At 45.1% G+C, this 121,896-nt stretch overlaps 6 protein-coding genes across 7 annotated transcripts; 3 read left to right on the top strand and 3 right to left on the bottom strand.

The window, feature by feature from the left end:
* Nucleotides 1–4,851: 4,851 nt before the first annotated feature.
* RFC5 (replication factor C subunit 5) lies at nucleotides 4,852–16,400 on the top strand. The gene is made up of 11 exons (XM_060118089.1): nucleotides 4,852–5,029; nucleotides 6,627–6,691; nucleotides 6,963–7,099; nucleotides 8,296–8,375; nucleotides 8,979–9,052; nucleotides 10,269–10,428; nucleotides 11,367–11,448; nucleotides 11,841–11,970; nucleotides 12,544–12,621; nucleotides 14,425–14,479; nucleotides 15,538–16,400. The coding sequence occupies exons 1-11, from the start codon at nucleotides 4,962–4,964 to the stop codon at nucleotides 15,632–15,634; spliced, it is 1,026 nt and encodes a 341-aa protein (XP_059974072.1). The 5' UTR covers nucleotides 4,852–4,961; the 3' UTR covers nucleotides 15,635–16,400.
* Nucleotides 16,401–16,974: 574 nt separating this feature from the next.
* WSB2 (WD repeat and SOCS box containing 2) lies at nucleotides 16,975–37,208 on the bottom strand. Of its 2 annotated transcripts, XM_060118088.1 has the most exons (9): nucleotides 37,126–37,208; nucleotides 31,074–31,242; nucleotides 24,244–24,488; nucleotides 23,957–24,088; nucleotides 21,137–21,237; nucleotides 19,811–19,983; nucleotides 18,996–19,106; nucleotides 18,776–18,883; nucleotides 16,975–18,161 (listed from the first exon to the last, which is right to left on the bottom strand). In XM_060118088.1, the coding sequence occupies exons 1-9, from the start codon at nucleotides 37,136–37,138 to the stop codon at nucleotides 17,999–18,001; spliced, it is 1,215 nt and encodes a 404-aa protein (XP_059974071.1). In that variant the 5' UTR covers nucleotides 37,139–37,208; the 3' UTR covers nucleotides 16,975–17,998. The 2 variants fall into 2 exon arrangements, with proteins under 2 accessions (XP_059974071.1, XP_059974070.1); XM_060118087.1 differs by lacking the exon at nucleotides 37,126–37,208 and having other exon boundaries at nucleotides 31,074–31,276.
* A 5,473-nt stretch (nucleotides 37,209–42,681) lies between these two features.
* VSIG10 (V-set and immunoglobulin domain containing 10) lies at nucleotides 42,682–77,108 on the bottom strand. The gene is made up of 9 exons (XM_060119565.1): nucleotides 77,030–77,108; nucleotides 69,433–69,714; nucleotides 57,869–58,171; nucleotides 55,684–55,944; nucleotides 48,749–49,042; nucleotides 45,844–45,954; nucleotides 45,514–45,529; nucleotides 43,803–44,014; nucleotides 42,682–42,894 (listed from the first exon to the last, which is right to left on the bottom strand). Exons 1-9 carry the CDS (start codon nucleotides 77,106–77,108, stop codon nucleotides 42,839–42,841), a joined length of 1,614 nt encoding a protein of 537 aa, XP_059975548.1. The 3' UTR covers nucleotides 42,682–42,838.
* LOC132502728 (small ribosomal subunit protein eS27-like) lies at nucleotides 72,415–72,672 on the top strand. Its single transcript, XM_060118812.1, has one exon. It carries the CDS (start codon nucleotides 72,421–72,423, stop codon nucleotides 72,670–72,672), a length of 252 nt encoding a protein of 83 aa, XP_059974795.1. The 5' UTR covers nucleotides 72,415–72,420.
* A 10,480-nt stretch (nucleotides 77,109–87,588) lies between the features above and the next one.
* On the bottom strand, nucleotides 87,589–87,801 carry LOC132503169 (large ribosomal subunit protein eL38-like). The gene has a single exon (XM_060119586.1). The coding sequence runs from the start codon at nucleotides 87,799–87,801 to the stop codon at nucleotides 87,589–87,591; it is 213 nt and encodes a 70-aa protein (XP_059975569.1).
* Nucleotides 87,802–105,749: 17,948 nt separating this feature from the next.
* PEBP1 (phosphatidylethanolamine binding protein 1) lies at nucleotides 105,750–110,996 on the top strand. Its single transcript, XM_060118757.1, has 4 exons — nucleotides 105,750–106,002; nucleotides 107,174–107,283; nucleotides 108,004–108,104; nucleotides 110,029–110,996. The coding sequence occupies exons 1-4, from the start codon at nucleotides 105,868–105,870 to the stop codon at nucleotides 110,244–110,246; spliced, it is 564 nt and encodes a 187-aa protein (XP_059974740.1). The 5' UTR covers nucleotides 105,750–105,867; the 3' UTR covers nucleotides 110,247–110,996.
* The last annotated feature ends 10,900 nt before the right edge of the window (nucleotides 110,997–121,896 follow it).

The raw sequence follows: 121,896 nt of genomic DNA, 5'->3' as shown, positions 1-121,896 counted from the left end.
TGCCATGGTCACCAAAGAAGACGGCCTTCCCCTTATACACACTCTTCAAATTGCCCTTTGAGATTTTTCCCTCCTTCAAGTCCTAGCTCTTCATTTAAACATGATTTCACCAGTATAAACATGTTCAGGAGAAAGACCCAGTTTGATTTTCTTCTGCCAGCCTCTTCCAAAGATAGCCTGAATCCCATTCTCTCATAAGAACAAGTCTTAAAAATAAACTAAGGCAGTAAGTGCTGTGTCCAAGGCCAAGTTTGTTCCAAAGCTGAGAATAATAAAACTCAGGGTTCCCTTTCCCTAATCCAATTTTAAGAGCAAATGCCTTTTGTTGTGAATTTTGTTTGCAAACTCTGATCCTGCCATCTCCATGACCTGATATTTTATTAAAGCATTTCGAAATCTGGTTCTGCTTATATAAGAAAAGTTTGTGCCTGTGCTCATCAATGTCACAATTCACATGCAGAGAGCAGCTTGATTTGCCTTAATCCTCCAGAAGGTCTAAAATCTAGGCAGAGCGTAAGAAGGAATCGCTGTATCTTTTGCCTGATCATCTGTCCTTGAGAAATCAAAAGTCACAAGTGCTCTGACGTTGTTTTTGCTTGGCCAGCAGCTTTTTTTAAAATTAGTTGTCAATGTTTAACATACAAGAATTTCACATACAAATCCAAGTTTCTGGTTTCTCTTGAAAAGTCAGAAGAGCTGGCACCATTTGGTTGCTGTCCCTCATGGCTGAGTACTGGTGTAGTGGCCAGGTGTGATCCTTACGGCTGCAATCCCTCTCCTATATTCAGGGATGTCACCAGTTCACAAGTCTTGGTGGCAGGCAGATGTCACTTCCCACTACTCAAGCTATATACCTGGTACTTACTAGCATGGGACCCAGGCCTGGCCAATTAGGCATGTCTCCCCAGGTTTTTATTTTTATTTTATTATTATTATTATTATTTTAATTTTTGGCTGTACCACGTGGCATGCAGGATCTTCGTTCCCAGACCAGGGATCGGACCCGCGCCCCCTCCAGTGGAAGTGCGTAGTCTTAACCACCGGATCCCCAGGAAAGTCCCTCCCCAGGTTTTTAACGTGGCACCAACTTTAGGAAGACTCTAGTACAGGAGAGAACTGAATTCTTTCTGACAGTAGAAATGGTTAAAGCAACATCCAGTTTGTAGGGTCAGCGTGGGGTGGGCGGGCAGTAGCCTCTGAAAGTCGGCAGCAAAAACAGTTTTCTTAGTAGTATCATTCCGTGGAGTAATTTTGACCATGGTTTCAGTTCCACGGCCTGTCTCTGTTCCATTTTCCAAGCGGGGGTCTCCAGAATTCTATCTAACTGACTGGGAGCTACAATCCTTTTCTGCTTAAATCTTTCATGTATAAACTCTGCCCCCTTGAGGCAGGGCATAGTGTCCACCCAACTCTCTTCCTTTATATATTAACTTCAGGCTAGTGGTAAGACATGTGAGCTTGGAACTCAGGTCTCTCCCTCTTTCTCTTTAAAGTGATAGAGTTTTGGCACTGGGAGAAAAGCTAAAGATCATCTGTGCAAAGATCGGCAAAGTAATGAGAAAAGTTTCCCAGATGCCCCTTCCCTCCACCACCACTCTCTCTTACATCTCATTGGGCAGAACTGGATCACAGGCTCACCCTTTAAGCCAATCAGGGGACGAGGTTTGCTGTGATTGGCTTAGCCTAGGGCAGTAGTTCAACTTTGGCTGAATATCAGAATCAACTGAGAACCGTTTATAATGCCAACTGCCGGGTCACACCCCCAGGCCACATTTAATTGGTCTGACTGGACTTCTGGCACTGGAATTTTAAAAAATCCTCTGGTGCTTTTAATATTAACCCTCTCTCTCGTTCAGCCCCACCCATTTTACGAATGCCAATACTGAGGTCCAAAGAGATAGTAATTAAGTTGCCTGAAGGACTATACCTTCAGTTAATAGCAAAACAGAAGCAAAACCACACACAAATAACATTTACTAGGACACCTTTGTTTTCCCAGAAAACTCATTTTAGTACCCATTCTTTTTCTTAGAAAGTGAAGTCCTGAGGAGCTCCAAGACTAAGAAGCAGTAGAATATAAGGCAGTGGTTTTCAAGCTTGAGTGCATCAGAATCCCCTAGAGGGCTTGTTACAACACGGAGAGCTGGGCCCACCCCTAGAGTTTCAGATTCAGTGGTTTTGGGGTGGGGGGAAGAATAATGAGCATTTCTAACAAGTTTCCAGGAGATGCTGCCGCTGCTGGTCCAGCGACCACACCAGCCACCACCAGAGTGGCTAAGAGCTTGGGCTATAGAATCACAGCATCTTGGTGAGATCCAGTTCTGCCTCTTACACCAAGTCTGAACATGGGCAAGTTACTTAGCATACCTATGAAATGGGGCCGATAATAATAGTGGCCTGGGTTCCTGGCAACAACTGAATATGCATACAGAATGTAAAAGCACTTAGAACAGTGTCTGGCCCATAGTAACTGCCTAATGAACATTAGCTATTAGCATTCATTAATTCCTTCATCAAACAGTTATAAATTGAGTGCTTCCTTTGAGACGGGCACGGTTCCAGGCACCAGGAGTACAATGGTGAGGAAATCAAATGAGCTTACAATCCATAGTAGACGACCTCATAAATATAAGATAGAATGTCACACACAAGAATTTTGCACTCCAGGCAAACTAGACAGCAAGTGCACACAGTTTTATGAGAACTTGGTCAAGTTTTGTTTGCATCTTCCAGCTCAAGGAGGTGGTGGCATCATGTTTCTACTGCAAAAGCCCCTTAGCAGCATGGCTCTTACCATGGCAGTTGAATAAAGCCCAGTTTATGGTTTTTATAGTAAGGTTCTCCAGAGAAACAGAACCAATCGTATTTACATATATATATGATATTTATACTTATGTTATAATACAAGTATATTTAAATATAATTTATACTTATACTATGTACTATATTTATGTAGATTTTAAAATATTTTTATATTATACGCCATACAACAAATATTAATATATCACTATACATTATATATACTATTATTTAATTTAAAATATATTTTAGATATATTCATATTTGTATATAGATATTTATATAACATAGATATCATAGGAATTGACTCACATGATTATGGAGGCCAAGAAGTCCCATGGTTTGCTGTCTGCAAGCTGAAGACCCAGGAAAGCTGGTCCAAAGGCCTGAGGATCAAGAGCACCAATGTCCAGGGGGCAGGAAAGGATGGATGTCCCAGCTCAAAACGAGAGCAAATTCACCTTTCCTCTGCCTTTTTTGTTCTATTCAGGACCCCAGTGGATCGGATCACGCCCACCTGCATTGATGGGAGTTATCTGCTCTACTCATTCTCCCACTTCAGATGTCAATCTCTTCCAGAAACACCCTCAGAGACGCTCCCCCAAAATAATGTTTACAAGCTCTCCAAGCATCACCTGGCCCAGTCAGGTTGACACATAAAATTAACCCTCCCCGGCATAGTCACACCAGCCAATTCTTTAGGTTTTGTTTGAGAGGAAACATTTGTGACAAGAACAGGATGAGTGAAGAGTTTTCTAGAAGAGAAAGAGAGAGGCGGGTGGAATATACCAGATGCTTTACCTATGTTATTTCATCTAATCCTCACAGCCATCTTGGAGTAGATATGGTTGGATGAGGAGAGAAGTAACCTGCCCAAAGCTGAGCGGGAACAGTGGTACCCTAGCGACCTGCACAGCCAGTGTCAGGAGGAAGCAGAGAGCCGGGGCACTGTCACAACACAAGCACCATCTGACCCCCTTCTTCTGACTCCCCAGGCAGGGGCGAGGGTGAAGCCATAACTGCCATCGTGTATTTGTCCTCTGTCCCTCTACTCTGCTCCTAAAACAGGTGACAGTGATGTAATAAGATGCAAGGAGCAGCTACTTCTGAATCAGAACACTTCTGATCCCGGTCCAGCCTCATCTTCTCCCAGGATTGTTGTCTTTCTCAGCATGTTAAAAAACAAAAAACAGGGCTTCCCTGGTGGCGCAGTGGTTGGGGGTCTGCCTGCCGATGCAGGGGACACGGGTTCGTGCCCCGGTCCGGGAGGATCCCACATGCCGTGGAGCGGCTGGGCCCGTGAGCCATGGCCGCTGAGCCTGCGCGTCCGGAGTCTGTGCTCCGCAACGGGAGAGGCCATAACAGTGAGAGGCCCGCGTACCGGAAAAAAAAAAAAAAAAAAACACCTTAATTATGGATGTAATACATACTCATTGCTGGGAATACAGACCAGCAAAATAGAAGAAAACAAAAGTGGTCCATAATCCCCTCACCTCAGAAAAAAATGCGAACATTTTGATACCGATTCTCCTCAGTAGCTTGAGATCAGAGGCAGCCTGTCCTCTATGCTTACTAACTAGCCTTTTCCAGTTACACATATTGACCTAACTGGAAGTTACTTACTTATTTATTTATTTTCGCTCTGGAGTTGTTTCTGGAGGTCGGTCGGTTCTGTAAATCTTGTTGGGTGAAGGAAATGGATTTGGGAGACGGACTGGAGTTGGAGTTGTGCTTGGAATTGTTTTTCAATTTGAAGTACTCACCTCCCAGCTTTGGGGCCAAAAAAGTATTTGGAGCCTTTTTTCATACGGCAACTGTATTCCAGAACTGTAAGGGGTGGCCTTGCCTCTCCTGCTCCCGCGCTCGCTGGGCTCGGGACGCCCCGCCGCACCAGAGAGAGGGCAGCCTCGGATAGAACGGCGGAGTTGGAACGAGGCTGACTGCCAGGGCCTCCCGGTAACCAGGCAACAGAGGCCTTAGCAACGGGGAGGGGGCGGGACCGAGGGAGGAAGTCGGAAGCAAGCAGCTAAACCTCGCGAGAGTTGCGTTTGCGCGCGAACTGTAAGTACCTGGGTCTCGGGGTCAGGTCTTGACTGGTCGCGGTGCAGGCCCCTTGGGGAGGCGACCAGCCCACCGGACCCAGCCACCTTCGTCACCCTGTCATGGAGACCTCAGCGCACAAGCAGCAGCAGCAGCAGCCCGATGGGGGCAAGATCAGGAACCTGCCCTGGTAGGAGGAGACCCGGCTGCCGCGGGGAAGGGGGTCGGCCGCGCGGGGAGTTGGTGGCCGGAGTGGGCAAGTGGCAGGTCCCCAGCCCGACCTCGCCCCGCCGCCCCAGGGTCCCACCTGGGTGACATCACAGGGGTTCGATCTTGTGTCTTCTGACACTACATTGACCTCCGTGGCAAAATATTCTCTCTTGCCAAAATATTCTCTTGGTACGATTATTGGTCAGATTCTAAACTAGAATAATATGATGATGGTAACAACGCTCCCTAGTTAACTTTTATTTAAGTGACTTTCTATTAGATTAGCAGGCACCCTATTATATGTTTGAATTTTACAAAGACACTAGGAAGAAGGTACTGTTATTCCAGTTTTACCAAAAGGTTAAATGACTTGCCTAAGGTCCAGAGTTGGAAAATAAGTTTGTATGTGAACCCAGCTGGTCCAGATTCAGAGCTTGCACTCTTAACCATCCTGCTTACACAACTGTGTCTTAGTGATGGTTTAAAGACCGAATGGATTTGACTTGATTTCGGAAAACTCCAAGTTGTTTCTTTTCAGTTTATTGTTATCGTAGTAAAAATACATAACATACAATTCACAATTGTAACCATTTTTAAGTGTACAATTCAGTGGCATTAAGTACATTCAATATGTTGTATAACCATCCCACTATCTAGTTCCAAAATTTTTCATCATCCCAAATGGAAACCCCGTACCCATTGGCAACTCCCCATTCCCCCCTCCCTCAGCCCGTGGCAACCACTAATCTACTTTCTGTCTCTTATGAATTTGCCTATTCTGGATATTTCATATAAATGGAGTCATACGATACGTGGCCTTTTGTGACTGGTTTCTTCTTTTTTTTTAATATGTATTTGTTTATTTTGGCTGCACCGGGTCTTAGTTGTGGCACACAGGATCTTCGTTGCAGCATGTGGGATCTTTCATTGCGGCATTCGAACTCTTAGTTACAGCATGCATGCGGGATCTAATTCCCCAACCAGGGATCGAACCTGGGCCCCCTGCATTGGGAGTGCAGAGCCTTACCCACTGGACCACCAGGGATGTCCCATTACTGGCTTCTTATATCAGTAATTGATTTTCTTTTATTGCCAAATAACGTTCCCTTGTGTGGCTATACCACCATTCATTTATCCATTCATCTGTTAATTTATATTTGGATATGAGTTCAATTTTGGATTAACTTAGGTGCCCATCCAGGTTGAGATTATAGGCAGACAGCTGGAAAGATGAAATGAGCGCAGTTTTTCAGCATTATTGATATTTGGGGCCAGATATGTGGGGTGGCGGGGGAGGGCATGGGGGTTGTCCTGTACATTGCAGCATGCTTAACAGCATCCCTGGTGCCTATCCGCCAGATGCCGGTAGTACCCCTCACTCAGCTTTGACAGTGGAAAATGTCTCCAGATATTATCAAGAGTTCACTGGAGGACAAAATGGCCCCGGTTGAGAACCACTGTTAAAGGGTTTTGTATCTCTTTCTCTTTTAGTTATAGGATATGAAAGGATTCTTTTGCACATAACAAAATGCTCTTGCCTTTATATATGTTGGAATCAATGCTAAGTTGTATTTCAGGGTTGAAAAGTACCGGCCACAGACACTGGATGATCTCATTTCTCATCAGGACATCTTGAGTACCAGTAAGTATCCATGTGTCAGCGGCTGGTATCCTAGTCGAAGGACCTGGATACACTTCTTAGGAATGTTGTCTCTACTGAGTACTAATTTTGAAGGATCTGATTGAGCTTTATGGGATGTGGCTTTAAGAGTTGAGTCCTTCAGATTTTTCATTCCTGCATCTGACCCAGATTTGAACATATAGTTGAAGTACCTTCAGCCCAACTCGGGCCTGCAGTGAATGAGGAAGCTCCCAGAGACTGATGGCCTCTCTCTTTCTCCCCCGACCTTCAGTTCAGAAGTTTATCAGTGAGGACCGCCTGCCGCACCTCCTTCTCTATGGTCCTCCAGGCACGGGAAAGACATCCACCATCCTGGCCTGTGCTAAACAGCTGTACAAAGATAAGGAATTTGGCTCCATGGTCTTGGAGGTAAATGGGAGGTTTACTGTTACTCTCGAAGGACGCCAGCCTCTTACTTTTTGTTCTGCTAGTTTTGTTTTACTTTACAAGTTAGTTGCCCTGCTGGTGGTTGGGAAAGAAGGAGACATAAGATGTTTTAATTCACTTTTTTTCTGTAATTGACATTTTTGCCTGGACTGGTACAAGCTAAAGGGCAGTGGTAGGACTAGGTGTCTTTCTTTGCTGTTGCCAACTTTTACCCAGATCCTCAGTGGTTGCTCGGTTGATGGCTGTCTCCCATGTGCCCCCAGATCCCTTCTGCATGTTGCTCCATGCTGTTCTTGCCCCGCCCTGGAAGGCTGAGCTGTGTCGACTGCGAGCTCTCTTGCCCTCTGGCTCCTGGTTGGATTTGGCCAGCAGGGGCCTGGAAGGGGTTGGGGAAGGGAGAAGGATGCCTGGTCCTCCCCTGGGGGTCACCACAGGCCAACAGCTTCCCCACCTGCGGGGCACAGCACACAGACTTCCCCACCCTCAGGACACAGCACGCAGCCTTACCCCCCACCCACCGCCAGCACCACTCCCCCACCAACCCCTTAAGACTTGGGGGCCCCAGTAGGCCTTGAGGTATTGCATAGCCCTTGTGGTTTCCCCACACCTCACGAGCACCTTTTAAACTCTCTCTTCATTTAATTCTCTTCAAATTACTGAATTTGAGTATGCCATCTGTTTACTACTAGGACTCAAGCTATATACTTAGCTTACGAAATTCTAAACATTGTCTATTGTAAGAAAAAAACTGTTAAACTTGCTTTTGTATTATAGAACCTTGCTGCCACCAGTGTTCTTACTTCATTGTATTAAAAACTTGGTAACTTCTGGGTTGCTCTGGGTTGTGGTAGCTAAAATTAGCATCATTCTGCTCGTGCCAGAGGTGCTGTTCACCGTGACCAGACCAGTTAATTACTCCCCCCAGAGCATGTCAGTGATTGTCCTCAAAAGGGGGAGGAAAGACAGGCATTGAATGGCCTTTCAGAATATAATGGAATGATCTAGTGAGTTGTAAGTTTTAAATATAATTGTCATCTTATTTTTAATGATTATCTCTTATCCGTCCTTAGAACTAGAGACCTAGCTTGCTGAGCAGGATTGATGAAAAGATACATTAATCCACAGCTAGCACACCAACATGTTTTCTATTTATTTTGGCTTCTCTCTTTCACATTTAGCTGAATGCTTCAGATGACCGAGGAATAGATATCGTTCGGGGACCAATCCTGAGCTTTGCTAGCACAAGGACAATATTTAAGTAAGAATTCTTTGCATAATTTCTCTCCCTAAAGATTTTGATCAGTGAGGTGATAGAGTTTAATTTCTTAAATCCTCTCCTTTGCCAGTTTGTAAAAGTAAGGGGAAAAGAAAAAGGCTTTGTCAAAAGCAGTCATGAAAAAGAGATAAAGTACAGGAATGGTGGTAAGACATATTAAAATGCAAATATTAAAACAAAATATTATCTAAATCTATATTAGCAAGTTCTCTGGGGAAGCATTAATTTCATTACATCATAAGACTGGAGGAGCTAGTTTGAATTTAAACAAAAATGAATTGAGATCAGGGTGGATAACTAGGATGGTGGTAAAAAAAGAAAAAGAGGAAAAAGCAGCACTAGAATAGAATGAGAGGCTACTGGGTGGGAGAAAGATGAAGGTGCCAGAGGACATAATCTAACACAAATACAGAAATTAGACCTCCATGCCCTTTGACCACAGATGTCTGCTTTGGTCAGAGTTCTAGGAGAAGTGAACTTCATGAGCCAGGGCCTGATGGCACAAATGTGAAGGTGTAAGTTTGGGCCTGGAAGTTGAAGGGAGATTGAAGAAGCCTTTTTAGGTGGTACCATTTGTTTTCCTAGGAAAGGCTTTAAACTAGTGATCTTGGATGAAGCCGATGCCATGACTCAGGACGCCCAGAACGCCTTGCGGAGAGGTAAGGAGCACAGCCATGTACGGTGTGTATGGCTGAGGAATGCTCTGGAAGGAGAGTTAGCAACTTTGGACATGAGATAGGATGTGGCTTCTTTTCAATTTTCATTCATCTTCTGGCCCAGCGAAATCTCTGTATACCTTTCACTGTGTATCCCACCTGATGACCTAGACAAAAATCTCTATACCGGTGGTTACCCCTTTTAATAGCGTAAAGACATTAGCCTTTGGGGGACTTTTAGGTATGACCAGACACTGGTGTTTCATCCTCCTTTTCCGCTGGGTTCAATTTCAGGGTTGGGAATTTGTACTGTTTGATGGGAGGGAATGGGAAGTCTTTCATTTCTAAACCGCTAGATAGGTCTTTCTGCTGTTGGTACCGTTGGATACAATATAGCCAGGAAAATAACACTGGAAATTTAGTTGCACTCAGAAAGCTGACATGACTTCCCTACTTGCCAGGAGAATGACTGGGCCAGGAAAGGAAAGTATACTGTGATTTGTTGGTCTTAAGGGGCCTGGTGCAGTTGATTTCTTTGCAAGGACATTCTTAATCTCTCTCATTAAGACTCTGCAGTAGACAGCTAGGAGAGAAGACGATCTTTAGGAATTCTGGGCAGGAGTGGGTTGCAGCCCGTGTTTAAGAAGAGGAGGAGGAGGTCAGAATATCTTCTGGTCCTAGAGGCTTTGGCCACCTTCCTTCAGCGTCTTATTCTGTAGAGTCAGTCTGGGCAGATCCCGGCATGAGAACGCTGGTGCTACAGGATGAAACTGGTGTCATAGGCATCTCTGAATTCGGGTTAATGCTTTCTCGAATGCTCTAAGGGTTCGAGACAAGGTCCACTGGAAAGTCTGCAGACAGCCATCCCCCTCCCCCGCCCAGTAGAAGGTGGCACGTCATCCATTTGCCAAACAGAATTTTGTGCAAAAGGGCAGGCATGCTGGATTTCATGTCTTAGTGGAATGGAATAGCAAGAGTGCCAGAATCACAGCCAGTCATGAAAAAGGAAGCATTTTGTTCAGTCCTGTGGAGGTGACATGTTCATCAGCTCTGGGGAGAGAGTGGTTGGTGTCCAGGCTCACCCTCTCTCGCTGCAGTAGCATTCCCACTTGTTTGCATTCTTGATTCCCCGCTTCACGTGCCCATAGGAAAGTTCAGGGTTTCTGGGTCCCTTTAAGAATCAGGATGGACGTGAGGTGGTTTTCTTTTCCCTTGCCAGTGATTGAGAAATTTACTGAAAATACCAGATTTTGCCTCATCTGTAACTATCTGTCAAAGATCATCCCCGCCTTGCAGTCCCGGTGTACAAGGTTCCGATTCGGTCCCCTGACCCCTGAACTCATGGTTCCCCGCCTAGAACATGTCGCAGAAGAAGAGAAGTAAGTATGTTGAAAAGCACGGAAAGGGGGGCCTTGGGGACTGGGTGTCACATAAGGCGGCTACTGGTACGTCTGAAGGCGATAACGTTTGTAAACAACTCGGGAGAGCCTGGCACAGGGTAAACCTCACTGTGTGTCGGCCACCCTGGTAGCTCACAGACATTCTTCATAAAGGTCATTTGGTTCCTTCCTGGCGTCCATCATCCTCCCCTAGAAGCGGTCCCGCTTTTCTCCTACTCTTTGTCTTTGGAAACTGCACGCTGCCAGGTCCCTCCCGTTAAAATGCCTGTAGCCTTTCTCGACTAGCAGGGAAAGTCCTGAGACATCACATTCTGTGTGATCAGATGCCCAGCAGGTAGGCAGCCCTAGCTGCTGCTGATTCGACAGGTGCTTGGGCTCCGCGAGCGCAGATCTCGCCAGCGCCCTCTCCTCTCCAGAGAACAGAATTCAAAGCTACCTGCTCAACATAGCAATGCTTGGCCGCAAATGGTGGTCTTGCTAGACTTGGACTGGGCTGTGACTACTCACGTGAGGCCCACGTCCCCAGTAGCCAAAACAAATTCTGGAGCCTGTAAATCAGGAGAGTATCGTTAACTCCGTCCTGCCCTTTTTTCTCTTTCATTGTTTCAAAGCCTTAATCATCACAGTCGGGCTTCCCTGGTGGCGCAGTGGTTAAGAGTCCGCCTGCCGATGCAGGGGACACGGGTTCGTGCCCCGGTCCGGGAAGATCCCACATGCCGCGGAGCGGCTGGGCCCGCGAGCCATGGCCGCGGAGCCTGTGTGTCCGGAGCCTGTGCTCCGCAACGGGAGAGGCCACAGCAGTGAGAGGCCCGCGTACAGAAAAAAAAAAAAAAAAAATCATCACAGTCCATCTTGTTCCCTCGGGGAGCATTTGTGCTCTCAGGGCCTCTATATCCCTCCTGCCTGTTTCCTTTCAGAGTTGACATAAGTGAAGACGGGATGAAAGCGCTCGTAACTCTTTCCAGTGGAGACATGCGAAGGGCTCTGAACATCTTGCAGGTAGGGCACTGCTCGTAGCACATCTCGAGTTGTTGCTTCAGAATACTTTTTCAAGAAAGACATAAGCAACAGCATGACCGATGTGTTAATTCAGAAATCTGGAACTGGTAAGACATCTCATAGTATGTCACAGATGTACACCCACCTTTGTGATTTGATTAATTGAAAGAATAATTTGATGCAAATAAGGGAAAGATAGGGAAGGACTCTGCAAATAATGTAGCCGACAAAGCAGTGGCCTCCTCTGATGTGGCCAGCTCTTAGCAGTGTAAAAAGTACAGGGCTCGAGCTCTCCCGTGCCCACCCACATTGCTGCCTCCGCAGTTTCCTCCTGACCCTCCTGCAGCTCAGTGGCTGCAGCAGCCGTGGTGACTCTCCCCCTGTCTGCCCAGAGCACCAACATGGCCTTTGGGAAGGTGACAGAGGAGACCGTCTACACCTGCACAGGGCACCCACTCAAGTCAGACATCGCCAACATTCTGGACTGGATGTTGAATCAGGACTTCACCACGGCCTACAGGAGTATCCTTTCTCTTGTCCTTCGGTCAGTGCATTAGGTGCCCAAGGCCTGAACGTGTCCTCACAAGCTCAGGCTGCAGGCAGCACCTATACGCTACTGGCAAAAGACAAGTGGCTGCACGGGACACCTTTCAGCTTGTCATGGGAGCAAGATGTCTGTTGGGGGGGATGGGTACTTGTCTTTCATGCCCCAAGTTGTTCCTGAAGGGCCCTGAGCTGGGTATGGCTTGAAGCCACTTAACTCACAGATGGGAGGAAAGCAGTTAGACCTTGGGTGGAAGGTGCAGTCATTTTCAAGCAGTTAGTGTTACTCTTGTTTTGCTATGAAATTAAAATCTAGGTGTAGTGATGGAAAGCCTTTTGGGCAATGCATTTGGTTCTGTTCTCTACTAGACAGAGGTATCTTTCATCTCCCTTAATGGAGATGAAAACAGAAAAATAAGAACTGGGGTCCAACACGTGCAACTTCAGATTGAAGGAAACAGCTGTGTTGGTATGAAAAGCCCTACTTTCAAGTCATTCTCTGCAGTGTTAGTTCTGGAATTTGTTCCCTTTGCCTTAACTGCTCCTCTCTAGATATCATGGAGTTGAAAACTCTAAAGGGGTTGGCATTACATGACATCCTGACAGAGATACACCTGTTCGTGCACAGAGGTAACCTAGGTTCTTCCCCAGTTCAGAAGCTATGCAGAAGGTGGCACGCGTTGGGGTTAAGGGTGGCTGGAGAGGGAACGTGATGCTTCGTTTTGGAAACAGAAACAGGAATGAAGAGGTGTAAACCCGGCCCCTCATTTTCAGTTTTGTTTTGCTCTTTATTTTTTTTATTGGGCTGGCCAAAAAGTTCATTCGGGTTTAAGTAAAAGACAATTTTTGCGAAGAACTTTATTGAACATTCACTAACCGAATGAACTTTTTGGCCAACCCAATATTTGTGTGTCTGTGTCTTGCTTTTAAAACCTTGTTCCAAAAATACTTTTTTTCTCATAAATTCATTTATTTTATTCTTGGCTGCGTTGGGTCTTCATTGCTGTGCGCAGGCTTTCTCTAGTTGTGGCCAGCAGGGGCTACTCTTCGTTGCGGTGCACGGGCTTCTCATTGCGGTGGCTTCTCTTGTTGCAGAGCACGGGCTCTAGGCGCGCATAGTTGTAGCGCACGGGCTTAGTTGCTTCGCAGCATGTGGGATCTTCCCAGACCAGGGCTCGAACCTGTGTCCCCTACATTGGCAGATGGATTCTTAATCACTGTGCTACCAAGGAGCCCCCACAATACTCTTGACTTCTAGAATGCTGGGGAAAAAGAGGAAAGAAACTCTTAAAGGCTAACTTATTTCCTCCAAGGGTTTGTTTTTTTTTTTTTTTTTCTTTTTGCGGTATGCGGGCCTCTCACTGTTGTGGCCTCTCCCGTTGCGGAGCACAGGCTCCGGATGCGCAGGCCCAGCGGCCATGGCTCACGGGCCCAGCGGCCATGGCTCACGGGCCCAGCCGCTCCGCGGCATATGGGATCCTCCCAGACCGGGGCACGAACCCGTATCCCCTGCATCGGCAGGCGGACTCTTAACCACTGCGCCACCAGGGAGGCCCCAAGGGTTTGTATTTTACGGCAGTATGTTGGAGTTTGTATTTCTAAAAGGCTATTTTCCCCGAAAAGAAAGGAGGAAGATCTAGCTTCACAAAACCAAAGCAGCCTCAGCTAAACCATCTTTAGTTCCACACTTGGTCGTATGTCCTGTACAGAGAATTGCTTCTCTACCTTGAGAGCACATGTGAATCACCCCAGACCCATCCAGCTGGCCCTTTTTGGGGAGAACCAGACACGAGTGCGTCTTTGGGCTCTAAGTGATGTGCTGTTCAACCTTGCGGAGAAGCTCCGCCTGCCCAGCAGCCCCCTGCAGACCCTTGGGTCCACGAACACTGTTCTGCCAGCGCCTCTCCAGGCCTCTCCCTGGCTGGCTGGCATGTGAAATTCTGCCCAAGAACATAGTTGGCTCAGGCCCAGCTCTGCACTTCGTGGATGCTGAGCATGAATCGACTTTTAAAAATCAATTATTTATGTTTTGGTTTTTGTTTTTTAACATCTTTATTGGAGTATAATTGCTTTACAGTGGTTATGTTTGTTTTCAAAATTGGGACAGCAAGTGAGAACTTTGCTTTCACAGTAACTTACAGAGCGGCCCAGTACTGACCAGGGCAGTGTGGATGGCTCTTCCATCTTATGATCGCTCTGGAACCTGCTCATTTTTCTTTTTGGCTACCCTACGAAGACTAAAATGAATAAAAACTATGAAAACCTATGCAATTTTTACCTCCTAGAGGTGTGGTATCTTGAGATCCGTGGCCTCAAGAGGTTAGTCTTATGTATCTGATGTGGAAACTCATACTTGTCTTCTGTGATTTTTTTTTTATATATATATAGTAGGTAATGACAGACCCCACTCATTTGCTTTTGTTTTCCCCCCAGTTGACTTTCCATCTTCAGTTCGAATACATTTATTGACCAAAATGGCAGACATTGAGTGAGTATTTATTTCCCAGTTTTAATTCTTTTCCTCCTTTTTCCCCGTTGTGAGTTTTTTGTTTCTCCTTGCTTGGTTTCAACTGTTTTGTCTAAATCATTCATATACAGTAGCGTCTAGTTTTTGCTGGAATTATTGAACGAAGCACAGGGAAGGGTGTGAGCTGCTTATGTAAAGAACATGGATAAACACAAAGACAGGTACAGCTCGGTTACGTATTTGAGATAAAGGCCTCTCCTTCGACCTCAGAGGCCTGGTCCTCCTTGGTTCTAGACATGCTCTTGTTATTTGGGAAGCCTGCTTCAGTTCGGACATCTAGTTCGTTTGGGGATGGCCAGCTATCCAGCTGTTATTAAGGCCTTTTGGCATACGAAAGCATATTGCAGGGAAAGTAAACATAAACTCAATTTTCCACTTTGCCTGGTTCAGTAAACAGTTATTAGCCCCTAGTGAAGCTGGCAGCTATCATTTAAGCAGACAAAAGCACTAGGTTCAAAATAGATGTCCACGTAAGCCAACTAATTTGCCGTCATTGGCTTTCAGACGTACCAGTTAGGTCACTTCTTATCACTACACTGTGAGTAGCATGATTTTGCTTTCAGTGGCTGGGCACTTGAAAGGTGGCGAGATGAAATACCAGTGTCTTGCTTTATTGACCACAAAACCACAGATATGGCAGCCAAACTTCCCAGTGAATTAGGAGGAAGGGAATCTTAATTATAATTCCTCTCGATGCATTTTGCTGGTGAAGAAATAATGCCTAATCACATAAATTTTGCATATCTGTATAGAGCTTGAACAAAGTTCAGAACCTGCTACTGGGAACAATTTTTTTTAATTTAGTATTTCCTCCCGCCCCCGGTTTGAATCAAATTTATAAAGGAGTGTCTGAGGCACAAAGAAAACGTTAGGGGACGTGTACAAGATTGCTGCCCAGGATGAATTTCTCTCACCTCTTTCCTATCCTTCTCTGGCCAACTTTCAGTCCGACTGCTGCTGTTCTCTTCAAAAGGCAGCTGTTGTGATATTCTCTCTTCTTACCTCGTTTGATTTTTTAGGTACAGACTTTCTGTTGGCACCAATGAGAAGATTCAGCTGAGTTCCCTCATTGCCGCCTTTCAAGTCACCAGAGACCTGATTGTCACAGAGGCCTAGATGCTGAGGACCACTTGCTGCCTATTCTCAGGCCCAGCAATGACTGGAGAGCAAGGGACAGAGTCACCCCCAGTTTCGGGAAATTGTTCCAGGCGTGGGTGGGCAGACATGTACCCAAAGTACCGTGTTTGTGGCCGGTTGGAGCAGGGAGGTACAAAGCAGTTTTACGGTACAGCTCTCTCACTGCCCTGCCCATTTGTGTTTTATAAGGTGGGGGGAAAGCAAAACCTTTTTAGCCTAAAGGCTTTTACCCTTCAGTTGCCTGGATGATAGGAAATGGGCTACCCCATTTGGAATATCAGGCTTTCACATCTAATACAGTCCAAGTGTCTTCCAACTCAAGGTAAAAAGAACACCTTCAGAGTTAAGTTTGTAAATCTAATCTGTGGCGCTACTTTAAATAGGTGTTAATGGATTTCTGGCCCATACTATTATACTCTTATAAAGTGGACTCAATTTTCTTTCTTACTTTAAAACTGGCCTTTTAATTTCTCCTTTTGAAGCACAGGAGTTGCTAGCAGGTTCCTAATTGTGGTGTGGACAGTAGTGAAAACATTCACTTTAAATGATGCTGTTGGGGCCAGAGGTCGTTCAACACTGGCTTGTTTTAACCCAGGGCACATGAGACTAAGCCTGACTTTAAACCTTCAAGTGCTGAAAGGATTGAGACTCTTCATATTTAATCTAAATGTAATGCAGTTTGTCTGCGAGCATCTGTGCTGCGTGTGTGACAGTGTTCTGCACAACAGAAATAAAGCAGCTCGTTGTATTACAAGTGACTCCTTTCCTTAGCCAGTTTATACAGACGCTGACTTGTTCAGCTTGCATTTATATGAAAAAGCCTCCTCCGTCCCTGAGATCAGAGAATCAACTTTCTTTGGAGGCTGTTCTTTATAAAGGTGTCCAATTCTTATACTATCAAAAGGGAGAAGTCGGTTATTTGCATCACACACGTAGGCCTGGCTGCCAAAGGACAAGAGCAAAGTGTGAAGCTAATGGTTGGGGGTGGGGTGAGGGGCTCAAGGAGGCGGCTACACTGTACATGATATTTCAAGATAACCACAAAACTTAAGTTTGCCCAATCCATTCCCAGCTGTCTTGTTGTACTCACTGGTTTTAAAAGGTGATTTTTTTTTTTTTCCTTAATGGAAAAAATGAAACGGCAAGCCAAAAGCTTTTAACTTTCTTTCCTTCGATGAAAGCCTCTCATCTTGAAATGTTTTTCTTTCGGCAACAAAGGCAGCAGAGGGGAGACTCCTCTGCCTTTTCAACACGTTTTATCGTGGCACTCAGGCCTCCACAAAGCACCTAGTAAGAAAGCCAAAGGATAAGATGTTGCATTTCTTTTAAAATAATTTAAAATATATTAAATTTTCCAAAGGCAGATTTTGTTTGAATGAGGTGTCTTGATTAGATAACTATACGCCACGAAGAACAGTACTTTTAAGGAGCTAGTTGTGTTTAGGGGCAGAGTTGAGACTGGCTGATGAGTCCAATGAGGTGAAGCAGTCAAGTCAGATCTTGTACAGAAGAAAATCAGCTGAAATGACGACGACACCAATTCTTCACACAATTAAGAGACATCTTCACAACTGTTGGAATTAAGTACTATGGTTTTTAGATACCATTGAGAAAAACACAGTTGTACCTCAATATCTGTTGAGAAAATACAAATAAATATGCTAACTGGCAAACAACTGACAGATAACTCAGTAGCCACTGATACAGTCATGCAGTGGAGGAATACGTCCCGTGTAACATGACACACAAATCTGGCCTCCGGCACATGCACATCATCGTTTCTTTAAAAAAAAAAAAAAAAAAAACAAGTCTAGTGTCTGTATCAGGAGCACGGCCTCTGAGTCACCTGGACTTCAGTTAAGCTAAGTAATATCTCACACTAGACGGCTCTGTGAAAACTCCTGTGGGTCAGAGGAAGGAAAGCCCTTGCCCACATCAAAGCGGCTCTGACCAGCAGGAGAGAACTTTCACCGACACCTCCTCTGCATCTGCATCAACGACGGACACTCAGCAGAAGCCACACTCCAGTCGAGGGAGTGGAAACTTCTTGGAATCAAAATGACCAGAGAGGGTCCAGCACTGCTGTGCGTAAGTGAACTGAAGGTTAAGGTCAGGCTCCGTCACTGCGGAAGCGGAATCCCTCTTCTACGACTGACCCTCACACGTCATGGGGAAGAGACTCGTGGCGAGGCCACTGGAATCCGGTTTTGCTACATTCTGTTCACAATTCCAAAGAGAGATTCTATTTCAATCCAAGACCAGATGTTTGGCCCATTGCTCCAGCTACTTGTCAGGAAGATTTATCGTGCTACAGAGGAAACAGGTAAGACTATGGAGACTGGCTTAAAAAGTCCTATACGTGAGGAACTCTTTCATTTTCTTAGGGATCGGCAGCGCTAGCACTTGGTACGTTGTTAGGAAACTTCGCAGGGCTTTCCGGCATAAGTGCTTCAGTGATGACAGGACCCGAGGAGCCGTCCAGAACTGGACGTGGCCATCCCTTGTCCTGAAATGAGACGGAAACCAGTGCGTTACGGCAGACCTTGGAAATGTATGTTTTCATTGGGGCAGATATCAATGTTTCCTACTCTCACTTGCACTGGCAGGAGACTCAAGAGTGAAACGCAACCTGGACCTTGGAAATAGATGTGAAGGCTGTGGTGCTGAGTAATTAAGGCGGCTGAGGGCAGCAGAACTCAAGACACCTCTGGTTCCGAAGTGCTGTCTCTGTCAGTACAGCCCTTTATAAATCATACTATGGGTTCAAATGTAACAGGGAAGAGTGCCACCTATTGAAGTACACATGTTCCCTGTAAGGTGGTCTCTGCCCGAAATGGTTTCCCATATAAATGCTGCATCGTCTTGATTTCTGCTTCCTTGCAGACTTGGCCTGTTAGGTAGCATGAATTGTAGATCTTTCACGTTGACATTTAGGTTAAATATTAAGAGTAAATGATAAACTCTATTAGCAGAAGAGAATATCAGAATTTTATGTAATCTCCGATTTCCTTAAAGGCTTCCTCACAGGCAAGAAAATTCTAGATGCTTTCTTTCCTTAAAAAGCTACATGGAATACTCAGCAGAAATCACTACCCATCTGTTCGGCTAACAGATACATACCCCGTGGCAATAACTCCACCATGTGGAAAAAATGTGCAGCAGAGACCATTGGTCATAGGAGCAAACGCAATTGGAGTTTTCAGTTCCAAGGCCCAGATCCTGAGGAGCCTGGAGGAGGAAGGGACGTGTCAGCAGACCTGGGGCCAGACCCCAAGGGTGATGCCACAAGCCCTTTCCAACACTTGCTCTGAGGCCGCGGAAAGAGGTTTCTCTTCGTTACCTGTCATCCGCTACTGTGGCGAGGTACAAGCCTTCGGGGGAGAAGCACACAGACCTCAGGGAGCTGATGTGGACATCGCTGTCATCCATGGGGGGGCTGAGCTGGGTGTGGCTGAGGAGGACACAGGACAGTAGGTGGGCCTGGAGTGATGGCTGCCCTCCGCCCTCCGCCTTTCATCCCCAGGCAGGAGGCCAAAGCGCCATGGCCACAAAAAGGTTCCAGACACGTCTCGTACCCCATGTGGAAAACCTGGGGATTTGCAGACTGGAAAAGACGACTGGAAACAAGTTGCATTTCATACAGCTCCAGTGTCTCGTGCAGGGGGCTGAAGGATTACTAATATTCCCTGTGCTAATTTCCTTATGCAAAGGAGGTCAGCCCTCGCTTTAATGCCACGGTACAAACTGAAAGTCTTTTTTAGGCTAAGATACATGATAATTATAGGACTACCTATTATTTGCTGCAGAAAACAACAGAGACCAAGGGGAAAAGTAGACCAAGTTGGTGAGAACATGAAAATTCACTTTGGAAATACCAGTTTCAATAAGAGGATCATTCTGAACCTGTTACTACAGTTATTAGTAAGTGGAAAGAAAGAGTCACTGTGAGGTTTCGTAACGCGGGATCCAGAGCAGTACAGACAGCCTCCTAGAGCCGGAGACTCGAAGGCACTCGGGGCTAATGTGAGAATTGACAATGAAACACTGCTGCACACCAGTGCCTTAGAGTAAGTACAAACACACTGTGTCCTGGACCAAGACAGGTTTCCCATCGAACACCCCACTGGGAAGCAGAAGCAGGGAGGCAGTCCTTACTGGAGTGACCGCAGCCGCTCGCCAGTGTAGGGGTCCCACATGATCACATTGGTATCGTAAGAAGCCGTGACGAGCAAGGCAGAGTCGGGGGAGAAGTCACAAGAGACCACGCTGCTTTGGTGGCCCTCCAGCTTCCGGATTAATGTGTAGGACCGCATGCTCCACAGGAAGACCTGTGGGAAGAACAGGTGCCTGGTCAGGGCTGAAACAGTGCTCAGGATGTGAACAGTGAGAAGGCACAGCCTTGCCTCTCCAGGCCACACAGCCAGGGGAAGCTAAGTTCTCCAGCCCCTTTTCTATGTTTCTTCTAGAACGTGTCATACTGGCCTAAATAAAGTGACAGGTCTGAATTCTTGAGGCACATAACCAACAGACATGCTCAAGGAGCTTACTTTAGGGGAGAATCAACCAACTGACCTCAGGAAGACAGCAGCCAGCATGGCTCAGGGGAGGCTTCTGGGTCCTGCTTCTGAGCGCTCTTAGCAAATAGGGCAATGCATGCTGAAGACCTAAGTCAAGGGCTACCTTGTCCTTTCACTTGAAACCAAAAATACGGGTCAGAGGTGAATTCCTGGTCACCCAACAGAGCCATCTGGCACCCCTCTCTGGTTTACAGGACCACAGAAATCTGGCCCACGGCTGTAGGTCTGACCTAGCTCCTTACCTGAAACCTTTCTGAGAATCATTAAAAGAAGCATTTTCTTTTTTTTCCTTTAAGAAAACTCTCACTTTCACATAGTTCCAAACCTCAAATCAATGATTAACCACCTGAGCTGTACCAAATAGTGAACTCTTAACTTTCCCAAGTCGGTCACAGCAAACAACAGCTCAATGCAGATGTAAAACTCAAACAATCGGTTTCCAAACTGTTCCTGGGTTTCTAGCACTTTTGTTATAATAGACAGGATTTCAGGACAAAGTTCAACGAGTTACTGTACATTTTATGATTTGAGTGGAAATCCTAATTAGGTGGATTCAAATTAGATGGTTCAAAGGAAATCTGGATCCACATGTGGGTTGCAACTTTTAAAATCGTAGACTCCAACGGGGAAAGAAATTTAAAAAACATGGCTTTCCCATCTTGTGAAGGCAAACAGTCCTCCCATGACATGATGGGAGCGATCTGCTTTCAAACACCTCCTCTCATTTGGTTTGAGTCATAGTGCAAATCAGAAAAGGAGGGGCCTCAGTCCCAAAGCGTGCCTCCCCCTGGGGCTGATTTGCAGGCGGCTTTGGAGGACACTGGCTCACTTACCCTCTCACGCATGAGGCCGCTTCCCTGAACCAAAGCAACAGAGCAAAGGGCACCCCAAGTTTGAGACTCACCGACTTCTCCCCAGCTGCAGAACACAGCATGCTGCAGTCTGGCGAGATGGAGCAGCAGTAAACCCACTGCAGGTGGCCCGATAACACCTGAATCTGTTTACCTGTCAGAGAAATGGAGCACACGGTGAGCCGACTCCCAAAACCACAGAGCAGAAAGCCTGAAGAACCGGCAACGGTGCCTCCCCCCAGCCCCGCCAGCGGTTCTCTAGCAGCTGAGCCCACAGGCCCCTTTTTAAAGGCAGAGAAAGAAATATGACAGGATTTGTCATTTAAATGCCTGAAATCTATTAACATGACGTTATAATGCCCAAGGGAAATCATTACCTACTGTTTCACCAAAATCCACAAGGTCAGTGGGACAAAGGCTGTTCACAGATCAGGTTTGATACATTCCTTTGATAACAGAGAACATTCTTTTCAGGTCCCCCAACCACCTCAGTTACTCTGAAGCATCCTTCCAAATTTGAGAGCGTTTACCTTCAATTCTCTGTCGTTTACGCTCTGTAATGGTTTCCCCCTGGCCACAAGGATCCCACTCCACCCTCCTCCCACCCTCGCCAGGATGTCCGGATGAGCAGTGGTGCAGCGTAATTAGGGCCGCATGCTCTGGAGGCAGGTAAACTCAGCCTTGAATCCTGGCTCCACTGTTTACTCAGCACATAACCCTAGGTCACTCACGTACGTCATCTCTCCAGATCTCCAGCTGGGAAAAAACTAAATGCCCATCAACAGAGGAATGGATGAATAAAGGGTAGTATTCCACCTGTTAAGTCAGATGAAATTAAGGAACTAGATTTTCCATGGAGTACTGTCTAATAAAAAAGAAAAATGCAGAAAAAATGTGAAGAATATGATTCCATTTTTGTGAAACAATGACCCCCAAATCCATAAATGTAAAAGTGAGTGTCTGGGACTTCCCTGGTGGCGCAGTGGTTAAGAATCCACCTGCCCATGCAGGGGACACGGGTTTGAGCCCTGGTCCGGGAAGATCCCACACGCCATGGAGCAACTAAGCCCGTGCGGCCACAACTACCGAGCCTGCGCTCTAGAGCCTGTGAGCCACATCTACTGAGTCCGTGTGCCAGAGCCCATGCTCCGCAACAAGAGATGCCACCGCAATAAGAAGGCTGCGCACAGCAACGAAGTGTAGTGAGTAGCCCCCGCTCACCGCAACCAGAGAAAGCCCACGTGCAGCAACGAAGACCCAACACAGCCAAAAATAAATAAATCAATTTTTTAAAAAAGTGAGTGTCTGAATAGGATTATGCAAGTATAGAGAAAAATATGGAAGGCAATATGGAAGGATCTTATTTAGCATGGGTGACAGGACTGCAGGGGGATTATGGAGGAATGCAAAGGAGGGGAGGATGAGAAAGCTTGGGGGGAGAAGCCTCAAAAAAGGGGGGAAGAATGTATATGGTCATACATATGCATTTAAGAATTCATGTGTATGTGTGGGTATATAGAAATAAATTTTATGAAAGTCAGTCATGCTTTCTTCAGCTCTCAAGTAAGAAGCGTACCTGCTCCCCCGGGGTAGGTGTGAGTGAATAAATCAAGGCAGGGTGGGAGGACAGGGCCCCGTGCCTGGGGACACTACTTTAGTCCCCTCCTCTCCTTGAAAAGCCCTAGTAACTGGCCTAGTCCATTCTGCCCACTCAGTCCCCTTCAGCGAGTCCTCCCTCCCTGCCTCAGAGGGTGGCAAGGTGCCTGCGACGCTCATTAAAAAAGGCGCTGCGTCTGAGCACCCTCCCAGTCAGCAGGCCCACCTCAGACCACACAGCCACAGGCTCCACAGCGACGGGCAGACAGGACCCAGGGCACGCTGCGTGACTCGATGCCGTCAGGTGAGGACACCACGAGCACCTCCTTAGTTGCCTGACAAGTTATCAGGCTCGTTTCTGAGAGGGCAGGGACGGGGCCCCTCTCGTGGTGTGGAGAGCTGCACAGTCACCGCTCGGGCTCTGCGTCATCAGGGACGAGGGTGCTCTTCACGGACCGCCCAGGTCCCCATTTCCTCCTCCACCTCCCTCCACGCCTGCGAGGGAGAAATGGCCCGGCGACCAATTCCCCTCCCGTGTCACCCTCCCAGCTGAGGAGCAACACCAGAGATGTATGGGATTCTCCGTCGGGCTGCTCCAGGATACAGTCCTGCTTAGAGCAGAACTGCACTAAGGCTGACCGCCCCCCTCCCCACCCCAACCTCAGAGGACTCTTCTAGATTCCACTGTACAAAGAAACTTTACTTCTAACAGGAAGTACCCAACATGGATGACTTCTTCCAGATCAGTGGTTCTCAACCAGGGGAGGCTGTGGCCTTTATGTTGACACTGGGCTATGTCTGGAGACATTTTTGGTTGTCACAACTGGAGAAGCTGCTACTGGCATCTCCCGGGTTAAGAGGGCAAGGATGCTGCTCCACACCGGAATGCCCAGGAAGGTCCGTAACAAAGAATTATCCAGCCCAGTCTGGCAAGAGTGCCACAGCTGAGAAAACCTATTCTACACCATGTGTTTTCGAGAGGGATGAAAACTGGTTCTTGATGGCCAGAAAAATCTGACCTTTTTTATGTACAAAGCACAGATGCGCATCCAGTACCTGAAGAGAATCTATTCAATGTATTTTTTGGCGTGAAAATCTCCCGGGTGGTGAGGGGGCTGGGGGGTGACTAGGAAAAACATGTCTAAAAAGTCTCCTTAGGAGGCGATAACAGAAAAAAGGTTGAGAAACACTGTTCTGGATAAAATGACACTGGTCAAGTAGAGAGAGGGGCAGATACACTATTTTGGGGCTGCCAAGTCATTCCGTCACCTCCATACCATGTTTATTCAGGTCCCAGATACGAAGAGTCTTATCTCGGGATGCAGAAACCAAAATCAAACTGCCACTGGGTGTGAAGCTCAGATCTCTCACGACGTCTTGGTGGCCAGACAGATTCAAAAGCAGGAGCCCTAGCGTGAGAGAGAGGGGCACCGATCAGGGGGAGAGGCGGCTCCGGTCTACAGGTCACAGCCACAGCCCTCAGCCAACTGGCGGCCCCTCGGGTCCCTGATCGGAATGCGCGTGAGAGCCCCCTGGGGCCTGATCCCAGCGGGAAAGGACCTACCTGTCTGTACCTCCCAAATCTTGATCTGCCCGTCGTTGAGCCCCGTAGCAAGGATCAGGCAAGAGACGTCTGGCACCTGGGGATGGTGGCGTGCCCAGAGCTTCCTGCTGGGTGGAGAAGGCCACGGGCTGAAGGCCAAGCCCCAGACAATCTGCCCGCAGTCCAGCGTCTTCTCTTTTGGGCTGCCTCGCCCTTTTGTATCATTTTTGCTGCTTCGGCTTTTGGCTTCGAACCCTTTAGGGATGCTGGGGAAAGCAGAGAGTTCTTAATGAGTCTGAAATTGCCACCAAGTCAATCGACTTTTCATTCTGGGGTATCTAAGCCTTTGAAATCCTAGAAACAAATAGGCCTTCAGTGAATTCTAGTACGACCTTTCTTCTTGATTTTTTTTTTTAAGAATTCGCGTAACAGAGACTTCACTGGCCGTGGCTCATCCCATCTGTGACAGCCCTGCAGTGGGGCGACCTGCCTTGTGGGATAACTAGATCACAGATGCTCCAGGGAGCCATTTGCTTCTTCAGAAAGTTCTCCTGGGTTTGGGTGCGTGGAAGGAAAGACGCACTCCATGTTTCTCATGAGAAAGCAAGCACGCTGTAGGTGTGGAACTAGGACAGAACTTAGAGCCTGAATAACCATCTGCCACTCTTCTGCCTCATATACCCCCCTTAGCTCTAGCTTATAAAGTCCCCAAGGAGCAGGAAAATAAACCCATTTTTCAGGCCAACAGTTTGCTTGGTACACACTCATTTCCACCTTCACTCACTTTGCTCCGATCAATGAATGAGCCTCTTTCATTTACTTCTCTGAGGGCACATCCAGTCCAGGAACCAATCAGCAGGGCAGTCAAGGAAAGAACTCACAGAGCTTGTTCAGGGACATGCTGACCTCAAAAATCTCGTGGCCCAAGCCTTTCCTTTACCTTCTACTTATGCTGAAACACAGGCCCAGACAAGCTAAATAAGACTCCATCCCTAAGAAACAGGGCCCTGCCCCCGACTCTGCCTCGCAGACAATCTATCAAAGGCATGAGCAGTTAAACAGTCCTGGGGTTCGGCCCGCAAACGCTGAACACTTATCTGCGGTACACTTTATCACTGTAAGTATTCAGTCCTGCTTTGCTACGTGGCTCTGACCACACTCCGTGGTTTATCGAACTGGGGGAAAGAGTGATGATAAAGCTGGGACTCATTTCCATGAAAAATCCTATAGCCAACATACATGCAGCGGAACCTCTTTCTGTATTACATCTGTTCCCGAAAAGTTAAGTAAATCATAGTTTTGTCAATCGCATCATCGAAATACATTAAAGAATTTTAAGCAAGCTCACCTACAAAACTAGAAGGGAGAGACTGGGGCAAATGTGGGCTCCTTCGGCTCTGAAAGTCTATCATTCTAAAGCAGAGGCTGCAGGAGTGTGCCCGGGAGGGTAGTCTGTTCTGTACGCGAAGCCGTCTCCCACCTCCACCAGGCTCTCCCACCTCCACCAGGCTCGTCTGCCCACCTCTCGCCTAGGGATGCGTTCACACTCGAGCAGCAGGGCTGACTTGTCTTGACAGAGACATACGGCCCCCAAAGCCAGAAATATTTACTATCTGGGCCTTTATAGAAAAAGTGTGCCAACCCCTGGTCTAAATGGCCAAACGTGGTCTGAAAATTTGTCGTTCGGACAGAACATCTGAAATGTGACACTGAATGCCTTTTCAATGAAGCCCGCCCAATCCACATCCGGCCCCAGCCAGGCCGACACACGCACTTCGAAGACCTGCCCGGCCCTGACTCGGGGGCCTTAGTTGGCCACCCAGGGGAGAAGCACAGAAAAGGCAAGCTATGCGGAGAGCTCTGTAGGCCAGCTCAGAACCTCCAAAGTTACCTTTCTTTTTTTTTTTATATAAAATCCTGATTTCTGTATTTGAATTAAGGGATACATCTGTAGCTACTTTATTCCATAAGGAATTAAGGCTCATTGACATAGTAATTTATTTTACTATCATAAATTTAACATGTTAGGGGTAGAGATAACTTTCCTGGGGTCACGAAATCGGGGGCAGAATGGGAACTAGTAGTCAGGTCTTGGGTGTCCTAGTCTAGTGTTCAGCACATGCCCTGGACTTCAGAGTCTGCAATGAACTCAAGGGATGAGCTACATGGGAGGTAGCAGACACAACTGTGGGAGGGGACCGCTTGGGGCCAGGGACAGTCATTAGGAGAATTTAACTTCATCAAAATTGAATTTTCAGAAAATTTTATTTCTAAAAGTAGTAGCACATTTATCTAGTTATTATCAATTATTTGCTCAATATCAAAGGCACTACATTATATGATTTTTTAAATGTGTAACAATCCTAACAAGAATATAAAGGCCCCAGATTTCCCCTTTTAAAGGACTTTTAAAATAACAATTATTTTAAACTATAAAATTAATAGTGAAACCTGGGGAAATTTTGGAAATGAGAAAACTATAAAAATTACCCAGATCCTAATACCACTCTAACCACAGTAAACACTGTACGATGAATTTTTAATTTATGTGTACATTCACATGTTATTCAAAAACAAATTTGGGATCATACTGCAAATACAGTTTCATAGCTTGCTTTCATAGCTTGTTCTTTTCAGTAAGCCTTGTACTGTAAGCATTTCCTCAAGTTATTATTCTTCAAAATGTGTGATATTTCCCTAAAACAAGTAACTGCTCATTTAACATATTAAACAATATTTCCCTCATTATATTAAACAAAAGATACACATAAAGGGTTAATGCTCAAATTTACATTTTCCCTAATATTGGAAAGATATATTTATGTATAGTAATATATATATTTGAATACAAGAGTGATTTTCAAGGAAGTAAAAGATTTCCCACTTTATCCTTTTTAAAAAATACTTTTTCAGACTATAAATCTACATCAGATTTAAGTCTGGATATGAAGTTGAGTCCCTTGTATTTAGACTGGGGGAATCAATAAATAATGATCTTGTCATTACCATTAAACTGAGTATAGAACTGAAAATTGTGATAAAAAAACAAAAACAAAAAACACACACAACAATCTTTGATGGCTACAAAAATATACAGCAATGCCACAATTTCCTTAAGCATTCTCTCATCACCAGATTTTAAGCTATTTCTGATTTTTAACTATCATATGATTAATTTCATGTTGAAAATCAGTGTATGTAAATGGGTGACCTCCCATTTGCAGCAACATGGATGGACCTAGAGATTGTCATACTAAGTGAAGTAAGTCAGACAGTGAAAGACAAATATCATGTGGTATCACTTATATGTGGAATATAAAAAAATGGTACAAATGAACTTATCTACAAAACAGATATAGAGTCATAGACGTAGAACACAATCTTATGGTTACCGGGGGGAAGTGGCGGGAGGAATAAATTGGGAGATTGGGATCGACATATACACATTACTATATATAAAAGAGATAACTAATAAGGACCTACTGTATAGCACAGGGAACTCTACTCAATATTCTGTCATGACCTATGTGGGAAAAGAATCTAAAAGAGAGTGGATATATGTATATGTATAATTGATTCATTTTGCTGTACAGCAGAAAATAACAACATTGTAAATCAACTATACTCCAATAAAAATTATAAAATAAATAAATAAATAAATAGACGACCCCATTTCTGAGATTCCTAATCACAGAAAGAACCGTTTTAAGGTCCTCGAAATGGCCTTCCTTCCAGCAAGTGCATAAATTTATACTCCTCAACCCCAGCAGTGTGCAGACCACCCATCTCAGCAAATTTTCATCAGCGTTCCCTATTATCAAGGCAACAAGTTTCAGACTGAACCTACAAAAAACTTAAATCTAACGTGCTACTTGTAAGAAATGCTTAAAGCAAAACAAATGAGACCCTCATGGGCAGGGGCCACGTTTGATTTATTTCAGGATTCTCAGCCCCTGGCTCTGGGTCAGGCAAGGAAGACTGCAACAACTGTTGGCTGAGTAAATAAATACAGACGTAGAGTTGCCCTGTGACAAATGAAAAAAATACTGACGCTGGGCCATCTGACTGGGAGCTCACAGCATTCAGATACTGGGACTTGTCCAGCCCAGAGAAAGAAAAGCTAGTTAATATCAGGAACTGAACTTGGCTGATAATAAAAAAGGCAACTAGCCAATTTTAAAATGGACCAAGGATCTGAATAGACATTTCTCCAAAGAAGACATGAAAAGGGCCAATAAGCACATGAAAAGGTGGGCAAGATCAGTAGCCAGCAAGGAAATGAAAATCAAAACCACAATGAGATGCCACTTTGCTCCCACTAGGATGGCTATACTATAATCAAAAAGACAGTCGAGGGCTTCCCCGGTGGCGCAGTGGTTGAGAGTCCGCCTGCCGATGCAGGGGACGCGGGTTCGTGCCCCAGTCCTGGAAGGTCCCACATGCTGCGGAGCGGCTGGGCCCGTGAGCCATGGCCGCTGAGCCTGCGCATCCGGAGCCTGTGCTCCGCAACGGGAGAGGCCACAACAGTGAGAGGCCCGCGTACCGCAAAAAAAAAAAAAAAGACAGTCGATAACAAGTGTTGGTGAGGATGTGGAAAATTTGGAAATCTCCAACATTGCTGGTGGGATTGTAAAATGGTGCAACCACTTTGAAAAACAGTCTGACAGTTCCTCAACCAGTTAAACATATACAAAAACATATATCCACACAAAAACTTGACATGTGTTCACAGAAGCATTATCTAAAGAAGCCAAAAAGTGAAAACAACCTGAATGTTCACCAGTGGATACACTTATAAACAAAATGTGGTGTCTCCATAAAATGGAACATTATTTGGCAGTAAAGGGAAATGAAGTCATGAAGCATGCTACAACATGGATAACCATGAAAACAGTATCCTAAGTGAAAGAAGCCAGTCAACTGACTACATAGTGTATGATTCGATTTGTATGAAATGTCTAGAATAGGCAAATCTATAAAGACAGAAAGTAGATTAGAGGCTGCTCAGGGCTGGAGAGCAGAGGGGGATTAGAGGGTTTCTTTTTGGGGTGACAAAAATGTTGTAAGATTGGGGCTTCCCTGGTGGCGCAGTGGTTGAGAGTCCGCCTGCCGATGCAGGGGACACGGGTTCGTGCCCCTATCCCGGAAGGTCCCACATGCCGCGGAGCAGCTGGGCCCGTGAGCCATGGCCGCGGAGCCTGTGTGTCCGGAGCCTGTGCTCCGCAACGGGAGAGGCCACAGCAGTGAGAGGCCCGCGTACAGCAAAAAAAAAAAAAAAAAAAAAAAAAAAAAAAAAAAAAAAAATGTTGTAAGATTGATCATGGGGCCTCCCTGGTGGCGCAGTGGTTAAGAGTCCGCCTGCCGATGCAGGGGATGCGGGTTCGTGCCCCGGTCTGGGAGGATCCCATATGCCGCGGAGCGGCTGGGCCCGTGAGCCATGGCCGCTGGGCCTGCGCGTCCGGAGCCTGTGCTCCGCAACGGGAGAGGCCACAACAGTGAGAGGCCCACATACCGCAAAAAAAGAAAAAAAAAAAAAAAAAAAAGATTGATCATGGTGATGGATGCACAACTCTGTGAATGTTCTCAAGTCACTTAGCTGTATACTTTATTTTTTGTGTGAAAGACAAGTTTATTTGCCTCCAAAGGACTCAGGTAATTTAGAGAAATTTAAAATACAGTTAGTTAGTAAGGGGGAATCATCCCTAATCAGCAGCTGCCGAATAATCAAGCCTAACTACCCAGTTGGGCCTCTAGCTGTACACTTTAAATGGGCAAATTGTATGGCATATAAATTATATCTCAGAAACAATAAATGCTGGAGAGGGTGTGGAGAAAAGGGAACACTCTTGCACTGCTGGTGGGAATGTGAATTGGTACAGCCACTATGGAGAACAGTATGGAGGTTCCTTAAAAAACTAAAAATAGAACTACCATATGACCCAGCAATCCCACTACTAGGCATATACCCTGAGAAAACCGTAATTCAAAAAGAGACATGTACCAAAATGTTCATTGCAGCTCTATTCACAATAGCCCAGAGCTGGAAACAACCTAAGTGTCCATCATCGGATGAATGGATAAAGAAGATGTGGCACATACATACAATGGAATATTACTCAGCCATAAAAAGAAACGAAACTGAGCTATTTGTAATGAGGTGGATAGACCTAGAGTTTGTCATACAGAGTGAAGTAAGTCAGAAAGAGAAAGACAAATACTGTATGCTAACACATATATATGGAATTTTAAAAAAATGTCATGAAGAACCTAGGGGTAAAACGGGAATAAAGACACAGACCTACTTGAGAATGGACTTGAGGATATGGGGAGGGGGAAGGGTAAGCTGTGACAAAGCGAAAGAGAGGCATGGACATATATACAGTACCAAACGTAAGGTAGACAGATAGCGGGAAGCAGCCGCAGAGCACAGGGAGATCAGCTCGGTGCTTTGTGACCGCCTGGAGGGGTGGGATGGGGAGGGTGGGAGGGAGGGAGATACATGAGGGAAGGGATGTGGGAACAGATGTATATGTATGACTGATTCACTTTGTTATAAAGCAGAAACTAATAAAAAAAAACTGAAAAAAAAAAGAGAAGAAAATCCCTTAAGGGGTCATATGGAAAAAAAAATTGTATCTCAGTAAAGCTGTTAAAAAAAAAAACTCGGGGCTAACATAATCTCGATGCAGTTAATTTTCACAGGTACAGAATGTGGGACCCTGGAAACCTCACTGATCAATTCCTGAACTGTTTTGGCCACCTTCCCTCTCCTGCTCTCGGGCAGGGAGTCATCTGGGAGAGCGCTCAGTTCCCCAGGACTCCCTCATTCCCTTGGGAGTGAAAGAACTTACAACTGCTCCTCCAGCGGCCAGGGGATCAGCTTGACAATGCAGTGTCCTTGAGACCAGGCGAACCAGGAACCATCCGGAGAGAAGGCAACGCTCCACGTTTCACAGCTTGACTTCCAATCAAACTGATGGGGGCGCCCGGGCTTGAGTTCGGCCAGCAGCAGTGGCTCCTCTGGGGCAGGAGACAGCATGCTTCAAACAAGCACCCTCACCTCGAGGGAAAGGGCAGAACCGGGCCCCTGACCACCTTGCTGACTCAGAAACTGGAAAGCCACTGAGGTCTCCCCATGGCAAAAAGTGACAGTCCGGATTCTGGGAGGGAGTTGTCATTTAAATGACCTGAGACAGTAACACTAGCCACAGGCTGAATTCCAGTGGGGTTACTCAGCTCTGGCACTCCTGACTTCTGGTTAACCGTGACTCAGAGTAACCTTTGTAAGAGTGAACCCAGTGAAGGGAGGCCTCATTTTCCTATGAAAGCCCGAAGAGGAAGAAAGGAGACAGGCCAGGCAAGGATCAGACGGTGCTGATCAGGAGGCCTTCAGATGCACTTAAGGTCCCTCCAAAAGAACCTGCTACTGGGAAACAGGTGAAAGAAGGAATATCTGAAACTCCCTCTCACTCCCCATCCTCCCCCATCATCAAGGCTAAAATGTTCAGCACTGGCCCTGCTTCCTGTCACTCAGACTTCTTGATCTGGCCTCCCACTTCCATCTCCTCTCTGTTCTGGCCTAAACCTTCCTCCCATCTTGGCCCCATCTTTTACAAGACTCTCCTGATGCATTTTCTCCTGCCCCCAGGGACCCTGCTGAAGCTGAAACGCACATCACATCACGACATTTCTTTCAAAGACATTCCAAAGCTCCCACCTGCCTACCAGATAAAGGCAGCTGAGACCCGGCCTCCCAACCCACCCCACCGGCCCCAGCCTTCCCTTTCCGGTTGTCTCCCTGCACGCCACACTCCGGCCACACACACCTCCCTGTCGTGCCCCACGTAGCTCATCTGAGTTCACACCTAGACTCGTTTTCTGCTTATGAGAATCCCACTGAGATTGGCAACGCAGAAGCATACCCAGATCTCACACTATCAAAGCGGAAGGAAGTCCCACTCTCCTTATTTCTTTCTCTCCTGTAGTGACAAGTTTCCCTCTGCCCCAACACCACCCCCAGCTGGGAATTTACGCAGCCGCCTTCAAACGCCAAGCCGATTCAATCCTTGTTTCTTTTGGGGGGGGGGGCGGGGGGGGCTGGACTGGTGCTTCTTCATCGACCTGAAGGGCAGTCCCCAGTTCAAGGCTCTCCTCCAGCGGAAGATTCTCAATGGCTGACAAAGCTTGTAAGTTCATGGCCTTCAGAACTGATTTTTTGATCGCTATGATTGCGTTACATACGAATATAAAAACTGGCTTCCATCCTGAATGAGGTCACTGTCTGATGTGTATGTTCCACTTTAGCAGTTTTGAGACTTTGACCTTTTTATAGCTGTTACTAGATAGATACTAATTTAAACAGCCCCTATTTCGTATATTTTAGGACACATCTTTATAAGTCTTCTCAGTTTGACCTTGTTAAAATCAGGATGTGTCAAGCGATGACTTTTCATAGTTAAATAGGCAGTATTTTTTTCAGTGACACATACTGGCAATACAATCCATGATATCCTGGATTCAATGAAACAGACGGTAGACATGCATATATGTATATAATATTTATACGTATATATTTTTTTCTGACATATGCATTATAGGAAAATACATGGGTATATCTTGTTTCATGAAATAAATGTATGGCTGAAAATTCTGTCTTTAAATAGAATTTTAATAAATCATATTAAGCCTTTATGGCTTTGTTATTTAAAGAAAATTTAAGGAAGTTTCCTTTGTAAAGAGAATATTCATTCCCTGAGGTTCTATGCTTAAATCTAGGTTTTAATATATCAGATCTGTCTAAATTGGCATTTGTATACGCCCAGGTAATTCCTCCTAGAAATCTGTATGTGTTTGCACAGGCGATCCTTTCACTTACACAGTTACTTGTGTATCTGAGCATAGTCCTCTGGATGTGAATATCTGCACGGTAAGAAGTTACTTTACACTGTAAATCCAAAACAAGACTCAGTGTTACGTGGCAACCCCGTGGCGTTTATTCCCATTATTTCTAGATATCTTCTTAAGGTAAAAGAGCCTTATTCTGTTAATGCCTCCTCATGGGGTCCAGTGGTTCTCAGCCGGGGGCACTTTTGTCCCCTAGGGACATGTGGCAATGTCTGGACACATTTTGGTTGTTGTAACCAGAGGCAGTGCTACTGGCATCTAATGGGTGGAGGCCAGGGATGCTGCTCAACACCCTACAGTCCACAGGACGGCCCCTACAATGAAGAATTATTTTGCTCAAAATGTCAGTGGTGCTGAGGTTGAGAAGCCAGATGGAGTCAAATATTAAACGACATGGACTGATCTGGAGGTACATTTTCTTCACCTGACTTCATTCCATTCTGGTAATATTCACACTTGGTTCGTTCCCTCCACAATACGCACGTTATCCATCCTTTCAACACCATGGAGGCTCCACACAATATGAAAAGGGGCCACCCCTGACTTCTCTCTTTTCTTTACCTCCCAAACCAAATCCATTAACTAGTTCTACTGCATCTGCTTCCAAAAGACTTGCCAAACCTAACTCCCCTCCATCTCATGGCTGCCATTCTAACCTATGCAACATCGTCTCACCAACATTGGCTCATATATGCAACATCATCTCTCAGTAAGCGGCCTCCTAGCTCCCTCTGCTAGGAGACTGCTCTCCTAGCTCCCCCTCTGGCCCCCAACCACCCATTCTCCTCACCTTTCAGAGTGATCAGTTTTGATCACTCTTAGAATAAAATCCTCACCCTGCCCTAGAAGTCCTGCACACTGGCCTTCTCTCACCCCTTGACTATGCTCAATTAGTTCTGACCTCAGGGCCTTTGCACCAGCTATTCTCTTAGACTGGAATGCCTGCACGCCTGGCACCTTCTCTTCATCCAGGTCTTGGCTCAAATGACAACTCCTTAGAGAGCCCTGCTCTGATCCCAAGTCAATGTCCTTCATAACTCCTCACTTTATTTTCTTTACGGCACAATCACCATTATGATTATTATCCGTCTCCCTCCAATTAGGACATCAATGCCACCGACAGAGCAGGGACCTTGTATGTTTATCCCCAGTGCCTAGCAGAGTTCCTGGCAGAGAGCAGGCACTCAGTAAATATTTGTGGAATAAATATACATGGTATCTCTCTATAATATAAATGAAATGAAGCCCCTTAGACTATTATGATGCCTTTGCCAAACATTTTACATGAAATGCTTCTTAAACATAAGCCATACCCAGATTTCACACTCTATTTCTGTGATTTGGGGATTTAATCTCTTGCTATTTCAAGCTCAAGAATCCAAGGACTAAAATAAGAAAAAAAAGAAGGAACTACGGAGCTTCTGAAGAGGAGGCTGGGCCCAAACTAAACTTGGCTGCTGGAAAAGAAAGCCATAATTAGTCCAGAACTTTAAAAAGAAAAAACCAGAGGCAAGAGGATCCAGCTTCATCTGGGATTGTACCTGCCCTGGCCCTTCTTGCTGAAAAGGCCTATGGATCCGAGTTTTCTACTTAAACACTGGGATGTGTTTGGATAATCAGGCAGAGTGGAAAGACATTTACCATGGGCCTCTTCTGTGAAAGGAGATTTGCCTGAACACAGAGAGAGAGAAGCTATGAATGACTCTGGCCGGCAGGAAGCTTGTTGATTTGTCCTGCCTTGAGATCTCTCCATGAGATGTTCCATCCGTTCAGAAAACTCTGCCTGGCTGGCCCCAGATCCTTGCCCAGCTGCTCTGCCGACCCTTCAGGCCTCAGTGCTGGTGTCACCTTCTCAGAGACCTTCCTGGCCTCACTATCCAAAGTGGCCCAGTCACTTTCTTTTCACTCCACTGAATTTTCTTTATCACTCACACAACTTCTCTTGATTGTTTACTTCTTTTTATGTAACTGTTGTTTCTCTCTTCCCCACCCTCATTCCGAACTGTTCACTGCTATTGGGCTGTGCTGTCCAATACAGTAACTGCTAGCCACACGTGGCTACTGACCTTCTGAAATGTGGTAAGTCCCAATTACGATGGGCCATTTAGGTACATGATACACACTTTACTTCAAAGACGGTACAAAAGCAAAAATCTAAAAATTTTCAATAATTATTCATGATTACATGTTATAATGATAATATTTTACATATGCGGGATTGACAAAGATATAATTTTAAAATTACTTTCACCTGTTTCACTTTTTTTTTTAATGCTACTAGAACATTTCAAATTGCATATGTGGCTCGCGTTATATTTCTATTGGCCGGTGCTGGCCTAGAGAGTGCCTGGCCCATAGTAGACACTCAATAAATATTTGAATGAATAAATACATTCTAACCACTACTCTGAAGATATCTACTGCTGTCCATTACAATTAGTCCCATTACAATGGTCTTTATTCAGTTTCAAAAGAATAAAACTCTGGCCTTTTTTTTTTTTTAACGGTAGCTTGGCAGCTCTCAACAGCTCAGCCCACACCCCAAAACACAGTCGTCAATCATTAGGAAAAACCCAGAACTGGAAACAGATTCCTGCTAAAAAGGGAGGCTAGCTCCAGATCGCTTTCAGATATAAACTAAAAGGAGTCAATGGAATAGACAGCGGAAGCTATAAAAAGATTCACGTAAGATTTCAGGCAAACAGTAGGGGCCATTTAACAACAGTTCTATGGGTAACAAATTGACCAAAGAGAAAGCCCTTATCTAGATGGGAAGGCAGAGAGAGCTACCTCTACACCTGGTACTGAATGCCTTACTCCAGCATACAAAGAAATGTCATTTCCCAAATTAAAAAGTTACACCACCCCAGGGAAAACCCTGATTTCAACCCACCCACCCACAATCCCTGCTCCATCAAAGAAGCCACGGAAACACAAAAACATCCACGATCAGAATCCTCCAGACCAGAATGAAGCTTGAACTTCACTGGAAGAATACAAAGAGGTTCTGGAACAAATTCTGAGCCTAGGCCTTGACCCCTTCTGAGAAATTTCCCCGAAGGAAACCGCCTTTAAGCATGGAAGTATATTCAAGAGTTGGGACTCCCAGAATACATCACAAGCCCACCCCAAATTTCTATTAGTGGGGTTTAGGGGCAAAGTGGTTGGAAAGAAGAAGCCTGAAGGATGTATCTTGAGGTCTGGCCTTTGCATAACAAGCACACCATTCCCACTGAGGCTGCATGGTCATTTGGGCTGACCCTCCAAGTGCTTCCAATATTCTCCGACTTCCACACCGTTTTCTGATGACAGCTGTTAACAAGGAGAGAGGCAAGTACCTCACTCATCGGTGTATCCTAAACTTGTCCCCTCATCCATGTCACCAGGGATCGGCAGCCCGGGTCTACAAATCAGTCTCTATTGGGAGAGGCTTGGAATATGTTTTTTCAATAGGGATTCCAGACCCCATTTTCACGCACAGACAAGTTTGGGAAGCTCCCAACCACCCGCTGAGGCAGATACTATTATTAGCCCATTTTGCAGCTACAAAACAGACTTGGGTTAAGCGGTTCGTCCACGATCACAGCCTGTAAGGAGCAGAGCGGACTCCCACCCAGACCTCAAGTGCAGCACCTGGGCACCCACCCTCTCGGGTATCACCATCCCCCCGCCCGAGGGCCTGGCGCCCGTCGCGTTCCACCCGGGCGGAGGTGTCGGGCCCCGGGCGCCCCGGAATGTCCCGGGGATGGGGATCCCTGCCGCGCAGAGGCCCGTCCTCCCCGGGTCCCGTCGGCGGCGCGAGACGGGGTGGCGGCCGCTGACAGCGAAAGCGAAACAAAGCTGGTCGCCCGGGGCGCACCCTGCCGCCAGGCGACGCGGACAGCCCAGGCCCGGCGCCCCCGCCGTCCCCATCCCCCGCCCCGGCCGAGCCCGCGCCCCACCCCCCAGGGAACGGGCCCGGCCCCGCCGGCGGGGAACGCGCGCCACGGCCCCACTCACCTCCGGCCTCCATGGAGGACGCGCACGGCCCCGCGGCAGGCGGCGGGCGCCTCAGCCCCCCGGGCCGCCGGCCCTCATGCCGCCCCCGCGCCGCCCGCCCCCACCCCGGCCCCGGCCCCGGCCCCGGCCCCGGCCCCGGCCCCGCCGCCGCCGCCGCCGCGCCCGCCGCCGCCGCCCGGAGAGGCCATCAGCTGCTTCCCGTCACATGGCGGCGGGCGCGGGCGGGGACGCGCGGGGGGCGGGGCCGGGGCGGGCTGGAGAGAACCCGGGAGCCGGGCTGCCGGACGGCGGGGGGCGGGCAGGTGGACGCCGGGCGGGGAAGGGTCGGCCTTGGAGGGGGGATGGGGAACGGGGCCGAAGGGAAAGAGGAGTGGGGGGGGCAGGTGGACGCGGGCAGGAGAAAAACCTGGGGTTTGGGGGAGCGGGGCCCGGGGAAAATGGGGGGCAGGTGAAAACCCGGGGGTGGGGAGCGGAGCTCAGAGAACGGGCGGCTGTGAGGACAGACTGTAACCTGGGGCGGGAGGTGCTGAGGGAGAAGCCGGGGTGGGAGGCAGGCAGGTGAACGCGAAGGGGGGGGGGGGTCGGGAAGCGGGGCCGAGGGGAAACGGGGGCCGGAGGGGGAAATGGGGGTGGGAGAACCAGGGGACAGAGGGAGCGCCTCTGGTAGACCTGGGAGGAGCGGGGCTTAGGGGGAAAGGCGGGAATGGGGGGGATGGGAGGAACGAAGTGGGGGGCCAGGTGATGGTCGGGGATGGAGGGAGGAGGTGTGGGTGTAAAACGGGGTGCGGTGAAGCTGAGGGGAAAACGAGGAAGGGGGTACGGAAAGGCACCGGGGAGCTGAGGGGAAAACGGGGGGAGATGGGACAGGGGGAAAATGGGGGGTGGGGGCGGACCAGGGCGGAAGGGGGACCTGAAGACGCCGGCGGTCAGGAGAATGGGGGAGACGAAAAGCAAAGCTGAGGAGAGAACTGGGGGGATGGGGTCCCGGAACCCCGGCGGGAGAGAAGAAATGAGGCAGAGGAGTAAGATTGGCAACCTGAGGCGGCGGGGAGCTCAGAGGTTAATTGGGAGCCGCGGTAGAGGAACGAAGGGGCTGAGAGGAGTAAAAGTGTAGGGTGAAAGGAAGGCGTCAGCCGCCGTTGCTTAAAAAATGGGAACCAGAAAAAAAAAAAAAAGCCCACCGGAAAATGGAGGGTGAAAACATGAACGTGCCGCGATTAAAAGGGGCGGAGAGCAAGGGGCAGCCAGCCAGAGAAAAAGAGGGGTCCAAAGTGGTGGGAGGGTCCAGAAATGGACAAGCTGGGTGAACGTGGGTGTGACCCAGGAAGCCTGAGGGACAGCACGGAACAGAAGTGAAAACAGGCGGAGGTAAAATGAGGGGCTGGGAAAACAGAGGCTTGGATTAAACACACACGGGACATGAAAATGGAGGGACAGGGTTAAAAAGAACATGGGGGGACTTCCCTGGTGGCGCAGTGGTTAAGAATATGCTTGCCAGTGCAGGGGACATGGGTTTGAGCCCTGGTCCAGGAAGATCCCACATGCCGCGGAGCAGGTAAGCCCGTGCACCACAACTACTGAGCCCGCGTGCTGCAACTACGAAAGCCCGTGCACCTAGAGCCCGTGCTCTGCAACAAGAAGCCACTGCAATGAGAAACCCGCGCACAGCAACGAAGACCAAACGCAGCCTAAATAAATAAATAAATTTATTTTTTTAAAAAAACATGGGAAAGTGAGGTGAAGGTAGGAATCATGGGTTTGGTTAAAAAGGAAGGAAGTTGAAAATGGGACAGCTTTGATTAGAGCTTAGGAAGCTTGGAATGAAGTAAAGAAACGGGAGAGATGAATGACCCAAGAGAAAGGCCTAGAACAGGAACAGGGAGTGGAGTTGGGCCACCTCAAGTGGGAGGTGAGGTGACACATTCTGGGGACTACAATTAACTGAACCCTGTGAGAAACTCCAAAACTACCAACTGCTGCAAGGACCCGACAGCTGATATAAATTGTCTTTTCAGACAGCCCATCAGTCTACTGCTCCATGACAACTCCTACCCTAGCCCTTTAATATTAGAAAGTATGCAATCTGACCAAGGGAATTCCCTGGTGGTCCAGGGGTTAGGACCTCACGCTTTCACTGCCAAGGGCACGGGTTCAAGCCCTGGTCAGGGAACTAATATCCTGCAAGCTGCAGGGCATGGCAAACAAAAGAAAAAACAATCTGACCAGGGACTTCCCTGGTGGCGCAGTGGTTAAGAATCTGCCTGCCAGTGCAGGGGACATGGGTTTGAGCCCTGGTCCGGAAAGATCCCACATGCCGTGGAGCAACTAAGCCCATGAACCACAACTACTGAAGCCCACGCACCTAGAGCCCGTGCTCTGCGACAAAAAGAAACCTCAGCAGTGAGAAGCCCGCGCACTGCAACGAAGAGTAGCCCCTGCTGACCACAACTAGAGGAAGCCCACGCACAGCAACGAAGACCCAACGCCACCAAAAATAAGTAAATAAATAAAACAATCTGACCACAAAGAGGCGTGTGTTTGAGGGTATGTAGCAAGAAAACAATGGAGAACAAATTTCTCAAGGAGTTTAGGAGAGATGAGAGGGTGGGTAGGATCTACAAGTCGTGGAAAAGAATAACATGGCAACGAAGACAATATTGTTACCAATACTGGGAAAGCTAATTAAAAAAACAAAAATTGTGGGCAGCAAATCCACTTCCCCAAATCTTTCAGTTTATTAATCAGGTCTAAATAAAGATGACTAAAGCATTTATTTAAAAATAATTTTATTCCATTATCTTTAAAAAATCCATATTATAACCTCAGAATGAATTTCTCCCAACCTCGCCTCCACACCAATTATTAAAATGTAAATAATGCAGAGGGATCTGTTTTGTTCTTTTTGCAGCAGTTCCTGGCCAGGACCATGGTGAGAAATACCGGTTGGCACATGTTGCATCATAATAAACTTTACCCAGCAAGGATGATTTTCCAGGTTTCAGCGCCTGGGTTAGGGAACTTTTCCATCATGGGCTCTCCTGCTGCAGTAATAGGGTTGGTGTGTGCTTGTGAGAATGGGAGCTGATATCAAAGCCACAGGATTATGACAGCCCCTTTCCCAATGTCCACCAGGTTTTGAGGAAAAGGAATGTCAGTTGCGATGGCCTGGAAGTATTTATCTTTCTGGTTCTGGTAAGTATATCTCCTCGTCTCCAGTTCACAATACATTCAGATAAGATTTTATTTTAAAGCACAATGTAACAAGTTGGTCTTTGCCACAGAAAGTCTGTAACCCACTGTCAACGTACTGGTGGAGTTGGGGATGGGTCATCTTAAAGAAAAGAAAAAAAAGCCCCAATTCTTTAAAATCCTCAAAGCTTGAAGACCTCCCCCGCCCAGTACCTCAGCTCTTAACTGACCCAGCAATATCATCTATGCACACAGGGCTCAGATATAAGTGACAACGATCACAGCTCAGCTGGACAAGGGTTAATAATGTTTGGCACCAAGACCCTGAAGCTCCCATTTACTGGTGGAAAAATCCTGCCCCGAAGATTTCCCTGTCGTCAGGTGTGCATGCAGGAGAAGAGGAAGTCGCAGGGAGCATCTCAGTGATCTTGCAAATCATTCTCTGCATTCCCAGCTAGGGATTTTTTTTTTTTTCCCTAATAGTTTCTTTGCTTTTTCCCTTTTTAAATATGGTCGCCTCTGCAGGGTGGACTGTCGGATCCAGAGACTAGCTCAGTGTTCAGTGAGTTTAAACACAACCTGTCAAGTATCCGTTCTGAAATGACACTAACTTAGACTGGTTAGAGTGGTTAAGAATGTGAGGTTCCACGCAGCGAAGGACCCAGCCCAACAAGAGAACTGCAGGTCACAGGTATCCCTGACGGGCAGACATTGCAGCCAGCCTCTGACCTCCCCAGTGTTCTGAGCTGGGGACAGGGCTCACTTCTAGTGACTCCCTCAGTTTAGTTCCTTCATCCAAGAAAGTGGACCTGCTCCAACCACACCTGCAAGGTAACCCTGCAGGTAACATACTTCTCATCTTAGGAGTCCCAGGTCCTGTTATTGGAGAGGGAAGTTCCCCTTTAAGTCGTGCCCATCAGAGCAGGATATGCAACATTGCAGAGTGCAAATTCAAGTCAGATTTTCAAGTTTAGCACACATATTTTACACCCTTAGAAGGTCCCTGACATTTAAGAGATTAGGATGAAATTCGAAAGAAAAAAAAATCTCTAAACTGTACAGGGAACAGCAGCAGCTTAAACTCATCATATGTTATTTTCATTCAAAACTTAGCATTATTGGGCTTCCCTGGTGGCGCAGTGGTTGAGAGTCCGCCTGCCAACACAGGGGACACGGGTTCGTGCCCCGGTCCGGGAGGATCCCACATGCCGCAGAGCAGCTAGGCCCATGAGCCATGGCCGCTGGGCCTGCGCGTCTGGAGCCTGTGCTCCACAATGGGAGAGGCCGCAACAGTGAGAGGTCCGCGCACCGCAAAACAAACAAACAAACAAAAAAAAACTTAGCATTATTGAGCAGCGTATCTTCATAACACCCTTAAGAAGTAGGAAGGAAACAAGCTTTCCCATTCCCATTTCCAAGATCGAGAAACCGAGGCCAGACGAACTGATCTACTCTGTTACAAAACATTTCTCCTTGCCTTTTTTCAAAGCCACAGGAGAAAGGAAGGACGGGAAAGTCTGAAAGCTAAGAGTGCATCACCTAAGAGGCTTTTCTATAAACACAAAGCTCTGGAAAATGCGAGATTCTAATGAAAGTCACTTCCTCTTATCAGCCCCTAACTCTTTTGAAAAGAATTCTATCCCTAGGGAGGCAAAAATCCCCAGGAGAGCTCTGATGATGCCCTGGTCTGGAATATTCTACAGAGAATGGAAGGCCCAGGCAGCAGTTTGTAACTGAACAGTTGACATTTTTCTTCTTCAGCTAAGGAAGGCAAAGGAGAAGATAACTAACATCTACGGAGCACCTCCTAGGCACTCACATCCTGAAGTACCTTGGTCCCCACCATAACCCTGTAAGATAGGTGTGATTTCACCCATTTCACAGATGAAGAAATTGAGGCTCAGGGGAGAGGTAAAGCTACCTGCCCAAGCCCATGAAACAGGTAAGGAGTGGAGTCCAGATTCAAGACCAGGTGTTTCCGACTCAGAACCCGAACCAAAGTGCCTCCCCCTGATTAGCATCAGTAGCTGACCCCCCTCACCTTTTCCAGAGAGCTGACATGTGCCTGGTTCCTCAGCTCACCTGGGCAGTGAAAAAGGAAGTGTCCTTATCGCCCCACACTATTCCCTTGTGTGCCAGGGCGAGCCGGTTACAGACCCTTAACAGTGACAAAGGGCGCCGAGGCCAAGTGCCTCCCCCATCTCAGCATCAGTCAACCTGGAGAAAGCCAGGGGCACAGCGACAGGGGCACCTCAGATACCAAATGCAGCTTTCCCCCCACACACTGCCCATTCCAAAGCTTTTCAACATTGTTGAGAAAACTTACAGTAAATCAAACCAATTTAGAAAAAATTTTAAAAAGGGAAGGAAAGATGTGTGTGTGTTTTCCTTTTTTTGCTGAGAGCCACAAACCGTTTTCAGCCCTCAGGCAGGGATGCAAGTCAAGTGAAGCAGAATATAAAACTCATCTTCGACGTAGCTTTCCAAGCTTTTGAGACAGGATAACAAAGGACAGTTGTCTTCCTCAAACTGGCCTGTCTTCTTCTTGAATGACATCACTCTGCTGCTCACTGCTGTCATCTGTACAGGAGGGAAAAGTAGACCCAAATCTGAGTAACCGCAATAGGGGAGACTCTGTTTCCGTATCAGTTTTTCTTTTTCTTTTTGTTTTGGCCACTCCACGCGGCATGTGGGAGATCTTAGTGCCCTGACCAGGGATTGAACCCATGCCCCCCTGCAGTGGTAGCGCAGAGCCCCAACCACTGGACCGCCAGGGAATTCCTCCCCCTCCAATCAGTTTTCAATCACCTCTATTTCTAGACCTTTACTGATGAGTTTGTGGAGGAGCAGGTGGGGCAGGGTGTGTATCCCCGCTTCTACCTGTTCTTTCCACTCAAAATCCTCTGACACATCTGCTTGACACTGCCCTCCCTCCACACTCCTGGCTTCTGCCATTCCCCTCGCCTGGACCACCCCTCCTTTCTGCTTATTCAAACTTAGCTGTCCTGAAAGACGTGTCTCATAGCCCACGTCTTCCATAAAACGTCTCCCAACCAATGCACCCCTCAGGGCTCTCATCTTTCTCCTGAGGTTCTGTGATTTGTAAACGTATCATTCATCAGGCAAGGAATCAGATTCCTTCTTGCCAAAGCTCCTCTACTGCCCTCGCAAAGGGTTGGTTAAATCTTCCTTCTGCTTTCATTTCCCCCTCGTGTTTTAGTCTGTTCGCCCTAACTGCTCTCGTAAAGCCCTTCACCATCGGTCTTTCTTTTCTAGTGCCTGACAGTACCAATCTGTGCCTTTCCCAGAGCAGGCCCTTGATAAATATTTGTCCATTTAATTAGCGTGTTGGTAGTTGACAGGAGGTTCTCAGATTCTAGATTAAACTTTAACTGTCTTTCCCAACCTTTAAAAGACAGCCCTTGGAGATTTCTTCCAGGGAAGCCCACCACAACCTCACAGAGAGCTTCTAAGGACAAAGAGCTTACCCTGCAGAGCCTGGAGTCCATTGGCCATCCGGTCCACATTCCCATTCACCAGTGCGGTCACTCTGTGGATGTGGCCGTACTTGGTTACTTCTTTTGGAGACTCCTCCCTCTCACTTGCTTCCTCCTCTTCCTCTTCTGCAGCATCTTCCTCCTCCTCCACCTCTTCCTCTTCTGAATCCACCAAAACCATGACATCACCCATGTCTTGCCTCCTAATTTCCAGAAGGGGAGAAATAATCAAGAAGATACCCTGTTTTCTCCAACTTCAGCCCTCGCTGAATAGGAAACACTTGGTTCTTTGCAGCCCCTTTGGTCACATGGAAAATTCTTCATGTATTCAACTTGGTTGAGTCATGAGATGACAGTGCGATTGTAACCTCGTGGAGAGATGCTGCCGAAGATTGTCTAGATAATTGTATCTTGTGCTGGGTGAGTTTTAGCACTCCACCTCTCCCCACCCTGCTGCTTCTCAGGCAGATGACCTCATTGTCCCAAGCACCCACCATTTCAGTTCCCCTCACAGCACGTACACAGACGTTCTGTTCCTTTCCTGAAATGCCCTTATTTCTCCTGCACTTACTGAAATGTCTCCACCTTTTCATTATTCAAGGCCCAAGTGAAGTCCTCTGCCTCCCCCTGAAGCCTTGAACTATGACTGAATTTGGCGTCCACGGCCAGCGGTTTGGCACTGAATTGTTCTCTAGTTTGTTGCTAGTTCTGCCTGCCCAGCCGGACTGTACCTTTCACGGGCCAGTCAGTCCTAGGAGCATCACATTCTCATTTAATCCTTACAGCCCGCCTCTGAGAAACAGATGAGGAGACAAAGCCTCAGAGAGGGTCAGGGATTTTCCAGGAGCCACGGGCTTGAAGGGCAGAGCTGCCATGTGAACCCAGGTCCATTCATTCCAAAACCTTTTCCCATTATGCCAAGCTGCTCCCTTCTGTGAAAAATAAGCCTGGGGAATGACAGATTCATTCCAGAATGACCCTCAAAAACAGGGCTGTAAAGGTAACACTTTCCGTTGAAAGATGGTCCCAGAACAATAAAATCCCCTCATTATGAACAATGGTCCCAGAACAATAATACCCCATAGTTATAAATGGATAAGAGGAGCAAAGAGAAGAGTTCTTTGCTCCCACCCAGAATCTCCTTAGGAGGCTAAATACATAAGTTCCATTTAGTTGCTTTGCCCCTACTGAGGTTTCCTTTTGGGAGGGGCTTCTGGGCATGCTCAGACTAGTCTTCCAAAACATGCTGTAAGACAATGACTTATTCTTCCTTTTAGAAAAGGAAAACTAAATAAAATAAATGCATGAATGATGGGCTCAATATGTACATGCTGTCTGTATGCCTCAGTGACAGTCCAGCAATGTGCCTGGCCCTGAGGTCTGGCGTTGCAAAAACAGCACAGACTTTGGAATCAGGTCAGGCCCAGGTCTAACTGCAGGAACAGCCGCTCACTCCCTGGATGAGCTTGCAGGAGCTGCTTTTTGCTACACTGAGCCTCCCTCGACTTGTCTGGAACAGCAGCACCCTGAAGAGTTTATGACGGCGTTGTAATAATGCCTGAGGAAGCCCCAGCCCCGTGTCTGGCCCGTGGTAGGTCCCCAGTGGCGGTGGTTATTATTGTTCTTATGAAACATTATAAACAAAACGTCAGTGAAGACATCATGGAAATGGATTTTTGATTTGAGTCTAGGGAACACTCACCTGAAAGTGCTTCCTACTGAAAGGAGAAAGGAAAAAACATTAATATCCAATAATATCCACTTCGGCCTCACAGAAGTTTCTAATCAATCTAACATTTACAAAAGAATGGACAATGAGAAAACTGACCCAATACGAGAGATGACAGGGTGTTCAGGTGTGGTTCTTAGGTGCTTCATTATTGCACATCTGCACCCAATTTGGAAACCTCTTGAATGGAGCTTCAGGTGGGAGCATAACAGGGGCAACCTCCCCCCACCCACACCCTCTCAAGAAGCCTGAGAGAGAAGCAAAGGGACCCAGGAAGCCCTTACCCTTCCGGGAAGCCCTTACCTTTCCAGCAGAACACAGGGCTGTAGTACAACAGAAGCCCAGAGATAATGGCCAGTCCCAGCAGAAGGAGGCTCACGATGGTGCCCACAATTCCCCCGATGTTTACAGGTTCTGCAAAGACAAATCACACCCTTGACTCGGCCACGTGATACACACAGCTAGGAGGGCAATACCTCCCCTCCTCTGCCTGGATCCTACTCTTATCTCGGTTTTATGACCTTGGGTAAGGCATATGACCTCTCTGCAGAGCAAGATAAAGATATCATTTTTCTACTTCAGACAGTTTGTGGGAATCAAACAAGGCATGTGATGCAAAAGAAGATTGGAGGGGGGGCGTGGTGGTGGGATGAACTGGGAGATTGGGATTGACATATATTTACTCATATGTATAAAATAGATAACTAATAAGAATTAGTTATATAAAACTAATTTTATATAAAAATATAATTTTATATAAAAATATAAAATTGAAAAAAATAAATAAAATAAATAAAAAGTAAAAACAGAAAAAAAAAAAAGAACATTGGAAAGTTAAAATCTCTGTGTCTCCACACATCAAGACTGCTGTTAAGGCCATAGTAATTAAGAGTGTGAGTTATTGGTGCCACAATGAAGTGATCAATAGAACACAATAGGGAGGGTCTTCCCTGGCAGTCCAGCGGCTAAGACTCAGCGCTTCGGGACTTCCTTGGTGGCGCAGTGGTTAAGAATCCGCCTGCCAATGCAGGGGACGTGGGTTTGATCCCCAGTTGGGGAAGAGCCCATATGCCACAACTAAGCCCGTGAGCCACAACTACTGAGCCTGCACTCTAGAGCCTGCAAGTCACAACTACTGAAGCCCGCGCACCTAGAGCCCGTGCTCCGCAACAAGAGAAGCCACAGCAATGAGAAGCCCGCTCGCCATGACTAGAGAAAAGCCCGTGCGCAGCAACAAAGACTCGATGCAGCCAAAAATAAATAAATGAATTTATTTAAAAAAAAAAAAAAAGACTCAGCGCTTCCACTGCTAAGAGCGCGGGTTTGATCCCTGGTCAGGGAAACTAAGATCCCGCGTGCTGCTTGGGACAGCCAAAAATATATATATATTTAAAAAAAGAGAACAGAATAGAGAATCCAAGAACAGGTCCACACACAGAAGGAAACTTGATATAGGACAGACTAGTGAGTAGAAGAGGAACTCTTCAGGATGTGGTGCTAGACCAAATAGTTATCCAAATTGGGGGGTGGAGGAAACTTGATGTCTACCTCACATCATTCACAAAAATCAATTCTAGATGGACTAAAGAGTTAACTATGAAAGGTTAGTGTTAAAGCTTTAAGAAAATATGGAAGAATACTTTCATGACCATAGGATAGATAAGGATTTCTTAAGACACAAAAATTGCTAATGATATAAGAACAGATTCATAAAGTCAACAACATTAAAGTAAGAATGTCTGCAAATCGAAGGATACCATAAAGAAAACAAGAAAGACAACTGAAAGGAGATATTTGTAACATGTGAAACTAACAATTAGCATATGGAATTTCTAAAGAACTCCTATATATCTATAGGAAAGGGGAAAACGTCAAAAGACACAATTATGTATTTTGCAGATGAAACATAAATAGCAAATAAACATATGAAATTATGCTCAGCCTTCTTAGTAATCAGAGACATTCAAATTAGAACCACAATGAGATTTCATTTTACACCTACTTGATGGGCAAAAATCACAAAATCTGTGGGTGAAAATGTGGAATGACTGCTGTTGCAAATGGAAATTGGTATAACCACTCTGGAAAATACTTTGATGTTATCTCATAGATAAAAATGCACATAACCTAACCTTCATTTCTACTCCTTGTACAAATATTCTAGAGAAATATTTGCCTGGGGACCTGGGTATATGTACACAAGGGGCTGGTAAAAAGGTTTCCATAGCAACACTGTTTGTTCATCACAACAAAAAAACCAGAAGCAGCACAAACATCCATCAGCAGGAAAATCAATAACTTAGCTGTGGAGTAGTGATACAATGGAAAATTATACAGCAGCACAGAGGTACAAAGTATAATTATACACATCAGCATGAATAAATTCTGGAAACAAAATGTGGGATAAAAAAGGCAAATTACAAAAGACTACACTTGTATGGTAACAACCATTTTTCAAAACTCTAAAACAAACAATATATTATGTAGAAATGTGTACATATGCAGCATATTTTTTCTTAAATAAAACATGAAACTCAGGATAGTGGTTACCTTTTTCAGAAGGCCCAGGATGAGCCTGGAAACGGGCCTACAGGTAGGGTTGCCAGATAAAATACTGTGTGCTCACTTAAATTTGGATTTCAGATAAACAATGAATAATTTTTTTTGAATAAGTATGTCCCAAGCAATACTGGGGACATACATTAAAAAAAAAAATTATATGTTTTTCTGAAATACAAATTTGTGAGCATCCTGTTTTTTTAGCTTTGCTATTGTTGTTTTCTACATCTGGCCACACTATCTTCAGGTAATTCCAGCAGTGTTGGCACTGTTCTATATCTTAAGTGGGATGTTAGTTTTCTGGGTGTTCATTTTGCTATTATGTTTCTCAGCTTACATTTTATATATATATATATATAAATTATATCTATTTTATACATGTATTTTATTTTAATATATATATATATTTTTTTTTCCTTTAGGATGTAACAGATATTAAATAACTTTTTTATCCCTATGCAAATGTTAGAGATTTAGGGCTGGACAATAATTTTCCCATCCACCTTGTCAAGCCACAGGGAAGCAGACAGGCCTTCTCCCAGATGGCAGTGACCCACATGTAGGGAGGCACCAAGCCATCCCCATGCTGATGCCAGGTCCTCTGAAGCTCTCGGCCCTCCTCCTCCTCCTCTGGGGCCACTTCACTCACCTTTCACGCTCAACCAGATGTCCACCTCCCTCACCCCCACGGGGTTCTCAGCCCGGCAGACATAGTAGCCCTCGTCCAGGTCCTGGGAGCAGTTGCGGATGGTGAGGGTGGAGCTCTGGCCACTCTGGGTGATGAGGTGGTGGCCGCTGGGCTGGATGACGACCTCCGGCTGGGTGAGGTTGCTCAGCCACAGGATCTTGGCGGGGGGGTAGGCTCCAGACACTTCGCAGGTGAGCGTCACATTGCCTCCCACGAAACAAGTCTTCATGGGCTCAGAGAGAAGGGAGGGGCTCCCTGACCATCAGAAGAAGATAAAGAAAGACAAACGTTGAAGGAGGTTCAATCCGTGGTCTGAGAATTTCAAGAATATTACTTCTTCTAAACAAAGCAACTCCAGGAACTTCTGTACTGCACCTGGTCTCATATAATAATAAAAGCTAATATTTGTTGAACATTCAATGGGCTAGGCACCATTCTACTTATTAACCCAACTAATAATTCTCACAACAATCTTGTTATCCCCATTTTGCAGATGGGGAAACTATGGCACAGAGAAAGTTAAGTAACTTGCTCAAAGTCACATGACTAAATAAGTGAGCAGCTAGGATTTAGGGGGAACAAATGTCCTGGTTTGTCAAGGCTGAGGGGGTTCCCAGGACCTGGGGGCTTTCAGTGCTAAAACTGGTGAAGTCCCGGGCAAACCAAGATGAGTTGGTCACTCTATGTAAGAATGGAACCCAAGGAGTCATGTTTTTGTGGTCCACATCTCCTTACTTCTTATGCTGTAAGCTTCTATGTATAATAATCATACTGATCAGATAAGATATGGGCACACAGCCTGACAAGGGTGTTCCAGGGGACAGAAGGCAGCTGTATTAGTTTCCTGTTGCTGCTGTAACAAATTGCACAAACTTAGCAGTTAAAACAACACAAATTTATCCTTTTAGAGTTCTGGAGGTCAGAAGTCCGAAATAATCTTGCAGAACTAAAATCAAGGTGTTGGCAGAGCTGGTCCCTTCTGGAGGCTCTAGGTGAGAATCCATTTCCTTGTTTTCTCAGCTTCTAGAAAGGAGCCACCTGCATTCCTTGGCTTGTAGTCCCTTCCTTGAATTACTCCTACCTCTTGCATCTGTCATCACTTCTCACTACTGCATGTGACCCTCCTGCCTCCCTCTTATAAGGATCCTTGGGATCACACTGGGCCCACCCAGATAACACAGGACACTCTCCCCATCTCAAAATTCTTTTTTTTTTTTGTTGTTTTTTTTTTGTTTTTTTTTTTTTGCGGTACGCAGGCCTCTCACTGCTGTGGCCTCTCCCGCTGTGGAGCACAGGCTCCGGACGAGCAGGCTCAGCGGCCACGGCTCACGGGCCCAGCCGCTCCGCGGCACGTGGGATCCTCCCAGACCGGGACACGAACCCGCGTCCCCTGCATCGGCAGGCAGACCCCCAACCAGTGCGCCACCAGGGAAGCCCTCAAAATTCTTAATTACAGATGCAAAGTCCCTCTACCATGTAAGGTAACATTATCACAGGTTCTGGGGATTAGGATGTGGACATCTTTTGGGGGCCATTCTTCTGTCTAGGACAGGTCTGTCCTAGAAAACTCAGAATGTGGCATCCCTGTGGCCTTGGGGTCTGATTTAAGTGGGACACAGGGAGCTATGAGGTCTACTATGGCGATCTACTTGTATCCTTTGCAAGAGAAGCCTTCTCCCAAAATGCACACCCTCTTGGGAAGGGTAACAAATTCATCTCGGGAGGATTTATGAAATCCATATTTTCAGCAGCTGAGGGACACAGAGCAGCATGTTGGCTTCCTGCCCTGGAGAGTGAAACTACACACTTCCCCTTGGCAGTTGTTCCAAGAGAGAAACTAGGGTTTCACTGCTGGCATCTGGGGAAGGGGGAAGGGGCAAGGGGGTGGGGGTGGAACAACCCAGAAGCCTCTCTCTCTAGGTCAGGTTAACAGAAGAGAATATCCCAAACCTGGTTTTGCTCAGAAAACTCATGTGCGGACACTCCTTCTTGGATCAACTGTCAGATTCCCCCCATGTTGCTAAATCCCTCCTTCCCTGCTTTATGGTTAACCAGAATTTCCTTTAGGGTCACAAAGCCAGCAGCAGTGACAAGCCTCATCAGTATGGCTGTATTTAGGGGTCCCAAACCAAAGTTTGATAAATGGCCCCCTCCTCCTTTATTAAAAGCAAAACAAACAATTCCCCCAGTGCACCTCCCCTGAACCCCAAACAAACATCATGTACTTTTGCCAGACACAGCACTCACCCCTCAGACAGCTGTGTCACCATCCAGCTAGTGTGGCACCTATAAATTCAATGAGTTTCACTTAAAGGGATACTGCGTCAGGGTTGGGGCAGGTGCTGCTGGGCCCTCACAGATCTGCAGGAGGCGGACCACCTGCTGGGGCCGCCGCACATGGGGCTCTGTAACACCGCAGCTCTAACACCGCAGCTCATTGTAGGCTGAGTTGGCGTCTTCAGTTTAGGGGCTACACACCATATAAAGAGAGATCTGGGGAGTTCCCTGGCCGTCCAGTGGTTAGGACTTGGTGCTTTCACTGCCATGTGGCCCAGGTTCAATCCCTGGTCGGGAAACTAAGATCCCACAAACTGCGTGGCACAGCTGAAGGAAAGAAAGAAAGAGAGAGAGAGAGGGAAGGAGGGAGGAGGAGGGAGGGGGAGAGAGAGAAAGAGAGAAATAGGGAAGGAAGGAAGGAAGGGAGGGAGGGAGGGAGGAAAAAAGAGAGAAAGAGAGAGAGGGAGGGAGGAGAGAGAGAGAGAAAGAAGGAAGGAAGGGGAGGGAGGGAGGAAGAAAGAAAAAGAGAGAGAGAGGGAGGGAGGGAGGGGGAGAGAGAGAGAGAGAAATAAGGAAGGAAGGAAGGAAAAGAAATGAAAGAAAGAAAAGAAAGGTAGATAGACAGATAGATGATAGATAGATAGATAGATCGATCTGGGCAGCAGGAATCTCCGAAAGCATGACTTTTCATCAGCTTGGGGGCTACACTGCCCTGGATCCCTGAGGTGGACGCTAGCATTACACTTCAGTGTCCTACTAGTCCTTTCAAGTGGAATGATCCAGAGACCCCTCGCCTGCAAGGGCCTTGCTACTCAAGGTGTGGTCCTCGGACCAGCCGCATCAGCACTTCCTAGAGGCAATTAGAAATGCAGATATTGGGTCCACCCAGACCAAGAGAGTCAGAATCTGCATTTTAACCAGCCACGTCGGGTGACTTGTATGCACATCCAGGCTCGAGTGCCCAAGAGGGAGGCGGGGAGAACTGGATGGTGTCAGAGTCTGAGAAGGGTCCAGGCTCTGTGCTTGCTTCCTGTGCTCCTGGAATTGGGAAAACTTCTGGTCAGCTCCCTTCTCCAGACACATTTCTTAACCCTGAGCACATATTTAGATTCAAGTTATTGGTCAAGTCTCAGGGGTCACAGGAATAAAGACTTAGGCAAGATCTGCAAATAAAATGGAAGGGTAAGCGCAAAATAACACAACCCCACCAGCTGCCTCTGCTAATTTCACCCTCTCTCAGCATTGGTCCATCATTTATTCACTTCCTGGGACTTACTGTCCATAACACACTTCGGACATCCTCATTATGTACTACTCTGAGTGTGTAAACTGCTTTCTATTTGCAGTCTGGGCAAGTCGGCTGCCTCTGTTTCACCATCGGTAAAATGGAGCGTCCTCCCCAAATTCATGTCCACCTGGAACCCCAGAATGTGATCTTATTCGGAAATGGAGTCTTTGCAGATGTAACTAGTTAAGGATCTCAAGATGAAATCATCCTGGATTGAGGGTGGGCCCTAAATCCAAGGACTGGTATCTTATAAGAAGAGGAGAGGCCACAGGGAGACATACACACAAATGGGAAGGTCACATGAAAACCGATGCAGAGACCAAAGTGATGCAGCCACAAGCGAAGGAACACATAGAGCCATGAGGAGCTGGAAGAGGCCAGGAAGGATTCTCCCATGAAGACTCTGATGGGAGCAGGGCCCTGCCAACACCTTGATTTCAAACTTCTAGCCTCCAGAACTGAGAGAGAATAAACGGCTGTTGTTTTAAGCCACAAGGTTCGTGATACTTTGTTACAGCAGCTCCAGGAAACTAATTCTGAGGGATAATACGAGCTCTCAGCTCACCGGGTGATTGAGAACTGAACGAGATACTGTGTGCAAAATACTTGGCACCTGCACTCTATCTGCACTCAGTAAATGTTAATGTCACCATCGCAGTTGACCCTTGAACCACATGGGGGTTGGGGGACCAACCTGCGAGAAATCTAAAAATCCACAGTCCTGCTCTCTCTCTGCCTCAGAAACAAAGGAATTGATAAATGACTCGCCCAAGGACAGGAAGCTGAAACAGTTTGGATAGAATCAGGACTCAAACCCTAGTTCTTTTGATTCTATATCCTACGGTCTCTAATCAGACACAAACTTTTCCCCACAGTGAGTTAATTTAAAGATCTGTTAAGTGAAAATACAGATCATACATTTATTGAAAAAAATCCACATGTACGTGGAACCGCGCAATTCAAACCTGTGGTGTTCAAGGGTCAGTTGTATTTGTGATATTGTCATTTCCTGCTTCACATTTGCCAGACTTCTCTCTCCAAGTAAAGTTTAAGTCCTTTAAAGGCAAAGACTCTATATTCCTCCACAGTACCTGGGACCATGCTGAGCACCTAAATCCTACCCAAAAAGATTTGCTAGATCATGTGGGGAAGGTCACCAGGAAAGCAGTCAGCACTACCTGGATAAAAGCAAGTGCGCTGGGGTCAGACCAGCCTGGCTATGTGTTGGCTCCGTCACTTACGAGCCAATTGATCTTGGGTAAATTAGTTCACACATGTTATCATCTGCAACTTACCAATCATCCTAATCTGCAGGGTACTGTGAGGATTACAAATAGTAAGTTAATAAGAAAGAGTCAAAGACCTTCTGAGCACAGAAACCTAAAAGAACAGGACTGAGAGGGGACTTCCCTGGTGGTCCAGTGGTTAAGACTCCGTGCTCCCAATGTAGGGGGCCCGGGTTCGATCCCTGGTCAGGCAACTATCAATATATCCTGCATGCTACAACTAAGACCCTGTGCAGCCAAATAAATAAATAAATGAATATTTATTAAAAAAAAAAAAAAGAACAACAGGACAGAGGTGAACCTTTCAAAATCAGAAACTGCTCATCACTGCAGAAATGTGGTTTAGGAGCCATATATGCCAGAAAAATATCTATAATGTGCATGACAGTTCTATGAAATTAACTGACTCTTATGGAATAAGAAAAGATGAACAAGCCAAGAGAAAAATGGACAAAATATAAACAGATAATTCACAGATAATATATAGCAAGTCAATACGCATGTGAAAATTATCAACTCCACCAGTGATCAAAGAAAACCAAATGAAAACAATATGCCATATCCCAACTAGCAAAGAGGAAAAAACTAAAAAATTAATAACACTCGATGCTGGTGGAGATACTGGGAAATGAGTACCCTCACATGGTCTTTCTAGAGAGAGTGACTGCTAGGGTTTCTTTTGGGGGTGATGGAAATATTCTGGATTAGAATGGTGATGGTAGTATAACATTGTGAACATACTAAAAAAAAAAAACAAAACAATGAATTATAAACTCTAAAATAGTGAATTTTAGGGAATTCCCTGGCGGTCCAATGGTTAGGACTCCGAGCTTTCACTGCCGAGGGCACAGGTTCAATGCCTGGTCGGGGAACTAAGATCCCACAAGCTGCATGATGCGGCCAAAAAATAAAAATTAAAAAAAGTGACGTTTATATTATGTGACTTAAATCTCATTTTTAAAAAATGGTCCCAAAGCCAATTGGGTCGGATTTGGCCCATGAGGCATAGTTTACCAAGCCCTGTCCTAGGGCAGAAAACGAGTCCTGGTCCCTTCTGTTGCCCAAGGCCAGGTATGGTACCTGACACAGAGGGGATGCCCGGGAGCAGTGTGCTGAATGAGTTAGTGGGAAGGGTGAACCATCTGAATGCCACTTGCCTGGGAAAACAAGCACCTGCTGACACAGCAGGGCTCAATCCTCAGCATGTCAGCTCTCCACGGCTGCACCTCTGAGGATTATCCTCCTAAACTGTGGGGACAACCTCACCAGGGCCAACACAACCCAACATGCTCTGGCCCTGGCTTACTCATTGGATTGGTTTCCTGAGGCTGCTGTAACAAAGTACCACAAACGGGGTGGCTTAAAACAACAGATATTTATTCTCACAGTTCGGAAAGTCTGAAGTTCTAAATCAAGATGTCAGCACCTTGCCCTGTATGAATTCCTGGCCCACAGAAATCGTGAGATAATGACTATTGTTTGAAGCCATTAAGTTCTGGGGTAATTTGTTCCACAACAGGAGATAACTAGTAAATGAACCTTGTCTGTCTTGTTCACTGCTCCATCTTCAGTACTTAGAAACTGCAAGGGAAAACCAGCTTGGACTACAACCAAGAAGTTTCATTCAGCATCTTTAAAGTTTGAAAGGAAGGGATGAAGAGGGCATTTGGGGTTAGCAGATGCAAACTAGTATATATAGAATGGATAAACAACAAGGTCCTACTGTATAGCACAGGGGACTATACTCAATATCCTGTGATAAATCAGAATGAAAAAGAATATAAAAAAGAATGTGTGTATACATATATTTATGTGTGTGTGTGTGTGTGTGTAATTGAATCACTCTGCTGCAGAAATTAACACAATATTGTAAATCCAATATACTTCAATTAAAAAAAAAAGCAAAAGGAAGGAAGAAATGGAAGGAATTCAGTTCACTCCAACACCCTGGGATTTCTCTCCCAGACCTTCTTTCAAAGGCTTGTCCCAGAAAAGAGGAAGGTGAGTGGACCCCAGAACCCCAGGACAAGGCAAAGCAGACTTACTGATCTGTACCACGCAGCTGGCTCCCAACTCCGGCCCCACTATGTGGCTCCCGACACACTTGAACTTCTTGCCGTCCGACAGCTGGGGCTGGTTCAGCATCTCAACCCCCAGCTTTGACGTCCCCACAACCACACCTCCTGGCTCTTCTGTCCACAGGAGGTCTGGGTCTGGGTATCCTCCGGCCCAGCGACAGCTGAGCTGCAGCGTGAACAATCCTGGCGACAGCTCTGCCCAGCACTGAGGGGCTGATGGAGGGGGCGCTGCAAAACACCAGAGGACGTGGCCTTAATCACAGACTAAGATGAGCCACTGGGCTTATTACCCTCAGGGTTACAGACCCAGGGTATCCGAGAAACGTCAACCCCAGTTAGTGTACCTTGAGATAGCTCCTAGCACACATTAGTGCCTGACACAAATTGGGTTTCCTCGGCTGGGTGTTAAATCTTGGAAGAGATCTGCATTTCTCACTAGCCACGTGTGGCTGTTTAAATTTTCATTAATTTAATTACAAATTTATTTCCTCCATCAGACTACTCACATTTCCTAGTCATCACACATGGTAGCTATTAGACCATATAGAAGAGAACATTTCCATCATCACAGAAAGTTCTACTGGGCTCTGCTGGTCCCTAGAGGGAGTTGCAGGAAGAGGGAGGTTTATTCATCCCCAAACCTCAACACACACTTCTTTTTTGCTATGTGCAAGTACTTTAAAAAATATATAAAAATTTAACAAATTAGAAACCTGTTGTAACCTATGTGTTCATAATTATATATAAAATAATATATATATATATGTATGTAGATAGTATATATATTATGTATGCCATATACCTTTATATATTTTATATAATACATATAAATAGAAATTTGGATCTTATTTGTAGATATGTGGCATCTAAAAGAAAAATTATTGGAAATATACCAAAATGATGGTTAGAGTACAAGTGATTATTTTCTTCTTTCTAGTCATCTGTTTCCTACAACAAGCACGTATGACTTTATATACGATAAATGTCATTTATGATAGACAGCATTGAGACTTACAAAGGCGCTGAATAACGTATAAAGTAAGTGTGTCATTGCCCTGCCTGCTAATTGTCGTTCTCACGCTCCCTTTCGTTAGCATGGATTAGGAGTGCACCCTGTGTTTATTTCTACAGTGGTGTTCCTCCACTAAATGTGTGCATAGGTGCACTGGGTTGTTGTTTCTTCACCTGCAAAAGAAAGATTCATGAACTATTGGTTCTTAACAGCGCTAGAGGGCCTGTGCTCATGGAGGGCGTGAGAGCAGATGAATGGATAAACAAACTGCCGTAGAGCCATACAGTAGATACTCTTAGGCCAAGAAATGAAAACAAGTACCGACACAAGCTACAACAAGATGAACCTTGAAAACATGATGCTAAGGGAAAGATGCCAGACCCCAGAGGTCATATAGGGTGTGATTCCATTTATATGACATGTCCAGAATAAGCAAATCCATAGAGATAGAACACAGACTGGTGGTTGCCAGGGGCTGGGGGAAGAGGGTATGGGAGTGACTGCTTCACGGGTATGGGGTTTCCAACTTTGGGTGATGAAAATGTTTTGGAACTAGACAAACGTGATGGTTGCACAACACTGTGGATAGACCCAATGCCACTGAATTGTACATCTTAAAATGGTTAATGTTATGTTATATACTTTCACCCCAATTAAAAAAAAAAACCTTAGGGCTTCCCTGGTGGCGCAGTGGTTGAGAGTCCGCCTGCCGATGCAGGGGACACGGGTTCGTGCCCCGGTCTGGGAGGATCCCACGTGCCGCAGAGCGGCTGGGCCCATGAGCCATGGCCACTGGGCCTGCGCGTCCGGAGCCTGTGCTCTGCAACGGGAGAGGCCACAATAGTGAGAGGCCCGCGTACAGCAAAAAAAAAAAAAAAAAAAAAAAAAACAAAAAACTTTAGACCTGGCATTAATTCCCCTCTATGACTCACAGGGACTCTCCTGTACTCCTAGTTAGCAGTGAGCTTCCAGAAGAGGCAACACTCTCTTTGACATGTGTATGTGTGTGTCGAGGGAGCTGCATAAGCATGTTAGAACCTGTTCATCAGGTAAGTCTTTGTATACAAAGGGGAGGCACAAACACGCAGTTCACGAAGGGTCAAGGTGAAGGAGTGGCAGAGGGAAGCACTGCTTACGCACAGTAGACCAGGAGCTCGGTGGTCACCTTTCGATGTCTCCCACTGAGCATGTTTGTGGCCAAACAGGTGTAGTTCCCTTGGAGGTTCTGCGACATCAGTAACAGCGTGAAGCAGCTGGCCGTCAGGTTGTTTCCGAAGGGCTCGGTGCTAGAATCTGGGGCCCGGAACCACCATTCAACCATGGGCGGAGGCCAGGAGCTGCTGCTGCAGCAGAAATCCACCCGGGAGCCCTTGGCCGCATACAGCGTGCTGTTGGGGAGCCTGCCGGTGCTGGAGATGTTGACCTCAACCTGATAGGGGCCTCCTGGGAATGACAGAGCGGGTGGGGAAGGCGTAAGAGTTCACTGGAGCCCCTTACCAGCTCTGAGACACAGAGATGATCAGGAAGCAGCCAGTGAGTATGACAATATCAACCACATATTATGTGACAGACACTGTGCCGAGTGCCCTCAGGCATGCTTTCATTTACTCCTGAGCAATCCCGTGAGATTTACTGAGGGGATCAATCCTTACAGAAGATGGAAAATGCAAATCGCCCCTTTTCAAAAACACGGATGAGTGGAAAGGATATCTGTGCCGTAAAGAGTTAATGTAGCAGGATTTCCCTGGTGGTCCAGTGGTTAGGATTCTGCAGTCTCACTGCCAAGGATCTGGGTCCAATCCCTGGTTGGGGAACTAAGACCCCACAAAAGAAACAAAAAGAGTTAACATAGCAGGCCTGAGTGATTTCCTTAGAAAGGCCTGCCTGCAAGGTGGGCCTGGGCTGGCAACTAGGAGCTTGCATTTCAGGGGGGTTCCCACCATTCCCAGAACTGGTTAAGAGTGGGGTTCACCAGGCCTAAACTGTTTGTACAAACAGTGTGGCTTATGCTGAACACCTGCTTTCCTTCTGAGCGTCTGGAATTTTGGTATGTGCTAGGCAGAGGATGCCTATGTGACAAGCCCCAGTAAAAACCTAGGGCGCTGGAGTCTCTAACGAGCGTCCCTGGTAGATATTCCACACGTGTTGCCACAACTTGTTGCTGGAGGAATTAAGCGTGTCCCATGTGACTGCACTGGGAGAGGACTCTTGGAAGCATGGTCCTCATTGTCCTGTGAGTTCTCCTAGAGAATCAGTGAAGCTGGGGGTGGTCTTGGGGACCCCTGGCACAATTTCACACTGAAAGACAAGAAACATTGGTTCCAGTCCCAATTTTTAACTCCACTTACTAGCTGTGTGACTTTGGGCAAAGTATTTAACTTCTCTTAAGCCTCCATTTCCTCATCTGTAAAATGGGGATGATGCTAGAACCCACTTTATGGGGTTATCATGACAATTAAATGAATTACTATCGTACAGCACTCAGAACAGTGCCAGAAAGGCCGTCCCACGATTGGTCCCCAGTGCATCTAAGATCCTCTTTGATCCTATTTATACTAAAGTCCTGTAGTGTGTTGCCTCCACCAGAGACTTCCTCTTAAGAAGAGTCCAGAAAGGGGAATGCTTGGCCATAGGGATAAATCTATGACTGTAGAATTTTGGACAAAAATATGCCCAGGGGATAAATTATTAGGGGGAGGAAAGGCTTTGCCAGATCCCCTCAAAGTACAGAAGCTACTTCCACCTATTCTGGGGCCATTGTATAACGACAGAAATTGTGGGTTTCTGAGGAAAATATTCTTGACAATATGCTTGTCTCGTCAGGGCTGGCTCCTAAGAGTTGCAGTGATTTGCTGGAATCATGTCACCTCCCACAGAGGGTCTGGGGAAAAAATTATACTGTAGTTTGGGAGGTGCTCAAATATCCCATTGCCTGTTGCTGACTAGTTGGGTAGGTATGCGGACCAGCAGGTCCTAGGGAGTGTCCACAGCTGGCAAGCACCCAGCCAAGCACAGGGTACCTCTGTGGTATTGGTAGCCACGCCTGGGCCAGCAAAGGTACTGTGTTAGATTGGACCACCTGGGTCTTCCAAATTGTGGTCTGGAGGGCCACAGAGGCCTGTCATGAACAGTAAGACCCCCAGAAACTGGCTGGGATGGGGCTTTTTTTTTTTTACTGCGCCACGTGACTTGCGGGATTTTAGTTCCCCGACCAGGTATCAAACCCTCGTCCTTGGTAGTGACAGCACCGAGTCCTGACCACTGGACTGCCAAGGAATTCCCTGGGAGGGGCTTTTGACCAGCACAATGCTGAGCAAAACATGGGTTTGGATAAAGGGAATGGATGAGAATGCTGTAGGCGTAAGGGTTAAAAAAAAAAAAAATCAAATGAGAGAACCTGAAGGGCCTTCTGAATTAACTGTTCAAAGGTTACAGCTTTTTAATAAACCTTTGGGTTGAGTCTGCTTTCTTAATTAAAGCTGACACCATCTTCTTAAATCCCCGGGGTTCTTCCCTTACTCTGACTAAAAAGAAGGCGGTACCCATTTCCATCCCTCCCACCTCTCTCTCCACCCCGCTGATATTCCTAAACAGAAACCACTTGCAGGGTGATGGTAGCAATCACTCAGAGAGACAGACAGATAGGAGAGGAAACAAAAATAAAACAGCAAATAAATAAAAATACAGCGTGTTTACAAAGGTTCAGCATCTTATGGAGGCCTTGGTCATGTCAGTTTCTTGGATGGATGCCTTAGCCTAGTGGTTATGAACTTGGACTCTGCATTCAGACAGACCTGGGTATAAATTCTACTGCCGCTTCTAGACAGACAACCTTGAGCAAGTGTCCCTCCCTCCTATTCTCTCTCTCCTGTCCTTCCTATGAAATGAAAAGAACAGGAGTAACATCTATCACCAGGTTATTGAAGGATCCAATGAGAAAATATAAGCAGAACACTTAGCCTGGTGTTTGACATGTGGTCAATGTTCTATGAATGTTATCTGACATTATTAACAGTAGTATACTTGTAGATTGATTCTAGAACATGCATCGGCAAACAACAGCCCACCATCTGTTTTTGTACAGCCTACAAGCTAAGACGGTATGTACATATGAACATCCACAATCGATTTGATGAGAGAGAACACGAACTTTGAACCCCAACTAAGTGAAATGTTATCCCTCCCCCGCCCAAAGAATCCCATTCTCATTAGTAGGCCTGCACTACCAAAAAAATGTACTAGGTTATGGGAATTCCCTGGCAGTCCACTGGTTAGGACTCGGCGCTTTCACTGCAGTGGCCTGGGTTCAATCTCTGGTTGGGGAACTAAGATCCTGCAAGCCTCGTGGCGCACCCCCAAAAAAAATGTACTCAGTTATTATTATATTTTGAATTTTGTCAACAAAAAACATGTGGAAATTTGTTTTCTCTCTTGTTATATAAGTACTTATATGATATCCTCGTTTTTACCTGTTGACTCAGAAAGACTAGAATATTTACCGTCTGGCCTCTACAGAAAACGTTTGATTCCTGTTCTACAACAATCCACTACTGCTGCTGCCTTCCTGTTCTCTGTAGTCATTCCTTACCTCAGAACTCACTTCTTTCCTTCCCCACCATAACTATAGGTTGGCCAGTCAAGTGTCTCAAAGAGTTAATTTACATCTCAGGGACCCACAAAATAGGAGATTCCCACCTTCGTATCTTGGGTTCTTTGACAAGACGAAAAGTTATTTTCCTACATTTATTTTTCACACCAGCATTTTTATTTGAAAATGACCTAAGAATGTACTGACTAGCCTCTGCTAACCAGTGGGTGTACCTGTTGTTCCACAGTGGGACAAGATCCTGGGGGAGACTTACAGAGTGTTTTGATATCACTTAGAGATGGAACACAAGGAATTCCCTGGTGGTCCAGTGGTTAGGACTCTGCGCTTTCACTGCCGAGGGTGCAGGTTCAATCCCTGGTCAGGGAACTAAGATCCTGCAAGCCGTGTGGCGCAGCCAAATAAAAAAAAAAAAAAAAAAAAAAAGAAGGAGATGGAACATAGAGGTGAATATAACAACCCCATTGCCTCCCCACCTCCCTAGTGACCACTGATTCTGTCCAGAAGACTAAAACCCAGAGGTCCTCAGCCTCTTACAAGCATACATCTCTGCTTCAGATGAGCTTGGCAAGACTCAGGGTAATCCATCTTTGGGCAAAGGTCATCCCATCTTCTGACGGGGCCAGCAATCTTTCTTCAGCATGCCCAACATCCCCTTTCCCTAGGACCTTATGTTGCGATAGGGCACAGTGACACCATCACCATCACAGAACAAGTACAAATCAGATGGGCCCAGTTAGTCGGGGAACATGGAGCTTTCCTGAGACTCCCTTTCCTGGAAGTTGGGAGTGGCAGCCACATCACTAACTAAACAGGAGCCCTCCCATCCTCCAAACCCCAACTGAATCCAAAGGGGCTCTTGGAGGTTGATACAAACCAGCTTCCTCATTGCCCATGTGCCAACCAACTCAAACGCTCCCTCAACACTTGCTGGGCCTGAGAAAAATAGACACAGGGAGAGTCTGGCATTGTGTACCACTCAGCTCCCCAATGGCTAAGAGATCATCTCTTGAAAGAAGCACAAATTCTACTGGAATATGTTAAGGTCTGTGCTACCCACTCCACCCACTCCAGGCTTTCTGCAAGTAAACACACAGTGGTTCTAACCTCGTATCCACCTGACTTGGAGGCGGGAGCGGATGGGTAGGTAAGTCAGTGAAATAAACAGCTGTGGCAATCCTGAACTGCTCTGGACTAAGGGATTTCTGTACCCTCAGGAGCAGCGGTCCCAATCTCAATGGCAAGACTCTTCAACTGCATCATTAAATTAACAAGGAACAGTGCAGAGTTCTTACTCCTGAGATGAATAACAAAGTCACATTGCAGTGCCCATTCCAGACAGGTTGTATCACCCCAGGTCTATAGAAAACCTCACTCCCTAGAAGGCAGAGGCACCAAATGCCCACTGATGGATAAGCAGAGATCCAGGTGGTAAGGAGGGAGAAAGCTCCCGGCCCTCATACAGCCAGCTTCATGTTTCTGCAGCATCTCTGTCCATTCACACATTCAAGGTCACTTACAGTTCTTTGTATATCTTGGATATTAACCCCTTATCAGATATATCATATGCAACTATCTTCTCCCATTCAGTAGTTGGCCTTTTTGTTTTGTTGACAGTTTCTTTCACTGTGCAAAAAGCTTTTTAGTTTGATGTAATCTCATTTGTTTATTTTTGCTTTTGTTTCCCTTGCCTAAGAAGACATATCCAAAAAAAAAAAAGTACTAAGGCCGATATCAAAGAGCATATTGCCTATGTTTTCTTCTAGAAGTTTTATGGTTTCAGGTCTTACATTTAAGTCTTTAATACATACACCTCCATATCAAAGAAATAAAAAAGATTTAAAAATGGGCAGAGAAACTGAATAGACATTTTCCCAAAGAAGACATACAGATGGCCAACAGACACATGAAAAGATGTTCACCATCACTGATCATCAGGGAAATGCAAATCAAAACCACAGTGAGACATCACCTCACACCTGTCAGAATGGCTGTTACTAAAAAGACAACGAATGACAAGTGTTGGAGAGGGTGTGGAGAAAAGGGAACCTTTGTGCACTGTTGGTGTTGGAACGTAAACTGGTGCAGCCACTGTGGAAAACAGTACGGCGATTCCTCAAAAAATTAAAAATAGAATTATCACACAATCCAGCAATTCCACTCCTGGGTATTTATCCAAAGAAAACGAAAACACTAACTAGAAAAGATATGAGACTTCCCTGGTGGTCCAATGGTTAAGACCCCATGCTTCCACTGCAGGGTTCATGGGTTCCAGCCCTGGTCAGGGAACGAAGATCCCACATGCCATGTGGCACGGCCAAAAAAAAAAAAAAAAGAAAAGAAAAGATATGTGCACCCTTATGCTCATTGCAGCATTATTTACAATAGCCAAGATATGGAAGCAACTTAAGTGTCCATCAACGGATGAATGCATAAAGAAGATGTGGTACATATATACAATGGAATACTATTCAGCCATAAAAAAGAATGAAATCTTGCCATTTGTGACAATATGGAGGACCTAGAGGATGTTATGCTAAGTGAAATAAGTCAGATGGAGAAAGTCGTAAGCGTATGATTTCACTTATATGTGGGATCTAAAAAATAAAACAAATGAAAAAACATAAAACAGAAACAGAGTCATAGATACAGAGAACAAACAGGTGGTTGCCAGAGGGGAGGAAGGTGAGGGAGATTAAGAGGTACAAACTTTCAGTTACAAAATAAGTGAGTCATGGGTATGAAATGTCCAGTGTGGGGAATATAGTCAGTAATTATGTAATATCTCTGTATGGAGCCAGGTCATAACTAGAGTTATTGTAGTGATCATTTTGAAAAGTATAGAAATATCAAATCACTGTGTTGTGTAACAGGAACTAACAATGCTGTAGGTCCATTATACTTCAAAAACAAACAAACAAAGAGACTCAGAAAAAGAGATCAGATTTGCGGTTATCAGAGATGAAGAGTAGGAGGAGGGGAAACTGGATGAAGGTAGAAACTTCCAGTTATAAGATAAATAAGTACTAGGGATGTAATGTACAACATGATAAATATAATTAACACTGCTGGATGTCATATATAAAAGTTAAGAGAGTAAATCTTAAGAGTTCTCATCACAGGAAAAAACTGTTTGCTGTTTAATTTTGTATCTATATGAGGCAATGGATGTTCACTAAACTTATTGTGGTCATCATGTCATGATGTATGTAAGTCAAGTCATTACGCTGTACACCTTAAACTTATACAGTGCTGTATGTCAATCATACCTCAATAAAGCTGGAAGAAAAAAAATTTTTTTAAACAAAACAAGAAAACAAAGTCACGTACAGATAACAACTTGCCACATCTCAGATTTTTTCCCCCTAGCTTCCAAGGCCATGTTAGAATATTTCCAAACTTTTCTCCTTAAGAGACTAAGTTATCAACCATGTCAGTAGAAAGACGGGAAAAGCAAGAGGCACGCAAGTCTTGTTCGAAAAGCCCAGATGTACTGACTGATGGGAACTTGAGATGCATTTTTCCCACAAGAATCCCATCACCTCCTTAACCAGTTGATGGAGGTAACATGGACCAAGTGCATATATGCCGTGTGCCCAACTCTATGCTGAAGTCTGTGCGTGTTTATCTCATGAATGTGTGCAGGGAATCTGTACCTAGCTTCCACCATTACCCCTGAATTCACAGATGATAAAACTAAGGTTGGAGGAGTTCAAGCAACTTCCCCAAGGTCACAAAGACAACAGCCAGCAGGACCTGCATTTGAACCCGGGCAGCTGGGCCTCAGAGCATATGCCCTCAGCCACTTAGCAACATCACCACCCTCCCAGAAGTAGTGGTTGGGTCAAGCCTAATCCATTTTCCGAAATCTTCCATGCAGAAATGAGGGCTGAATTCCAATCTGAGATGCCAAGGCCTCCCCTTCTGCCACTGTCTGAGGAGCAAGAAGGGGCTCCCTGGTGCCCAGAAGGGCCTGGTGTTGGCCCGGGGTCTCTCGTGGAATGGGAACGAGGCCTGATGTTCCAGAGGGCCCTGGTGTATGTGAAACCGGAGGACACCTGTGCTATGGACTGAACATTTGTATGCCCCAAAATTCATAGGCTGAAGCCTGTCCCCAGTGTCATGGCATCTGGAGGTGGGGCCTTCGGGAGGGGATTAGGTCATGAGAGCAGAGCCCTCATGAATGGGATGAGGGCCCTTAGAAGGAGAGACCCCACAGAGCTTGCTTCCTCCCTCTCTGTTCTCCACCAAGGAGAGAAGACACACATCTGCCAACCAGAAAGCAGGCCCTCACCAGACACTGCATCTGCTGGCACCTTGATCCTGGACTTCCCTGCCTCCAGAACTGTGAGGAATAAATGTTTGTTGTTAAACCACCCAGCCCATGCTATTTTTGTTATAGCAGCCCAAACTGACTAAGACAGCCTGTGTCCTGTTTTCACGAACAAGTCCTACACCAGTCAGGGGCCCCCTATGTTTCCAAATGAAGAAGTTTCCTTAAAACAAATCATACCACTGTAACTCAGGGAGCTCAAAACACCATTTGAGTTTAGTGATTTTTTTTTAATGTAAATTCACTTTCATCATAAGAAGACCTTGCATTTATCTCCCTACTGGGCAATAATGAAACTAATCCATCCTCCAATAAACTTAGTCAATGATTAATAAGTAGTCAGTGTCAGATAAAATCATCATAAACCGGAGAGAGTGATAATAAAAAAAAAAAAGCCCCAAAAGTTGTAATGCCACCTGACTCCTCTGAGGTCAAAAGCAAAGACACTTATTGACAAGACTGACATGAAGGAATTATTATTATTTTGGGCCGCACCGTGCAGCACGCGAGATCTTAGTTCCCTGACCAAGGATCGAACCCGTGCCCCATGCGTTGGGAGCACAGTTTTAACCACTGGACCTCCAGGGAAGTCCCGAAGGAATTTTTTTTTCGGGGTGGGGGGTGGGAAGGGGGCTCTATTGAAAAAACCTCTGCCACCACTGACGCTCAGAACTGGATGCCAGAAATTCCATCGCTGCCCCCTCCAAGGAGTGCAGTCATGGTGGAGAGGGGTATGAAGGTGAGGATGCAGTGAGGAAAGAGGCAGGGTCCAGCTGAGGAAGGCAGGTTTGAGAAGGAAGTAGAGGAGGAGGCTCAAATCTTTCAGAAGCAGCAGCAGCCCAGCCCTGGGGCCTCCTAAAACTTTGCCATCTCAGGGGAGCACAGCTGCCCGGCTCTCCTGAGCCCTGTTGCAGCCACCACAGGTGCTGATGCAGTCCTTCTGATCCAGGAAGTTGTTCTGCTTCCTCTGCCCCTGCTGTAAGCAAAGGTCTCGCAGAGCCTGGACTTCGCATTGTAGAAGCACCTGATGAACAGCGCCCTGCAGGGACCCACGTAGGGAGGCTCCAGGCAGAAGGCAGGGCGCAGGGCCTGGGCCTGGTTGCTGTTTTCACCCCCCGGGGTGCTGGCCACCAGGGTGCCCAGGGAGACTAGAAGCGTGGCCGTGCAGGAGGGCTGCTCTCGCAGGAATTATTAATTACCGTCTGACAGCTGGAGTGAGGGAGGCCTGTTGGCGCCCGCCCATGGGCTCACAGTGAGAGCCAATCAGAACTGGGCCAAAGAGGGTGACATTTTTTGATACACCCACATTCATTCCTGGCCATTCAGCGATTCATCCACGGCATCTCCAGACCCAAAAACACTGCATTCGCAAATTCCATAAAACTTAAGAGTTGGTGGAAAACGTACAAACCATCCAAAAATCTAGACATGTCCTTGAAGCCTCTCTTTCCTGCATCCTCCACTTCTAATCCACCAGCAAATCTTGCTGGTGTACCTCCAAAATATTTTCTGAACCTGTACATCTTCACCAAGGTCAGTGCTGCTACCCTGACTCTGGCCACTAATATCTTATACCTCCGATTGGCTTCCTTGTGTGGTTTTTTGTTTGTTTGTTTGTTTTTAGTTTCTTTAAGTTCTTTTTAAATTAATTTTTATTGGAGTATAGTTGCTTTTGGTTTCCTTGTTTCTTATTTTACCAGTCTTTCTTGAGACCGCACACATCCATTCTCCACATGTAATTCAAATGATACCACATCCCTGCTTGCTTACAGCTCCAGGAGTTCCTCCTGCACCCAGAATAAAATCCCAATTTTTGACCAGGTGTATTAGTGTCCTGGGGCTGCCTTAACAAAGTAAGTCAAACCAGATGGCTTAAAACAACAGAAATTGATTCTACCACTGTTCTGGAGGCCAGAAGTATGAAATCAGGTGCTAGGAGGGCTGTACTCCTCCGAAGGCTCTAGGAGAGAACCCTTCCTTGTCTCTTCCCTGGCTGCTGGTTATGGCCGTCCATCTTTGGCATTCCTTTGCTTGCAGCTACATTACTCCAATCTCTGCTTCTGCCACAATACGACATTCTCCCCGTGTCTCTGTCTTTGCTTGCATTTTCCTCTTCTTATAAGGATACCAGTCAATTTTAATTAGTGCCCACCCTAACGACCTCATCTTAAGTTGATTATATCTGCAAAGACCCTATTTCCAAATAAAGTCACGTTCACAGGTATCGAGGGTTAGGATTTCAACATATCTGTCTGGGGGACACAATTCAACCCATAACACCAGTCCTACCCGGCCCCACATGGTCTGGCCCTACATTCCATGTCTCACACGTCCTGCCCTCTCACACCCAGGGTTCCCACCACACCAGCCTTCTCCTCATCCACACACGCACCACGTTCAACCCATCTTTCACTAGTTCAATTTCTGCCTGGATCCCTCTCTCTCTCATCTTCATGTGACTGGCTCCTACGTATCATTCAGCTTCAATGTCACTCTTTCCAAAAGCTCCTCTCTGACCCACCAATGTAAAGTGTTTCAGAGAATCTAATCGCATCACCCCATCTCAATTCTCTGCACAGCACCTGTCACTCTGATACTGCCTGATGCATTTGTTTACCTGCTTATTGTCTATCTTCTCCTACTAGGATGTCAGCTCCACACGGGTAGAGACCTTCTCTGACCTGTCCATTCCTGTGGCCCAGTGCCTAGGATAGTGTCCAGCATTGGGCTCTCAATAAATACATATTGACTAAAGGAATGAGTAAATAACTTATAGATGAGAAAATCAGGGAGCAATAGTGATCACATGGGTATTTCTACTCAACGACACACCCTGGGTATAGAATGTGGATATCCCTCTAAACCAGTGACCAACAAATTTTTCTGTAGGGGCCAGAGAGTAAATATTTTAGGCCCTGCAGGACATACAATCAGGGTCGCAGCCACTCAGCTCTGAGGCTGTAGTTCTAAAGGCAGTCAGAGATAACATGTGAATGAATGAGTGTTGCTGTGTTCAAATAAGACCTTATTTATGGACACCGAAATGTGAATTTCATGTAATTTTCACATGTCACAAATATCATTCTTCTTTTGATTTTTTTCAACCATTAAAAATGTAAAAAAAAATTTGTCTCTTGCAGGCCATACAAAAACAGCAACAGGCTAGAAACGGTCCACAGGTTATGATTTGCCAACCCTTGCTCTAAATTCATGCATATATATTGACAAACATGATAGACTGATTTAGGAAAGACAGTAGTAACAGTAGCTCATACCAAGCCCTGCATTTAGCACTACAGCATAAGAGAATATACCTGATAAGGTATGCAACGCATTGTCCCCAATTAATAAGAAAAACCAAAGCTACTGAAAAACAGAGATATTAAGCTACTTACTTACTCAAGGTGACCTAGCCTTAGGATTGGAACTCAGTCAGTCTGACTTGATTATGTTATACTCTGACTTTTTTCCATAATAAAATGAGATTGATAGTGAGGATGATATTAACAAGCTAACTAATATGCCAGGAGCCATTTACAGCACTTTATATAGATAAGCTGGGATCTATTCCTCACAGCAATTCTATGAGGGAAGAATCCCCTTTATCTCCATTATATAGATGAGGAAATAACAGGTATGAGAGGTCATTTAGCTTGCAGGTAGCAGAGCCCAGAATGAAACCCAGGCCATTGACCCCAAAGGCCTCCTCGGGTCCCAGGCTCTGAGCGCCACGCCAGCCAGTCTCAGTCCCCACCCACCACTTACTGGCCACCTGCAGCCACACCTGGAACCACCGAGTCTCGTTCAGGACCTCCCAGCAGGTGTAGTTCCCTTCATCCTGCAGGCTCAGTGCCTCGATGTGCAGGGAGCTGGCATTCACCAGAGAGAAGCGTGGCTGGGCTGGCGGGAGGCTGGAATTGGAGGACAGGAGGAAGACAGGCTCCGAGTCATTGCGGTACCAGGTCACAAGGCCCCTCGGTCCCAAGACGTTGCCACAGTGCAGCGTGATATTCTCGTGAACTTCTCCAATGATGACAGCCTCCAGTCCTGAGTGAGGAAAGGTCAGGCTGTTACCACCTTTCTTGATCTCCCTTTGTGCACAGTCCCTCTGCATTAAGATTTTTTTTTTAATCAGGCATGCATTTTTGAGATGCAATAACACACAGAGCCCCACCCTGTCGGGATAATTGGCCAGTACCTGACAGGAATGAACTTGTGGTGGATCACAATTGCAAACAGCCCTAATAACCCCCTCCCCCCACTATCCATGCCCTTCACGATGTCACTCTGTGGTGCCCTCCCACTCTGGCTCTGGCAGGGCCATGTGACTCGCTCTGGTCAATGGGGTGTTAGCAAATGTGGTTCAAGCAGAGGCTTAAAAAGCACTGGTGTAGGGGGCTTCCCTGGTGGCGCAGTGGTTGGGAGTCCGCCTGCCGATGCAGGGGACACGGGTTCGTGCCCTGGCCCAGGAAGATCCCACATGCCGCGGACCGGCTGGGCCTGTGAGCCATGGCCGCTGAGCCTGCGCATCCGGATCCTGTGCTCCACAACGGGAGAGGCCACAACAGTGAGAGGCCCACATACCGCAAAAAAAAAAAAAAAAAAAAAGCACTGGTGTAATTGGGCTTGCTCACTCTCACCTTCTGCCACCACCCTGAGAAGGACATACCTAGCTTAGGTGCCAGGGGGAGGATGAAAAGTATATGGTGCAGTCCCCAGTTGTCTCAGTCCTCCCAGCTGTGGCCATTCTAGATCAGTCTTCAGCCACTCAGTGGACGCCCAGACATGTGAGTGAGCCCAGGCAAGATCAGCAGAGCCAACTGACCAACCATGCCAGACCCTTGAGCAATAAGCACTTATTGCCATTTTGTCATTGTTTGTTACGCAGCATTGTTGTGGCAATAAATAACTGATACAGGACCCCAGTGGCTTTATTTGCCTAGCAATCCAGAAGAGGGGAAGGAAGAGGGCTTTGGCTTTGTTCCCTCTTTCCTGCTGCTCTCTCTGTCTCTCTCTATCTCAGTCCAGTGCAAGACCTCTCGGCAGCTCCAGGCAAGAAGAAGCTCATGGTGGGGAGTTTGGGGCATGCTCTGTGCCAGGCACTGGGGAGCTAATGGTGGGCAAAACAGAGATCACCAGGATCTCACAGTCTAGTGGAGAAAACAGACAATAAACTGGCAATTACAATGCAGTGTGATAAATAACACAACAGCGGCTCAGAGAAGGGGCTCCGAAGTCCAGCTGTGGTTTTTGTCAGGGAAGTTTCCTCCAGGAAGCCATACTGAGATCTGATGGACAGGAAAGAATTAGCCAGGTGAAGGTGAAGCTGGGGTTCCCAGGCAGAAGGAAAAGCCCAGATCAGCAGCAGCACTGTTAGAAATGCAGATTATCAGGTCCCACCCAGAACATCTAAATCAGAAACAAACCAGGGGTGGAGGTGGAAGGTAGAAGTTTGCATTTTAACAAGCCCTCCAGGTGATTCTGATGCTCATTCAAGGCTGACAAATGCTGGGACTTCCCTGGTGGTCCAGCAGTTAAGACTCCCGCTCCCAGTGCAGGGAGCCTGGGTTTGATCCCTGATCAGGGAACTAGATCCTACATTCCACAACTAAAAGATCCCTCGTGCTGCAACTAAGACCTGGCACAGCTGAATAAATGTTTTTTTTTTTTTAATTAAAAAAAAAAAAGACTGACAAATGCTAAGGCAATTGATTTGGCATAAGACTGTCACCAGGTAAACAGAAGCGAATGCAGCCAGTTTTGCTGAGAAGTGTCACAATTTTCCACAATCAGCGCCCAAATACAAAGAGGCCACAGGCACAGGAATAATGGGCATAACCTGTTAGAGGTCTCTTACTCATGCTGTCACATTCAATAGTTGAGAAAAGTGTGATGCAAAGAAGGGAAGTGGGCTGGCCCAAAGTCCTACAATGAGAAGGGAGCAGCATGAGACTAGAGTCTAGATTTCTCCATTCAGTTCTTTTCCCACCACATCAGAAGTTTTCAAAGTATGTGAATATATTGGGGTTTTGTGAAAGATGATATTTCATTACAAAATAAACTGCCTTCAACAGTGGTATTGGGACAATCAGATTTCCATATGCAAAAGAATGAAGTTGGATCCCTTACCTCACATCATATACAAAAATTAACTCAAAATCAGGAGTCCCCTGGTGGTCCAGTGGTTAGGACTTAGCGCTTTCACTGCCATGGCCCAGATTCAATCCCTGGTCAGGGAACTAAGATCCCGCAAGCCGAGCGGCAAGGTCAAAAAAAAACCAAAACAATTAACTCAAAATTGACCATAGATCTATATGTAAGAGCTAAAACTATAAAATGTTTAGAAAAAAAAACCAAAAGAATAAATCTTTGTGATTTTGGGTTAAGCATGTTTTCTTAGATATGATACCAAAAGTAAAGTGACAGAAGAAAAATAGATCAACTGGACTTCATCAAAATTAAAACTTTTGTGCTGCAAAAGACGCCATCAAAAAAGTGAAAAGGGGCTTCCCTGGTGGCGCAGTGGTTGAGAGTCCGCCTGCCGATGCAGGGGACACGGGTTCGTGCCCCAGTCCGGGAAGATCCCACATGCCGCGGAGCTGCTGGGCCCGTGAGCCATGGCCGCCGAGCCTGCGCGTCTGGAGCCTGTGCTCTGCAACGGGAGAGGTCACAACAGTGAGAGGCCCGCGTACCGGAAAAAAAAAAAAAAAAGTGAAAAGATCTTTCTGGCGGTGACGATCTACCCACGAGAACATGCTTCTCACAAAGGATCTCCTTCATCCCTCTCTGGAAGAGAAGAAGAAACACAAGAAGAAGCGCCTGGTGCAGAGCCCCAGTTCCTACTTCATGGATGTGAAATGTCCAGGATGCTATAAAATCACCACCATCTTTAGCCATGCACAAACAGTAGTTTTGTGTGTTGGCTGCTCCACTCTCCTCTGCCAGCCTACAGGAGGAAAAGCAAGGCTTACAGAAGGATGCTCCTTTAGATGGAAGCAGTATTAAAAGCGCCCTGAGGGAGGAGATATAGGGATATATGTATAAGTATAGCTGATTCACTTTGTTATAAAGCAGAAACTAACACACCATTGTAAAGCAATTATACTCCAATAAAGATGTTAAAAATTAATTAATTAATTTTTAAAAAGCACCCTAGATCAAGATGAATGGGAAACCATCCCAATAAACACAGTTTGGATACAAAAAAAAAAAAAAGTGAAAAGACAACCCACAGACTGGGAGAAAATATTTGCAAATCACATCTGAGAAGGGATTTGTATCCAGAATATATAAAGAACTCTCACATCTCAACAATAAGAAGACAAATAATACATTTTTAAAATGGGCAAAGGATTTGAATAGACATTTCTCTAAAAGATAGACAAAAGGTCAATAAGCACATGAAAAGATGCTCATCATTAGTCACTAGGGAAAGGCAAATCAAAACCATGGTAAGATACCTAACACTTCACGCCCACTAGAATGGCTAAAATCAAAGACAATAACAAGTGTTGGCAAAGATGTGGAGAAACTGGAACCATTATACATTGTTAATAGGATTTTTAAATGGTGCAGCTACACTGGTAAAGAGTTTGGCATTTCTTCACAAGGTTAAAATTATCATATGACTCAGCAATTCCACTCCTAGGTGTATATCCAAGAGAAATGAAAACATAGCTACACAAAAACTTGTACATGCATGCTCACAGTTATTCATAACAGCCAAAAGGTGGAAACAACACAAATGCCCATCAACTGATGAATGGATAAATAAAATGTGGTATATCCATACAACGGGAATATTATTAGGCTATAAAAAGGCCGAATGCTACGGCACGGATGAATCTTGAAAACACTACGCTAAGTGAAAGAAGGCAGTCGTAAAAGACAACATATTGTGTGATTCCACTTATATGAAATGTCCAAATAGGCAAATCTATGGAGATAGAAAGTAGATTAGCTAGGGCTGGGGAAGTGTCTTGTCTGGGGATGGGGGCAGGTAGTGATGAGTGACTGTTAATACTTAAGTAGTGGGCTTCTCTTTGTGGTGATAAATTAGTGTTCTGGAATTAGTGGTAATGGTTGCATAATCTTGTGAATATACTAAACACCCCTGAATTGTACAGTTTAAAAGGGTGAAGTGTATGGTATGTAAATTATATCTCAATTAGGTTGTTATAAAAAAATTAACTGCTACCTGCCTTTGGAATGCCTTCCCTTTTATAAAAGAAAGAGTAACAGTTATCTGTATTTGGCCTTTTGTCTGGTTAGAAGGGGGTCCCTCTGAAAGATCAGTCAGCCTGGAGCCACAGGACGTTCTGACTCTCCCCATTTTGGCCACACCATTCCCCAAAGCCAGGGCAAGATGAAAAAAAAAAAATCCTAAGCCACTTGCTGGAAGGCAGAACATGTCACCTAATGCTAGAGATTCTGAAACAGCAAGAAACGCTTCTGAACAATCACTTTAAAAAGCAAGTGAGAATTATTTTTAAACAATTAGGCCTGGGAACCCAAGTTCTCAGTGGCAATCCCCACTGAGGAGAGAAGTACGGGAGAATTACAGACGCAACGTGAGATCTGCAGACCTGCCCCTTCCCCGGCTCCTTGGCAAAGGAATAAAAAAGACTTGGGGGCTTCCCTGGTGGCGCAGTGGTTGAGAGTCCGCCTGCCGATGCAGAGAACGCGGGTTCGTGCCCCGGTCCGGGAGGATCCCACGTGCCGCGAGCGGCTGGGCCCGTGAGCCATGGCCGCTGAGCCTGCGTGTCCCGGGCCTGTGCTCCGCAACGGGAGAGGCCACAGCAGTGAGAGGCCCACGTACTACAAAAAAAAAAAAAAAAAAAAAAAAAAGACTTGGAAAAGCCCTGGCGAAACTTTAGTCTTGGAACTTGAGCTAACATTGTCTTCTCCTCCAAGGAGTAGAAAGACATAACCACAAAATACACCATTTTAAGGCATTTCACTTCTCCTGCCTTTGCTCACTCCATTCTTTTTAACCACTGAAAGTGACCTTAGAGATCCTTCAGTCCTGAGGGCTGGGTTAAAGGCGAGGGCAGGCTGAGTCAGGGCTCAGTGGAGAAGAATTACAGTCGTCAATTAGTGATGTCTGACATGGACAAGGAATGAGTGGTCCCTGAGGGCGCACTGGTTCCATGCTTGGTCATCCTAAACCCCCTCATTTTACAGCTGAGAAAATTGAGGTTCAGAAAGATTAAGTGATTTACTTAAGGTCCTACACAAGCCATTGTGAGAGCTGGGACTGCCATTCAGGTCTTCAGTGCTCCAGGTCACAGGAATTTACTCTGGTCTCCCAACCAGAAGGGTGAGACAATAAGACGCAGTAACAGTTTGTGTTACTAGAAGTCATCCACCAGGTATCCAGAGGGTCCCCGAAGGTCCCCCAACCTTAAATTCAGAATACGGACCAAAAGAAGGAGCAATAGAAACAACCATTTCCCAGTGCTGCCTTCATATTATCATTTACAGAGTTGACAATGTACCCAAACATTCATTTTTTTTCCTACCAACCTTTCCCCAAGAATGACCCCAGGTTTACAACCTGAGGTGACAGTGGGGGCATGAACATTGCCCAGAGTTAAGTGACAGGAGAAAGACAACACTTTCCCCCCAGACAACTTCCGACTTGAAAAACAAAGAACAAAAATACAAAGGTATAGTACAGGGATCTCTACTCAAGGATCTGTGGTGACCTAAATGGGAAGGAAATCTAAAAAAGAGTGGATACGTGTATACGTATAGCTGATTCACTTGACTGTACAGCAGAAACTAACACAACATTGTAAAGCAACTATACTCCAATAAAAATTAATAAAAAATAATAAAAGTTTAAAAAATAAAATAAATAAAAAACCAAAAATACATCAAGCGAGGCAAGCCCCCTGGCACTGTACACAAAGGTGAACTTGGCCTCGGCATCAAAATAACTGGGCATGGCAGCAGAGGAAGCGTCCCTGTGAGGTGAGCTGCAGCCAGTTCATTCCAGTACAAAGATTTCAGCTCAGGGTTCTGATGTCCCGAGGCCCTTGATATTCACAGTGCGGGAAACACTGCACACAGCTGGGGAAAAGGGAATACACAATCACCTTTAACTTTCAGGGTCGGCCAATTGGAGACCGTGTGTCCGCTTCTCCTCCTCACAGCACAGTGACCACTAAGTATATGCTTGGAGGGGCCAGCAGGTCATGTCCATGGCTGCAGTGGGCCAGGGGTAAGTACTGCAGCAGGGAGAGGGGGAACCAATTTGAAGTCACCTGCCCTAGATGAAAATGGGTAACCACTGCTTAGTTCCACGTGGGAAAGCAGGCCCTGTCCTGCCAGATCCTCAGAGTTTTCCATCTAAACGAGAAATCTAGCTCATGAGAAATTTTACTATTTTAAAATAATTGCTAAAAACAAAGCAAAATAAAAACATGGGAGAGCCTCACAATTAGGAAGTTTTGGCACTTGCTGCTAGGAAGCTCGGGGTAGGGCGGGCAATTCCTCTAGGAACCTACAAAAGATCAGCTGGGTGTGCTGGACTGGGTAACCCTGAAAATAGGACTGTGCAAGTATTCTGGCAAACTGTATCTCCTTTCCCTCAACCCGACTCCTCTCACATGCATTCGCTGGTGAATTAAATTCAAAAGTAATTTTTCAATCTTTTTAAAATTCTATATGTTTTTGTAAGCAACCCTCTATTCTTTATTGTTACAAGGCAGAGCGGAGATGAACTGTTTGCCAATCATGTCAAGTGTAAGAGGCGATGTCAAGTGTAGGGGAAGTTTTCTGTAAGTCTGAAATTATTTCAAAGTAAAAGTTTTGTTTTGTTATTTAAGTGAAGGAGAAAAGCACAACTTTGCGACAGTCCACACAGGTCGGCTTGCAGGAGTGTGTAGGGAAATACACAGGTTACAGGTGCAAGTTCAACCTTGGGCAGGGGGAGGAGAGGAAAATAAAGGAGCCCCGAGTTTGAGAACCATCGCAGCACGTAAAACCAGAACGCGAATTTACATCCGACGCTTAAAAAAAATAAAAATAAACATTTTACGCCTCTTCAATTTTCCTATCTTCAAAACTCCCATCTTCGATTTCCCCAATTTTCCCATCACCTCTCCGCAGGCCCCTCGAGCCTCGCCGGCTGCCCACTCCAAGGGTGGGGATGTCTTGCCTTCTATCAAGCGTCCGGGAAAATTCCTTCCTGCAAAAAGCCAAGCTGCGAGCAGAAAACTCAAGATCCTCCCGGGGCGACTTCGGGGCCGCGGCACAACTGGATCCGGCGGAGTCGGAGGGAATTCGGTCCCCGGCTCTCCCTCCCCACCGTTGACTGGCAAAACTCAACTTTTCCCTCCAGATCGCAGCCCCTTACCTGCGGCGACCCAGCGGGCCAGTAGCGCCCCGAGGCAGACGAGGACCCGGGGCTCGGACGCCCGGACGCCTGCGGCCATCTCGCCCCAGATGCGGGCAGGGGGCCCTCGGGAAACGCAGGCTCCGGCTTGGCTGGGTGTGCGCCCCCAAGGACTCCGGCCCCTGGGGTGGTACTGAGTGTTCCTCCCAGGTCCTCGGAACGACAGAGTAGCTCCACTTTCCGCAACCCCCAGGAAGGATGCTTGGGGTGAGCCCGATGTCAGAGGCTGGGAGCTGCGCTGGGCTCCGAGCGCGATTCTCTCCCAAGCGCCCGGCCCGGGGTGGGAGGGCGCACCCGCACCCCGCCCCCTGCGCCCGCCACCCACTCCCGCTGGCGGAAAACAACAGGAGCTGGGCTCCCTCCCGCCCATCCAGGCGGGAGCCCAACTTCCTCTACCTTGGCCGGGGAGGAGGGCTTTATGCAAAGGGCGCACGCCCGGGCGCGCCGAGCCGGGTCCGGGCAGGCCAAGGGAGGAGCACAGAACCTGGTCCCTCCCCGAGCCCACTCAGCCGGGCTGAGTCGGGCAAAGGCCTGCGGCTGCCGCAGGACGGCACCCTCACCGCGGCCCGCCGGCTGCTACCTCCCGGGCGCTCCGGATGTGGCACCCGGAGGAGCGTCGCGAGCCGGAGGGGTCGGCTGCCAAGGGGCAGAATTCAGGGTCCCCTCGGCTTAGCTGTTCTAGGGATTCTTAGTTGTTTTCCTGTGCCCCGCGCGGACGCCAGGGCCGCCATCGCTGGCTTTCTCTACCCTTTGCAGAAGGAAGACAAGTCTAGAGCAGGAGAAAGATGATCCCTTAGACCTTCCAGCCAAGAGCAGCCACGAGACTCTGGTCCTCCGGTTAACTGGCTGAGACCACACAGTAAGAGCCAGGGCAGCGGAACTGGGTTCCGGGAGCCTTTTTGTTTTTCCTTTTTAGTTCCCCCACCCCCATCCAGTCTGGTTCCCAGAGAACTACATTCCCAGCCTAAAATCCCCCTTTTCCTGCCACACCCCCATCCCAGCCTTCTGTCCTAGGGAAAACACGGTTATGATATACTCAGGAAGAGCTGATCCTTGAAACAGCCCTACCAGAAACTTCCTCTTGAAAAAAACAAAACTGCAACTAATACAGTGAAATATTAACTGTAGACTCTAGGAAGTGGATATGTGAGTGTTCCCCTTCTTTGGATTTTTCTATGTTTGAAAATTTCCCACTCATCTCATCATAAAATGTTGGGGAAAAAACAAACAATGCTATTAAGAAAATCATTCATTCTGTTGCCCAAAGGCCCCTTACTGAAATACGTTTTCCATGAGGAAATCCTCTTGAAGCTACTAAAAGTGTATGTTTCACCCATGAACTGAGCCATGATGTTGCACAGTTCCTTTTTTTCCTCTTCTGCTCAATGATTTTACCTCTTCAGCCAGCTCCTGAAAGTTTTCCTCCTTCCTCTCCCCCTTTTGTTTCTGTTTTTCATCTTTTACTTGGTGATGGAAAGTAAAGTATGTCCAGGACGCACTGTCCTGTCTTCCCCGTGCCCGGCACCTCGGTTACCACCCGATATATATCTGTTAAATAGACAAATGAAAGTTGATTGGTTCTGATATTGAAGCTGCTCAAGCTTTCCTGACAAACACCTCACATCCTCACCTGAAGTTAACAAGATATAAGTAAAATTAATAAGTGGCAAGTTTTCAGCTGAGGGTCTGGAATTTTCTGTGACCCTAGTGGTGCCTCACAGGGGGACTTGCTCAGAGCACACGCTCCTGGTATATTTGCTGAATCAAATGGACAGTCTCTTGACCAGTTCTCCACTCCTACAAAGATCGACCTCCCACAGGATATTTTACAAGTGATTAGAGCACCTCATATTTGCATAGCTGGGGGCTTTTTCTAAAGCAGTTTTTGAAACTTAATCTCACTGGTCCCTCCCTCCAACCCTTGGACCTAAAGAATCATTCAATCCCATTTTACAAGTGAGAAACCCACAGCTAGGAAGTTAAGCTCCAGGTCACAAAGCCGGTTGGTGGTAAAGCCAGGTCTGGAACCCATGTCTGTCTGACTCCAATTCCTGCCAAACCAAGTTCCAATCTTGTCACTTACACAAAGGCTGCCATGGTCTTGTCTACTTGAAAGAAAAATGTGCAATGTAAAAGTTGTGAGTTAAGTTGTATTTCGAGACCTTACTGAGGACCACAGCCCCAGAGACAGTCTCTCAGGTAGCTCTGAGGAGCCACTCGAAGAGGTAAGGTACAATCCAGGATGTATATGATCTTTTTCGCTGGGAAAAACATGTAGTCAAGCATCAAAAGATTACTGATAACTACAAAGAACAGACATCTTAAGTTAATGATTTTAGCATTTTTCTATGTACGGAAAGATGCAAGAATTTGGGGTCATTTGAAATTTTTCCTTAGATATGCATCTTAACCATTTAAGGGCCTGTATATCCAGAGCACAGAATGTTTCCTGTTTTTCTCCATCCTGAATTCCCCAGAGGTTGCACTGTTGTGGGCCACTGCAGTGGCTAGCGGCTTGATCCTTGTAGAACTGGAATGGCAGGCAATATTTTTTTCTTTACAGCCTGGATGTTTTGGATGTCACCAGACCAGCAGACATGGGCATTTCCCTGAGCAGGGCTCAAAGGAAGCCTCCAGACCACTCCGTGTGGGACAGAGCTGGCCCAGGAAGCACCCACTCTCTCTGGTTTGGGGAAGGCTGTTGCTGACTCTGAGACAGGACTTGTTAGGAAGTGCCCTGCCCTAACATCCAGTTGTGTTTCAGGCCACTCTGGACAGTGGAAAATGCCCTACCTAGAACAGTGACATTGGGGGTGAGTTGGGGGTTCACTGTGGGGTCTCTAGCAAGGTAGGGGTCTTTCAAAGCCCTAGTTTCACCTATCTGCACCTTATAGTCAGTGTTTACCTCATGGGATGGCCGTGAAGATAAAGTAAGGGACTCAAAAGTCTTTAAAGCATTGCTTTGGGGTCTGTCATTTGAGATGCACCCCGACAGAACCTGTCAGGACTCCTAAATCCTGCAATCAGATATTAAACATGAGGCTCAAACACCTCTCAGCTCAGGCTGCTACACATGGCTGTTTTTGTTTTGTTTCATTTTTCACCTCCCAAGAATTGAAAAAACTTACTCTATGTTAGGTGCTTTGTGTTCATTCATTCATTACCCTTCCCAATTGACATATGGCTCAGAGCGGCCAATTTACATCTCAAGTAAATGGGGGAGTCTGGATTTGAACCCAGGTCTGAGGGATCGAACCCATGCTCCCTGCATTGGGAGCACAGAGTCTTAACCACTGGACCACCAGGGAAGTCCCATGAGGCGGTGTCATCTTGATCAGTCTTGGCGGGAGGAATGGGGTGGGGCTCCTTCCTGACTCCAGAGCCAGCGCTCCTGCAGCCTGGGTCTTTGAAGCCATCCAGCCACCTATTATTTCCGCCCCACTACTCCTCTTGCCAAGTCCCCTCCCTAGAGGTAACGCTGAAAGGTTTCTTAGCAACAACGTGCTTCTCCATTCAACCCCTCCTGGGGGCTCAGAAAGGGCGGGCCAGTTGGGAACAGCTCAGATAGAAGCCTGGCCCCTCAGGTCCAGCTCTGGACCCCTCACTTCAAGAATTACTGAGAGGTCTGTCTAGTGGGATGCCTACCGTGTGCTATAAAACTATAGAACTAGAACTATGGAGGGGGAATAAAAAGGGAGATTGGGATTGACATATACTCACTACTATATATAAAAGATAATGAAAACCTACTGTATAGCACAGAGAACTCTATTCAGTGCTTGTAATGACCTATATGAGAATGGAGTCTAGAAGAGAGTGGATATATGTATACGTATGTATACCTGATTCACTTTGCTGTACAGACAGAAATTAACACAACATTGTAAATCAACTATACTCCAATAAAAAATTAATTTAAAAAAAAAGCATTACTAGGAGGTGGATGTCAAAATCCTACTCATGCCTTCTTGGATGGGTCGGGGACCCACAGGCTGGTGCCTCAGAAACCAGGGGCAACAAAATCAACCTGGCTTCTTCTCTGGAGAAGAAAGCCTGCTAACCCTTTCCCAAACACCACATTCTCTCACCTCTCCTCTGCCTTCTGCCCAGAAGAAAAGAATTGAGGTGCAGGTGCTGTAGCAAGAAAGTTCCAAATCAGGCGAAGTTCCAAAAAGAAGCTGGCTGGGGGACTTCCCTGGTGGTCCAGTGGTTAGGACTCCACGCTTCCACTGCTGGGGCCCTGTGTTCTACCTCGGGTCGGGGAACTAAGATCCCGCGAAGCGCGGCCAAAAACAAAGCTGGCAGGATGAGACGGGAAAACGAAAAATACAGAGTTGCGAAATGAATCTATTTTTGACCGAAGCCCAGCGTCTCCTCTCTGGACTCAAGACCAAGAGCTTGAAGTTCAGTGCCTCCAAGTGACAAAGAACCACGGGACTTGGAAGCAGATCCACCCCCAGAAGATAAAATGCTGCTTACTGAGGCATGAGGAAAGTGATCATCCAGTGCCCTGAGAAATGGGCAACCAGCAGCTGAAAAGAGATGCATGGCTCACTCATCCTAAAGGATGAAAGGAGCCCAGCCTGTGCTGGTGAATGTGGAACCATAGATGCTCGGCTGGTGGCAGTGAGGGCGATTGTAGTGTCCTCCAATTTCCATGGTGTAAATACTTCCACGACAGCCAATTACAAATTATCACTGTGAAGTTACTGAACTATAGGCACAGTCAGCTCTCCAGAGCCAGTACCTCTGGAACGGCCCACTTTCCCCCCATAAGACGACTCCAAGGTGGGAAACAACAGGATTACCCAGGAGGAGACCTGCTGGGAGCCAGTTGTACCAGATGACTCAGGTGAATACATTCTCCCATCAAACTCCTGTTCTCAGGAATTCCCTGGCGGTCCAGTGGTTAGGACTCTGTGGTCTCACTGCCAGGGGCCCAGGTTCAATCCTTGGTCGGGGGACTAAGATCCTGCAAGCTGCGTGGCCAAAGGAAAAAACAAAAAACTAAACAACTCCTGTTCTCTGCTCTCACCCTCACCTATTGAGTGCATTTGTCGGCCAACATAAATGTTACCTTCCTAACTCCAACTTGGGACGTGTGGATTGGCAATCACAAAGGGATTGAATTCATGGGGACAGAAGAACTTAATAAGCTCAGGGTATCCCGAGAAAGCTTGGATGAAGCATTTTCCTGAAGTTGTCTATTTTTTAGATAGCATTTGCTGTGTTCCTGATTATAAACATGAGCATGTTATGCTTAGTCTAGAATAATGAAAAAACAAAGAGAGAAAAGAAAATGTAACCACAAATCATCTAGAAGTAATCACTATCATCACCAGGAACTTTTCTGCTGAGTTCCAATGTGTGATTTTTTTTTTTTTTTACAAAGTTGTGATGACATTTTACAGTTTTCATTCCTGCTTTTTCCCCTTAACTTTATATTAAAAATAGACATTGTGTGTTTTTGACAACTAACTAGTTTTTTTAACTGGAAAACTAATAAAATGCTAATGGTTTAAAAAAAAAGTCCAGATGAACTTTGCAGACATTGTGCTAAGTGAAATAAAGCAGTCACAAAAGAACAAACACTGTATGACACCACTTATTTGAGAGGTACCTAGTGCAATTAAGTTCTTGGAGATAGAAAGTAGAGGGGGTGAGGAGTGGGTAGAGAAATGGGGAGATGTTTAATTTATCTGTCATTTCCATTTTGCAAGATGAAAAGTTCTGGAGATGGATGGTGGTGATGGTGGCACAACAATGTGAATGTACCTAATGTCACTGAACCATACACTTAAAAAGGTTAAAAAAAAAGGGGGGGCTTCCCTGGTGGCACACTGGTTGAGAGTCTGCCTGCCGATGCAGGGGACACGGGTTCATGCCCCTGTCTGGGAAGATCCCACGTGCCGCAGAGTGGCTGGGCCCATGAGCCATGGCCACTGAGCCTGCGTGTCCGGAGCCTGTACTCCGCAACGGGAGAGGCCACAACAGTGAGAGGCCCGTGAACCTCAAAAAAAAAAAGGTTAAGGCGGTAAATTTTATTTTATTTTATTTTTTTATTTTGGCCACGCCACGTGGCTTGCAGTTCCCCGACCAGGGATTGAACCTGGGCCCTGGCAGTGAAAACACAGAATCCTAACCACTAGGCCACCACGGGACTCCCAAGACGTAAATTTTATGTTATGTGTATTTTACCACAAATTTTTTTAAAGCAGAAAAAAATGGGAAAGTGACAAAACAATGAGGGGAAAAATGATACATAGATGGGACAGAGAACATAGATACTTCATTGGTGTTTGTGAATAAAAAGTTAAATCAAACAAACAAAATCCAAGCACTTTTGTAATGCAATTATACCTTGAAAGTGAGGCATCTGTCCACCTCCCCCAGGCCTCAGTCATCTTCCCCAGGGACAACCAGTCTCACCAACTTCTGGAGACTACAGTCTTTGCTGGTTACCTAACATGCACCCGTTGGAATATTACATACCCGTTAACACTTGTTTTCAAAGTTTATGTAATGATAGAGGATCCATCTATTGTGATTACCCAGATGTGTGACGTTCAATGCGAGTTATTTTTCAACATCACTGTTGAAGTATGTTTCACATACCACACTTTCATTCTCCCATTTAAAGTCTACAATTCAATGATGTTTAGTATAGTCACAGAGTTGTCAGCCATCACCACAATCAATTTTAGACTTTTTTTACCCCCCAAAGAAATCCCTTACCCTTTAGCTATTACTCTCAATTCCTTCCACCCGCCGCACCCAGCCCCTGGCAAACACTAATCTACTTTCTGTCTCTACGGATTTGCCTATTCTGGACATTTCATACAAATGAAATCAAACACTATGTGTTGTGACTGGCTGCTTTCACTTAGCATAAAGTTTTCAATTAGCATAATGTGTTCATCCATGTTGTAGCAGGTATCAGTACTTCCTTTCTTTTTATGGCAGAATTATATTCCAGTGTATGGAGATAACACATAGTGTTTATCCATTCATCACCTGATGGACAGTCAATAGATATTTAAGCCACTAAGGGACTCAGAGAACTTGGGGCACTTCTTTTCTAGTTTCCTCTCTGCCTTAACCATCATTCCACTCACGTCTTCTGGAATAAAGATTGTTCTTGCTTCCTTTGATGCTCTACTATGAGCAGATGCTGGCATTTTACAAAAGCCTCTCTTTACTTTGGTTGGGCTCTCAGTATGCCAAGGCACCGGCCTGGAACGTGGTCAGGTAGCGTTTTATGCCATTATTTTTCCTTTTTCCAAAGATTTCAGTCAAACTCCTTCGGCTGTGTAGCCAGGAATTCCCGACCTCTTAGGGTCCCAGAATCTGATCTTTGTTCGCTTCAATTCTTGCTCCCACCTTGCAAAAGTTCCATCCCATTTCTCAAAGACAAGTGCATTAAACTTAATTCCACTCTAAGATTTTTGCATTCCCTATCTAGAATTCCCTGTCTCTGCTAAACTGGCAGAGACACGGTACCTACTTGCATCCTGGCTTTTCCAGCCAATGGCTGACTTCTTGCAAGACTTTGAGAAAATTTCCTCATAATATATAATAATGCTCTTGCCAGGCACACTTTCTATGGAATTCCTCCTCCTATTCTTTGAGCAAACTTCAGAAGGAGGTACAAATCTTATCTACATTTTACAAATGAGGAAGCTGAGGCTCAGAGAGGTAAAATAACTTTCCAAACAAAGTCACAGCCTCCAGCCCATGTTTATAGAATGAATCACTTCTGCTCTGGGCCTCACATTTACTGACAGAAGTAAAAACTTGGACTGGGGACAGGGAGGATTAAGAAACTTGTGATGAAAATCTATGTACCCTCTTCCCAGGAAAATGCACATATTCACAACATTTTAAAAGCAATTTCAAGGAGTTAGGGGAAAAAGCCATCCTGCAGGTCTAAACTGGAATTGACTGGGTTGGCTGGGCACAAGAGGAAGTGAAAAATCTCACTTACAAGGTTGAATCACCAGGTGGCACTCTCAGCTCTGAATGGACTCTGGGTTCCACAGCCAAGGTCTTACAAGAGATAGGAGTTGGTCCAAGCTGCCTGGAACTCAAAGAATTTCAGAGATTGTTGGTTCAAACAATAACCCTCACCATCAGAGGAGGAGAAGCAGCAGTGTGCTCAAGGTCACAGCTCATGGGCAAAGCCAGAACTCACCCACTTATCTGATATTTTTGAAATGTAGCACATAGTTCCCTTACTCTGAACAGAGCACAGTGGACACAATGCAATCTTTTCTCATGACGATTCCAGGAATGACCTTCTGTGTCTGAACACTGCTATCTGTGGGAACTTGAAGGGCTTATCTCACACACAAAATGGCCCCAGACTGCTGTTTCTTTAATTCCTCCTGCGGGTTAGGCACTGAGCACGGGTTTGGTTCCTCCTATCTGCCAGGTTTGCTTATGTTTCCATGTGTCCTTAGGTAAGTTATTTACCCCTCTTGGAGCCTCCGTTTCTGGGGGTTATTGAGTGGATTTGATGAGGCATGCGCCAGTAAAGTACCCTGCAGGCAGTAGATGTCCAACAATCAGTAACTACTGACATAACTGTGCTTCTTGCTCCTGTCAATTTGCTGCTTTAATTTGTTGCTTTATACATTCTCTACCTTGGAACCCAGTTGACTAAACTTATTAGAATTCTGGGTAAAATAAGAATACAGAGACTCTAAATGAGAAAATTACCTGCTCCGCTGTGGACTCTATGACCTTTCTTTTTGTGGCTTGGCAGTCCTGATTCTCGGCTGGGTTCTGGAGAGGCAGCGGTTCCAGGTGGGCGCCTTCAGAAGATATAGGGCATTTGTGGAAATAGAAAGGAGATGGAAGGTTAGACTCCTGGACAAGTAAGTTACTTTTAGGTTTAACTACCCTAGACCTCCTTTTTCTTCTCAACATGTATTTCTGACCATTCTGTGGATGGAAATAAGAAAACGCACAACATGAATTGTGTGTTTCAGTTTTATTCAGGGACCTTATTGAGGACAATAGCCTGGGAAAGAGTCTCTAAGTAACTCTGAGGAACTGCTTCAAAGACGTAGAGGGAGAGGCCAGTATACATATGATTTTGGCAAGGGAATACGTGCCGTCAAGCATACATCTCGGTAAAAGGTTACTGCTAGTCACAAGTAACAGGTATCTCAGTTCATGATTTTAGTGCTTTACTACGTATGGGAAGATGCAAGAATCTGGGTTCATTAAAATTCTTCCTGGAATATACACCCTAACTACGTAAGGGTCCTGTTTTCTAAAGCACAGAGGGCCCCATCCTGGTTTTCATCCTGAATTCCTGTCAGGGTGCACTGTCGGTCAATCACTGCAGTAGCTAATGACTTAATCCTTGTAGAAACGGGTGGTGAGCAACATTCTTTGTTGTACAATTCCAATGTCAAATAGCAATGAATCTGTATTTTTACAAATAGGAAACTCCCAAAAGGCAAAACCCCAAGGAATGTGAAATTTCACTTTTCAGCGGATTTGTTCATTGCCAAAGTCCTTTCAGACATATACACCCTTCAATCACTCACACACTCCAGCCCTGGAGTCCATCTCCTCCCCTCTGTTCCCACACCCCTTACTGGAGTCCTGACCTTGATTGTGTGCCAGGCACCATGCTGGATACTGCAGTAACAATGGGGAACAGAACAGAGAGTGGGCTTTGCCCTCCTGGAGCCCACACTCATCCCTGCAGCTCCAGCAATGTCTGACAATGACTGTTTCACTCAAGCCATGGTGTTTCTACACCCCCATGTCCCCCACCCATGTTCTTGCTCTTTCCAGTACCAGGGATGCCCTTTATTCCCTCCTTCACCTGGCTAATTCCCACAAATTCTTTGGGCTCAAGTGGTCACCTCTTCCAAGAAGTCTTCCTTGGTGTACACAGCAGGGACAGGTACCCTTCTCCTGTATTCCTGTAGCACCCTGTGAAAATTTATATCAGAACCCTTGCCACTCTGAATTGTAAGACTCACTTTACATGTCTGTCTTCCTGCTCCAGCCTGGAATCTCTCTGAAGGTATGGACAATGTTTCATCCATGTCTCTGTCTTCAGAGTCTAGCACAGGGCTTGGTAGACATTCAGTAAATGGTAAGTGAACAAATAGAGTGTTGGCCCCAACAGAAATGAACGGCGACACTGAATGTAGCACTCAGGAGAGGATTTATTTTGGCATCTCTTGCTCACAAAACTCTAGAATCTTGAAGATGGTTCTTGTTTGCCCAAAGCTATCTTCTTGACAATCAGTTCAGTTTCTCCCCTTCCAGGGGATATCTGGCCTCCCCAGGAGTTGCTTATCTTCCCTGCTTCAGGGTACAGCCTGTCTTTTGGGGACCATCTTTAAATGGGCATCTTCATCTAAGTTTATATAAAGTCACAGGTAAGTTTCACTGCTCTTGTCCTCAATATTTATCTCCTTAGTGACTTTTTCACTTTCTTTCTTCTTTTTTTTAATTTTTAAAATTTTAGTACAGTTCAAATCAGCATGCGTGGTTCATTTCAGCTTCTTCACTGCCAAAGCTGGGAGCAGGAACTGCTTCAGCTTCTCTGCCTTCTCTTTGTCTGTGATGACCAAGGTATAAATGTATCTGCTGCATCGAACTTTAAACTTCACATTATCCTTATTTTTCTTGATCTTGACAGACTTGGCGTCCTTTCGCCTGGCTGTAAGCAGAAAGTCCTTGATTTCCTCAATTTTGTGAGGCATGGCAATGAGGCACGGAGAGCCTGGCTGGCACCTTCAATCCAGGCCCGGGGTCCCCAGATGTCACCCAGCCTGGATTACCACGGATTACCCCCCATTCCCCACGTACAGCCTGAGAGACACTCACTGCCATTTATTCACTTTCTTATGCTCTCTGTTTCCCAGCCTGCATTCCAATCTTTTCTAACTGGCTGCAGGATAAGACCCTGGGTTCTGGTATCAAACACACTCAGATTTATATCTCAGGAATTCCCTGGCGGTCCAGTGGCTAAGGCTCCGTGCTGTCACTGACAAGGGCACAGGTTCAATCCCTGGTCAGGGTACTAAGATCCCACAAGCCGTGCAGCCAAAAAAAAAAAATTCTATCTCTAGCCCACCGCTTCTAAGCTTCCCTATGAGATCTCTCTGAGCCTGTTTCCTCTGTTGTAAATGGCAATGATGGGAATGATAACTATAGCCCTTACCTTAGGATATGTTGAGAAGATTATATGAGAGAAAGCCATTATGAGAGGCTTAGCATGGAACCTGACAAAGAAGAAAGCTGAATAAATATCATTATGTCATTTGGGACATGCAGAATATGTATATTATTATTTTATAATTTATTATAATATTATAATTATATAAAAGATAATATCAATAAAATAGAATAATAAAATATAACATTATAATTATTGGATTGGCCAAAAAGTTCGTTCGGGTTCTTCCGTAACATCGTACAGAAAAACCCTAATGAACTTTTTGGCCAATCCAGTATATAAGTTATAATTCATAATATTTTACAATTACAATTATAAATATTATAATTTAATCTACATTTTTTTATATCAAATAATCAACAGGACCATACTAATTATTTGGCTTACTCTAGTTTCCCGTTTTTTAAAACCCTTCCTGCTTGTCCATTAAGCAGAAATATTTTAATTGTCTTAAAAGGAAAATTTGTAAAAATATAATTTAAAATGATTCAGTCCACCTGTGGGAAGTAAAAGTCCCTGTAACAAATCTTCTTAAGTTCTTTATTTCTCTCTTAAAAAACCACAGTTAACTGTTGTTTATCTTCCCAGTTGTGTGTTTATATACACATGCATTATATACAACATGTAAACATACAGATTTTTTTAAAAGCATAGATGAGATCACACACTATATATTTGTAAGCAACTTGCTTTTTTTTTGTTTTTTTACCCTTTTAAATAAAGTGTACAGTTCAGTGGGTGTTTGTACATTCACAAGTTTGTGCAGCCATCACCACTAATTCCAGATCATTCTCATCACCTCAAAAAGAAACCCCATACCCACTGGCAGTCACTTCCCATTTCCCTTCCTCACACCTTCCAGCTCCTGGCAACCACTGATCTACTTTTTGTCTCTATGGAATTGCCTATTGTGGATATTTCATATAAGTGGAATCATATAATATATGGCCTTCTGTGTCTGACTTCCTGTCACTATATTTAAGTTCAGCTAGTGCTTTTTAAAGATTACCCAGTATTCCATACTTATGATGATTCCATAGTGTGGATTCATCATAATCCAGTTAATCCTCCAATCAATGGGCATTGAAGTTGTTTCCTCTTTTTCATTATCACAAACTACAAAACAATGAACACCCCATGCTTCATAGCAATGTTCAGGCTTTGTGAACATCGTGAGATTTCCTGCAGGAAAAATTCTCAGGAGAGGTATTATTATTGGAGAAAAAATCATGCATAGTGAAATTTTTATAGATCCTGCTAAATTGCCCTCTAGAAAAGTTATATTACCCTCTAGTCCTTCCAACAGTGTGAGTTGAGCATTGCCCCCAGTCTTTGTTAATGTTGTATATTTTAGATTTAAAAGAGAAGTGATTTCTAAGCTCACTTTCCCTGCAATCACACCAGCTTGTATGGTAGAAATAGTGATATTTGGGGGTACATTGGGTTAAATGAAATATATTATTAAAATTAATTTCGCCTGCTTTTAATTTTTATTAAATTCACCTGCTTTAAGAAATTTTTTTTTTTTTTTTTTTTTTTTTTTTTTGCGGTACGCGGGCCTCTCACTGTTGGGGCCTCTCCCGTTGCAGAGCACAGGCTCCAGACGCGCAGGCTCAGCGGCCATGGCTCACGGGCCCAGCCGCTCCGCGGCATGTGGGATCTTCCCAGACCGGGGCACGAACCCGTGTCCCCTGCATCAGCAGGAGGACTCCCAACCACTGCACCACCAGGGAAGCCCAAGAAAAAAATTTTTAATGTGACTACTTGAAAAATTTTAAATTACATATGTGGCTCAACTTTTATTTCCTTTTTTTTTTAGTGATCCAATCGAGACCTTTTTTTTTTTTTTTTTTTTGCTGCGTTGGGTCTTCATTTCTTCGTGTGGGCTTTCTCTAGTTGCGGCTGTCAGGGGCTACTCTACTCATTGTGGTGCGCGGGCTCCTCATTGCGGTGGATTCTCTTGTTGCGGAGCACCGGCTCTAGGCGTGGGGTCTTCAGTAGTCATGGCACTCGGGTTCAGTAGTTGGGGCTTGTGGGCTCCAGAACGCAGGCTCAGTAGTTGTGGCACATGGGCTTAGTTGCTCCTCAGCATGTGGGATCTTCCTGGGCCAGGGCTTGAACCCTGTGTCCCCTGCACTGGCAGGCGGATTCTTAACCACTGTGCCACCAGGGAAGCCCTCAACTTTTATTTCTATTGGATGCTGCTGCTCTAGAGTTAATCGTGATCTCTATCCTCCTCCTGAACAGCCTGTTATTGCTTTTTACAATCAATGCACATTTATATTTACCCATATGTTTACCAGTTTCTTTGCTCTCCATGACTTCTTGCATCTCCTTCCTTCAGGTACATATATCCTCCCAAAAGAACTTTTTTGGGGGTATTTTTTTCAGCACAAATATGAGAGTGGGAACCACTGTATCTTAGTCTAAAAGGGTATTGGATGATAGTGTATATATTTATATATGTATTTATATATATATATACACTTACATATATTTGTATATGGGGGGTTATTTGGACTCTTAATCGTGGGAGGAGGGGTTGAGTTAGAGAGATGGAAGATACTTCAGTGAAATACACATCTTATTTCCCATGACAGCAAATTGAAATGTACAATCATAGTCAAGGTGTCTCACAGGAAACTGAGAAGAACAATACACCATATGTTATGTAGAAGTCCAATGTCAGTGTGTAAAGCCAAACACGTAGCCCCTCAAACTACTTACACTGTAGTAAATTTGAATTTTAAAAGTAAATTTCTTTTTGGGACTTCCATGGCAGTCCAGTGGTTAAGACTCTGTGCTTCCACTGCAGGGGACACAGGTTTGATCCTTGGTCAGGGGAAGTAGGATCCCATGTGTCATGCGACGCGGCCAAAAGATTTTTAAAGATTTTTTTTAAAAAGTAAATTTCTTTTTCTTAAATTTCTCTCTCTCTTTCCAAACTGGAATTCACAAAAGTTATATATGTAGATAATGTATTTATTTTTAATATACATATATATTTCTGTATTTCTGACATTGTCCTTCTAGGACTTTGACTCAACTACAGGGAAATGGCCGGGCACCCTTTTGTTATCTAATCTCTTTGTTCACTTGCCTTGAACTTCTGGACAAATGTTAATTACAGCAAAACCTTACTAATTCAAACAAGTTGGGGAAATCAAAATAAGTGGTAGGTTAATGTGTTTTCATAAATATACAGTTGACCCTTGAACAACATGGGGGTTAGGGGCAACCCCTCTATGCAGTCAAACATCCACGTATAAATGTTGACTCCTCTAAAACTTAATAGCCTACTGTTGACCAGAAGCCTTACTGATAACATAAACAGTCAACATATATTTTGTATGTTATATGTATATTTATATATATTTTATGCATTCATGACTTACCTTTTTCTTGATTTTTTTCCATGTTTCTAGGCTACATGGTTCATCTGAGAGTTTTTTCAAATTGTCACAAATCTCCAAAAGATTTTCCAATATATGTATTGAAAAAAATCTATGTGCAAGTGGACCTGCACAGTTCAAAACCGTGTTGTTCAAGGGTCAACTGCAGTTTCTTAATTTCTGGAGCATGCGGAAAGTTCTAGTAAGCTAATAAAATTTTGTTAAGTAGAGATGGAGTCTAATAAAGTGGCTGGTATCGGAGGTAATTGGTACTACCTGTGTAGTCAGGCAAGGCGCTTACTGACACGGTGCTTGCAAGTTGCTCTCTTGAGCTGGTTAACAGTATCTCTGTGAAGGTGTGGGCTTTACTTCCTTGCTTCTTGTAGAAAACAGGTCTTGCTTTTGCTTTCCTGCCTCTGTTTCTCTCCCTTCTGGTATCGATGCAATTATTTTCCTTTGGAAAGCTGCCTCTCCCCAACTCTAAGCAAACAGGGTTGGGATGGAGCTATGGGAGTGGATGAAGACCCAGGCTGGTCAGAATGGTAACGAGGGGGTTAGGACTAGGCACAGAACCGGTCTGGATTAGTGAAAGGCAGTGCCTATTTTCTGCTGGAGGTGTGGAGCAATGGAGCCCCTCTTTCTGCTGGGGTTGCTAACTTGAATGAACGCAGGCCTGAAGCCGTTGGTGGCTATCCTTGGTCAGCTATTGCTGTATAATAAATCACCACAAGCTCTGCAGCTTAAAACAATACACATACATCATCTCACAGTTTCTGTGGATCAGGGGCTCTGTCTCAGGGTCTCTCAAGAGACTGCAGTCAAGGTGTCGGCCTAAGCTGGGGTATCCTTGTCAGGATCGCAGTCTAGCTGGGAGAGAGCACTGAAGTGTCAGGTGTGCAAGTAGCCGAATAAAGCAACAAGCTGAAAATGAAAGAGTTAAGCTGCTGATCACTTGCTGCGATGGTTTAGGGAAGCGGCTGAAACTGGAGAAAGTACCTACTCTCCCTGTTGCATTTTCCCCTATATGTGTCTCACTGTTGAAAGGACCCCAGACAAAAGGCTCTAGCAGTTTATAGCCCCTGGGACTTGGGGGGCTGGTGAGGATGTAGAGGGAGGAGGGATTGGAGTGGAAAAGTACCTGGTCTGGAGTCAGAGTGAGCAAGTGTCTGCAAGGTCATGTCCCCTCACCCCCAATAAGGAGGCTGGGGCAGCGGTGCCTGGAGAGGACCTCTGCCCAGGACCTCAGATAAAGGGACCCAAGAAGGAAGGAGCATAATATGCATAAGAGCATGACTGGTCAGAGGGGCTGAGTCCTGGACTGCAACTCCCTTAGAGACTGCAATGTGCTGTCTGTGCACCAGGTCTGGCATGGGGGGGAAGGGGGCAGCTTTCCCCTGGGAGGCCTGCCAGGTAAACCCTCTGAATTGCCTACCGTCAGGCCTGAGAAATCACACATAGGTTTTTTTGCTTTTCGCTGTTATTGTTTTTTTATTTTTTTATTTTTTTTTGGCTGCGCCAGACAGCATAAGGAATCCTAGTTCCCCAATCAGGGATCTAACCCGTGCCCCTGCAGTGGAAGCATGGAGGCTTAACCACAGGAGCAGCAAGGAAGCCCACACATTAGTTTTTAACCAGGAACCGGACACCTCATTCATCTGGAGTCTTGACTGGGGAACCATCTGCTTCCAACCTCACTTGGTGGTTGTTGGCAGCATTCAGTTCCTTGTGGGACATTGGACCGAGGGCCTCATATCCTCACTGACTGTTGGCCAGGGGCCACTGCCAGCTCCTTGTCATGTGAGTCTTTCTATACTTGGCAAGTGATTTCATGAAAGCCGGCAAGCCAAGAAGGCAATAGAGAGTACGTGCTAGCAAGTTGTAAGTCCCAATCTTATGTAACCTAATCACAGAAGTGACATCCCATTAACATTGCCATATTTTATTGGCTAGAAGTGGCTTACTCAAGGGGAGGGGATTACACAAGACCATGAATACCAGGAGGTGGGGATTGCTGGGGCCATCTTAGAAGCTGCTGACCACAATGGCCATAGGGCAACATAAAGGGAGAATCTACTTGGGATTAAAACCAGCCCAGAGGCAAACAAAGTTGAGAAACAGGAGGGAGACAGATACTTAGGGCACCACTTAAGCCTGTGGATCTGTATGCTTCTGAAGCCAACTACCCACTGGCATCCCAGTACTGGAACTAATTACTTTTCTTCTTTAAAGATTCCATTTGCACTGGGTTTTAGTCACTTGCAACTGACAGGTCCTGATTAACATAAAAATAATGTGGGCAGGTTCTTTGGGTTTCTTGGCAGTGAGATGTGCTGAGGTCACCTTAAGAACAAGGAGTTTCTGTTGGTGTGAATGTAAATTGGTGCAGCCACTATGGAAAACAGTATGGAGGTTCCTCAAAAACTAAAAATAGAGTTGCCATATGATGCAGCAATCCTACTCCTGGGCATATATCTGGACAAAACTATAATTTAAAAAGATGCATGCACCTCAATGATCATAGCAGCACTATTCACAATAGCCAAGACATGCAAACAACCTAAATGTCCATCAACAGATGAATGGGTAAAGAAGATGTGGTACGTATATACAATGGAATATTACTCAGCCATAAAAAAGAATGAAATAATGCCATTTGCAGCAATGTGGATGGACCTAGAGATTATTATACTAAGTGAAGTAAGTCAGAAAGAGAAAGACAAATACCATATGATATCAATTATATATGGAGTCTAAAATATGACACAAATATCTACAAAACAGAAACAAACTCACAGATATAGAGAAGAGATTTGTGGTTGCCAAGGAGGGTAGTGGGGGAGGGATGGATTGGGAATTTGGGGTTAGCAGATTCAAACTGTTATATAGAGAATGGATAAACAACAAGGTCCTACTGTATAGCACAGGGAACTAGATTCAGTATCCTATGATAAACCATAATGGAAGAGAATATGAAAAAGAATATATATATATATATGTCTGAATCACTTTGCTGTACAGCAGAAATTAACACAATGTTGTAAGTCAACTATACTTAAAAAAATAAATCTTCAAAAAAGAACAAGGTGTTTGCTCAAAGGGTGCTGGTGGTCTGGCACCCACCTGGAGCCCTTCCATGGAGCGGGTCAGTTCTGGAGATGGAAGGCTGTCTGTTTCTCCAGGTGCTTGTTTTTCTCTGTGAATCTGCTGTTTCCCCACTGCCGATCGGCCATTTCTCCTCCATACTATAAATCCTTTACCCACACTCTCTGCTGCCTCCGATTTCCAGCCTGCCCAAGGCTCTTAACGGCCTCTCTGCACTCTCTGTGCATCTTCTCCTTTCTGCATTAGTTCCTACCACTTACACCTGCCTGCTTCTCCTTATGTACTATGCAGATTCAAGAGGTTGAATCTGATTGGTGTAGGTCATCCTTTTGAACCAGGCCAGTTCACAGGTGGTTTGACAGACCTGTGCATTGCCTGTCAGGTGGGTCAGGGGGTGGACTCATGAGGGCTTCAGAGCGGCTGTGGGCAGGCCAGGCATTCTATAGTTTCTCTTGTTTAAGACACAGGCAAGCTATTTTTCATGAAGATGGTAAAGATTCCAGTTTGAATAATCATTAATTTGATAGCTTAAGGTCTGAATGAATGAGGCTTCACTGACTTGAAGCATGATTTGGGAGAGCTAGTTTCTATTTCTAGCTCCTTTTTTTTTGCGTTACGCGGGCCTCTCACTGTTGCGGCCTCTCCCGTTGCGGAGCACAGGCTCCGGACGCGCAGGCTCAGCGGCCATGGCTCATGGGCCCAGCCACTCCGTGGCACGTGGGATCCTCCCGGACCGGGGCATGAACCCGCGTCCCCCGCATCGGCAGGCGGACTCTCAACCACTGCGCCACCAGGGAAGCCCTCTAGCTGCTTTTTAATGAGCAGATCATCTGCATTGATCCAGGATTCATTTTATTGCAAGTGAAGAACATCCAACTTAGATTGGCACAGGTCCAAAATGGAATTAGCTGGCTCGAGTATCTGAAAAGTGCAAGGGGTAGATCTTGCTTCATGCTTGGCTCCATCCAGGTGTCAAACAGTGTCAATGTCACCATGTCACAATGACTCTCTCTGTCTCAGAGCTACTTTGCTCTGTGTTGGCTCCTTTCCCAGGCAGCCTCTTTGGTCCCGGTGGTCAGATTACCACCAACAGCTCCAGGCTGACATTCTCTCTCCTCAGCAGCACTGCTGGAAGACAGATTCCCTCTTCCCAGTGGTTCCACCCAAGGTCCTGGAACTGAGTCTCATTGGCTTGGCTTCGTTCACCTGTGCATCCCTGAACCATTGGCTAGACCAGAGGGATGCAATGCTTTGATTGGCCAGCCTTAGGTTACATGACTATCCCTGCATCCCCTCCTAAACCACATGAACTGAGAGTGACAGAGGGGTGGTTCCCCAAAGGAAGAGTGGGGTGCTATTAATCGAAAGAGAAATGGATGCTGGCAAACCAACACCAGTGTTTATACCAGTTAATCTGTCCATTTCTGTTTCCCAGTCTCTGAAAGCATGTGATATTTGCAGAGTAATACTGCAAGCAACCTCTGAGCCTACAAATATTTGCAGGTGACTTCTATAATTTGCTTATTTTTTAAGTGAAGTGAGATTCATGTAACATAAAATAAACCATTTTAAAGTGAATGATGCAGGGTCTTTCCCGGTGGCGCAGGGGTTAAGAATCTGTCTGCCAGTGCAGGGGACACGGATTTGAGCCCTGGTTCAGGAAGATCCCACATGCCGCGGAGCAACTAAGCCCGTGTGCCACAACTACTGAGCCTGTGCTCTAGAGCCTACAAGCCACAACTACTAAGTCCACGGGCCACAACTACTGAAGCCTGTGCGCCTAGAGCCCGTGCTCCGCAACAAGAGAAGCCACCGCAATGAGAAGCCCATGCACCGCTACAAAGAATAGCCGCCACTGGCTGCAACTAGAGAAAGCCCACGCGCAGCAACGAAGACCCAGTGCAGCCAAAACTAAATAAATAAAATAAGGTGAATAATGCGGTGGCGTTTAATACATCACGATGTTGCACTACCACCGCCTCTATCTAGTTCTGGAACATTTTCATCACCTCAAAATAAGACCCCATGCCCGGGTACTTCCCTGGTGGCACGGCAGTTAAGAATCCGCCTGCCAGTGCAGGGGACACGGGTTCAAACCCTGGTCCAGGAAGATCCCACATGCCGCGGAGCAACCAAGCCTGTGCGCCACAACTACTGAGCCTACGCTCTAGAGCCCACGAGCCACAACTACTGAAGCCCGTGCACCTGCAGCCCTTGCTCTGCAAGAAGAGAAGCCACTGCAATGAGAAGCCCGCACACCACAATGAAGAGTAGCCCCCGCTTGCCGCAACTAGAGAAAGCCCGCACACAGCAACGAAGACCCAACGCAGCCAAAAAAACCAAAACAAACAAACAAGCAAACCATGCCCAGTAAGCAGAAGCTCCCCTTCCCCACTCTTCCCGGCCATGGTGACCACCAGTCTGCCTTCTGTGTCTATGGATTTACCTATCCTGGATATTTCATATAAGTGGAGTCACAAAATATTTGACGTTTTGTGTCTCGCTTCTTTCACTTATCCCAATGTTTTCAAGGTTCATCTACATTATAGCATGTATCAGCACTTATTCTTTTTTGGGGCTGAATCATATTCTATTGTGTGTTTATACTAGGCTGTTGTGCAACCAATCTCCAGAACTTTTTCATCTTGCAAAACTGAAACTCTATACTCATTAAACAACAACTTCCCATTCCCTCCTTCCCACCCAGTTCCTGGCAACACTATTTTCTGCGTCTGTGAATTTGACCATTTTAGATATCTCATATAAGTGGAATCATACAGTATTTGTCCTTTTGTTTCTGGCTTATTCCACTTACTGTAATGTCCTCAAGATACATTCATGTTGTAGCTTGCGTCAGCATTTCATTTATAAAGCTGAATAATATTCCATTGTATGTATACACCACATTTTGTCTATTCATTCATCTGTCAAGGGACACTGGGTTGCTTCCACCTCTTGGCTATTGTGAATGATGCTGCTGTAGACATGACTTGCAAATATCTCTTTGAGACTCTGCTTTCAATTCCTTTGGATCTACACTCCAAAAGTGAGATTGCTAAATCATGTGGTAATTCTATTTTTAATTTTTTGAAGAACTAGAATTTGCTTGTTTTAAAAATTAATTTTCTGCCTAACTCTTTCCTAAAAATATTTTATGCAGAAGATACCAGTGGGAATGTAAAGGGTGTTTTTAAATGCTTTGAAATTCTCGTAGAGTAAAAGCAAAAACCTCAATATATATATAAAAAAAAATCTAACAAGCAGAATCCTGGAAACCAGTTGGAGATCAATTTCCAGAAAAATGTCTCAGTTCATCTGCTTGGCCAAGTGCCAGAGCCTGGGACCCTGGAGTCACACTTCCAGGTGACTGGCATGGTCTTGACAACAGTTTCTGAACTTAAGCTGTGGCCACACGTGGGAGATTTATCTTTGTCCAGGCCTCCCTTATGAAACACTTTCTCTAGCAGAAGCACAAGAGTAAAACTGGAATGATGCCATCCCACTGAATAGCCACATCAATGAATTTCCTGCCCTCACTCAACAAACAAAACAGCCTGTGGTTTTACAGGCTCATTCATTTGAGTCTATCCACAGCAGCCCTACAAAAGCTCCTCACCGAGACAAGCACACACAGACAATTTACAGTCCAGAAAGGCAAGTGTTCACAGTAGATGTGTGTCAATAAATACAACATTGCTTTTCTTTCTTTTTAAAAATTGCTTTTCCCACCTCCTTTAAGACATCGACAGCACTCTGAGTAAGCAGTGACTAGTGAGCATCTACTATATGCCAGGAGCCCCTAAAGGCCCCCAGGGCTGAGTCTTTACCTGGATTTTTGGGGCACTTCTTGGTTTCTGGGCAAAAACAAGGCTTTCTGGAGGCATTTGCAGGTGTGCCTGGCTCCTCCGCTCTGGCTGGCAGAAGCTCTCCTCGGTGCCCAGCCCTGCCTGACTCTGCAGAGACGTCTTCCCACAGACCAGACAGATTCTCCTTTCAGCTGGATGTCAGCCTTTGGTAAGTCCCTGAGCCTTTCTGAACTTCGGTTTCCTCAGCTGTCCAGTGAAGGGGTAAATGAGAATCAGTCTCAACATCTAACAACAAATTCACGATCAAATAATTCACAACGTCATTGTAACTGGCAGTTGTTTTAAAAAAACCATTTTTTGAAATGTATAACATCAGAAAATGTTCAACATAGACTATTAAATGAGATCTGTGTTCTTATGGGGATCAGATAGTCTACATATATTGTTGAAAGCATGAACATAAAACTGTGGAGATAGAAAGGAACATTGAAAAACAAATGAGAGTGTAAACACCGCCGCCCCACCCCCATTGGCCGAAACAAAACGAAAACCATGAGAGAGTAAACCTGTTGATCACTAGGTCTCCTTTTGCCTTAAAAATCGGTCAGTCACAGAGACTCTGCCCGATTTGGAATATGGTATCCCAAACTTAAAATGTAAATGATGTTTGGCCCACTTCTATGATTTTAACCTCAGGAGAAAACAAACAACAAGCAAACAAGTGCATGAAGGTACATGTAAAAGGATACATATTGCAGAGATATTTCTAGAGCATAATAGTGAGATCATCTGAAATGTTCCCATATGGAGGATTTCGTTTGCAAACAAGCAGCAATCCATACACTAGAATCCTGTACAACCATTAAGAATGTTGCTGTAGTAATTTATTTATAGACATAAGTGAAGAAAGGCTAATTATACAACAGCATGTATGTATAATTTGACCCAGTTCATACTGAATCCAAGGTATCATATATGCATATTCACTTTTATATACATAGAAGGTAGTCTGGAAGGAAATACTGCAGGATGTTCATTGCTTTTAGGTGGTTGTATTGCTAATTAATTAGTTAATTAATTTTATGTTTGCGTGTTTGTATTTATGAATAAAGTTTTATATAATGAACATGTAAAAATAGTAATAGCTTCCCATTAGGAGGTGCCAGGCTGTGTATGAAGCACATCACCTGTGTTTCATTTAATCCTCACCACGATCATTTCAGGGGTATTGATAAACCCAGTTTAGAGAGGGGGAAACTGAGGCTTAGCAAACATAAGTCATATTCTGTATAACTTTCTTATTGTTGTTGTAAAAAATTACCAGAAACGTAGTGGCTTACGACAACACGAATTTGTTATCTTACGGTTCTGGAGGTCAGAAGTCTGAAGTGGGTCTCACTGGGCTAAAATCAAGGTGTCAGCAGGGCTACATTCATTCAGGAGCTGTTAGGGGAGAATCTGGTTCCTTGCCTTTTCCAGCTTCTAGAGGTTGCCTGCACTCCTTGGCTCCTGGCCCCTTCCTCCACCTGCAGACCCAGCAATGGTTGGGTAAGTCTTTCTCACATGGCATCCTTCTTGTTCTGACAATCCTGCCTTCTTCCCCATTTAAGGACCTTTGTGATTACATTGGGCCCACCCAGATAATTGAGGGTAATCTCCCAATATTCAGGTCGGCTGATTAACAACCTTAATTCCATCTGGTATCATAATTCCCGTTAGTCACGTAACAGAATATATTCACAGACTCTGGGAATTAGGATGTGGACATCTTTGAGGGGCCATTCTTCTGCCTGCCCTCCTTGCTCAAGGTTTCATGAGATCCTAGGTGATGGATTAGGAAGTGAATGCATTCTGACTTCCATTCCTGTGCCCTTAGATTGTGCTATGTGTCTGATTACTTGTATATTGAAGACATTTTAAAACTTTTTATAGGTTAAAAAATAAATCAAAGGACATTCCCTTCCTCGTCCCTTTACGCTTATTCAGCCTTTTTCTATGTCATCCATCTGCCCCTACCTAAATCTCCCATTCTAGCAAACCCAGTCTGTCCACTGGTCCAAGCCCAGCACCCACACACTCCAAGCTTGCTTCTATGTCAGGTGGTCCTCATACTGTCTCTTAAACTTGGGAGCATCACTCTTGGTCATCTGAGAAGCTGATGACAAGATGGGATTCAATGTGCAAGGTATTTATTAGGAGAGATGGCTGTGAGAGAAAATGGGGAGAGAATCTGAGCCTGAGTACGGAAGCCAGGGAAGGAAGCAACCTAGGCTGAGGTGTAGTTGCAAAGAAACAGGCAAGCCAGTCCTGACCACGTAGGAGCCCTGAGCCTCCCAGCTCTGTGCTAATAACCCTGCCAAGCTCGGTCATGGGCTGGGGGCAGCCTGCCAAAGCGTGGTCTTGGCCTCAAAGCAAATAACAGCACCTGGGGCCCTGCAGTTAGAGATGTGTGGGCCACATTTTCACGGCTGCCAGGAGGGGTTTTCATGGTGATTTCCTGCCTAAACCTTCACCGGGGGAAAGCTTTCTGGAGTCAAAGACCATGACTGCCTCGCCTATTCCCAGCACTCCCAGCTAGAGCATGCTTAAGGACTTTGTGTCTGGCCTAGGGGGGAAGGTGGGCTTTCATCTGCTTTGTCACTTCTACCTCTCCAAGCCTCAGTTTATTTAACTATGAAATGGGTTAATAGCAGTCCCTCCCACATTGGGTTGGTGTGAGGATGAAATGAAACGCTGAGCATCAAGGCCTTCAGTCAGGGCCTGGCATGTGGGAGTGATAATGGTCAGGAAATGGAAGTTGTCTTCACTGGAGCACTCTGACCTGCACACAGTAGGTGCTTAGTAAATGTTAAGTGTTGTCATTGGGGCATACATACAGTGGATGCTTGGTAAATGTTACAGTTGTCCTCGGAATGCGCAGACCTATAGGGGGCATGCATTTGGTCATGCAAGCAGTCCTTACAGGAGCAGGCTGACCTGAACACAGTAGGCGCCCAGTAAATATGGTTTGGCTGGTTCTAACCATTGTTTTAATGGAAGTGGTTCCAATTCCTTCTCCTCAGTGGAGAGAGCAGCCCAGGCTAATAGAGACAGAGGAAGGCATGGCAAGATCCAGGAGGTCTCTCCCCGTCCCTCCATGAGCCTCCAGAACCTTCTCCATAAGCACAGTTAAGCACTTTGCAGCTAGCAGGCACTCCATAAAGTCATTCCCACCTCTTAAATAGCCAGTGAGCATCTGTGCTTAGTCCCAGAGCTAGCTCAAAGCAAATTTCTTTTTTTATGTTTTTAGTTTTATTTATTTATTTATTTTTGGCCGTGTGGGGTCTTCATTGCTGCGCACAGGCTTTCTCTAGTTGCGGCGAGTGGGGGCTATTCTTCATTGCAGTACGCAGGCTTCTCATTGCAGAGCAGGGGCTCTAGGTGCCCGAGCTTCAGTAGTTGTGGCACGTGGGCTTAGTTGCTCCGCGGCATGTGGTATCTTCCTGGACCAGGGATCGAACCCATGTTCTCTGCACTGGCAGGTGGATTCTTAACCACCACACCACCAGGGAAGTCCTCAAAGCAAAGTTATTTATTTATTTATTTATTTATTTATTTATTTATTTACTCGCGGCTTGTGGGATCTTAGTTCCCCAAACAGGGACTGAACTTGGGCCCTTGGCAGTCAAAGTGCAGAGTCCTAATCACTGGACCACCAGGGAATTCCTTCAAAGCAAATTTTTAAAAGTCTCCTTCTGAGACTTTTCTATGAAGGTGCAACCATCTCATCAGACCAAAGAGTTGTTTTCTTTTTTAACACATGGCTTGTGGGATGGCATCTATCATCTCATGAGCATTTGATGAGAGCTGTTTAATGTAAACAGTGAGAGGAAAGGTGCTCTGATTTTTCCAATTGCCTCTAATTAAGGAGGTGCTGTTGATACTGGATTTGCAGGTGCAACGGTCTATCTTTTCTGAAAGTGATATTTCATTAGAAAGTAAAGCTTTAGTGATCTGAACCTGAAACCAACCAGATGGTTTTTTTAAAAAAATTCACTTATTTTCATATAATAATAATGAAAATGATAATATCATGTACTAAGTGTGTCAAGCACTATTTTAAGTGCTGGGGGTAAGACCAGTGACTAAGAGAGATAACCCTCATGGAGGGTATATTCCAGTGGGTAGTGGTGTGTTTCAGATGATAAACTCATAATCCCAAATGCTCTGAATGTTAAGAAAGAGAAAAGACAAATTGAATGTGGATGCAGAGATGAGGGCATTTCCCAGTCTTGATGAGTGGGAGAAGGTGGAAGTGATGTTTAAGATGAGTAAAGGTGAGCTCCCCTGGTGGCGCAGTGGTTGAGAGTCTGCCTGCCAATGCAGGGGACATGGGTTCGAGCCCTGGTCTGGGAAGATCCCACATGCCATAGAGCAACTAGGTCCGTGAGCCACAAATACTGAGCCTGCGTGTCTGGAACTTGTGCTCTACACAAGAGAGGCTGCAACAGTGAGAGGCCCGCTCACCGCAATGAAGAGTGGCCACTGCTCTCTGCAACTAGAGGAAGCCCAGGCACAGAAACAAAGACCCAACACAGCCAAAATAAAGAAAGAAAGAAAGAAAGAAAGAAAGAAGAGACTATTAAAAAAAAAAAAAGATGAGTAAAGGTGAACTGAGACAAGAATACAGTGAGGGGTGGGGGGAAGAGGAATGAGGGAAAAGTGTTCCAAGAAGAGGGAACAGCACGTGCAAAGGCCCAGAGGTAGAAAGACAAGTTGGAAATGAAACAAATTCAGTGTTTGGAGAGAAGAATGCAAGGAGGTAGACACAGGGAAGTAGAAGAAGTCTACAGGACTCTTTTAAGAGTCTGGACTTCATCCTGAGGCAATTGGGGGAGGGGCACAGAGGGCTTTAGGGAAGGTAGGGTGAGGTGTGGACCTACCTGATTTGTATCTGAGAAAGATCACATTTTGTAATTTTTTATTTGTTGAATGTCATTTGATGAATGCCTCTCTCCACTGCTAGACTATATACTCCACGAGGGTGGGGACTATTTCTCTTTTGGTTACAAGTTTCTCAAAATGCATTTATAGAACAATTGATGGAAAGAACCAACGATCATATTAGTGTTTCATGTTGAAGGCATTGCTTCTGGTCTGGACTTAAGTAGACAGTTAACTAGCTATGATTCATCCCTCTAAAGTACATATTCTTTGACCTACCTAATCCCTGTCTAATAAAATTTTCCTAAAACTATCCATCAAGTGTACACACACACACACACATATTCATTTCAGTGATATTTGTAAGATGAAAAAACAACAAAATAGCATAAATGTCCAAAATCAGGAAGTTTGTTGAACAAATTGTGGTGCATCTAGAGTAGACTAGGCCATTAAAATAATGAAGATCCATTTTCATATGGATATTCTACAATGGTAGAGTAAATGCAATTTTTTGGGTGAATAAACAGAACAAAGTATTTATAATCATAATTAAAAAAATTATTTTACTTATTTATTTTTGGCTGCGTTGGGTCTTCATTGCTGTGCATGGGCTTTCTCTAGTTGTGGCGAGTGGGGGCTACTCTTCGTTGTGGTGTGCAGGCTTCTTATTGCAGTGGCTTCTCTTGTTGCGGAGCACAGGCTCTAGGCTCACAGGCTTCAGTAGTTGTGGCACGTAGGCTCAGTAGTTGTGGCTCACAGGCTCTAGAGTGCAGGCTCAGTAGTTGTGGTGCATGCGCTTAGTTGCTCCATGGCATGTAGGATCTTCCCGGACCAGGGATTAAACCTGTGTCCCCTGCACTGGCAGGCGGATTCTTAACCACTGCACCACGAGGGAAGTCCCCTATAGTCATAGTTTTAAAATTGGAAAGATATACCCCAAATTGTTGACAATGTTTATGTCCAAGTAGTGGAATAGAAGCTATTTGTATTTACTTCTTTGGATTTTTTAATATGAATTTTCTACAATGAATTGTATTATTTCCTAATAGGAAATAAAAACAACAGACAACTTTTCATTCCCTTGTGGGGAGTTATCAATATCAAAAGCTCTCCTAAGGTCAAATTAGAGAAGGAGTATTAAATAGTGCCCATCATATTTAGAAAAAGAAAGCATTTGGTGGCTACAATGAGAGCAGTTTTGAGGCAGAGCCACTTGTCAACAAAGTAGGAATAGTAACTATGGTTTGTCGACCAAAAAAAAAAGCACAAGAGCTGGAAGTTGAGTTTTATTCTGTGTCTTACTGAGGACTACAGCCTGGGAGACAGCCTCTCAAATAGCTCCGAGGAACTGCTTCGAAGAGGAAGAGGGAGAGGCCAGTATATATATGATTTTGGCTAAGGGGTACGTGCAATCAAGCATACATGTTGGTAGAAGACTGATGCTAGTCATTAGGAGCAGATATCTCAGTTCATGATTTTAGTGCTTTTTAAGTATGGAAAGATGCAAGAATCTGGATTCATTTAAAAATTCTCCTAGAATATATCTAAGACCTAAGGATTTTGCCTTTTTTTTTCTCAAGGCACACAGTGCCTCATCCTGTTCCTGTCCTGAATGCCTTTCAGGGTGTGTTGTAGGTCAGGGACTGCAGTGGCTGACTTCATCCTTTTAAAACTGGATGGTGAGCAACAACAGTCCTTGTTTTGCAAGTTAAAAAAAAAAATTTCTCAAAAAAATTTTTTTTCCAAGAATCTTGTCTAGAGTAAGTGGGGATAGGGAGATCAAATATATGTGCAAATATATTTACCCGTTGAGAACAACGCTCAAAAGTTCCCCCAGGCCCTCTCCTGCCGTTACGGAAACCAGTGAGCATGCGCGAATATACCAGGAGGCGGGGTAATGAGGTTGTTTTAAGAAGTGCAAGAGAAAAGCAAGACCATACCATTTCTGCATTTAGAAAGTAGAGCAAAGAATCATGCAAAAAGTTTTTAAAAATTAAAGGTAGCTCAATTGCAGTTCTTGAAACAACAGTCTTGCAAGCCCAGCCACAGTTCTTGGGAACTCCGCCAGCGGCGGGCAGCACGTTCCCCCTCTGCAAAAAGAAAGGCCAAACCTGCTGCATTGACCCGGGAGCGCTAGAGGACCCGCGCTCCTGGGTTCGGCCAATCAGAGAGCAGAGTGGGGCCCGTCCTCGCCGGTGACTGGAGAAGCGGGGCAGGGCGGGGCGGTGGCTCTGGCGCATGCGCTCCCTGGCCGTAGTGACTGCGTTGCCTCGGTACAGCTTGCAGAGTGCTGGGAGGCTGGGCTGCTACCCTGCGTGAGTCTTCCCGCAGCTTTCCCTGCTGTCCGACCCTCTCGGCTTCGCGATGCCGGTGGACCTCAGCAAGTGGTCCGGGCCTTTGAGCCTGCAGGAAGTGGACGAGAGGCCGCAGCACCCGCTGCAGGTCAAATACGGCGGGGCGGAGGTTGACGAGCTGGGCAAAGTGCTGACACCCACCCAGGTACCCAAGGGCGGCGGGGGTGCAGCTACTGGAGGCTTAGAGTCTCTCAGGTCGGAGGGGCGGGGACCCAGTGGAGGTGGGGAGGGACGTTCCGACCTCCGTGCGCCGGATCAACCGAGGGAAGGGGGTCGCCGTGCCCAAGCCGCAGGCCTTCTGACCGCCTCCTCCCCCACCCAGCCCCGGGAACCCGGCACGTGGCAGGCGGGGCTCGGCTTTGGAAGAAATTGACCCGTTTCCCCGGGACTTCGAGGCGAGGCAGTGGCATAGGCCTCGAAACGGCCCAGATCGCTGCGCAGGGGCGGGGAGGGCGGCGTCCCCTGGAGGGAGTGGGGAGTGGCCGCCCACACGTCCCCAGAGCCTCCCCTCGGTGCTCAGGATTTTAGGCCTCAATTTGGGAAGTAAAAGCTCCACCCGAGGGCATATGACGCATTATGTAAGCAGTGAGCAGCGGTGAGCATCAGTGCCCAGAGATTCTTCCCAGTAGCGTGAAGCCGCCCCAAAGGTAAATGCGTTCTGCAGCTGCAAGGCTCGAGGGTAAACGGCCTTGTTTTACCGTTTGGCTTCTGAGCGCCGACGGCTGAGGCCTAACCAGGTCCTGGCTGCTGCAAGTGGGGAAACTAGGTGCCCGACGCCGTGGCGAGTTTTTGGTTCCGAACCTCCAGAGCAACAGTGCGAATAAACAGTGCTCAGATGGTTTATTGGTTTAGACGTTTACAGAGTTTATTGTTTTGGGTGTTTAAAGTGCCCATCTCGCAGCCTCTCTTTCCAGACTCACTGTCCACGTCTGCCCACCTTGGTTTTCTCATTTTCTCTGCTCTTTTAAATATCTGGTTAATTCAGATTTCACTTTAGCAGGCCCCAGGTAACGTGGTCACCAATCTAGAGATCCTGTCATTCCAGGTAATGTAAGGTTGTAGTCAGCACGAGCGTTGAAATCCTGACCCAACATCTTTCTGTTAATAACATGCTAGGATACTAGCCCCATATTGTTGTTGGGACTAAAATAAATGATGTATATTAAATGTCAGACCCTCGCTCTTTAACAGAGTCGATACACTTGAGCTTTAATTAATAATTTACTGTGCTTGACCTTTAAGGAATCTGAGGTCAAAGAAAGTATTGGTTTCTTCAGCATTTCTGACTTAAACTCCAAATCTTTTCCTTCCTACAGGTTAAGAACCGGCCCACCAGCATTGCGTGGGATGGCCTTGATCCAGGTAAACTGTATACCTTGGTCTTGACAGACCCGGATGCTCCCAGCAGGAAGGACCCCAAATACAGGCAAGTTGGGGAAAGATGGGAAACAGCGAGTCATCCACATGTGACCCAGTGCTTCTTGCACTGTGTAAGTCCCTTACTGGACATGCTGTGGTGGCAGAAATAGACCCGATTTGGGGTGTTCACGTCCATGCTTAAGCCTGAGTGTGCATTTCCCTCCCTTTCACTCCCTAGAACAAAAGTCTAGAATCTATAGCCGAGAGCTAGATCTGCCCCAGACCTGTTTTTGTACAGCCCCATGAGCTGGGAATGACTTTAACATTTTTAAATGAATGGGGGAAAAAAACTGAAGAACAATAATACTTTGTGACATGTGGAGATTACATGAAATTCAGATTTTGGTATCCCTAAACAAAGTTTTGTTGGAACCCAGCCACGATAATTTATTTATGTCCTGTCTGTGGCTGCTTTCAGGCTACAGCTGCAGAGTTGAGTAGTTGTGATAGAGACAGTGTGTTGCACAAAGCCTAAAACATTTACTGTCTGGCCCTTCACAGAAGAAGTGTGCTGACCCCTGCCCTAGAGAGTCGGAAGGAGGGAGGGAGTGGCCGGGTCCTCTCTGCTGGCATGTGAGGTTTGCTCTGGCCGAGAAGGTGGGGCCATCTCTCTTGTCTGTCACTGCATCCTGGTGTGGAGCATGTGCGTGCTGCACATTTGCTGGCTGCGCCCATGAGTGCGTAATAACTTCCTGCGGTGCTGATGGTCCTCTGTTCCTCCATGTAGGGAATGGCACCATTTCCTGGTGGTCAACATGAAGGGCAACGACATCAGCAGTGGCACGGTCCTCTCCGATTATGTGGGCTCTGGGCCTCCCAAGGGCACAGGTCAGTAAAGGCTGCTTTTGGAGGGAGATGGGAGGGGAGCCTGGGTGCACATCAGGATTGGCCTAAAGTGCTACAAAATTGTAGTCTGGTTCTTAGAGTTTTATTTTTATTTATGAGAGCCCTTACTCTAGTGGAGATTTTAGGCAACTCGGTTCCCCTCTAAGGCAACTGCCTGTCAGGGGCACTCAGACCTGCTGTAGTGTCAGGTGGCTAGAACCTTGGGTACCAGTTAGATGGATGTTTTTTTAGCGCTGCCTCTCAGCTGTCAGGCCTTTAGCAAGCAGGGAAGTTGGTGAAGAGATACCAAGGAAGCAATGTTGCAGAATGCTGAGAACAACTTCCCAGGGGAGCTACACGTGGATTAAACAGTTAAATCAGCTAAATTCCATATTCAGCCTTTGCCCTGTGGGTTGTTTGAGGTCTCAGAAATGGTCATAGTTTCCAAATTAATTATAAAAAATTGGTATTTTGTCATTTCATCTTTCTATAGAAAATCTAGTGTGGTATCTTGAAAAGATTTGGTTACTAAGAACCGTATTGAAGATACACACACATTATGTATTGCCTTAGGTTATGTATTATATGTGTAAAGAGAGAGAGAGAATACTGTATTGAACCTCTCCAAGTTGGGTAAGTGCTGCCTAGGCTAACAGTGGGGGATGCACTGTTATTGCCTGTCATGCATTACAGGTGTTTCCATTTCCTGAAGCAAGGGAAGTGGAGCATGGCAGAACACTTGCTCTTGTGCATGTTGTCCAGCCATGAGTTACTCTGAAGAGGTATAAGAAGGTCCCCGACAAGGGACCTTGTGTTTTTATCTTTAGGCCCAGAAGCTTCAGATGGCTCCAGTCCCTCTCAGGCATTCATAAGAGGATGGAAGAGGGACAGCTTTCCCAGGCATCTCTTAAGTTCTCTGGGGCAGTTATAAAACTGCATTAGGCAGTTTAATTATGCAAAATACACCCATGAGAATAAAGCAGTTCTCTCAAGCAGGAGCTGTGTTCTCATTAACAAAAAAAGCTTCAGTAACTCACTTTTTTCTTTTTTGTATTTGTTTAGTCAGGTATAACTTACGTATAATAAGACACACAGATCAGAAGCGTTTAGTCAGTGAACATTGACCAATGCACACATCCGTGTAAGCACCATGGAAAACAAGATGTAGGATATTTTTGTCACCCCAGAAGGTTCTTAAGGCATCTTTTAAGTTAAGTTTCCCCAGAGCTAATTATTTTCTGACTCCTCTCTACGGATTACTCTTGCTGTTGTTGTATTCTTATAAATGGTGTCACGCAGTATGCATTTGTTTTCGGCGCCTGGTCTCTTGGAATCAAGGTAGTAGCTTGTTCCTTTCCATTGCCAAGTGGTATTCCATTGTGCGAATATACCAAAGTTTGTGTAGCCATTCCCTGGACATTTGGGTTGTGTTTCCAGTGTTTGGATATTATGAATAAAGCTGCTGTTTACACTCTTGTCCTTTTATGGGCATGTTTCCATTTCCCTTGGGTAAATACTTAGTAGAATTGTTGGGTCATAGAAATCCAAAATGGTTGAAAATTTCTACACTCTAATCAGCAGTATAGGAAAGTTTCAGTAGCTCCATATAAGTTCCATGCCATATGCAGATCCATACCAAGACTCATCCATGTGGTAGCATGGGGCAGGATTTCCCTCTTTTTTCAAGGCTGAATAATATTCCATCATACGTATATACTATATTTTGTTTATCCATTCATTCATCAATGGACATTTGGGGTGCTTTCTCCTCTGGGCTATTGTGAATAAAGCTGCAGTGAACTTAGGTCCCTCTCATAAATGGGGTGGTCTGGGTCACTCCGAGTTGGTGCATTCTCTGAAAATGGGTGACGTCTCCCTCTCACATGCCTAGCTGTGTGTACATCTTCCCTCTCGCCTCTCCCTCCAGGCCTTCACCGCTACATCTGGCTGGTTTACGAGCAGGACAAGCCACTGAAGTGTGATGAGCCCATTCTCAGCAACCGATCTGGAGACCACCGTGGCAAATTCAAGGTGGCGAATTTCCGCAAAAAGTACGAGCTCGGGGCTCCGGTGGCCGGCACGTGTTACCAGGCCGAATGGGATGACTATGTGCCCAAGCTCTACGAGCAGCTGTCTGGGAAGTAGAGGAAAGCCAGGAGATGGACACGGTCCCAGAGTCCCCAAGCAGTGTTTCAGTTTAGTGATGCATGTAGATTTCTCCCCTTCCCCCTGCCTGAGCCCTGAGCGGTCAGATTTAGGTTTAGGGTGACTTCCTTCTGCCTGTCCTCTGTAATTGTAGGGGGTTTACGTTTTGATCACATTTGAACTCTGTTTTGGCGGGGGATATTTTGGTACTAGGATGGGGTCATCAAAATGTTAATATAAGAATAACAACCCAGACGTTAAAGAAGAAAAAAATTCTGGTAAAAAGACCAGGTCTGCAGTATTAGAACAGAGCATCAGACAATCTTTAAGGGAGGTTGAAAAAAAGAAAAGGTTGATTGCCTCTGCCTTTGTGAGCCCAAGCCCAGGATAGTCTGTGATGGCATCTTCTGGCATGTGTTTTCACGGCCCTGTCTCTCACAAAGACAACCAGGGGCCGGCACGTCTGCTAGCCCCCCATGTGATACATCTCAGGCTGGTTATTGGGTGTCAGTGTCCTGCTCTGGCTCCTTTAAAGAGCAATACTGAAAAAAGCAATAGGGAGAGAGTTGCTGTTAAAGCTTGGCCATCTAGATGAGCTGCAGGGCTGAGTGAGAGGTCATCAGAAATCCGAAAGTCTGAGCCTGTTAAATTGATCACTCTTCAGTGTAAGAAAAGCCGGTCTGGATTTGCTGAATGTTGTGTTAATTCTGCTATTTGCTTATAGTTGAATAAAAATAAAAACATTGTGTAGTTGAATCCGGCCTCCAGATATTTTGTCCTTTTGGGTGTGGGATTTCATAAATGTGGGACGTCAAGAGACAACCTCTGAGGGTGAGTAGCCCCTTCCCTGATCAGCAGTGACAATTGGGACTTGATTCAGGAACCATACAGAGGGCTCGTCCTTGTACATGTACATGTGCCATTAAACTACAGCAGGAGCAACCATTAAAACTGGAGATTAAAAAAAAAAAAATCACAAGACTTCTTGCCTGAAAATCACCTTTGCTTTTTGTAAGTGGTCTTTTCCACCTGAGAGTGAAGCTGGTTGGAAACCTTCGCCCTTGGTAGTTCTGTATAGAAACCATAACAATGACTAAGAAATAGCCCACACGTCTCATTGTTCTGATTGTGATCCATATAGAATCAGTACCAAAAAAGGGAGAGGAAGGGGAGCCAGGGGGAGATTACTTTGATACCATTTGATGTAACAAAAGGAAAGGCATTTGAAGGTCTGTTTCACTGACCTGGTCTGTGATGGAGAGGCATCCTGGTCAGGCCTGGCAGGTGTAAGCAGGGCTGAGCCTTTCCCCACCTTTTGCTGCAGTTACTTTCTTCTCTGAAAAAACTGTTGGAAACGTTGCCTCGTATAATCTCTGGGGGTGAGTAAGGTAGAGAATAATTTTTTTTAACTTTGGGGTTTTAAAATTCAATTTTAAAATAATATTTTGTAAAACAGAAGTTATAAAGAGAACAACTACCCTGTCGACCTTAAAAATAAATGGGAGAAGTAAGACATGCACACGGTTAAGACAAGGCAAATGGTACAGGAAGAAAATGCCTTCTACCCTCCAGCCTCCTCCATGGCAGTTGGTGGTTTCTTTTTTTTTTTTTTTTTTTTTTGCGGTATGCGGGCCTCTCCCGTTGCGGAGCACAGGCTCCGGACGCACAGGCTCAGCGGCCATGGCTCACGGGCCTAGCCGCTTTGCGGCATGTGGGATCTTCCCAGACCGGTGCATGAACCCGTGTCCCCTACATCGGCAGGCGAACTCTCAACCACTGCGCCACCAGGGAAGCCCGGTGGTTTCTTGTGTTTTCTTTCAGAAGCAAATATAAAGATTCGTATCAGCATATGTCTGCATATTTATCCGTTAAAAATTATAGTCTTGCTGTGCATACTGGTATACATTGTTCTGCACTGTTTCCCCCCAACTAATGTACCTTCATGTCATATATCTTCAGATTACAGGTCACCACAGTTCATGTTATTTTGAACAAATAATCTATAGATGTTCCATAATTAACTAGTCCCCTGCTGTGGTTAGATTATTTCTGGTTATTTGCTATTATAAAGAGTGCTTCAGCAAACATTTTTCTATATGTATAAAACTCTTTTGCGAGTAATTTAGTGGGGTAGATTCCTAGCATTGACATCAGGTCAAAGGGTATATACATTTTCAGTTATGATACTGACAAATCACCCTCCAAAAAGATCACACTGATTTTATTCATGTCAATGGTATATGTAAGCACCTGCTTTTCCATCCTCTTACCAGTCTTCTCAAACTTTAAACATTTGGACAAGTTGATATTTATGTACATTTAAAATAATTTATTCTTTTTCTCTAAACTTCTATTTTCCTTGAGACTTTTTATCTGCTAACCACAGTATTTTTTTAGTCACAGAGTCTAAAGATTAATGAGGAATTTTAGTAATCTGTTAGTTTCCTTGTTTAAAACAGGTACAGAAGTTCAGCCACCCAACCAAAAAGGTGAAGTGTATACGCAGGAAGTTCACATAAAAGTAATACATATGAAAAGATACATTAATAACCTTAGAAGCAAGGGGATACCCTGTTTCACCTAGTAAATTGGAAGGAGACCAGAACTTGCCCAAGGACTCCCAGCTAGGAAGTGGATGATTCTGGTTCTGAATGTAGCTCTGGCCTCAGAGCCCAGCTCATAACCACCACACCCACTTGCACACAAATTCCCTTTGAGGCTCAGCCTCCTCATGTGAAAAAATGGGTGAGGGGGAATCATTAATCTGCCTTATTTACCTCGCAGGGTTGTTGGAGAACCACAAAATGATCTTTTGTTGAGATTAAGTGAATTAATACACATAAATGATTAACTTGACCTGATTGACATACAGGAACCATGTCTACAAATGGCCCTGCCTTCCTCAAGGCTATATGCTTACCAAAAGTGTAGGGTTTAGAATGATGAGACACAGGAGGCTGTTCTGTATCACGGTGCAACTTTAGCAGCCCTGCCAGAGCCCAGCATTTCTAACAAGTCTGGACCCTTGGGAACTGCTCATCATTCTGACTTGATGGCAGAAAATATATCAAACATGGCAATTACTCAGGAGGCCCTGAATTAGTCCCTGATTAACACAGACGCTAAGACCAGATCTCAGAAACACAGGATTGGTATCTCTTTAATATTTAAATGTGATGGTACTGGCCTAAATCCTCATCTGGGTCAGGGAGCAAAGGGCCTCTGTTCTTAAACTGGTGCAAAGTTAAACAGTCCCAGTGTCCACTTAAAACCTTTCAGCAGTTTGCAGCTGCTCTGGGAGGGAGATCAGATCCTTAAATGGCCTATAAGGCTCCATATGACCTGACCTCCATTTTCCTCTCTAGCTTCTTGCGGTTGTCTTCTCGTTAAACTCCAAACTTGCTGGCTGCCTCTCAGTCCCTTGACAAGGCGGACTGCTTCCAGATTTGGTCCTTTACAAGTGGTGCCTGGAAGCTTCTTCCACTTTCTTTGACAATATCCCATTCGCCCTTTAGGTATACCTTAACTGACCTTCAGGGAATCCTTCCCTGATTACATAAGATTCTCCTGCACCACTCTGTTGAAACATTAAAACTGTAACTTAAAAATATGTATATGTGTATAATTTTTAATTTGATGTTTATCTCCTCTATTAGCCTGGACCCTTTATAAAGGCAAGGACAACCAGTGTCCTGCTCAATATCTCCAGCACCGGACGTATGTCCAGCATATAACAAAGTCTCAGTGACCATCAGTTGAATGAATAATCGTAAAGGGGCTGTCAAGTTTAGGGAGCATGGACTTCTTTATATCCATTTACCAGGCCATAAAAGTTCCTTCTCCCCTTTCCCAAATGTATACTTCTACAAAAATTCACATACAACTGAGTTTTTTTGTTTTGTTTTCTATTTTTTGGCTGAACTCCACAGCATGCGGGATCCTAGTTCCCTGACAAGGGATCGAACCCACACCCCCTGCATTGGGAGCGTGGAGTCCTAACCACTGGACCGCCAGGGAAATTCCCACATACAACTGAGTTTTAACAGAGCTCTCTAAAGCTCATTCATCAATTCCCTAATTCTGATGACCATTAGCATCAGAAAGCTAACCTCCTTCTTAGTCTGGTGTCCCTTCCACTCAGGAATTTATATCTTAGATCTTTTATTTCTTACCCTACTCTTATCTCCGATCCCTGGTCTAATTGTACCTTTTCCTTGAAGAAACTCAAATGGACTAAAAAATTTATAATCGTCTTAAGATCACATTTCTGAAAGTACTGTTAGGGCCATCTCTGGGATTCTACCTTGATAAGCTCCCTGCTTAACCTGTGAACAAGTAGAATATTTATTTTTTCAACTTTATTGGAATATAATCAAAGTACATTGTGTTGCACATATTTAAGCATATAATTTGATGTTTTACATATGTATATACCAAGAAACCATCACCCAAATCAAGATTAAACAATTCCATACCTCCAAAAGCTTCCTTACATCTCTGTATTTCATCCCTCCTTCTCACCCTATCACAAGTTAACTACTGATCTGTCACTATAGTTCGCATTTTCTAGAATTTTACAGAAGTGGAATCATATAGCACATATTCCTTTTTTTTTTCTTGCTTGGCTTTTGAGATTCATCCATGTTGTTGCATGTAGCAACAGTTCATTTTTATTGCTGAGTATTATCCATTGTATGGCTGTAACAATTTATCCATTCAACTGGTGATGGACATTTGAGGGTTTTCTAGTTATTTTTGCTATGACAAAGCTGCTATGAATACATGTATAGGTTTCTATGTCAACCTAGAAATTTTCATTTCTTGTGTAGAAACCTAGAAGTGGGATTGCTGGATTGTATGTTTAGTGTGTTTAACTTTCTAAGAAACTGCCAAACTGTCTTCAAAAGTAGGTGGACCATTTTACTTTATGAGTTTCATTTGCTCCACATACTCAACAAAACTTGTATTTTTTTTTTAACATTTTAATGGATGTATAGTGTTATCTCATTGTGGTTTTAGTTTGCATTTCCCTGATGACTTTTGATGTTGAGCATCTTTCCATTGTGTTTATTGGTCATTTCTATGTCATCTTTTGGAAAGTGTTCATATCTTTTGCTCACTTTCTTATTGCTTTTGTTTTCATACGAATGAGCTGTAAGAGTCTTATATATACCCTGATACAAATCTTTGTCTGATAAATGTGTTGTGGATATACTCCTGGTCAGCTTGTGGCTTGCCTTTTTGACTTAATGGTGTCTTTTGAAGAGCAAACATTTTTTATTTTGATAAAAGTAAAAAAAAAAAATCTTTCATGGTTCCTACTTTTTCTAAGAAACTTTTGCCTAGTCCAAGCTCACAAAGATTTTCTCATTTTCTTCTAGAAGTTTTATAATTTTAGATTCTTTACTTGAGTCTATCATCCATTTTGAATTAATTTTTGTGGACAGTGAGATAAGCGTCAGTGTTCAATGTTCCCCACATGGATGTCCAGTTGATCCAGTACCATTTGTTGAAAAGATTTTCCTCTCTTCATTGAATTGTCTTAGCACATTTATTAAAAACAAAAACAAAAACAAAAGCACTTGACCAAATGTATTCATCTATTTCTGAACTGTCTGTTTTGTCCCGTTCTATGTCTAACTTTTTGCCAATACCAAAGTGCCCTGATTACTGTAGCTTTATAGCAGGTCTTGAAATCAAGCAGACTAAGTCCTTAAATTTTGTTCACCTTTTTAAAATTTGCTGTGGTTATTCTATGTTGTTTGTATTAACATATACATTTTAGGATCAGTTTGTCAATCTCTACAAGAAATCTTGCTGGAATTTTTATTGGGATTGCATTGAATCTATAGATCAATTAGGGGAGAATAGACATCTTAACAATATTAAGTCTTCCTACCCATGTACATAGTATATATTTTAAAAATGTATTTAGGTTCTTTTAAATTTCTTTCAGCAACTTCTTGTGGTTTTTGCTTTTTTCTGGTGTAGAGATCTTAGAACTCTTTTAGATTTCTTTCTAGGTACTTTCTGGCATGTAAATGTAACAACTGTGAATGCAGTTTTTTAAACTTCATTTTCCCACTGAGTGCTGTTAGTATAAAATAATAGTTGATTTTGTATATTAACCTTGGATCCTATGAACTTGCTAAATTCATTTATTAGCTCTAGTAGTTTTGTAGATTCTTTGTAAACAGATATATCATCTGCAAACAGGGACAATTTTACTTCTTTTCTAATCTTTTATTTCCTTTTCTTGCCTTATTTAATGGGTAGGCCCTCCAGAATAATGATAAATACAAGTGGTGAAAGTGGGTATTTTTGCCTTGATTTTGATCTCAGGTGGAAACATTTCAGTCTTTCACTATTAAGTACGAAATTAGCTATAGGTTTTTGTAGATGCCCTTTATCAGTTTGAGGATATCTCCTACTATTCCTAGTTTGCTGGGAGGTATGTTTGTTTGTATGTTTTAAATGTGAGTGGATGTTGAATTTTTGTCAAATGCTTTTTCTGCATCTATTGAAAGGATTATATGGGCTTCCCACTTATTCTTTTAATATGTTGACTACATTTTCAAACGTCAAACCAACTTTGTATTTTTGAGATAAACCTTACTTGTTCATTGTGTACTACTGATCTTTTAAAACATTGCTAGATTTGATTTACCAAATTGTGTTAAGCATTTTGTGTCCATACTCACGAGGGTTAGTCATCTATAATTTTCTTTTTTTGTAAAGTCTTCATCAGGTTTTGATATTACACATATACATGAAACAAGTTGGGTAGTGATCCTCCCTTCTTTATGTTTTGCAAAGGTTTGTGTTATTTCTTCCTTGAATGTTGCTAGACTTTAACAGTGAAACTGTCTGGAATTGGAGTTTTTTGTTTGGGAAATTTTTTATATGATAAATTCAAAAATTTTAAATAGATATAGGGCTATGCAGTTTCTCTCCTTGTGTCAATTTTGGTTAAACTGTATTTTTCAAGAAGTAAATCTATTTCATCTAGGTTGTCAAATTCGTTGCCATAAAGCTACTCATAATTTTTTCTCATTATCCTTTTATTGTCTGTAGGATCTGTGGTGATAACCCCCCTTTCACTCTTGATGCTGGCGATTTGTTTTTTCCTTGATAAGTCTAGTAAGAAATTTGTCAATTTTTTTTTTTTTTTTTTTTTTTTTTTTTGTGGTACGCGGGCCTCTCACTGCTGTAGCCTCTCCTGCCACAAAGCACAGGCTCCGGATGCGCAGGCCCAGCGGCCATGGTCCACGGGCCCAGCCGCTCCGCGGCATGTGGGATCTTCCCGGACCGGAGCACAAACCCGCGTCCCCTGCATCGGCAGGCGGACTCCCAACCACTGCGCCACCAGGGAAGCCCAGAAATTTGTCAAATTTGTTGCTCTTTTCAAAGAATAAGCTTTTGGCTTGGGTAGTTTCTCTATCTTCTATTTAGTTGATTTATGCTCTTTAGTATTTCTTTCTTTTTTCTTTTTATAAGGGTGGAGTGAAGTGGTAGTAGAGTAGAGGAGAAGGGATGGTGTTTTTTTATTTTTTAAATTTTAATTAATTAACTAATTTATTTATTTATTTTTATTTTTGGCTGTGTTGGGTCTTCGTTTCTGTGCCAGGGTTTTCTCTAGTTGCAGCAAGTGGGGGCCACTCTTCATCACGGTGTGCGGGCCTCTCACTATCGCGGCCTCTCTTGTTGTGGAGCACAGGCTCCAGACGCGCAGGCTCAGTAGTTGTGGCTCACGGGCCTAGTTGCTCCACGGCACGTGGGATCTTCCCAGACCAGGGATCAAACCCGTGTCCCTGCATTGGCAGGCAGATTCTCAACCACTGTGCCACCAGGGAAGCCCAGTATTTCTTTCTTTATACATACTTTGGGTTTGCCTTGCTTAACTTTTTCTAGTTTCTTAAAGTGGAACTTTAGTTTGTTGATTTCTAATATAAGCATTTAAAGCTTAAGTTTCCAAGGATTGCTTTATCTGCATCTCACAATTTGATATATTTGTCATTCAGTTCAAAATATTTTCTATTTTCATATGTGATTTCATTTTGGCCTATGGCTTATTTTGAAGTGTGTTAATTTCTAGATATTTTATTCCTAGATATTTTGTTGTAATTAATTTTTTAAAAATTCTTTTCGGTCAGAGAGTATTTTATATGGCCCAGCATATGGTCTAACTTGGTGAATATAATGTATATTTGAAAAGAATGTGTATTCTGGCTTGTGGATATAATGTTTTATAAATGTCAGTTAAATCAAGGTGGTTGATAGTGTTGTTCAGATCTGTGTCTTTTCTTATTTTTGTGTCTGTAGTATCAATTGCTGAGAGAGGGGAGTTAACATTCTCCTACTATAATTTTGTTGTCTATTTCTCTATTTAATATTATGTTTTCTTGATAAATGATTCCTTTTCTCATTATTAGTGTCTTTTATCTTAGATAATACTCTTTGTCTTGAAGTCCATTTTAGCTGATATTCAAATAGCACTTCACGGACTTCCCTGGTGGTCCAGTGGTAAAGAATCCACCTTCCAATGCAGGGGACCCGGGTTCAATCCCTGGTTGGGGAACTAAGATCCCACATGCCGATGGGCGACATAGCCCGCATGCCACAACTACTGAGCTTGCGCGCCTCAGTGAGAGAGCCCATGTGCCACAAAACAGAGCCCATGTGCTCTGGAGCCTGCGCACCACAACTACAGAGCCCATGCGCCCTGGAGCCCGTGCGCCACAACTAGAGAGAAGCCCGCACACAATGAAGACCCGACATAGCCAAATAAATAAATAAATAAATAAAATAGCACTCCAGTGTTCTTATGCTTTACTATTCGCATGGCACTTTTTCCATCCATTTACAGTCAGCCCTCCATTTCTGTGGGTTCTGCATATGCAGATTCAACCAACTGCAGGTTGAAAATACTTTAAAAAAATTCCATAAAGTTACAAAAAGCAAAACTTGAATTGCCATGTGCTGATAACTGTTTACATAGCATTTACATTGTATTAGGTATTAGAAGTGATCTAGAAATGATTCAAAGTATATGGATAGGGACAAAGTGAGAGAGTGGCATGGACATATATACACTACCAAATGTAAGACAGATAGCTAGTGGGAAGTAGCTGCATAGTACAGGGAGATCAGCCCGGTGCTTTGTGACCACCTAGAGGGGTGGGATAGGGAGGGTGGGAGGGAGGGAGATGCAAGAGGGAGGGGATATGGGGATATATGTATATATGTGGCCGATTCACTTTGTTGTGCAGTGGAGACTGGCACGGCATTGTGGGGCAATTATACTCCAATAAAGATGTTTAAAAAAAAAGTATATGGGTAGATGTGTGGTTGTATGCCAATGCTACACTATTTTATGTAAGGGACTTGAGCATTCATGGGTTTCGGTATCTACAGGGGTCCTGGAACCAATGCCTTGTAGATACCGAGGGATGACTGTACTTTCAACTTATGTGTCTTTATATTTAGTCTGTCTCTCATAGGCAGTGTATAGTCCTTTTTTATCCACTCTGTAAATATTTAATGTAATTATTGATATGGTGGGATTTAGGTCTACCATTTTGTTTTCTGCTTGTCCCTCTTTTTCTTTGTATCTCTGTTCTCCCTTTACTGCCTTCTTTTGGATTATTTGAATATTTTAATTCATGACCTAGATTTTTGGCTATTACTTCTTTGCATTTTCTTTTTGGTAAGTTGTTCTAGGAGTTAAAAATATACATAACTAATTTTTCATGGTCTGCTTAAAATAAGAATTATATCACTTCATGTAAAATGCAGAAGCATGGTAACCATATGGGTCCTTTAATCCCCAACCTTTAAGTTATAATTGTCATATGGATTGTATTTACATACAGTGAAACCTTCCCCAGACAATGTTATATTTATTGCTTTCAACAAAGTATATATATATATATATGTATGTATATATTTCAATGTATTTTAAAGACTATAAGAGGGAAAACTTTTTTATATTTATCTAGATATTTACCATTTGTTGCTCTTCCTTCATTCCCAGAGATCCAAGTTTCCTCCAAGTATCATTTCCCTTCAGTATGAGGAACTTCCTTTAGCATTTCTTGTACATTAGGTCTGGTGGCAATGAATTCTCTTAATTTTTCTTCATCTGAGAATGGTTTTATTTTGCCTTCATTCCTCTGTCTAGGTTGCTTCTCCACAATCCACCTGCTTTTATTTCTCAGTATCCTCAGATAGTTGCTCTTGCATTTTTGTCTACTTTTTAGTTGTAATCAGCAGGAAAAGCACACAGCTATGCCAAACTAGAACAACAAAACATTTTTTTGTTTTATCATTTCTATGGCAAAATTTATTAAAAAAAATTAAAATCAGAGAGGTATATCGAATTCTTACATGGGCACGTTTCCAGTTGCCCAGGAATACTTTTTTCAATATTTAATCAAATATTTACAGTCAGTGGTAAATTCAGTAAGTAAATTTTTGCTGTTAACTAGACATCACTGGTAAATATTCTCTGATATTCCCTATGACTGTAATTGTTTCAGTTCCTTTAAACTCCTGGTCGCACCCAGCATTTGCATTGTAATGGCTTGTCTTTGCCCACTGTTGATTAAATTAGTCCACTGCTTATTTACTTCTTTCAGTGGAGATTTAAACCATGAGTTTAAGCAGAGTAGTGACCCTATCCATCTTACTTACTACTACATCCCCAGACACAGTAGATGCTCAATAAATATTTCCTGAATGAATGAGCTGAATGTATGCTGTTCCTCGCACTTCTGACCCCCCTTCCTCTTTCCTTTTTCCTTTATCTATAGCACTTATTACCAAGTAAGATCATTTAAAATTATAATTATTATGTGTTACCATTTTCCTCCTACCTCTAATGTAAGCTCCATTAGGGTGAGGGTCTTTACCTGTTTGAGATACACTGACAAAGCTTAAGCATCTGGCATTGTACCTGACATATAAGGTGCGCAGTAAATATTCATTGAATGAATAGTTGCAAATCAAAGGTAAGCAGCCATTATAATATTTATGACAAACCTATAACAATTCTTTTAACTCAGGGGAGTTTTGTATATGCTGGAATAATACCAGACAATGGCTCTCTGCTCCCATCCCAGTACTTCTTTTTTTTTTTTTTTGCAGTACGCGGGCCTCTTACCGTTGTGGCCTCTCCTGCTGCGGAGCACAGGCTCCGGACGCCCAGGCCCAGCGGCCATGGCTCACGGGCCCAGCCGCTCCGCGGCATGTGGGATCCTCCCAGACCGGGGCACGAACCCATGTCCCCTGCATCGGCAGGCGGACTCTCAACCACTGCGCCACCAGGGAAGCCCCCCAGTACTTCTTTTATACCTGTTCTCTTGCTACTATTCTGGTCCCTGTCTATTCTCACTGCCTCAGGTACTAGAAGGAGTTGGAAGACTTAGTCTGTACCAGGTGTCAGGAGCACAGACCCACATTCCTTCTGATAACTCTACCTTGGACACATCACTGACAAACTTGTGGAGAGGGAACTTTTATAAAGATCAGCACCTATAATCTCACAAACATAAGGACTTTACACAAGCTAGCTAGACAGTTTTCACTACAGACAGAAGTGGATGAAATAAACAAGAAGTTTTTCTTACTGATTTAATGTCCTTTTGAGTGG

This window comes from Mesoplodon densirostris, chromosome 15 (genome assembly GCF_025265405.1).
Source record: "Mesoplodon densirostris isolate mMesDen1 chromosome 15, mMesDen1 primary haplotype, whole genome shotgun sequence".
In the NCBI taxonomy this organism is placed as follows: Eukaryota; Metazoa; Chordata; class Mammalia; order Artiodactyla; family Ziphiidae; genus Mesoplodon; species Mesoplodon densirostris.
The sequence above is the reverse complement of the archived record's forward strand: the minus strand, read 5'-3'. Positions and strand labels throughout refer to the sequence as shown.

Excerpts from the sequence above, each read along its gene's own strand:
- PEBP1 (XM_060118757.1), top strand. The coding sequence starts at position 105,868 with ATGCCGGTGGACCTCAGCAAGTGGTCCGGGCCTTTGAGCCTGCAGGAA. Across the intron at positions 106,003-107,173 it reads AAGTGCTGACACCCACCCAG|GTTAAGAACCGGCCCACCAG; the intron begins GTACCCAAGGGC and ends TCCTTCCTACAG. Across the intron at positions 107,284-108,003 it reads AGGAAGGACCCCAAATACAG|GGAATGGCACCATTTCCTGG; the intron begins GCAAGTTGGGGA and ends TCCTCCATGTAG.
- LOC132503169 (XM_060119586.1), bottom strand. The coding sequence starts at position 87,801 with ATGCCTCACAAAATTGAGGAAATCAAGGACTTTCTGCTTACAGCCAGG.
- WSB2 (XM_060118087.1), bottom strand. The coding sequence starts at position 31,261 with ATGCTGTCTCCTGCCCCAGAGGAGCCACTGCTGCTGGCCGAACTCAAG. Across the intron at positions 24,489-31,073 it reads TGGCCGCTGGAGGAGCAGTT|CATCCCTAAAGGGTTCGAAG; the intron begins GTAAGTTCTTTC and ends TGCTTTCCCCAG. Across the intron at positions 24,089-24,243 it reads GATTTGGGAGGTACAGACAG|GGCTCCTGCTTTTGAATCTG; the intron begins GTAGGTCCTTTC and ends CTCTCACGCTAG.
- VSIG10 (XM_060119565.1), bottom strand. The coding sequence starts at position 77,108 with ATGGCCGCAGGCGTCCGGGCGTCCGAGCCCCGGGTCCTCGTCTGCCTC. Across the intron at positions 55,945-57,868 it reads CACCGAGCTCCTGGTCTACT|CGCCCCCTCCATCAGCCCCT; the intron begins GTGCGTAAGCAG and ends GGTGTTTTGCAG. Across the intron at positions 45,955-48,748 it reads CATCTGGTTGAGCGTGAAAG|AACCTGTAAACATCGGGGGA; the intron begins GTGAGTGAAGTG and ends TTGTCTTTGCAG.
- LOC132502728 (XM_060118812.1), top strand. The coding sequence starts at position 72,421 with ATGCTTCTCACAAAGGATCTCCTTCATCCCTCTCTGGAAGAGAAGAAG.
- RFC5 (XM_060118089.1), top strand. The coding sequence starts at position 4,962 with ATGGAGACCTCAGCGCACAAGCAGCAGCAGCAGCAGCCCGATGGGGGC. Across the intron at positions 5,030-6,626 it reads AAGATCAGGAACCTGCCCTG|GGTTGAAAAGTACCGGCCAC; the intron begins GTAGGAGGAGAC and ends GTTGTATTTCAG. Across the intron at positions 7,100-8,295 it reads TTGGCTCCATGGTCTTGGAG|CTGAATGCTTCAGATGACCG; the intron begins GTAAATGGGAGG and ends TTTCACATTTAG.